The sequence below is a fragment of the Leuciscus leuciscus genome, assembly GCF_965113295.1.
Source record: "Leuciscus leuciscus genome assembly, chromosome: 24".
Lineage (NCBI taxonomy): Eukaryota > Metazoa > Chordata > Actinopteri > Cypriniformes > Leuciscidae > Leuciscus > Leuciscus leuciscus.
Window position 1 is genome coordinate 24,063,486 of NC_138723.1, and position 140,780 is coordinate 24,204,265.

Sequence of the window (140,780 nt, forward strand, 5' to 3'; positions counted from 1 at the left end):
CTGCACGACGTCAGAGATTTCAGGTGAAAGCTCCTCTTCAGTTGATTACATGCAAAGACTGAGAAAAATGAGAAACCCCTTTACATCATCAGGATTGTTCTTCAGGCATCCTGAGTTAAACAGGACCCAAAATATAGGCCTACCCATAGGTGCATGCACTGATAACTGACATGACACTTTACAGCAGCATGACATGTTATTAGGCCTAATTTTACACCATATTTTATTTTTGAATCACAATTCCTATTTATTATGCACACAATATTTAAGTGACCTGAAAAAAAGTCAAAATGTGGTGAAAAATTTATAAGTGACAAGTTAAAAAATAAATTTCCCCCCTCGTATATTCAGATAGTGTTATTTGTCATTTAGTTATCCGCATCAGAAGAGGGTACTCTAGGTAAATCTGTATTTGAGTGGGTTGGGTTTTAATACGAATTTACACATACACGCACGCATTTTATATATTTATATGTCTCAGCTCCTACTTGTTTTTATTTTAGGGATGAAGAATGATCCCTGCTGGGAAAGAAACATGTTGTAAATAAAAAAAATTCCATGACTACATCCTGAACCAACAGACTGTCAACACAGAGCTTTATGTGTCATTAACACTATTGACAAAACTGATTACATAATAGCAGATGTAGAGGTGGTGGCCAAAGGAAGTGATGACCACCTGATTTATAGACAGGCGGTTACCAGTAATTCTGCTGAGATTAGACAATCAGTGAACTTTGAAAGGGGCTGTTTTTGATTTATTATCTAGAATCCCTGAGTCAGTGGAAGCACTGCTCACATGTCTTATTTTGGAGCTGAGAGAACATGATGATGAACCAAAGTATTTAACAAACAAGCATTCAATGGCAACGTGTGGAAATTTGTGGCGAATGGGAGTTACATTGTTCTACATATACAGTAGATGCCATCTAGGCTTGGCTATGACTCTGTCCTAGGGCACTACCAGGTTTTTATTACATGTGTTAACTAGATAATTTGCTGAGATATCATGTGAGTCATCTGAATAATCAATTTCCTATTCCAAAATCAGATATACAGGCAAAAGGCAACAGTGTCAAGCCTCACCTGTATTAGGGACGGTTCACACAGAATGTAAGTGGAAAAAACAATATGGCAAGCCAAAAGAGTCAGAATTATGCTGTAGATTAATCACGTTTACATCCAAAACGCCATATCTGATGGCATTTAAGACGGTTTTAGACGAATTCTGGCCCTTATGGCATTCGATAAGTCTTGTGGCAAGCAAAGTGCCGGATAAAGCAGTGCTTTTCACAAACACTAAAATGCCATCAAAAACATGATTCATCTACAGCGTAACTCTGACCCTTATGACCTGCGAAAGAAAAACAATGGAAAGGTGGGACAGCGAAATGGAAAAACGCAATCTATGTGAAACGAGCCCTACACTGCAAAAGGACAACAACGCATTCGAAAATACACTTGTAATGAAAGTCTATAAGGCAAATTTTGTAGTTATAACTGTGAGACAAGTCAAAATTATTTTATTTCTGTTTTAACAATATCATTTATTTAAACCAAAATGTTCCTTTAAAGTGGAACAGATGCGGTATGAATGTAGCCTATTCACATAATATTAGTCAAGCATGTTAGAGTGTCTGGAGTCTGAGACAGACTTTCAGGTCCATAGTCCATTTAGAAACCATTGGAGTAATTCAGGAAGTAGATGAGGACTGAGATAGACCTGTGATACAAGGAGTTGGGTTTTGAACGTTTATTCATCTAAGAACATTTTTTCAAATATGTATCTGATAAGATCAGAGGATATTTGTTCATCCACTTAAACTGGCATTTTTGTCCATTTTGTTAAAAGGTACCATTTCTATGCACCTTTAAAGAAAAGGGACAGAAATAGTTAAAGGGGATGAAGAAATAACACTTGATTTTAAGTAAAATTGTAATATTAATCTTTTAAATTGTGTGATGTAGCTTGATGCTACTTGTTGCTCTAATCCCCCTGCTGCAGGAGCTTTTCTATTCCATAATCTAGTTTGTTAAAAGAATTCACATAATAAGGTCCCAAGAATAGTTTTTTTCTTCTTCTTTTTTTTCTAACAAGACTTAAGATAATAGGTGGATTATTCATGTATAGTGGGATGAAAGAGATGTAGATGGCCAAGCCATTATGCCAGAATCAAGGCTATATAAGACTTATAAGGCTATAAGTCTCATACCGGCAGAGGTGTGAAAGGTTCATCGATTGACTACAATAAGCATGAATGGAGGAGTACTCCTCATAAGACATTAGTCAAAGACTGTAAATGGGTGTTTACATGGCAATAAAATATTTGATAAGCATCAGCTTTTTCTTTAAAAAAAACTCCCCTGGACATACTCTTAAGTCTTCACAGCATGGATAATTTTAGAGATATCATCCTCAGATTTGAAATGAAGCATTTGTGGTTACACTTAGTTGTGGTTATAAGTTGTTATACTACATTCATATAATATTTTTATACATTTAATAAATCTATTCTTAATATGTTTTGTTTTTGTTTTATGTTTGAGCTTAAATATCTCAATATTAATAACAGTCTGATTAATTCTGAGTCTTGAACTGTCTCAAGGGTTGGCTTTCTAAATATATGTTGGTTATGTGTCTATTTGTAACGCTGATATCCACAGAAGACGAAGATGAATCCAAGGTTTATTAAACAAGTACCAACAAAAGAGCCAAACAGCCAACAATGCGAGACAGTGTGCTACTCACAAACAATACCGGAAAACAAAGAAGTGAACACAAGGAGGAACTTAAATTACTCTGCAATATACAGAGTATATCCTCCTCCTGTAAATCAAAAAGATTGAGAGGCAACAGCTACTACATAACCAAGCTTGCTCCTGGGGTCAGCCAAGTATGAGAATAGAGAGATGTTTCCCTTCGCATATTCTTTACACTGATAAAAATGATTTTGTGGTAAAGTAAATACTACAGAAAAAAACAATGTAATTTACATGAAAAAGTTAGTTCAGGCAAGAGTTAACCCTCTGAGGTCGGCAAACGCGCCCCCGCGTTTTGCTGGATTTTCTTCACATTGTAGCACAATAAACTTAAATTACTCCGTCATTTATGGTCATACAGAAAAAAGAAATATAAAAAAAGAATCTGTGATATTTCTACTTTTGTATGTGTCCACTTACAATCAAATCAAAACATTGTGCTTTTGTAAAATAAAAAAAATAAACAGGGTGTGCGTTCTGCCTCTCCATCGTGGTAAACTTTTTTTTCTTGAGCATGTCTATAAACTGAAACAAAACTCAGCGAATACTTGTCACACATTTATGAGCCATATACCTTTATACACATTTAAGTGTGTACTTTTAAATGATCGGATTCAAACTGAAAACAAATATTCTCTGTTTAAGTAATTTGTATAAAACCAACAGTATGTCCAGTATCTCAAACGCTTGCTAATTACTTTTAATTCGACCACGCCCACTCGCGCAAAAGTGATTCACATGCAAATCGTCCACATGGAACGGTTACCTCAAACACAAAACACCCAAAAACTTCACAAGTCTCTGCTTTTCGTCGAGTTTCGTCTGAGCTTACATTGGATTTACCTCAGAAGAAGAAGAACGCGATTTGAAGACAAGAAAGATGTAAGGTAAGAAATTCTTACTTATTAGTTTATGGTATTGTTGCATAAACTTTACATTGCAGTTGAACTGTTGCTAGGTATATGGTGAATATTATACTATTTAGACCCGTGTTTACTGTTAAATACTGTTTGTGGATATCTGCTCAAACATAGATATGTATAACCATAATGTTTAATATTTTGGAGCACGATCGCGTTTGAATGTATCATATTTTGGAGCGCAATCGCGTTTGAATGTATCATATTTTGGAGCGCTATCCAGTTTGAATGTATCATATTTTGGAGCGCGATCGCGTTTGAATGTATCATATTTTGGAGCGCGATCGCGTTTGAATGTATCATATTTTGGAGCGCGATCCCGTTTGAATGTATCATATTTTGGAGCGCGCTGTGGGTTTGAATGTATCATATTTTGGAGCGCGCTGTGGGTTTGAATGTATCATATTTTGGAGCGCGATCGCGTTTGAAAGGAAAAATGCACCAAACATTAGGCTTTATGTTTTTACTATTATCTCATTTCATATCATCATAACGAATGGAAACATTTGAAGTAACATAAGATAATCAATATATTTTTCTCTAGCATTGTTACTGAAATCTTTTGGAAGATTTATAGGCTGCTACAGGTTATTGTTATTATTATTTTATGCAGTACTGCACATAGCTTGTGCCTACAAGGCACAACAAACATGGTGTTCATTATATTATATATTGTTGGAAACATTTGTGTGTGTGTGTGTGTGTGTGTGTGTGTGTGTGTGTGTGTGTATTCTGTGAATTTTAAAAAGCAATTTTAACCAGAAAAATCTACAATTCCCAAAATCGTGCAGGCCTATTTTCTCTTGATACCAGTATGTTCACTTTTTTTCTTTTCTTTCAGGAACCAGATGCAACTGAGTCCTGCTGACTTCAACATTCACATGAGTCTCTGTACATGAACATGGTAAAGTGAAAATCAACCTTGGAAATGAAAGGTATGTACAATGTTTTTAGGAATGGCACAAAGGTCTCTGTCTTTGGATCATTGTTTTCAATGTGCTCTTTTGTCATTTGTTGTGTATCTTTGGATTATGTTGTGTTGTAAATAAATCCAAACAATCTAAAAGCCATTATTTTTTAAATCTCATTCTTTGTGCAAGGTTGCTCTGAATGACAGGGCCTGATCGCTCCTAATAGGGCCGTTAGGGGAGTGTCTTTGTCTTTCTCAGGTGTTAAAGCCTTACATATTAATGAGATGATCACGCCTCTTCACATAAGGCTTTTTCACACAAAACACGTCTTAGAAATTTTAAATCAATATATTGTCTAATCTGAATGAGCGGTCAGGATGATTTTCACATAGTTTTGGAGCAAATATTCTAGGCTACGTGATACAATTTTCAAAAGTCTTGTGAAGAAATAATCAGTATGGGTTTCATGGCCTTATTTCAGTGACAATTTTTTTTTGTATTTTCACAAACCACGCATAAATGTCATTATCTCAAAACTACAAACTTTTACACACATGCTGCTGATATATTATTGTAGCAGAGTTTGTGCTAAATACAGTGTAATAAGACTTTAGCCATGACAATGTCACAAGTAACAGAAATAAGCACAAATGTCAGAGCATGTCAGAACACCTCCAGGGCCAGAAAACAGCTCAGAACCCAGAGGGTTAAAAAAATTAAGTAAATTCTATATTAGTACTCAATTCAAGCGTGTAGAAATGAAAGCGTAAATATCAACGTTATAAAATTAAGTAAAATTACTCAACTTTTCTGATACTGGTGTTCCCATCATGCACTGGGACTTGAATAATTAATGAGGTTGATTTTTCACTGTTTTCAAACTGTATTTACACTGTTTCATCATTGCTTTTGTTGTTAGGATTAGTAATGTGCCATTTTGAGACATTTGGAGTTCATTTTCTACTCAAAATGACACATTCAAACACAAAAACGATCCATCAAATGTTACCGTCATTGTGTATTGTCTACCAAGTATTGAGGTCTCTGCGTTCACATGATGCTTAACATCTGATATGCTGTCTTACACAATATCTATTGTATTATTACTTAAATATTTATAAGTAAAGCATATACTTAATTCAATATTGTATTGTTTGAGTGAAATGTATAGCAAAGCAATCTTCAACTAAATAAATATTACTCAACCTTTTACTAGCTAAGTTAAAATTACTTATTTTCTTTGTTACTTTCACTTAACTTAGTTAAGTAGAGTTTACTTAATTCCATATGTGAAATTTACTTAAAAAATATGCGTGTGAAATTTACTTAAAAAATATTTGTGCAAAAACTTGCCAAAGAAAAATTGAGTAAATTTTACTTATTGTTTTTTTCAGTGTACGCCAGGAAGGGCTTGTTCTAAACACACACAAACATAAACCAATTACAACCCATAACATCATAAACATCAATTTACAAATTACTGTATGAAAAACCTATGAGCGTATTCGTTTATGACTTTCTCGCCTCCAGGGCTGCTCTTTAGGATATCTTCGATCATCTGGAGGGGGGAATGATGTAATATTGAGCAGAGAGGATAAGTGTATAGTTCCAACTATCTTTATTATTTAAGTCATTCTATATAGATGTAATTCAGAGGCAGGATTGGAGATCCTTACTTGGGAAAGGAGATGTTCTGACCTGCCCTCAGTATCTGCTAATTATGAGCTTGAGCTTAAAGAATCTTCAATATAAACCATATCAATGGTCTGATTGATCTGTTCATACTACTTTGATAGCATGCTTTACAGCTATTTAGAATTAGTCCAATTGACAAATTAGCATATGCAAATTGGTGAATATAGCTGATAATTAACTAAACTTGATAAGCATATCAAACAATTTACCATCAAGACTTGCTGTGTCTGGGATGAACATTTCTAGGACTCAACATCTGGTCGTGTCAGCAGATATTCAAATGCTTCCTCATCAACCTCTGTCTTTGATTCATCAAAGACTTTAACATCCAATTCGAAGATCAAATTTCTTGGCAACTGAAGGAAGACAAACCATTGGCAAATTGACAAGGGCCAGCAATGACAAAGGAACTAAAACAGTTATTTTTATCACACATAAGATACAATCATACACTTATTAAATTACAATTAAAAATAACTTTCAGAGGGAAAAGTATTAATGGTATTAACAATGTTAAGTTTGTTATCACATTCCAAAATTGTCTGAAATGTAAAAGGTGTTCTTTGAATCTTTGAAATTCCCTCTGACAACGTTGTTGGTTTGCATCCTGGAGGAACCAAAAGAAACAAACATTTGGTCACACTTTAGAATATTGTTCCGTCATTATTGAATAACTACACAGGAACAAATGAATAACTCATTATTAACACTCTAGTAATAGTGCACAGATGAAATTGGTAGTTCACTATTAGCTAATCAGTAACTACTACTTTTTTCATTCCTCCCTGAGGACTACTAAGAACTACTGTATACAGGTTCATAATTAATGTGCATAATGCATAATGTCCCCAGGAACAGTGTGTTTCCACCGCAGGAACCAGGGTCTAAATGAAGTTCCGGGTAAAACATTCTCCCTCAGAAAGTCCCTGCTTGCAAGGTAGTACTTTTTCAAAGTTCAGGAATTTTCGGTGGTGGGACTTGGGCGCTGAACATGCTGATTGGTTGAGTTCATGCCGCATTTTATTTCGTCCACCATTTTTTTAAATCTGTTGCGTTGCGTGCAGTAAAAATTGTTTGCTATTAGAACCAACAATGGATTTTAAAAAATACGACAGATGGAACGACGACGAGGTTCAGGCTTTATTAAGCTTAAATTCAGAAGATAAAATCCAGCGGGAACTGTAAAGTAACGCGCAGTCCTACGTCACCGGACTAATTTGCCTAATCTTCACGGTACTTTAGACCTCGATGGAAACGCAGACAGCCACAGGTCTGGGGGGAAAAAAGCTCCTGGGACAAATTGTTCCCGGTAATTTCGGTGTAAACACAGCTTATGTAATTGAACATACGTTCCATTATTACACTAAAATACAGATTCCAATTTTTATTTAATTTTTTTGCAACAATGCAATAGAATATTTGGGTGAACAGTGAACTTTTTTTCTTACATTTGAGTGATATAAAGAATCTTTTTCCACTATAAAGAACCTTTTGTGGCATGGAAAGGTTCGATGGATGCTAAAGTTTCTTCATGGAACCAATGCCAAAAAAGCCTTAAAACCTTTATTTGTAAGAGTGTAATGTATTTAGTACAAATTCTCCAAAATAATACTATAGTATAAGGAAGTGCAATTAATCACAAACCTTACACCTCTGCCCTATTTACAGACATAATAGCTGCTTTTATGGTGCTGATTTATGGTATTATAAACTTGTATGTCCTCATATCTCATTCTGATCATTTATTTAATAAAGCAGATTACCTAACTTTAGTGAAAAGCAAAACACCTGTAATGTTCCTGCACAGTGTGTTGAGAGATTCCTCACTGTGTGCTTGTAACAACTATACAAAAACACGAAAACTCCCCCTCTACCCCACAACACCGCAGGGCCAAATCGTTATATGCACATTTTGGCTTAAACTTTTGCATAGTTCCTGTACCATATAATCAGTGTTAGAAAACACAGTGTGCTGCTTGTTTTGACTTGAGCGTGCATTTAATGAAGGTAGTCTGTTTAATGTTTGGATGTCAGGACAGTCATATATAAAGCCCTTTCTGAGAGTGTTGAGTGAACAGCAGACATGGGGAATCTCTGGCTGGGTCTCTTCACTCTGCTGCAACCTGCTGTCCTGTACGCCTCCCCGCTGCGTCCTGAAGGACTTTCCAGTGATGGCCACCTGGAGTTTGCAGAGGTAATTAAGGAAAAACACCTATATATAAAATATTAAAATGCTATTTTAAGAAGAAACTCTGAATGGTGCTTGTCTGTGCAAAACTGCACCAGCACAATGCTTTGTTGTGAGTGGTTGCAGGGTGTTGCTATTTGGATACTAGGGTGTTTCCTTCAAGTTAGCTATAGATAAAAGCATCTAAATGGCTTATCACTTGTTGTTTGAGTTTAATGTAAGACCAAATATTCACTAGAGGGTTCAAACCTGGACTCTTGACATGAGCCTGATGTTACCTCTCATGGTAACTACGAGTTACGTCGTGACGACGAATGGGGTTTTGCTCAGAAAGCCTATCACCTTGGAGTATTACAAAACGAGCCAATGGCAAGGAAATGCCATGGGTCTGCGGAATTTGCATAGCGTAACTCCGCCCCACCTCGTGGGTATATAAGGAAGTACGCTGGCAACATGCAGTTATGTTTTTGCTTCGGAGCCACGAGGTCCTCTTCACTCCTGCAAGCCTGTTCTCTGAGTGTCATCGAGTATTCTTCGAGATGAGCAGCTCTCCAGTCTGTGTTGGTGTTATGGCGTTTTCCAGCGAGTTCCACATTCCTGCCTGCTGATCTGTGCAGTGGTCTGCAACAGCGTGTGTGTTCTCCGATGCTGGGCTTCCTCTCACAAAAAGAGCTTGCATGTCTTTTTAAAGATGTTTCGCCTGTGCACTTCTGGGTGTAAACGCTGTCTTGCGTGTTTGGGCTTAGAGCATGCTAAGGCAGTGTTCGCGGATGAGTCATGTTCTTACTGCGGGAACATGACCATCGCTGAGTTGCGGTCAAGACTCCGTGACCTCACCAGAGGTAGAGTCCCTCTGTCACACCCCAATCTATCCCCTCCACGAGAGGTGATACTTTGGCTGGTGGCCAGGGTGACCTGAGGGTTACGGTGTGGAACATTGCCCCGACAATGCTTCCTCGGGCCACACCCCCCTCTTCCACTCAGCAACCCGTGTGCTTCCCGAGTGCAGTCGCGGGGCCATCTACGGACGTCCCCCGTGTCTCATTCGGAGCACCAGACAATGAGACGATGTCGATCGCCGCATCGCAAGGTGGGCTGGAGTCTTCTGGGGATGAAGACTCTGCCGTGCTGCCGCCTTCTAGTGTGCCAGCCGAGTCTGACCCAGAATTGACAGCCATGCTCTCCCGGGCCGCCGCGAGAATCGGACTAGACTGGAACCCTCCACCCTGTCCTGAGTGCTCGTGGCTGGATGATTGTTTCTTGGGGGCTGCACGCGCTGACACCCGTCAGCGCACCCCCCCAGTTCCTTTCTTCCCGGAGGTGCATGAGGAGGTCACGAGATCCTGGAAGACACACTGTTGTCTTGTCACTGGGATTCCCGAATACTCGTTTCAAGTAGCCGGTAACTAGGATCTGCTCAGGTGTCTTCACTTGGTCGCGATTCCACTCTGGATATGTGCGATATTCTCCTCAGGTAAGTTTCTCCGGGAAGAGTTCCTCCAGCGCTGTTGACGTCAACGCCAGAGTTATGCTCCCGGCAGCTTTCGTGTTGGCTAGGTGCCTCCATGTGCATGGTGCCCCCTTTGGGTGACCCCCACGTGTGTATTTCCACTGTAAGCCTCTCTCGAGCGTGTGTCTTTCACCTGGGGGCTGGATACCCCAGTGTTCTCCATATGCATCCCGCTCGCGGGTCATATGTGTATTCTGTAAGTCCTCCCTTCGGGCAGGCATTGTTGCATATTTTCACTGAGATATGTTTCCCAGTGTACCTTGGTATTCCTGTGTTAAGTAGGAGTCCTTCGTCCGAGCTCAGACTTACGCAGGGCACTGGAAGTCACAACACTACTTAAAAGTACAAAAATAGGTAAGGCTGCCGGTCCAGGCGCCATCTGTGGGCGTACACTCCATTATTGCACCGAGCAGCTTAGTGAGGCTTTTACAGTTATCTTTAAAAAAACCCATTGGCATGGAGTACTTTCCATAAGATCATCTCTCAATGCAAATCAAACTAGCTATTAGGCTAACTGAAATAAAACCATGCCAATCTCTAGGTATGGTGAAGGCTATGTGATGATGTGGGGCTATTTTAATTCCAAAGGCCAAGAGAACTTTATCAGGATGCATAGTATCCTGGATCCATGAAGTAACTGGCCTTTAAAAATAAAAATCTGCCTGCCTCTATGGGAATTTAACATAGGGGTGTCCAAACTTATGCACACTGTATTTTAAGGAAGAACATTTATTTATTTACGATACATTATTCATTCACGAAGAAAATTGGTGTCCTTAAAGGTTGGATTTTTCCCAAAAAATTTAATTAAGGCATTAAGTTCAATTTCCAAAAGATGATTTTTTATTCCTCTTTTTAGTCAACTTTAGCATGGGTGTCTAAACTTATGCATAGCACTGTATGTGAAGCTGTCATATTACTGTCAAGAGACTACGGTATTGATTGTTCAGTAGAAGCAAGCTGTGTTTCACCATTACTGTTATAGCCTGCATGTTTGCATTTTTGGCTAATTTCAAAGTTCAGATAATTTGGCTTTTTCAGGTGGGGATTTACACATTTCTGAATTAATACTTAGGCAGGCACTATACAACTGTTTATCGGTCATCTTTGGCAATATTGCATTATTTGTAAGGTCTCAACAAGAGTCGGAAATTAAAAAAAAAACTGCCCATTTTAAGGTTCTGAAACCTGATGTATTTGCTTTGGGTATAAGATTACTTGTTTACATTGCCCATATTATGGTACCGAAACCTGATGTATTTGCTTTGTGCATAAGATTACTTGTTTACATTGTGGAATTGTAAAGCTGTTTGTGCCAAAGTCGTTCAAATAAACATGCATAAATGAACTGGTTTACTGTCAGTGGATGATTTAAAGGGAGGGAGGGAGGGAGGGAGGGGAGGGGAGGGGGGTAATTTAAACTCAAAATAGTAAGTTATTACAGGGGATAGTAATCTGAACTCAAAATAGTAAGCTTTTACAGACTTGAAAGTTCCAGTAACTTGAATTAAAAAAACTTAGTTGTCAGAACTTGAAAAACTTAGCTGACGCAACTTAATAATTGTAGTTCTTCAAAACGTAAAAAATTAAGTTGATATCTTCAACTCAAAAATTCTGTGCAGTCGGTTGCCTTGAAAATTTGAGTTGAACTAACTTTTTCTTTTTTACAGTGTAGTGCATTTGCTTACATTTTGCTTATTCCCTGACCAATAATTTGTGGTTAAGACAATTAAAAGCTTAGTGTTTAGCCATTTTTGGCTTTTCTTTTTTTTTTTTTTTGCCCAGGACTACATGTACTGTAGTTGTAACATGCTCCAAGAACCAAGTTAGAGTCAGGATCTAGATGCAGATAAAAATGATGTTTAATGGCTCAAATCAGTAATTCATGGCTTGAGCGCAGAACACATGACAGAGCGTAGAGCTTCACCATAGCAATGAACCATGAAGGGCACGTTCACACGAACATTAGATAACACTGGACACCTGAGTCTAATTAGCAAACAAAACTACCATGAACAGAACTACAAAAGGAACATGAACTGACAATTTTCACAATAAGAGACATGACAAAGCACAGGTTCCTTACAGTAGTAGCCTATACTAAACTATAAGTAAAAATACCTACACATCTTTAAAACAACATAAAAAATAATTAAGTACAATTGCAAAACATACTATGCAACTAGAGTAAATGTTATTTCTCTAAATGTTTGGAAAGTTGCTAATTCGTTCATTCGGATATGATAACAGAAAAAAACTGCTAAATGTTAATGAATGCTCAATGCTTAATTTTTCAGATTAAGCTTTACTGAATATTTCCATCAGTTTCATCCATAAAGTCTTGATCTTCTGCTTTGTAATGCAGGAAGATGTATATGATGTCACATGAGGTTTCAGAAGAATTTATTTGTGATTTCATGCTTAACCACAGTATCCTTACAAACTAAGGGAAGTCATAGTGTGCAATCATGGCAACTTCCACTATTCGAGTCTATCAACAACAGCTGTGTCGCTGTGTGAAAATTCGGATGTGGTGATTTGCGTAAACACATTGAGCTGTTCGATGATGTTGATTTTTTTATAGGTGAATAATTGCGGAAAGAAAGAGCATGATTCAAAACACACTGATGTAGTCCAGTGCACATATGGGCAGACTACCAAAGTTTCTGTGGTTGTCTTAACATTATTTTCAAGTCAAGTCAAGTCAAGTCAAGTTTATTTGTATAGCACTTTTCACAATACAGATTGTATCAAAGCAGCTTCACAGTATTAAATTTAAATAATACAACAAAGTTTATTTCAAGAGGAATTTATTGATTGATAAAATTAAATTAAATATCCCCAAAATATCCCCAACTGAGCAAGCCAAAGGCAACAGTGGCAAGGAACCGAAAAACTCCATCAAGTGACCTAATGGTGTCCTAAAACTCCATCAGGTGACCTAATGGAGAAAAAAAACCTTGGGAGAACCCAGGCTCAGTCGGGGGCCAGTTCTCCTCTGGCATTTATGAGCTAGAGGCCGGATTGTAGTTTGAACTGTGGAATTATATGAATGCTTGGCTGAAGAGATGCGACTTTAATCTAGTTTTAAACTGGGAGAGCGAGTCTGAGCAACGAACAGTATCAGGAAGACTATTCCAGAGTTTTGGAGCCAAATGTGAAAATGCTCTCCCTCCTTTGGTGGTTCTGAATATCCTAGGTATGACCAAAAGCCTTGAATTTAGTGATCTTAAAGAGCGCGATGGATTATAGGGCGATAGAAGATCCGTTAAATAGACTGGAGCTAAGCCATTTAGGGCTTTATAAGTCAGTAGCAATACCTTGTAATTAATACGGAACTTTATAGGTAACCAATGCAGTGATGATAAAATCGGTGTTATATGATCATATTTTCTTGATCTCGTAAGAACTTTAGCGGCGGCATTTTGGACTAACTGTAGCTTGTTTATTGAGGATGCAGGACAACCAGCTAATAAAGCATTACAGTAATCCAGTCTCGAGGTCATGAATGCATGAACTAACTTTTCTGCATCAGAAACTGATAGCATATTACGTAGCTTAGCAATGTTTCTAAGGTGGAAAAAGGCTGTTTTTGTAACATATGAAATATGATTTTCAAAAGACAGGTTGCAATCGAGTGTAACACCCAGGTCTTTTACTGTAGCGGATAAAGTAACAGGACATCCTATGATATTGTGCGAGGTTTTGTGGGCGGTTTTTTGAACCGATAAGTATTACCTCTGTCTTGTCTGGATTTAATAAAAGAAAATTACGCGTCATCCAATCTTTTATATCTTTAACACACTCTGTCAATTTGGAAAATTTAGCGTTTTCATCCGGCCTTGATGAAATATATATTTGAGTGTCATCAGCATAACAATGGAAACTAATTCCATGTTTCCTTATAAAACATTCCAAGTGGCATCATATATATTGAAAATAACAGAGGGCCTAACACAGATGCCTGCGGCACTCCATAGTTTACTGGAGTTATGATCGATTTTTCTCCATTTAAATAGACAAAATGGTAGCGGTCAGATAGGTATGATTTGAACCAGCTTAGTGCTTGTCCTTGAACACCAGTATAATTTTGTAGTCGATCTAAGAGTATTGTGTGATCTATAGTATCGAACGCAGCACTAAGATCAAGTAAAACTAGTATTGAGATACAGCCTTGGTCAGAAGCTAAAAGTAAATCATTTGTGATTTTAACGAGCGCAGTTTCAGTGCTATGATGCGGTCTGAATCCAGACTGAAACTTTTCATAGATATCATTTTGTTGCAAGAAAGAGCCCAGTTGAGCGGACACCACTTTTTCTAATATTTTAGACATAAATGGAAGATTTGAAATGGGTCTATAATTTGCTAGATTATTATGATCTAATTGCGGTTTCTTAATGAGAGGTTTTATAACTGCCAGTTTAAATGTTCTTGGAACATGACCTAGAGATAAAGACGAGTTAATAATATTGAGGAGAGGCTCTTCCACTACAGGTAACACTTCTTTCAGTAGTTTAGTTGGTATAGGATCTAATAAACATGTTGTTGTTTTAGATGAAGTGATAAGTTTATTTAACTCTTTTTGTTCTATAGTTGTAAAGCACTGTAATTGTTCTTGCGGGGTGATAATTGAAGCTGAATTATAAGGCGCGATTGAAGATTGAACGTTTACAATTGTGGTTCTGATGCTTTCTATTTTCTCAGTGAAGAAATTCATGAAATCATTACTACTGAACTGTAACGGGATATTTTGTTCGGGTGACGTCTGTTTATTTGTTAGTTTAGCCACGGTGTTAAATAAAAACCTTGGATTATTTTGGTTGTTTTCTATTAGTTTGCGGAGGTGCTCAGCCCTGGCCGCTTTTAGGGCCTTTTTATAACGTGACATACTGCGATTCTAAAGACCTCTAAATTAGTTTGTTTCCATTTACGCTCTAAAATACGGGTTTCTCTCTTTAAAACATGCGTAGTATTGTTATACCATGGTGCTTTATTTTTCTCTCTGACCTTTTTTAATTTAATAGGTGCAACCACATCCAATGTTCTAGAGAGAATGGTGCTCATAGTGCTAGTTAGTTCTTCTAGTTCATCTGTTTGTTTGGGTTCAGGCAGCAGCTGAGACTTTATTTTCAAGTCTATACAATCTAGTTTGGCTGAAGGGTATGTCTTCTCAGCATTAAATAAAAGCGGTATCTATATGTGCCGATGTCCTTTCCTGCACAGTGGTGGAACTCTTGAAACGATTACAGTAAACTGCCTATTGGGCAATAGACTCTTTGTGAGTGATATTACATAATTCAAACAGTTTTTTAATCCTTTCAGCTTTAATTTCAGGAATCCACGAAAGCCAAAATCCCACATGCAAAAATACTATATATTAATAAATATACAATAACACTGTATTTTATAGTAAATGTATTACAGTACCTGTCAAAAGCTTTTGAAAGAAGTCTCTTATGCTGCATTTATTTCATCAAAAATTAGGTAAAAATAGTAATATTGTGAAATATTATCACAAATTGAAAGAACTATTTTCTATTTGAATATATAAAAAAAAAAAATGTATTCCTGTTATGGCAAAGCTGAATTTTCAGCATCATTACTCAAGTCTTCAGTGATCCTTCAGAAATCATTCTAATATGCTGATTTGCTGCTCAAGTAACACAAAATCCAAGAAATCGTGAAATGAATCAGTGCATGGAAACAAATGAGAGTGATTTGTTTACTTGAATGATTTGAAGTTGGCTTGTTTGTTGTCTTGGAGTTTATGCAATGTCTGCAGTTTCTGTTTATTTAAATGGGTTTGGATGAAACAGGTTTATCTGGGAAAATTCTACAACTATAAACCTGTAACTGGCCGAGGGAGGCGTGCAGCGGGACCTGACCCGTTCCAGGCCAAACTGAGGGAGATGCAACACTTCTTTGGCTTGGAAGAGAGTGGAGATGTGGATCCACAGACCGTAGCAGCCATGAGAAGAGCTCGCTGTGGTCTATCTGATGCTGAGCAGTTCAGAAAGACGATGCGATGGACAAACAGAACCCTGACATACAGGTGAGCTTCAGTATACTCTCCCAGCAGAACCCACAGTGTGATGGATCATATTTTCATATTGCCTGTGCTCAGAATCTCCAGATACAGCTCAAAAATCACAGCTGCCCAGGTCAGGACAGCATTCAGACAGGCATGGAAACTTTGGGCTCAAGCAGTGCCCTTGAAATTCCAACAAAAGAAAAGGAGTGATGCTGACATCGTCATTTCCTTCAATAACAAAGGTGGGGGAGAAAAGCTGAACTTCAAAATTATGGAGCTGAGTAATAGTCATATGTATGTGTGTGTGTGGTTCTGATAAACCCTTTGTTTAGGGGGCAAAATATCTTAAATTCTTGTCCCTGTTGGGGCTTTTTCTTTCCTCCCATGAGGAAAAACAGCTTATAAATCATACTAAGCGAAGTTTTTTGAAAATGTTAAAATGCAGAACGTTTTCTGTGATGGGTAGGGTTAGGGTATAGAGTATACAGTTTGTAGTACAGTATAAAAATCATTATGTCTGTGGAAAAAGTCCCCATAAAACATGGAAACCCAACGTACGTGTGTGTGTGTGTGTGTGTGTGTGTGTGTGTGTGTGTGTGTGTGTGTGTGTGTGTGTGTGTGTGTGTTCAGCGAGTGTAAGCCTAAATTAAAAATAAAGTAGTTGTCTGGCTACAAAATGTATTTGAAAACTGAATCCATGTGTAAAATTGTCTGAAGATAACAAAAATAATCTTTATTAGAAAACAAAATATTAGATATACAAATTATGTATGAGTTTTTTTGTTTTGTTATATTTACGTGTATCTAATATCAATGTATTAATACATTGTGTATACATATATAGTAGATGCATATCTTTAAAATATAAAATACATATATATATATATATATATAATATTAAGAGGTGAAATTTTAAAGAATATTAATAGAAACTAGTGCTGTCAAATCGATTAATCGCATCTAACATAACAGTTTGTGTCTACATAATATGCTATGTGTGTGTAAATATATATATATCTGTGTGTGTGTGTACACACAATATGTGTATATATATATATTTAAAAATGGGAACTCAGAACATTAACGTGTGGCACTTATGGTAGATCATGAAGATGGGTCACCATTTGATGGTGAGGGAGGCATCCTGGCGCATGCCTTCTTCCCTGGGCCTGGCATTGGGGGTGATGTGCACTTCGATGATGAGGAGGCCTGGACAACAAATGCCACTGGTAATAAAGGAAGAAGACAGTTGCAACATCTTTTGTTCACTGATAGAAGTAAAGGTGGAATGCCCTTTCACATGACTCATGTCAATGTTACTTGTGCATTTGAAGCCCTGACACAATCATGTTAATGTATATTCTTAGTAAATTGCAGATTTGAGCTATACACTAAGAGTCCACAATTGACAGGTTTTTGCTTTGTTAATGTACACTCAAAATGTTTTCTGTGCGTACATGACGGGTGATGAAACCTGTGGATTTCCTTAAGGCCATAACCTCCTCGCTGTGGCGGTGCATGAGTTTGGACACGCTCTCGGCCTTCCACATTCATCAGATCCTGGAGCCATCATGTTCCCAGCCTATAATTTTGGCTTGCACTCTGTTTTGCAGCTGTCTTTCCAGGACGTCAAAGATATACAGGAAATGTATGGTATGGTATGTCTGGGAATATTCTGTCACACTTAAGATATTGAAAAGAAATGCAAGAACATGCATCTATATTTTCAGTGTTGGGAAACTGTTAAGTTAAGCTGTAGAATGTATGTGTAGACAGTACTTAAATTAGAGACTAGCTATACTGTTCTGAAAATGTACACTATACATGTATAAGCCTAAAAAATTATTCAATTTGCTTATATAATTTATTTAAAAAAAAAAAATAAAAAAAAAAAGAATGTCTTGTCCAAAAACAATGACTGTAATGAAAAATGAATGAAAAGTACAGAAAATGTATGCTAAAGTCAAATCAAACCTAATTTATGAAATCGAGTCATGAACCGTCTGAACCTATCGATTCTCTGGAATGAATCAAAATGTATCACTTGTTCATTGATTCTTCATGCAGGTGTTATGCCAGTAGGTTCAGAAGGTTCTCAAAAGAAAAAAAAACTTTAAATTGTGTATTATTAAATATTATTGTGTATTATTAAAAATTATATATCAACAAATAAAACGACTACAAAATAACAGCCTATAATAAATAACCTAATTTTAATTGTGGTGATGCACGCTCAGAGCACCCGCCAGTGACCGAAATATGAATCAGTGCATGCCATGGAAGTATACTAGAACGATTCGTTCACTTCAAATATTCTTTCGCAAACGAAAATAAAAATACTACTGTTCGGCTCATACGTTCCAGCGATGTAATGTTAGCTTGTTAGGAAAGCCACATCACTTTGAAAATAGCCGACATGAAAAAGTAGTTAGGTGAGTAGTGTTGCTATAGTTAGTTGGAGAGAGGCCATTCACCTTTCTTTGCACTTTGAGGCACAGATTAGTGGAATGAAAAAATGCAAGGCCTAGACATGCGCTTTTTAAATGTTGAACTTCTTTTAAATTTAGCGGCGTGTTTTTAGAACCCTGTCATGCGCGAGAGATGCTGGTGCTAAGACGCCAGCGCAACGGTCAAGCCAGTCAATCTAGCGCGTTTACATTCAAATACAAAGTAGCGCAGTGGAATGGAAAAAACGCTGACCTTTAAATGTTTACCTTTTCTTTTCTGCCACAGGTAAGAGGGCATTAAGTTTGGACAGACTTCCTCCGAAAACACCTGATAAATGTGATCCTACGCTGTCATTCGACGCTGTGACAGGCATGCAACAGGAGCTAGTTTTCTTTAAAAACAGGTAACTTGAGTCTGGCTCCATATGTGTACATTTTTTTTAGCACTCATTCATCATTGCACTACTACTGTGTCTAACTTGACTAATACGCCTGTTGCAGGTTTATTTGGCGGGTACATCCCAGCTTTGAGAAAATAGGAATCACACTAATCACAAGTTTGTGGCCTGAACTTCCATCTCACATAGATGGTGCCTATGAGAACACAAACCACAACAGCATGCTAGTTTTCAAAGGTGAGGCGGTCATAGCTCAACATCATCATAAAGAACTGTTTCACCTAAAACTACTAGTTTCATTCCATGTTGTGTCTCACACAGGCTCTCAATACTGGGAGGTTAGCTCTCTCAAAGTAAAGCATGGCTATCCAAGAAACATCTCAGAATTTACATTCCCATCCACTGTTAAGAGCATTGATGCAGCCTTGTATTTCCGAGAAACACGTCTCACTGATTTCTTCATTGGAGGCGAATGCTGGAGGTACAAGAAATTGAACAAATTAATTCTCTCTTAACAGCTATTGATAATTAACAATGGCTTTTGCCAAGCACTTAAATCTCTATTTGAAGGATGTGTTTGTGTTTTCTGCTTTGTGAAGGTTTAATGAAGATGCAGGACAGATGATGGAAGGCTTTCCCAAGCCTATAGCTCATGAATGGCCAGGAATTGGCTCGCCTGTGGATGCTGCAGTGGCCCATAATGGTTGGTATCACCTGTGGAACCAATCCCACACAAACTCACCTTGACAAATTTAATAAGCAATTTAAAAACCTTAGTGACCGTTTCTACACATTTTTGGCCGTTCATTTAGACGACAACCTCATTTAGGGGCCTGAAAAGGTAAACTGAGAATGAGGTTCAAAGGAAAAACATTCCCATTTTTAGTACATCGTTGTTGTGCAAACGGACCCTGAGTTTCTGCACAAAATAAAATAAAATTATGGTTTATATTTCACAATTCAGACGCAATCCTGAGTTTATATCTATATAAACTCGATATAAGAAAAATCGACAGTGACCCAAATCAGTAAATAATTAGTCGGGCTAGAAATGGTCCTTTTTACCTTATTAAAATGTATCTTGTTATAAGAATTTTGTGATATTTGTGATGTTTTGCAATATACAGTAGATAGATTTTTCAAATTAATGTTTGATACTGAACCGTAAGAAAAATAAAGAAATGTGATGATAATGAAAAATAATTGTATATATTTGTATTTTTTGTTTTATTTAATTATTCCAAAAAAATACACCATGAGAGTAAAACTTTCAAAAAAAAAATATATATTATGTGACCCAAATCTACAAAAAAAAAAATAAGTCATGATATATAGTGCCTTTTTTTCCGGAGAAAAACAATGAGAATTTAAAAGAAATTGAGGCAAAATCAATTTACTATCTCTATATGTTAACCAGCAATTTTAAGCCAAACTGTGGCAATATTTTCAGACCTTTCAATCATTTTCTTTTCTCTTTGTTTAGGACGTGTATATTTCTTTGTAGGATCTCAACAACTGGAATTCGACCCCGAAATCAGACAAGTAACTAAGAGAATGGCCGCAAACACATGGCTTCAGTGCTGAGAAATTACAGGCAGTTGATCAGCAGAACCACACCATCTATGGTGATCGGAACCAAATTGTGAATTATTTTGTTGCGTCAACCTTGTCTGGCTTGATGGTTTCCTGTTGCAAGATTCTCTTGCTTTCAAATTTTTCATTAAAGGAATAGTTTAGCACTGAATAGTGTTCAGAGATTTTTAAGCTCTAAAAAGCGCATCCATCCATCATGAAAGTAATCCATACGACTTCAGTGGGTCAATAAATGCGCTGGGTTTTTGTAAAAATAAAATAAATAAATTCCTATTTAAACCGTTATAAGCTATAATCACTGGCTTCCGGCAACAGCCATTCGCGCTTTCACGAGAGAGTCGAGTTCCAGCGGAATGGTGACCTCTGACCTGATATAAGCTCCTCTTTCGCGTGACCCGCGTTTTGTTTTGCTCTATCCTCTGCACTTCCGCGTTCGCCACTTCTCACCTAAGCTTACGCTACACCTACGTCATACGTCCAGTAAGAGGTCACCCTAATGCCGAGTTCACACACTGAATGATTTCAGGCCCGATTTTCACTCACCGACAGGTTTAGGGCAAATGGCTTAAATCATAGGCAAATCGGTGCAGTGTTAATTATCAAAGACGCGATCTGAGAGAATCGCTGACGAGTCGCCGACGCCTGTGAGATATTTGGTATGTTAAATATCTGGACCTGTCAGCGATTCAAAATCCTGCTGTGTGAATGTGTACTGACTGAAAACTACATCGGTGATGACCTATAACCAAGGAGAGAGCAAGATAGAGGGCTGCGGGATGTTCGGGGAGGAGTTATAGACCAGAATATCATTTTTTACATTTATATATTTACAACTATATAAAACAGAAACAAAGCACAAACATTTGCTTGACCAGCAGCACATTGCAAAATTATTTATTTACCCCCAACTCTCTTTGCAGAGCACACAATCCTTGCTCCTCTCGTCTCCACAACCATTTCCTCCTGCATAATCAGTTTTTATTTCTCCTTTTCGCTGCAAATCAGCGAACTGACAATTTGGATCGCAATCTTCTTGCAGGCTATCATTTTTTATAACAATTTCAGTCTTGCGCGAGAACTCCGGTCTCATGCTCGCGTGATCTTGTATTATTTCCTTATCACTTCTCGCGTGTGTTTGGTTGTGAAACGTAGTTTGCGGATCAGACAGAAGTTGTCGGCGATTCTTTCTTTTGTAAAGTCATGCGGTGCGAAACCCCTGTCGCCGATCCATCATGCAGTGTGCACACACCAGCAACTGAATGCTACCCCAGATAGTTGTGCAGTGTGAAAACAACAGTGACCCGACTACTTTGAAAATAGTGCAGTGTGAACTCTGCATAACGCGCTTACGGCCGTTGCTGAAAGCCAGTGATTATAGTTCACAAAGTTTTAAATATGGATATTTTTCTTACAAAAACCCATCACTTCACTTCAGAAGGCATTTATTAACCCACTGAAGTCATATGGATTACTTTTATGATGGGTGGGTGCGCTTTTTGGAGCTTCAAAAAACTTGGGCACTATACAATGCCATTACAAATCTGGGAAGAGGCAAGATATTCAATGTAGCTCTGATTGTGTTCGGCTGAAAGAAGAAAGTCATACACCTTGGATGGCTTGAGGGTGAATAAATTATTGGATAATTTACATTTTTGTGTGAACTATTCCTTTAAATGCTTGTGAAATAAAGCTGTATACTGGGTGGTCTGCGGTATATGAACCACACAGTGTGGTTTGAGTGATGATGAAAGCGTGTATGTGTAATAATTTGGTCTAATGTAGCTTTTCGCGTGTCTGAATCCCACTTCCCCAAAATATACAGTGTTGTCTTTCTTTAATTAGTGCATACTTTATGTTGTTCTTTAAAATGCAAATGAGTTCATACTTTTAACTAACGCGTTAAAATAGTCCATTAGAACCAAAAACATTCTAAACTGCCTGATGTAGTTTTGTACATAAATCTAGTTTATTAATTTAGCTTAGTTTTAGTACATGATGAATCTGCAAAGAGAGCACAGTAATAAACTGACAATGATAAAACAATATGCTAATGTACAAAAATTTAACTAAAATAATAAATTAGCTTGATGAACAAAACTGCCTAAGGCAGTTTAGAACTTTTTTGGTTCTAATTGACTGTATTTTAAAGCATTAGTTAGAAGAAGTTAGAAGAACTAATTAAAGAAAGACAACGCTGTATCTTTTTTGGAAAGTTGAATTCAGACACAAAAAATGGAACATTTATTTTTAAGCATGTGCCTAGAAAAATATACATATTGATATTTCACCATAATGAACTGAAGAAGCTACTCAAATCACCAATGATAATCTTTATATAAAATAAGCCCATAATACATTTAGTGTTGCCTTAATTGGTAGAAACACTGTAAAGAAATAGTTTCAAACCAGTCTAATCTGGCCCACTTCACAAATGACTAAGACAGAGCTGTCATAATAACACATCTGCTCATGTCACACATCTCATTACAACACTAAAGGAAAAAGAGGATGTTTTGAGCGCATTTGGGCTTCCCCTACTCAAGATGATACGTGAGAAAAATTTGGATTTTTGTAACATACACGCCTAAAAAAATAATGGACCTATTGTTAATGTATGGTAAATTAGTGAGAATCAATGTTGTGTGCACATTTTACTTGTCACTTAACTGAAGTATTTTTTTTTTTTTTTCACTTTGAACATTTTTATTAATCCTAAATAAAGTTAAAGATACAAATATGGCAATTATAGTTTCTAAATATATCAGATCACAAATGTTACTGTTTATTTTATAGAAAGCACAAATACATTGATCTAACCATGGTAATGAGGAGCCACACAGAGTTTTATATGTGCTTACTATGTTCTTATGTTCTTACCACAAATACTACGGTTATTGCAGTTGCAGTTACCATGCAAGAGTTATACAACGTTTTTGTAAGACTCCTCACAACCATTGCCACACAATTGTGTTAAATTGTATTTAAAGTCTTTTTTTTTTAGTTTCTCTGTAAGTTTTATGAAATTGCAAATTCTTAGAATTAATGAAGATAATACTTTGAATATTGAATATTTCAATATTGAATCAATATTGTATATCCAGGGTAGATTTGGAGTTCAGGCAGGGGGTGTGGATTGTTACATAAAATATTTAATAAACAACAGAAATTTCTTTAAAAAATACATTACAAAAAAGTCTGTATAAATTCAAATTCAAATAACCTCATATATCAATATTAGATATTGTTCCTTCCATAGAGTATGAAATAATAAAATAAAAACATATAAATCACAAATAAAATTGCACAATGATTGTTAATGCCATTATTAAAAGTTATACATTGTTTCTGGCAAAAAAAAATATTTATCTAGCATTTTTATATTCTCATATATTTTTTAAACTTAAACATAAGAAAATGTGATTATTATTATTATTATTATCGGCTCGCATATTACACATTATTTTTATTATCAGCTGTATCAAATGTTTTTTATAGAAATGACACAATGAGATTTAATTAAAGGCATTGAAATATTTTCTTTATAGTCTAAATGATTTCAGTAATAAGGAAGATGTATTACAAAAAACGCCTGTGTTCTGGGGTATGTCATTCCCTGATTTCCTTTCCTGTGGCGGAAGGTGCGACATGTGACTCAATCTCATATTGCACAATCAGTCCGTCTGTTGTGTATTTAAGAGGGGAGAAAAACACAGATAGCCTCAGTTTCTTGAAGAAGAAGCAAAATGAAGAGCTACTTCAAGCTGTGTGTTCTCCTCGCTTTGGTGGTTTCTGGTTACACCAACCCAATAGCTCCACCTGCTGATGAAGACAGAGAGATTGCTGAGGTAATTTGCACACTAAAAGTAATGGTAACTAGCTTAGCTTATCTATTTGATACAGTGTGCAAACTAACTTTTTTTTTTTTTTTTTTTCAGAATTACCTGGCTAGATTGTATGGCCTGCCAAAGCAGACCTCTTCTGGTATTGAAAGACGCTCCGATGCCATGAGTCTGAGGTTGAAAGAGATGCAGCAGTTTTTTAAACTCTCAGTAACAGGGAAGCTGGATGAAGAGACGATGAAAGTGATGAAGAAGCCACGCTGCGGGGTTCCAGATGTTGCGGCGTACTCCACTTTTGCAGGGGACTACAAGTGGAAAAAACGTGATCTGACCTACAGGTAAGACCTGCCAAAAGACTTGTTTAAGACAAGCCCGTTTAAAAAGGACTTGTAACATTTATTTTGTTGTCTTTTTTCCCACAGGATTGAGAACTACACCCCTGACATGTCAGAAGCAGAGGTGGATGATTCCATCAAAAGAGCCCTAAAAGTGTGGGCAGACGTCACTCCTCTGAGATTCACCCGTATCTACAGCGGCACAGCTGACATCATGATCTCCTTTGTTGTTGGAGGTCAGTTCTTTTAGCAACATGCCTAAAAATAATGGAATAAATGAAGATGTACAGTTACACATTTTACTGTCACTTATCTGAAATCTCTTATTTTCTGTTACTTTGAAAAATGATTGAGTTATAGTATGTTTTTGTAAGACTCTACCACTGAGTATTTTTGTCTTATTTTCCAGGTAAAATATCTAAAAATCCTTGAAGCAAGATTAATTTACTATTTTACATTTTATTAAGACTTGTTTTCAAAGAATGTGTTTTTAGTGTGAGATTTTGTCTAATTGCATGGTTTGTTCACTTCTTTTGAATATAAAACAGTTAAAAAGCAAGTGAAAAAGTTAATTAGTAAATTTATATTTATATTTAAATTATATTTAAAGTAAATGTAAAATTATACAAAAATACCATACTTAAAAACAGTTTTTGCAGTATAGATATTTAACATATTTTTTTATACTGAAACATAAGGAAAATAAGGAAATGTGACAATAATGAACAATAATTGTATATATTTTTATTTCAGTTATATATATATATATCCACAGTAGAATATTTTTATTTATTTATGTGTATATACAGTATCATATATACATTTAATATGTTTTATCAGCTGCTCAAAATAAATGTTTTATTTTTTACATTAATTTTTAAGCTCGGTTTTTAAACAAATCTCCTCTTCTTTCCAGATCATCGGGATGGTTACCCCTTTGATGGACCGAATGGTTTTCTGGCTCACGCCTTCCCTCCATACGAGGGCCTCGGTGGTGATGCCCATTTTGATGATGACGAGACGTTCATGTTCAGATCTCCTCAAGGTTAGGCTTCATTTGGAAAAGTCTCCAGTTTTTTACCAATGCACAAAATAAAGACCAACTGTATTCACATTCCCACTTATCCTTCAGGCTACAATTTGTTCCTGGTTGCTGCTCATGAGTTCGGACACTCTCTAGGGCTTGAACATTCCAAGGATCCGGGTGCACTGATGTATCCCACCTACGTTTTCAGAGACATGGATACCTTCTCCCTCCCTCAAGACGATGTCAATGGAATCCAGTCTCTTTATGGTAAGATATTACAAATACATATACTGGTGATGAAAAGACCCTGAAAGTGACGTATCTAATGATTTGAAATTTTTATTGAACAGGCCCAAACCGTAATATCAACCCTGATGATCCAAATCCCACACCAGGAGTTACCCCAAACGCATGCGATCCCAAACTGGTCCTGGACGCTGTCACCATGTTGCGTGGAGAGATTATCTTCTTCAAGGGCAGGTAAACGGAGACAGAAATGCTTTCTTTCTGAGCTTATGATACTCATGACGAGCCGGATCTGACCTGCTGGTGTCTGGCTTTATTCACAGCTTCTTCTGGCGCAGCTATTCCCTGAGCACAACCGCTGAACTACATCTCATTAAAAGCTTCTGGCCTGAGATCCCAGAACATATCGATGCAGCATTCGAGAGTCCATTGCAGGACAAAGTCTTCCTTATCAAAGGTAAAACCAAATGAATATAAAAAAACGAAACACTCTTAAAAATAAAGATTCCAAATGGGGGGTTTCACAGCGATGCCATAGAAGAACAATTTTGGATTCCCCAAAGAACTTTTCACTAAATCTAAAGAACCACTATAAAAGAACCAATATAAAGAACCTTTTGTCTATTGGAAAGGTTTCTTGAGAGTTCTTCATGGAACTATAGATGCCAATAAAGAACCTTTATTTTTTAGAATGAAGATGTCATATGAGAAATGAAATATAATTTGAAAATGTTGTCACACCTCAGGTGAGAAGGTCTGGGCTCTCTATGGCTATGATATTGCACAGGGATATCCCAAGAGTCTCAGCATGTTCAATTTACCCAAAAAAGTGAAGAAAATCGACGCAGTCCTCTACGATGAGCCCAGCTACAAAATCCTGTTTTTCGTTGACAGACAGGTTTATAGGTCAGTAAATCAGTCTGATCGAGTTAGTCTGCTCGTCTTTTTCAAGAATCTTCAAGTAACGAGAATTTATTTTGTGCAGTTATGATGAGCAAACGCGCAAAATGGAGAAAGGTTATCCTAAACCGGTGGAAGTTGTTTTCCCTGGAATGACAGGGAAGGTGACCGCAGCCTTCCAGAACAAAGGTAAGGGTTTTACAAAATGTAACAAGAGGAAATCTCAAATAAAATCTTTCCCATCTAACTCTTTCATGGTAATTTTTAGGGTTCAACTATCTCTTCAGTGGATCAAAGATGCTCGAGTTTGGCTCCTACAACAACAAGCTGTTCCGTGTTCTGAACAACAATTATTTCCTGCCATGTTAATCAGTTAATGTTGAGTTTTTCTTCAAAGCTCATCAGCCTGTCTGAAGGGAAATCTGAACCATCAGTATTTTAAAGAAAATTATTGAGTAAATTATTCACTTTTAACATTTTGCTAAATAATTTACTAGAGAAAAATATATTTTTATATATATAATATTTGTCTAGTATTGTTTAAAAGAGTGTATGTCCAACAAGTTAATCTTGTGTTTTGCAATTTCAAAATAAAGATTTGAGCAGTTTCATTTCAAATCTTGTTTTATTTATTAATATTTGCCTGTTTATTAATCTTGCCTGACATCAAATGTGGGAGTGTAAAGTATGGGAGACTGAAACACAGGATCAGTTATCTAATTAAAAATGATCTAGTGTGAAAATTTGGCAGAACAAACAAAATTTGGTTAAAATTTTTATTTATTTTTTATTTGTGATCATCTTAATAGATGGTAAATGACAAAACATATCTAAATCAGCTGATTTTCATCTCTTACATACATAGATATAACATCTAATTATAACATCTAATATAAAACTTTCACCAAAATATTTGTAATAATGTTTTACACACACAAACATATATACAGTCATGTGAAAAAGAAAGGACACCCTTTAGAATTTTATGATTTTACGTATCTGAAAATAATAAAAACTGGTTGTTAGCAGGTCTTAAAAATTAGGTAAATACAACCTCAGATGAACAACAACACATGACATTTTACACATGTCATTATTTAGCTAGGCTAAAATGGAAATGCCATGGGTGACAAACTAACACCCTATGATTCAATTGCTTGTAGAGACACTTTTAGCATCAATAAGTTGAAGGAATCATTTTCTGTATGACAGTATCAGTCTCTCGCATTGTTCTGGAGGAACTGTGTCCCGCTATTCTTTACAGCGTTGCTTCAGTTCATCAAGGTTTGCAGGCAGTTGTTTATGCACAGTTCTCTTAAAAGGGATAGTTCACCCAAAACAGAAAATGTACTCACCCTCAAGTTGTTCCAAACCTGTATGAGTTTCTTTCTTCTGTTGAACACAAAAGAAGATATTTTGATGAATGGTGGTTACCAAACAGTTGATGACCCAATTTCGGCCAAGATTTAGAAGTTAGACAGATGGTCTCACATTTAATTCTAGAATACTTTGGTTTACAGATGAGTTCATGGTCGACTCAATGACTGCAAGGTGCCCAGGTCCTGTGGCTGCAAAACAAGCCAAAAATCATCAATTCTCCATCAGAATGATGGACAGTTGGCATGATGTGTTTGTGCTGATATGCTGCGTTTTTCGCATAACTTGGCGCTGTGTATTATGGCCAAACATCTCTACTTTGGTCTTGTCTGTCCAAAGGACATTGTTCCAGAGGTTTTGTGGTTTGTTCAGATGCAACTTTGCAAACCTAAGCTGGGGTGCCATGTTCTTTTTAGAGAGAACCCTTCCAAGCATGCCATACTTGTCCAGTATTTTTCAAATTGTACTGCCATGAACTTAAACATTCAACATGTTAACTGAGTCCTGTAGAGTCTGAGGTGTAATTCTTGGTTGTTTTGTGATTTCTCTGAGCATTACGCAGTCTGACCTTGGGGTGAATTTGCTGGGATGTCCACTCCTGGGAAGATTGGAAACTGTCTTAAATGTTTTCCAGTTGTGAATAATCTTCCTTACTGTAGAATAATGGACCTCAAATTGTTTGGAAATGGGCTTATAACTCTTACCAGATTGATGGCAGCAACTATTGCTTCTCTAAGATTATTGCTGATGTCTTTCCTCCTTGGCATTGTGTTAACACACACCTAAAGGCTCCAGACCAGCAAACTGCCAAAACTTCTGCTTTTAAAGAGTTGGTCACGTTTGCTGATGATCAATTAATCAAATGCATTTGATTAGCTGCGCCTGACTGCTCCTTTTTCTCTTAATTCCTATGGAAGCAATAAGGGTGTACTTAGTTTGTCACCCATGGCTTTTCTCTTTTGGCCTAGTTTTTGTTAAATAAATAATGACACAGTGTAATATGTCATGTTTTGTTGTTCATCTGAGGCTGTATTTACCTCATTTTAAAACCTGTTAAGGACCAGATTATTTTTTATTATGTCCTACCTGTCAACACTCCCGTTTTCCCCGGGAGTCTCCCGTATTTCACACCCATCTCCCGCCCCCCTCCCGTTTTGTTATTTCTTCCGTGAAACTCCCGTAATTTGTATGGCCCAAACCTCGTTATGTGAATAATCACATTAATATATTATTCCAAGGTTGTCCAGTTGCCAGGTCTTGTATGAAACGCACCCTACTCACACAATCAACACATCATACAAATTTCAACCTATTTGCAAGCTTAACCTGGCAACCTACAACCCTGTTGCGCTGTTGATATCTGCGGTAGTAGACACGGGAAGTTGAACAAGCACTGGTAGAAATGGGAGAAGACTCAGTGTTAAATATTATGTATATTTCCTACCTGTTAGACAAAATGTTTAAATATACTGTCTTTATGTTGTTTCTATATTAATTTGGAGATTAACTGTGAAATGATTACATGACAAAATATATTAAAAACGTACGTTTTTTAAATGGCGATTAATCGTGATTAATCAGAAAAAAGGCATGTTCATTTTCGCAATCGATAAAAAAAAAATTAAAAAAAATGTTATTGAACATTTTGTATTGAAAAGTATGTATTTATTTATGTTAATATCTGCGCAATTAATGTGTATTTAGCCTGCCTCTGCCATCCACCACCCCCCATAACCCTCCCAGGAAATTATATTGTTTCCTGCAACATTCTTCCTATTTCTATATCACTCAAATCCAGAATCTCCACTTTGGTGTCTTACTGACTCATTTGAGCCTCCACCTATTCCTTGTTCTATTTCCACCACCCATAACTTTCCAAGAGATTTTTATTCTCCTGCCAGGCTGTTTTTGTAAATAAGAATTCATTCTTAAAGGGAAAGTCCACCCAAATATGAAAATTCTGTCATCATTTACTCACCCTCAAGTTGTTCTAAACCTGTATGAATTTATTTCTTCTGCTGAACACAAAAAAAGATATTGTGAAGAATGTCTGTAACCAAACATTAGCCCCATTGACTTCCATGGTATTTTGACCTCATATTATGGAATTCAATGGGGCCCATCAACTGTTTGGTTACCCATTAGGGTTAAATAATGATTTAAAAAAAGAGTCTTCATATGCTCCCACCATAGACCCATTGTGTATAAAATGTAAAAGTGATACAGACCTGTTATTTGGATTGTTCAGCCAAAAATGAAAACTCTGTTCCATAGTATGAAAAGAAATACTATGGCAGTAAATGGCTACTGTTAACTGTTTGGTTACCAGCACTCTTGAAAATATCTTCTTTTGTGCTCAACATGTGAAAGAAATTCATACGGGTTCGGAACAACTTGAGGGTGAGTAAATCATTGACCGAATTTTTCTTTTTGGCTTAACTATACCTGTCAGGGAAAGTGTTAAGTTAACTTCTGAAGCCATGTTTCTGCAATTCTTTGGCGTCCTGCTTGTTTAGTGATTGGGATAAATTTAAGTTTTCATTATAAAATATTACTCATTCGTCTGACAATAAAGAGAGACAATGATTGCCACTACCTGCAGATCTTTCTCATAGCTCTCTCTTTTCACATACATGCCAAGCTTACTTCTCAAAATTGGGGATTTCTAATTGATTTATTTTGTTCTGAAATTAAGCAAATTGCAATTAGTACAAACAAACTCTAACAGAAAATACCTTACCTTAACCTTACTTTTCCTTACCTTACCTTACCTTACCTTACCTTAACTTAACCTAACCTTAAAAAAAATACAACATACTAAAGATAAAAAGTGACGATATGGTGTCCCATACTCGGAATTTGTGCTCTGCAGATAAAGTATAAATTAGTATAATTTATATATAACAACTGTATATTATATTTAACAATACGCATACATTTAAGGTAAAAAGAAATTGTTAAAACCTTGTTTTTTTAATGAGTAAAATGTATAAATGACTATGGGGGGTATTGATATATATGTATTGATATTATTTAGTTAATTTAATTTAAGTTGAATAGCAGTCCAGTAAAGCTTGTAAAGCATTTAAAAAAATAAATGTAGCCAAATGTTATTACCATGTTGCCCTTGTTTTTGTTTATAATACATAGAAATGCTTAGAAATGTTGCAGTTAAATAAAGCCATGAGGAAAAGAATAATACAAATATCTGGGCGAGGAGGAAAAGGCTGTGTCAGGAAAGTTGAAAATCTTGTTATTATTGTCAGTCTGTCAGTTTGATGGGTTACTCACAGAAGTTTGTGGCTGATAATTTGACTCGTTGCTCAACACCTCACAGCTTTAAGAGTATATAAGCCTCCATCAGACGCTTCCAATCAGAAGAGAAGCTCAAGATCGTAAGAAGCAACTCACAACATGAGGAGGATTCACCGCCAGCTGGGTTTTCTTGCAAGCCTGGTGCTTGTTATTCACGCAGGACCAATTGCACAGCCCGTTGATGATTATGAAATTGCAGAGGTTTGGGGTTTATATGTGTGTGTATATATATTTGTTTTGTCTTCGATCATTGGCCTAATTCTTCCAATGATTCTGGTTTTGTATTATTTAGAATTACCTGAAGAGCTTCTACAAACTGGATTATAATCGTCCTAATCTTTCTGACACAAAGCTGCATCTACTGACTGAGAAATTGAAAGAGATGCAAAGGTTTTTTAGGCTTAAGGTCACTGGAACGTTGAACAAAGAAACACTGGAGGTGATGAAGAAGCCCCGCTGTGGAGTTCCAGATGTTGCTGCGTACACTACGTTTGAAGGCAGTCCCAAATGGCAGACCAACAAGCTCACATACAAGTGTGTATAATATCAGTTCTCTTGGTGTCACAGAAAAAAGAGAAGCAGAAACCGACTGTGGTCCTTTTCCTCAGGATTGTGAACTACACCCCTGACATGTCAGAAGCAGAGGTGGATGATTCCATCAAAAGAGCCCTGCAAGTGTGGGCAGACGTCACTCCTCTGAGATTCACCCGTATCTACAGAGGCACAGCTGACATCATGATCTCCTTTGCCACAAAAAGTATGTTTCCTCTATCCATTTATGTATGTTTATATTTTGTTTATTAACCATGTGCTTCTCATTTTGATGAATATTTCTTCTTATTTTATGAAAAACTTACTGTTGGAATACTAATATATGAAACTTTGTTTATTAAAAATTAACATTATATGAACAATGATCAATAAAATAATTATGGCAGCAAGTTGTCATGAATTGTTCTGAGACTTTAGGTTGAAGATCCAAACGCAGCTTTATTGAGGGTATAAACAGGCTTAAGGTCAAAACCACATGCAAACAGTCTAAACATAAAACAAGAAACAAGAGACAGGGATATCCAGGGAAACAAGACACAGGGAACCAGGATAACGCTCAGAAATGCAGTGTGACACTAAACAAGACTTCTCTAAGTTTGAGATACACAGAGTTTATATAGGCTGGGCTTAACAAGATAATGAGCAATGGCTAAAAACAATCAGGCATGATGAGTCCGGACAAAGGGTTCTGGGAAAAGTAGTCCATGGTAAGATAACAAAGACAGAAAGAGTGCCCTCTGGTGGAAATCAAGGGCACTCCAGCTGGTGCACTGTAAAAATGATTGTTGGTTTAACTTAAAAAAAGTAAGTTCCCTTTCGTGGTCACTCCGAGTTACGTCGGAAAATGCCATGGGTCTGCGGAATTTGCATAGCGTAAGTCCGCCCCACGTCGTGGGTATATAAGGAAGTACGCTGGCAACATGCAGATATGTTTTCGCTTCGGAGCCAAGAGTGCTCTTCACTCCTGTAAGCCGTTCTGAATCATTTTCACTCTCCTAGACAAGCGGCTCTTCAGTGTGTTGGTGTGACGGCGCATTCCAGCGAGATCGCATTGCCTGCTGCTGATCTGTGCAGTGATCTGCCGGCAGTGTGTGTGTTTCTCCCTGGGCGCTTCAGCACTCTGCTGAGCTTTTTCCTCTCTCTAAAAGAGCTGCACGCGGCACGTCTTTTTCAAGACGGCTCGCCCGTGTATTTACTGGATGTGGGTGCGTGATTCATCTGCCTAACGGTCACAAGCACTGTTTCGCGTGTTGGGCTTAATCACGCTCGGCAGCGCTCGTGGATGAGTCATGTTTTCATTGCGGGAACATGACCGTCGCGATGTTATAGATCTAGACTCAATGATCTCTGTGTGAGAGTCCCCTCTGCCACACCCCAATCTATCTCTTCCTCGAGAGGGGATACTTTGGCTGGTGGCCAGGGTGATCTGAGGGTTACGGTGTGGCAAAATACCGACGAGCATTCCTCGGGCCACGCCCCCCTCCACATCGCAAACCATGGGGCTTCCATGTGTGCCTGCTTCCTCTCGGGGACCCAGTGTTTTCATTCGGGGCTCCAGCAGATGGTGTCATGTCACTCACAGCATCACAAGGCGGGCTTGCTTCCTCTGGAAATGAGGATTCGACTACGTTGCCTTACTCTGGAGTGTCAGCGTTAGTCGAGTCAGATCCAGAGCTGATGGCCATGCTTTCCCGGGCAGCTGAAAGCATCGGTTGGAGTGGCGCCGCCCTCCCCCCGAGAGCTGTAGGCTTATGATTGGTTCCTGGGCGTGTGTTGCTCTATAGCACTCGTTCCCAGTGCCTTTCTCCCGGACGTGCATCAGGACGCCTACGGCTCGCGAGAGTCCCCGTGACTTATCGTGGCCCGCGGGTGTCCTCCGCTGCACTCGATCGCGTGGCGATCATGGGCTGTATGTTCTCTGTCACTATCGTGGCACAGGCATGCAGTGCTGTGTGTCGCCTTCGAGGCAGTGCTGACTCGGGAGTTCTGTCAGACCAGGCCGCCGTGGAACGCTGGTCCTTCCCTGGCCAACACTGACAGAACGCGGAAACTCGACCGCGCCCCAACGCAGGAACGCTATGCCTCCCATGTCCGGGCTGGTCGATACGCCACGCACACTACTGACCTCGCTCTACGGGCGACATCGGTACCTGCGTGATCCCGGGCCAGGTGATGTCCACAGGTGTGGTCCAGGAATGGGCTCAGCCAGGTTGATGTCAGGGGCTCTGAGAATTAATTTTCTCAGCTTCCCCATGTCCCAGGGTGGGCTCCTCGGCGGTGTGGTTGAGGACTGTACCCTACAGTCTTCGACCCTCCCTGAAGCGGACTGAGGCCTTCTGCACCAACGGTCATCCGTCCGTGCGGTCTCCTTAGTCGGCTCCTCCCCTCGAGCCTTCACCGGCCCCGAGCAGGAGGAGGATGCAGGAGGGCGGCATTGCCCATCTCCGCCCCTTAGCTGGACAAACGCTGGGCTAAGCAGCACTCTCGCAACGGGCAGCTTGGAGTTAGGGCTCAGTTCTTCTCAGTCGCCACTCTCGTCCCCCTCTGTCGCCAGACCCCTGCCAGAGCACGCCCCCGTGGAACGCTGGTCCTTCCCTGGCCTCCTCTGGCAGGACGCGGCTAATGACCGTGCCCCCGCACCGGGCCGCTATGCCACCCACGCCTGGGCCGGTCATTCCGCCTCGCTGCACCCAGAACTAGTACTCCTCACGACAGCACCTCCCTGGCCAATTCCCCTGAGGAAGGACACCCTTTCGAGACCAGGTGGTGAACCTGCAAGCGCTGCCTTTGGAGGAGGCAGACCCAGCCTTGGCACTGCTCTGTCCAGTACGCGCCCTCCGTGCTTACGTAGACAGAACGCAGTGTTTCAGGACCTCAGACCAGCTCTTTGTCTGTTATGGTGGGAAGCTGAAGGGAAAGGCTCTCTCCAAGCAAAGGTTGTCTCACTGGATAGTGGACGCCATTGCTTTGGCGTACCAGCAGCAAGGTCGACCATGCCCCCTTGGTGTGACGGCCCACTCCACTCGGAGTGTGGCATCCTCTTGGGCTCTAGCGCATGGCGCCTCACTAACAGACATCTGTAGAGCTGCAGGCTGGGCGACACCTAACACATTCGCAAGATTCTATAATCTCCGAGTGGAGCCAGTTTCTTCTCATGTACTCGCTTCAACTAGCCGGTACTAGATTCTGCTCAGGTGTCTTCGCTTGCTCGCCATTCCTCTCCACGGACGGGATACGTGCGATATTTTCCTCAGGTGAGCCTGATAAGCCCTGAGTCTCCTTCAGCACTGTCGACGTCAACGCCAGAGTTATGCCTCCGGCAGCTTTCGCGCTTGGCTAGGTGCCTCCATGTGCATGGTTCCCCCTCTGGGCGACCCCCACATGTGTATTTCCACTGTAAACCTCTCTGAGTCTTTCCCTCGGCAAGCCACCTTGCCAACCCTGGGGTTGAAACATTCCACCTGCGGCTGGACACCCCAGTGATACTCCATATGCAGCCCCTCTAGGTCATATGTGTATTCCAATTATGTTATTATTATTATTATCTTATCTAATTAATATCACTTATTAATAATTATTAATAGGTTGATTTGACAAAAGAAAAAAAGTTGTGATAACAAATCATGAAATTATTTGTGTTGTATTTATTTCCATAAGCGTGGATGTAGCACTGGCTGTGAATCTTCAATTCACTGGGTTTCTGATTAAATTCAAAAGAGAATTTTGCAAATTCAGAACAGTTCAATTCGATTCTATGGCCAATTCAGTTTATAGAATTCTGTACTTATTTGCCATAATGTATAAACTAGACAAACTATTTTGGACTGTTTATTGCAACAAAAGTAACAATATCAAAACTAATATAAACTGATTGCCTTTTATTTTACCTAAAGGCCATGTATGCAAATATAGAAAACCAAAATCATGCTTTGTGCTCACCATTTATGGAGCTTATAATATGACAAAATGATTTGAATTTGAATTGTGTAAATTTGAATTATTTGCAAGTGTAATCTAACTAAATTGAATTTTAGGTGGTAGTTTAAATAGTTCTGAATTTGATTTTTTTTAAACGAATATTGAACGTTTGAAATTGAACAAATTGAAATGTTTTTATGGCTGAATTTTATAGGCATGTATTTTCAAACAGCTAGTTTTTTTGTTCTGAATTCTTATACTGCAAATATTCAGTTTAAAAAAATACAGATTCAAGTTTTCAAGATGAAGAAATTCGGAACTTCAAATTCAGTTTTCTAAAATTCAAGTTCAAAAATTCAAGTTCAAAAATTCAGATCTTACAGAAAGTAGGTCACAGGTCATCCACAGGGAAGAGTAAAGGATCTCAGATAAGTCGAACAGAGCATTTTGGCTGCAGTGCAGTAGTTTTCTGCCGCAAACGCGGTGGTGGTTCAAGAGAATCCGTGTATCTTTCGTTCAGTCGTTTTTTTATTTAATATTAAGAGTAGAAAAATGAGAAAACAGCTTGAGTATTAGATTTCTTCTAATATTCTAGTAATAATAGTCCGCTGCAGCAGTTGCTCGGAGCTTACAAAACGCGTGTATTGCAACTATAGGCTACATTTAATTTTCTCATCAAACAACTAGACTAACGAATGGCTCGGCACAACAGAAGAGCTTAGACAGGGCTTTCTCTCTGTGTAGACCAGCAGTTGGTCTGAATTTGCTATAACCTATAGCCTATTTTCTGGACTGTATAGGCTAAGTCACGTTTTATCATGAAACACGCTGTGATTTATTCCAAAGTGACTCAGGCATATATAATACATTTAACGTTAAATAATCTAAATGTTGACTTTCAAAAGTAGGCGCGCCAAGAAGGCTATTCTCTGTATTTTGGTTCATTTTTGGTGAGCGCCAGAAAGATCTAAAGAGACCGAGACGCGCTAAAGCAGTGCATCATGTTGTTTTATTTATTTTTCAATGGCATGATATTTTGTAGTCATTTTTAATGTACACAAATAAAAATATACATTTTACTGTTTCGGATGATGTCATATTATCTGTATGACTAAATAACAGAGTATTAAGTTATTTCCCAGCAGTGGAACAAATCCAAGTGATGGCGCCAGCGCATCGAGCTCTCACACAACATAGGCTATCAGTTCTGGCGTTGCTTCATATCGCAGACTGCTCATTATCAAAATGAAACACAGTCAACTAAACATATAAAAAGTTATTCTGCCTAATTTAATTGGTCTGTTGTACAATATAAAGGGCAAGCTGTGCCACACACAGTCCTACTCCAAACATTTCCCTTGCTGTGAAGACGCTGATTTAGCCTATAGGCCTACGTGTATTTTGGGACTCGACTGAAGTATGAAGCCTTCTTTATATTAATAGTTAGCATCCACATGTTACATTGCAATGAAAACTTTTGACTGAATGAGAGATGCGCGACCGTTTCGATTTAAATACATTTGTTGAGGCTTGGCGTTTATAAAGGGCACAATATAGGCTATTTTTATAGTCTGTAGCCTATATATTATTTTATTATAGCCTAGCCTACATACTTATTTTTCATTCTTGTTGTTTTCTGCATTAATTTGTCATAAGGGAAAGTAAAATAGGCAACACATAGCCTACATGTTAATAGTGTTTATCATGTAAATGTTGTATTTTATTTACAGGTCTTTTACACTATTGCTGAATAGGCTGATATAAAAAAAAATAAAAAAAAATGATGACGCCTTTCTCTCTCATCAACATGATCCAGCAGACCAATTGACTTGCACTCATGTGCATGCGACTTATTTTCTGGCAAATACGGTCAGTTAAAAAATGTTGCTGTATTATTACAAAATGCATAGAGTGGAGACCATTTGGGCAAAAAACAAACAAAAAAAAACAAACACATATTGTGTTCATTACCCCCACCCACATTTGGCCTTAATCACTGTTATTAGGAAATGTATTTAGGTGTAGACAAAATCAGTTATGTTTATTTATAAATATGAACGTACCTCGCATTTCCCGGACACTAGCCGTTTAGTCTACTTCTTTGGCCTATTTTTTTTTAGCTGGCCAGTTCTCAAAATCTGTGTGGAAAAGCTGCGGAGCGAGGAGAGAACGCACAATGGCTTTGCTTTGGAAGTTTTTTTTTTTTTTTTTTTTTTGGAAGTTTAGTTGCCAGAGAAAATAACACACCGTTTTGTTTAACATCAATTGATACTCAATATTAATTAAATAAATAAATATAATGTCAGAGAATGCACAAAGAGCATCCTTTTGAGATGTAAATTATAATACATTTTAATAAAACACACAAGGCCTACATCATAAAACTCAGAAGATTATGTATTTTAATATATTATATTATAATACAAATAAAAAGGCGTCATACTTCAGTCGAGTCCCAAAATACACGGGACTCTGTATTGTCTTTACAGCAAGGGAAATATTTGGAATAACAAGTAGGACTGTGTGTGGCACAGCTTGCCCTTCATATTGTACAACAGACCAATTAAATTAGGCAGAATAACTTTTTATATGTTTAGTTGACTGTGTTTCATTTTGATAATGAGCAGTCTGCGATATGAAGCAACGCCAGAACTGATAGCCTATGTTGTGTGAGAGCTCGATGCGCTGGCGCCATCACTTGGATTTGTTCCACTGCTGGGAAATAACTTAATACTCTGTTATTTAGTCATACAGATAATATGACATCATCCGAAACAGTAAAATGTATATTTTTATTTGTGTACATTAAAAATGACTACAAAATATCATGCCATTGAAAAATAAATAAAACAACATGATGCACTGCTTTAGCGCGTCTCGGTCTCTTTAGATCTTTCTGGCGCTCACCAAAAATGAACCAACAGAGAATAGCCTTCTTGGCGCGCCTACTTTTGAAAGTCAACATTTAGATTATTTAACGTTAAATGCATTATATATGCCTGAGTCACTTTGGAATAAATCACAGCGTGTTTCATGATAAAACGTGACTTAGCCTATACAGTCTGGAAAATAGCTATAGGTTATAGCAAATTCAGACCAACTGCTGGTCTACACAGAGAGAAAGCCCTATCTAAGCTCTTCTGTTGTGCCGAACCATTCGTTAGTCTAGTTGTTTGATGAGAAAATTAAATGTAGCCTATAGTTGCAATACACGCGTTTTGTAAGCTCCGTGCAACTGCTGCAGCGGACTATTATTACTAGAATATTAGAAGAAATCTAATACTCAAGCTGTTTTCTCATTTTTCTACTCTTAATATTAAATAAAAAAACGACTGAACGAAAGATACACGGATTCTCTTGAACCACCACCGCGTTTGCGGCAGAAAACTACTGCACTGCAGCCAAAATGCTCTGTTCGACTTATCTGAGATCCTTTACTCTTCCCTGTGGATGACCTGTGACCTACTTTCTGTAAGATCTGAATTTTTGAACTTGAATTTTTGAACTTGAATTTTAGAAAACTGAATTTGAAGTTCCGAATTTCTTCATCTTGAAAACTTGAATCTGTATTTTTTTTTAAACTGAATATTTGCAGTATACGAATTCAGAACAAAAAAACTAGCTGTTTGAAAATACATGTCTATAAAATTCAGCCATAAAAACATTTCAATTTGTTAAATTTCAAACGTTCAATATTCGTTTAAAAAAAATCTAATTCAGAACTATTTAAACTACCACCTAAAATTCAATTTAGTTAGATTACACTTGCAAATAATTCAAATTTACACAATTCAAATTCAAATCATTTTGTCATATTATAAGCTCCATAACCATTGATACTAACAAAATAACACAGTTTTATCTTAGACTAAATAATGGTGAAGTTTCCATTTAAGTTTCGTATTTTCCTTTTTATGTAGGAAATCTGGAAAATGTTTCAATGAAACAAATATGAAACAAAAAAACGTGATCGATTATTGGCCAACATAAACGATTCAAGATTTAAAAGTCATAAGAAAACAAATTAATCGTTAATTGCAAACGAAATGTCTTTCAAATTAAAGCCCAGGTTTCTTTGATTTCTAAAATCTAATTATATAAAAAATTCAATTTAAAGCCAAACTCTTTCCTGCAGATCATGGCGATATTTTCCCATTTGATGGACCCGGAGGCGTTTTGGCTCATGCTTTCGCTCCCTCATCTGGACTTCGTGGAGTTGCACATTTCGATGATGATGATTTTTTCAGCTTCCGCTCATCAAGAGGTAAGTTTTTCTAGTTTTTAGATTTTTTTTTTCTTTGATTTTAGTGATTGAAAAAGTGCAATGACTTCATTACCTTGGCACCCCTTAGATTTGTTTAAATGTGTTTTTAACTTGTACCTAATCTGTTCTACTTAAATTCTCTGCAGGTTTTGTCCTGTTCTTGGTGGCTGCCCATGAATTTGGTCACTCTCTGGGTCTTGCACATTCCAACGTTCCAGGCGCTCTGATGTTTCCCACATACAGCTTCAAGGATCCGGGTCGTTTCTCTCTGCCCTCTGATGACATCATAGGGATTCAGTCACTCTATGGTAATAAGATCTTCAAGAGTACATCTATAATGTTTGTGTCAAACATATTCAGTCGTTTGTTTACCATGTGGTATTTCCTTCAGGCCCAAACAGAGACAGAACCCCCATCCAACCTGATCCAAAATTACCAATGGCTCCTAATGCTTGTGACCCTAACCTGATCTTTGATGCTGTTACAACTTTTAGGGGAGAAACAATGTTCTTCAAGGACAGGTAATACATAAAAACAAATAAAAATTGTGTTTATACAGTGCCGGCCACTAATATTGGCACCCTTGGTAAATATGAGCAAGGGCTGCTATGAAAATATATCTGCATTGTTTATCCTTTTGATCTTTTATCAAAAAATGTATACAATTCTAACCTTTCATTGAAGTAAAACAATTGAATGTGGGGGGGAACTCACATTATGCATTAACTCAACGTTTACCACAATTATTGCCAGCCAATTATTGCAACATAATTTTGCCATGATCATAGCAGCTATGAGTCTTATCTTATAATGCCTGATGAGTTTGGAGAACACCTGACAAGAGATCAGAGACCATTCCTCCATACAGAATCTCTCCAGATCCTTCAGATTCCCAGATTTATGTTGGCGCTTCTTCTCTTCAGTTCACTCCACTCATTTTCCATAGGGTTCAGGTCAGGGGACTGGGATGGTCATGGCAGAAGCTTCATTTTGTGCTCAGCTACACATATTTGTGTTGATTTTGATTTTTGTTTTGGATCGTTGTCCTGATGGAAAATCCAACTATGGTTCATTATAAAAATTTTAGCAGATGCTGTCAGATTTTATTTTTTATTTTTATCTGTTGGTATTTGCTAGAATCCATGATACCATAAATCTAAACAAGATGTTCAGGACCTCCAGCAAAAAAATAGGCCCACAACATTAAAGATCTAGCAGTATATTTAACCATGGGCATGGGGAACCTTTTATCCCTGTTTGCACTAAACCCATCTGGGGTTTTGCTGCCGAAAAGCTCTTTTTTAATGTATTTCTAGGGGTGCCAATAATTGTGGCCAACATGCATTGGAGAAAAACATGTATTTCATAATGTAAGTTTCCCCCCACTTTCAACTGTTTTACTTCAATGAAAGGTTAGAATTTAGTACTTTTTTTTAAATGAAAGATCAAAAGGATAAACAATGCAGATTTATTTTCACAGGTGCCTTTGCTCATATTTACCAAGGGTGCCGTATACATAAAATACTTAAATGAAATGACTTTATGTGCCTCTGTGCAGCTTTGTCTGGCGTAGTTCTCCGAGCGGAAGTGTGACAGAACATCTAATCAGTAATTTGTGGCCCAACGCCCCGGATAACATAGAAGCTGCTTACGAGGAACCAGTGGAAAAAATACTTTTCCTATTCAAAGGTATTTTCTCAATCAATCTGGGAATGCTGAAACCCCAGTCACACTTACAATCTCTGTAAAATCATGTCTATTGAAGTGCTTGACAATGGCCGAAATATCACACGGTTTTACTCAATTAAGTTGGATTACTTCAAGAGTGAGTGTTGCACTTTTTCCAATTTACAATCCCTGTAAAATCCTCAAAAAAAAAAAAAAAAAAAAAAACTTATGGCCTGTATTTATTTATAGGTAAACAAGTCTGGGCTTTTAAAAGCAGCATTGTTGAGCCGGGCTATCCCAAGCCTCTCAGCAGCTTTGGTCTGCCACCATCTGTGACAAAAGTTATTGCTGCCGTCCACGACAAAAACTCAGGAAAAACACTGCTCTTCTTTGACATATATTACTATAGGTGGGTCAAGTGCCGTATCATAAACAAAAGCCCTTAAGATTTGCTCCGAAAATACATAAGACTTTCCCTTTTTTTGGTAGCTATAATGAGATGTTGAAGAAGATGGACAAAGGAAATCCCAAACGACTGGCTGATGGATTTCCAGCACTGACTGGAGAAGTTACAGGAGCCCATCTGATCGACGGTAGGTGTTTCTAACTTCCTTTTCTACAGATCTTTAACAATACAAAAGACTCACTGACTTCTTTTCTTCCAGATTACATTTATCTCTTCAGTGGGACAAAGGTGTATGAGTTCAGCAGCAGCAGCAGAAAGCTCCTCCGTGTGCTGAAGAACAATAACTTCCTGTCCTGTTAGTAGAGTCGCCCCGAAACAAGAAATGAATGGAGCGTAACTACAGTACTTAAATGCATTTACATAGGAAACAGTTCAAATTAATGAATTGTTCATTGTATTTCTGCAATCTGCTGGTCAAAATTGTCACTGGACTTCTGTTTTACTCTTGTTAACCTTTTAAAAGAATGTGTATTTATATAATAATGTTTAAGGTTGTTGATTATTTTCGAATAAGCTAAAGTGACTAATTAAATTGAAGAGCATGTGAGCATGTTCATTTTAGAAGCAAGAATTGTTTTTGGCAGGGAAATACTTTTAACATTAACTCAGAGCCTTTCCGACTCAGATAATAGAGTAAAACCAATGTATTATAATGTATATGATTAAACTTGGTAAAAGCTGACAGATCAAACCATCTAAACACCCAACAATAAATACACCATTTTATAAAAGGATAGATCAGCAAATCACAGCACTTTTTGCGATTGATAAAGTGAATGAGCTTCAGAGAAAAGGATGACTATGTTTCTTGTCACTACCACGTGTTTGTAAAATACAGTAAATGTGCCCAGTAGTTAGGTAGAAATGTAAAACTACAATCAAAGGCTTTTTTTAAAAAAAAGCCTTGCTTCTGGCTATAAACTTTAAACATTTGACTTGTCATGTTTATTAAAAAATGTAAAAAAAATAATAATATAAATTTTCTTGATCCTTTTTTGTGGAATATGTATATATATATCATCACTGTATCATCACCATACAAAAGCTGTAAGGTGATGTGACCCAAAGGTGATGTTCATAATAATAAATTCTAGATAGAATAGCAATTGGCATTTTACAGCACCCTAGTGGCAATTTTGGGAACATGCTATGATAGCTTACAGCAACCTATTTTTGTGAAATCATACTCAAAATTAAAAAAAAACTGCAGGACTTGGGACTTTCAGACCACTGTGGACATCTTAACTTCTATACTTTATTTTTATGAAATAAAGACATTTTATGATATTTATAATATTTACAAAATTTCAGTTACACTAACACTTGAACAATAACTTTAACTTTGAACTTTTATCTAACTTAATAACAGTTGGACAAATAAAAAAAGTGTTCACTGAGTATACAAAACAAATTTGATTTATTGTGAAAGGATGAAAGGATGCGAGCAGCACGTAGACAACAAAAGACAGCAGAGGTTTAACGTTAGGTTGACGTTGGACATGACGTCGGACAGACATTGCATTTTGGTTGAAGTCTATGGCACGTACTCCGTGCCAAAATCAAACATCCGAACGACCGACCGACCGATCGAACGTCTATCCGAACGTCTTGAACTTTCAAACGGGTGACCCACGTGACGACCTGACGTGACGTCAGCGTCTTGAAATTTGAAGCTTTTTAACCACAAGTATACAAGCTGATAGACTATAAATGGACATGATAGGCACTAAATAGGCCTATACAGATGTTATACCTAAAACAATACTCAACCATTTCCTGCACTTCCCTGAATAAGCCTATTATAGTGTTGTAGGCTATTCTAAGTGATGAACTGAACAAGTTACCACCTGTAGGCTATATCATGACTTTCTGTGTATTTCATGACTCTAATGTTTCAAACTCACCTATCTGTATAGGCTACAGTGGTAGGCTTTTAATTAATGTTGTTGTATTTTTCCTTTTTTTTTTTTTTATCTGTCAAACTGATTAATTGTATATTGTCTGATATGTTGTTTTACAAGTAAGAGTTTAAAGTTATAAGATAAAGGGTTTTAATTTCAAAGTCTTCAATGCCATGGACCATGTTGTCACCCATTGACTTTTCATGGTAGTAACACATTGAGAAAGACGCAGTTAAGATTATCCAATATAATCTATTGCCTATAGGCTACTTTGTTCATTTTTACCATGATTTCATCTTCATTCTGAAATTTACTTTGCTGACTCCGCTGACTCTTGGGCTGCAAGACAGTGAGTTCCTCTAACATAACAAGATGTTGATGGGTTTTTTTTTACTCTGATGAACTCTGATATATAAATTCTGTCATAGAGAGAGGTCATGTAAACACTGTTTCTAACATGCATTTTCACTGTCTCTCGTGTTCTCATCTTGTAAACATATTATTGAATAAAGTGCTAAAGGGGCATAAAGTGGTTTGCAGCATGGCATTATAATCGTCCCAAATCCTTGTTAATAGGCCTAAATAAAGATTTCTGTAAGATTGCATTAACATTAAAGAGTGCTAATAATAGACATACATACATACATACATACATACATATATATATATATTATATATATATATATATATATATATATATATATATATATATATATATACACACATATATACATATATGTCAGGGTTTTGAGATACAAACCCAAGCACAGACAGAATTAGGTGAAACAGTTTATTGTAGTGTTGAAAACAAGGAAAGCAAAACCCACGAGGGGGCAAAACATAGGCAGGGCAAACAAAGAGAAACAAAAGCAAAAATAATTTTCTAACAAATGTAACAAGTAGAAAAAAACTGTCATATTAAGAACCTTTTTTGTTGATAGTTAAAGGGATACTTCAGGATTTAGCATTAAGCTTTGTATTATTAGAAAACCTGTAGGATTTTCGAATTACCATGCTTTCCTCCCTCATGTCCCCCTGAGACGAGAGACTCCTGAAATTAAGTCATGGGTTACATTACACTCTTAAGGGTATCATAAAGTAGACATGTAGGCCGGCTTTGTATTTGAAATGTCAATTTGTCTGATATAAATGGTCAGCATATTTTATGTAGCCTACTATATATATAGCCTAATTTATTTCCTATTATTTTTATATTTAGGTAAAGCAGATTGGATACTGATTGCAGTTTTTGCTGCATTTGAATACGCTACAGCGTATTCAATAAGACACATTCCGAAATTAGATCTATTCCCGATTTAATGGGAGATGGCGAAAAATTATGTAGAATATCGTGCTTTTCCAAAATAACCGTTTAAGCATGTCAGGTTTGTCAATAATATTTAGCCTCTGCTATATTTAACTTTAATAATACACCGTACATAACTTTCTAAATCAGCCATTGCAGTAATCAAATGTGGACTAGTTAGAGGATACAACCGAAGAATAAGAAGTTAAACTAAGGTAAAAAAAAAATATAAAAAAAACGTGTTACAACGTGTCTTCACACGTAAACAACACGTTGGGGGTTGGGAAGACGATCAGTAACTCGCACTTCCGACCGGTCGCCATGGGAACAACACCTAAGCACATGTAGGAACGTGTTACATATGATTTTATTTAAATGATCATTACATTTTTTGGGGGGCTCATTGTTTATATGTGGCAGACATGAAAATCAACGAACCTTAAAGGGGTCATGAACTGGATTGTTTTATTATTTTATAATGTTGCCTGGGGTGCCCTTATAATGTTAGTATGATTTTTACATCAAAAATTGTCATAATTTATAAATAAAAGCCATTTTTCCAAGCCTGATTTCAGCCTCAGATTTGAACGCTCTGTTTTAAGGGGCGTGTCTGCTGTGAGACTGCAGTGCAAACGCCCACTGCTGTGATTGGCTGACATGCTTGCATATGAAATAGCTAGTATTACATGAACTCTCTCGAAAACTTTTACTACGTTTTTACTATTACAGCTATCGAGATTAACAAATCGTGAAAAGTATCGTTTAAAGCATTATATTTAAATCTATTCCATCACATGAAAGGTTGCAGCATGATGAGCACTGACTGAGCAGATGACAGACAGTCTGTTGATCGTGTGAATAAAGATCTTATCATTGCAACGCAATTTTTGCACTCTCACAAATGCTTACACCAAATCACAATGCAAACACGATGTGAATACACAGTAAGAGCTTCGTTGTGTAGTGTAACAGTGTCATTATTTCATCACGAGTTTGGTAAGTGTCCAGATAAGCTCTCGCGGCTCGCGCTGTGCTGTTTGATTGACAGTTTGGGAGATTGGAAAGGGATCGTTCTTTGATCGCTTTCAGTTTAAAAAATACTATTTTCATAATTCTACGAGAAATTATGTGAAGTTGATCGTTTAGTCACAGATGCATAAACAGTATTGAACGATTTTAAGAGAAATATCTGAACTTGAATAATTACACAGAAATCACTGATCGCAGATCAGGCATTAGAATACACATGGTTACATGTTGCTGGCAGATCCGTGTCGGGAAATTGTGATTGACTGATTTAATAAAGTTTAACCATGCTGGAATCCGAAGGAAGCTTATGCAGACTGTCTTCTTCCACAAACAGGCACTGCACAATATTTAGTAAACAGCATGTTTATTGCTTGGAAGTAGCTCGATCCGGTTTAGCAATTATCATGCCGTCCTATGTTATTTAGCATGTTTGGGCGAATCGGTGGGCGGGGCTAAACAGACCGTGTTGAAGTAGGCGTTGATCTTCTTTTGTGGAGGCGGTGTTTTATCCTCTTTGACGTCATAGTTCCCCACTTTGAAAAACGAGTCGTTTGCTGAGCCTGATGTCTATAAAAGCTTTTATTGGACTAACAAGGTAGTTTTCAGTTCTGAAACTTACAGGATATTATTATAGTATGATGATCTCTTATATGTCAAAAGCTCAAGGAAATTTTGATTTCTCAGTTCATCACCCCTTTAATTACAAAGTAAAGTAGCCTATATTCAGCTGATCTTGTCTAAATGTAATATTATAACTATTATACATATGTTTTTAATAAACCTTTCCACTTTAACATTTATGATGTTTATTTGTGAAAGATTATGATAATTTAGTAATTTTATTAAGATAAGATCTCTAAGTTCTTGAAACAAAAAATCATGCTTGATTAGATTTACATTTTATTACTTTATTTGTTTGATATTATGTATAAAAAAAAAAGAATGCATGTTTTTAATCTATACAGTTTTCCTGAATTGCTAAAATACATTTCTTGGAACCATCACCCACTTTCTCAAAACCTTAAACACAAAACCAAATCTTCAAACTACATTCAGAGAACATCTGACGCTTGTCAAAATAAAGAAATTTACTCAAAACCATTTTATCTGTGCTCAAAATCAAACAATGCTTTCAGATCATACACACAGCTCAATATCATAAACACTACAGAGCATTCATTAGATCATTCAGTCCAAATATATAAATCTAATATGAAAACCTTCTAGATCAAAAAGTAAAAAATAAAATAATAGACTACATTTATTTTGAGTGTTTTTTTATGGACTGTGGGAACATTGTACATTGGGCAATAAAATTAACAATAAAAACTAGTTAAAATGATTATACTGGTCAAGACTATTGAATGTCTGTAGCCTATATAGGCAGTATTTCTGCTCTTTGAAAGTAAATCACAGGATTCAGGAAAGTTGTTTTTGGGGTACAATATATGTATTGCCTATCATGTCCATTTATAGTCTTTACACATCAGCTTGTATACTTGTATGGTTAAAAAGCTGCAAATTTCAAGAGGCTGACGTCACGCCAGGTCGTCACGTGGGTCACCGTTTGAAAGTTCAAGACGTTCGGATTAGACGTTCGGATAGACGTTCGATCTGTCGGATGTTTGATTTTGGCACGGAGTACGCGCCATAGAAGTCTAGTAGTCAAGTCTATTTGACGTTGACTTAACGTTGGATTTTGGTTACGCAAAAACAACAAAATCTCAACGGCAGCTGACGTCGGTATTGGACATCAATTTAACATTGACATTAGATGTTGAATTTACATTGAATTGTGGTCACCCAACGTCGCAACCGAAATTTAACCAAATATCAACGTCTTCTGGCGTTGTGTGCCTGCTGGGAATAATCTGTTATGTCTCATTTAACAGACGCTTTTATCCAAAGCGACAAGTAGAAGAGCATGATTCAACACACACTCGGCACAATCCGGCGCGACGTGACGAGGTCCATACAGATTCTGTTGTCTTACACGTCTTACTGCGAGTAGGTTAAATCATAACAAGGAAACTTTGCGCGTGATTCATGTCATCGCGACATACTGTAACACATACTTACAGTGTGTGTTTGAAAAAAAGGATGTAATCGTCCTCTGCTTTTTTCTGGGGTGCATTTTACCCCAGACGGCCAGTGTTGCCAACTAATTTTCAGGGGAAGTTGCTAAAGGCAGATCGATTTGTTGCTAAAAGTTGCTAAATGACGTTGTGACGTCATTGCTTTATGACGTCATTACGTAATCGCAACGCAAAACTACGCCATTATGTAATACGTAGATATTATTGTTTGTTAAATAAATTATATATATATATATATATATATATATATATATATTAAAAAAAAAATTTAACTAAAAAAAGTTGGTTTAGTTACCCAGTAACTAAACCCTAAACCAACTTTTTTTAGTTAAAGGTGGGGTATGTAATTCTCTTTTTTGGCCATTTTTTCAAAATCACTTGAAATCCTATCCCTAACCCACTTACAGCCACTGAGTTAGAAGCACTGACATGAAAATTAAGCAATTTACTCATCTGTGGAACGGGCAAGACTCGAAAAACTCCAGCCAATCATTTCCAAGACCACCTAGAATCATTGGACAGTAAGTGCGTCAATCAAACGGTCGTACCATACCCCCCTCCCCCCATCCATGTCCATGCTCTTCGAATGGGTGGAGTCAAAGGAAAGAAGGTAGGACCATTTGAGTTGTGTATTTTCAAAATCTGCCAGCCGTTTTGCAAATCACATACCCCACCTTTAAAAAAAAGAAGACCTAAAACAACTTTTTTTAGTTAATGATCTGTAAGACTGGGGCTTTATTAATGCTGTTCATTTATTCAAGTAATTTATTTGACATTTGGGTATAAAGTGTTTTAATTCTACAATATATGCTGTAAAAAGGCTGTTCAACCTCTTCAGGTAGAACGGTGACTACTGCAGTTCAAATTTCCTATTGGAAGTTGTGGTGCCCTTACCAGCTCACCACGCCCTTGCGAGTGTTGTTTGGATTAGAGTCACTTTCCAAAAGTTGCTAAAAGTTGCCAAATAAACTAAAAAAATTGCTAAATTTGTTGCTAGGTGCTTTTTGAAAAAAAAGTTGCTAGGGTAGTCTGAAAAGTTGCTAAATCTAGCAACAAAATTGCTAAGTTGGTAACACTGCAGACGGCCAAACAGCAAAGGGACTAAATGAACGAAAATTCGCAAGAGCAACAAGAGATTTGAAGCTCATGGCAGACACGCCCAAGAGATGATTCGCGCTGTGATTGGCTGAATGTTAGTTCACTCAAGTCTAAGTAACAAATCAGAGAACACAGGCGGAAATATTGGCGCTGGGTCAAAAAAAAAAAAAAAAAATGCGGGGGACAGAATCAGCTGTTTCTAAAAGTCCGGGGGACATGTGTCCCCCCCGTCCCCCCGGTTGCTACGCCCCACTATCTATATATATATATATATATATATATATATATATATATATATATATATATATATATATATATATTGTTATTATATATATATAATGCCAGTAATTTACTGGATTAAAGAATATTATTTTACAATAAATTATTGTAGTCAAACATTTATAGTGAATTAATGGGTCATTTTCTTACGAATTACTGTTAATCAACAGCAAAATTATGCTGACATCACAGTCATTTACTGCTCTTGTTTTACTGTGAATTCACATTATACAGTTGTCTTTAACCATGCATTTAACCTGTAAGAAATGATATTGCTTAGTACTGAAATTGTTTTGAAGTCCCCATAATGTTGATAACTGTTCCAATTGTTTGGGATCTTGGACTGTTCTAGCCAAGTCAGAAGTGTGACAAATGAAAACACTTGTTAAAACAATGACAAGCTAGAATAGAAAATAAGCTAATTGGCTGATTTGATTTTAAGTCATATACTATTATTAACATTATTTCAGCATAAAGATTTACCAATATCTTACTACAAATTCATTTTGTCTATTGTTTGTAGATGAATACTTCACAATAGTCAAGCAGCTGCTGAGATTTATCATAGGTGACATCATCTTGCAACACTAGTATTTTTTTCCATCCCCTAATGATGAACAGACTTCAATACTCGACATACAAAACACAACAATGGTGACACTCAACAAATAATAATAATAAAACAGTATAAAATGTACTTAAGGTGTAATATATATACATTTAAATATACTGCACGAGTATGGACCACTTTCATGATAGTTTGGTTCCTTTACCTGTATATCTTCAATAACACCTTAAGCACACCTCACACAAAGATGAATTATAGACATAATGTACATGTAGCCTTGCTTAATAAACTGGGGATTTCACTTTGACTTAATTTCTTCTAAAATTGCACAAATTATATTTAGTACAGACCAACACTTTAACCAAAACCCTAATGCTAAAAATATCAATGTGTTTTAGTTGTTTTTTTTGGATGTGTGTCTGCTTTTCAATCCTCCATAAGCACTAAACTGCACGCACACACAAACACAATGGAGCTATTATTACCCTGGCAGTTATTATTGGATGACTGAGGTCACAGCAGTGAATCAAAACAGATGAATGAGGAACTTCCTCTTGGACCATGTCTGTCCTTGTATGTCTATAGATTTATTGCTGCTGTCATTCTGATAAAGGAACAAAGGTTGCATTATTTAAGTGGAATGAGGATAAATATTAACTGCATGTTTCACTTCTGTTTTTGAGTTTTTATTGCGAATCATCAGTATTTATAAGTCATCAGACTTACCAATAAAATGTTGTGTGTGTGTATATATATATATATTCTTTGATGAATAGTAAGTTCAGAAGAACAGCATTTATTTGAAACAGAAATGTTTTGTAACATTATAAATATCTTTAGTGTCACTTGAATCAATTTAATGCATCCTTGTTGAATAGAAATATTTCTATTTTTTTTTAATTAGGTGTACCTAATAAAATGGCCGGTGAGTATATATATAAAATTATAAAGTATATAAATATGTAATCATGAATTACATTACAATTTATTATGAAATGATTGTGAAATTATAATTTGAGTATTTAACAAAGGCAATATGTATACTTTATGTTAAAATATTATTTATTTATTAAAACATTTATTTGGTTGTCTGAAAATTTATTTACCATACATGGTAAAACAAAAAAACTAAAACTACATATACTTTTACTTTCGAATATTATAAAAAAAGGTATATATTATTATATTATATTGTTAATTTATCATATATATAATTTATCAAGGCAATGTATATACTTTATACATTTTTGTGACTTAAAAATATGAATGGTCATTCCCAGAATTCCCTCCTTGAACCATTACATTTTATAACATTTAATTTATTAGAATTTTGGACATAAAAAAGTGTATGTAAATGTAAAACAAAATAATAGAATAATAACATAATGCTTCTAACATCATAACAATATTTTTTAACAGGAAAGTTCTTCCAGGAAATCTCTTTGAGTTTATTACTTTAAAAGCATTGTATTGCCCTTGTGTTTACAATAAATCATAATTTTATAATCCTCAAGAAGAAAGAGATTAAAGATTAAAATAATCTTAAAATCTTGTGATTATTGTCAGTCTGTCAGTTAATGAGTTACTCACAGTCACAGAAGTTTGTGGCTGATAATTTCCCCCATTGCTCAACACCTCACCCAGCTTTAAGAGTATATAAGCCTCCATCAGACGCTTCCAATCAGAAGAGAAGCTCAAGATCGTAAGAAGCAACTCACAACATGAGGAGGATTCACCGCCACCTGGGTTTTCTTGCAAGCCTGGTGCTTGTTATTCACGCAGGACCAATTACAGAGCCGACTGACAAAGATGAAACCACTGCAGAGGTATGATTTTTATTTCATATAGGACCAATCATTTTGTTGGTCATTACTCTTACATTACAATTCCTCCTATAATTCCATGTTTTTTTTTCTTTCTCTTTAGCATTACCTGAAGAGTTTTTACAATCTAACAGATGTAAAAACTGTCTTCCAACGAAGTGCCAGTCCACTGACTGAGAAGATGAAAGAGATGCAAAGGTTTTTTGGAATCAAGGTCACTGGAACGCTGGACCAAGAAACACTGGAGGTGATGAAGAAGCCCCGCTGTGGAATTCCAGATGTTGCTGCGTTCTCCACGTTTGGAGGCAGACCCAAATGGCAGACCAACAAGCTCACATACAGGTGTGTATAATATCAGTTCTCTTGGTGTCACAGAAAAAAGAGAAGCAGAAACCGACTGTGGTCCTTTTCCTCAGGATTGTGAACTACACCCCTGACATGTCAAAAGCAGAGGTGGATGATTCCATTAAAAGAGCCCTGCAAGTGTGGGCAGACGTCACTCCTCTGAGATTCACCCGTATCTACAGAGGCACAGCTGACATCATGATCTCCTTTGGAACAAAATGTACGTTTTACTCGTTCTTTTTACTTTTATGTCCATCCATCTATCCATCTATCATCTATCTATCTTCAGTGTAAGTAATTTTAATTGATGATATTTAGTGCAGGCCAATTAGTCCAATTAATCGTAAGTTTGCTTGGCGAACAGCTTTGGAGAATTTGATGTTTCCCCATTCAAAGAGATAAAAGCTGTTAGTACTTGTGTGACTGAAAACATTGCTGCCAAGAGAAATGACTTGCCTTAAGAGGACTTTGATTGAGTGTGTGAGAGGCTGCTCACTGTAAAGCCAATGGGTGGAACTTGACGTCCAACCCCTCTCTGGATGTAATGGGTGGAGTTTGAAGGTCACGCCACACCCTAACCCTACCTATAACCCTATCCCTAAACCTAAATTAGGTCAAGTTCCACCTAGTACATCGAGAGAGAGGGAGCTGGATGTCAGTTAGCTTTGCATTGAGCACCACTTGGATACCGTAAAAGCGGAACTAAAAAACGGGTACTGCATGTGAAGTGCGACACTGCACCAACCAATGGCGCAATTAAATTGCGCTTGTAAAATCATTTATTGAATATATGTCTGTTTTAATTACTGTACACCAAATTGAAGAATCCCAATTCACTTGAATTTGTCATTTCAAATGGTAAAATAGCTTAAAATTCATGATTTAACAGCCATATATGAAGATAGATGCATCAGCAGGATTATTAATCGCATCAATATTTCTTTGAAGTATGTCTTATCTTATTTTTTTTAATACACAATTATAATTTTTTATTTAAAAAAATGCTTATAAATCAAAGAACCTGGGCTTCAGATAAGACATACTCTTATCTGAAGCCCAGGTTCTTTGATTTATAAGCATTTTTTTAAATAAAAAATTATAATTGTGTATTAAAAAAGAAGACCTAAATTCTTTATTAAACATTAAATGTAAAACATCTTTCCTACAGATCATGGCGATGCTTTCCCATTTGATGGACCAGGAGGCGTTTTGGCTCATGCTTTCGCTCCCTCATCTGGACTTGGTGGAGATGCACATTTCGATGATGATGAGTCTTTCAGCTTCCGCTCATCAAGAGGTAAGTTTTGCTAGTTTTTAGATTTTTTTTTTTTTTTGATTTTAGTGATTGAAAAAGTGCAATGACTTCATTACCTTGGCACCCCTTAGATTTGTTTAAATGTGTTTTTAACTTGTACCTAATCTGTTCTACTTAATTTCTCTGCAGGTTTTGTCCTGTTCTTGGTGGCTGCCCATGAATTTGGTCACTCTCTGGGTCTTGGACATTCCAATGTTCCAGGCGCTCTGATGTTTCCCACATACAGCTTCAGGGATCCGGGTCGTTTCTCTCTGCCCTCTGATGACATCAGAGGGATTCAGTCACTCTATGGTAATTTGATCTTCAAGAGTACATCTATAATGTTTGTGTCAAACATATTCAGTCGTTTGTTTACTATGTGGTATTTCCTTCAGGCCCAAACAGAGTCGGAACCCCCATCCAACCTGATCCAAAATTACCAACGGCTCCTAATGTTTGTGACCCTGACCTGATCTTTGATGCTGTTACAACTTTTAGGGGAGAAACAATGTTCTTCAAGGACAGGTAATGCACAAAAACAAAAACAAAAAATTGTGGATTTTTATATAGACCTAAAATGTTTAAATGAAATGACTTCATGTGTCTTCCTACAGCTTTTTCTGGCGTAGTTCTCGAAGCAGAGGTGTGGCGCAACTGATCAAGAGTTTCTGGCCCAACTCTCCGGACAATATAGATGCTGCTTATGAAAATCCAGTGCAGGGAAAAGTTATCTTTTTCAAAGGTATTTTCCCAAACAATCTGGGAATGCTTAAACCACAATCACACTTAATCTCTGTATCCATGCTAAGAAAACCTCTTAGAATAGCTGGTCTTTGTTTACAGGTAGACAAGTCTGGGCTTTTAATGGAAACAACGTTGAGCCGGGCTATCCCAAGCTTCTCAGCCGCTTTGGTCTGCCATTATCCGTAAGAAAAGTTAATGCTGCCGTCCACAACAAAAACTCAGGAAAAACACTTCTCTTCGTTGACAAGATGTACTACAGGTTGGTCAAGTGCCAAAGCATAAACAAAAACCCTTGGATTTTGCTAAAAAAATTAAATACATTTTTTTTTGAAAAAAACTGTTGGAATATTACATTTCTCTTTTTTGGGGTAGCTATGATGAGAGGACGAAGAAGATGGACACAGGGTATCCCAAACGACTGGCAGATGGATTTCCAGGGATGACCGGAGAGGTTACAGCAGCCCACCTGTCCAAAAGTAAGTGTTTTTAACCAACTTTCTACAAGCATTAAAGTACAATGATTAGACCTCATAAAGATAATGATTTTTCTTCCAGGTTACATTTATCTCTACAGCGGGACAAAGATGTATATGTTCACATCCAACAGTAGGAGGCTTCTCCGTGTGATGAGGAGCAATTACTTCCTGTCCTGTTAGTCAAGATTTAATTAAAAATGGAATGCAGCAGTTTATTTTAAAACTACACTGTAAAAAAAGTTGCTGCTTTAAATTTTTAAGTACAAGCAACTTAAATCATTCCAACTTAAATCACATTAAACTGACTTAAAAAGTTAGCTGAATAGTATTACTTATTTTGATGAGTTAAAGCAATGTAAAAACATATGTTGTTACGTTTTATACCACTTTTTAAAAAAAGAAATGCATGTGCATAATCCATTGTTCATTGAATCTGTCTGTTGTTCAAATTTGTTATTGGACTCTAGCTGTTAACTAATTTGAAAAGAATGTATATTTACAGAATCTGTTTAATGTTATTTTCAAATAAACTAAAGTGCCTAATTCAACTCAAGAAGAGTATGTGAGCATGTTCAGATTGGAAGCAATAATTGTTTTTGCCAGGTTAAATACTTTTGAATTTAATGTTAAAGAGACTGTTGCAGCAAAAACAATAACTAACAAAACAGCATCACAGCATAAGAGACATCATGATTCAAATTGTCCTTAAAATATATTTATTCTTGCAAGAATAGTTCCCAGTCCACCCACAGTCCAGCTGCCGGCGGAGTGAGACCTAGAGCAGAGGTTGGCCAGCTTCTTTATAGTGTTCTTTTCAAAAACTATCTCTTACAGCCCCCCAAACAAAATAAACAAAAGGGTACCCCCCTTGACCCCTTCCCAGCCCGGGAATACTCTCACCTCTGAAGTCCCCCACACCCTGCAGCTGTATCAACATCATAAAAAGAAACTCAAAATACAGCCAAATAAATGTATGGCATTTCATTTGTTAAATCATTGAAAATAAAATACAAAGAAAAGATCATTTTTTCCACAACAAGACTCAGAGACGACTGAGCAGACTCAAATTCTAAATCCAATATCAGTGATCGGCTTTGTAAAATCTTGACTATCTTAACTCTCAATAATGAATAAATCTCTAGAGCTTTATAAAAGGTCATACTTTTTGTCAAGGCATGTTGATGCTTGTTGAAGTTGATATATTATTAGGCGTTTCTGAGTATAGAGCTATGAGGGATAGATTAGTCTCGTCATCACTATGTGTTTGTAGTTCAATAAAAACAAGTAGAATTTCTGTTAAAGGATCACTGGGACATATATGGACAAACTTCCTGTGTTTACATTTTAGGGCATGAGTAAGGGTTTTTGGATACCTCTGTTAAACGTACAGTATGGAATTTTTCGCCACTAGGGGTCGCTAACCTATTTACAATAACAAAGGCGTAGTTTGATGACGCAACATTTGCTAAGAATTATGGATCTTGTTGTCAACGCCAAGCCGACCGATCTAATCTATGGATCTAATAATGTTTATGGATGACTGAATACATCGATGCTTTTATCGTGATATGAAGCAGTTCGGGATTGCTAAGAGACAGCTATCAGCTATCATGTAAGGAATATGGACATTTCATTCTACCGAACTAACGTTACACGCGAGTGCAGAATTACTACTCACAGTCACAGGTCAGTTTATTAGACAAATTAAACTTGTGAGGTAACGCAGCGTTGTTTCACTTGGTCTAACATTACACTATCACACTAAACTGCATTTGAATGTGTTGAAATGTATGTGTTAGTTTGTCTGTATGAGACTAGCAGTAAGCTACACTGTTAGACTTTGCCATAATTTTACAGTTACTTACCGCAAAAAAGCCCAGTAAAATACCACTTATATTATTTACGGTTAACTACTGTAATATGCACTGCATTATGGGTATTTTTTATGAAATTTACAGTAACTTACTGTATATGGAATTTACAGTACTTTACTGTTTATGCAAAAGCAGTAGTGCTACTGTAAATGAAGAAGACAGATTTTTTTAAGTTTGTATATGCATATTGTATTTATGTTTTAGGCATATTAAAATATCATATGATAATGTTTTATATTTTTTCCCCCCATCTTGTTCTGCAGATGAAAATCATGAATCTGCATTCTCATTTTTAAGCTATGCAAACACTGGATGTTTAAAAGTTAAATAAAATAAATAAATAAATAAAAACACGTGGATGGAAGGATTTAAAATTAGTTCTTAGTGAGAGACCAGAGTAATTTTTATATTAGCATTTTCTCCAATAACAAAAAATTTAATAAAATTAAATAAATAAATATATACAAAAATTCACAACTGGTTCCCATACAGGCAATATAAATTATATAAATGTATTTTTATTTTATTTTAAATTAATATAAACTTTATATATATAAACTTTGCTTACACCTCACAAAATTGTAATTGTTGCAAAGCCCACGCAACAACCTGGCAGAATGTAAACTGAGGTTTGTGTGACGTCACGTGTCGAGCGCGCGCTCATAACGGACGTCCCTGCTGAGAGAGAGTGGATCGCTAGACGCCAGCTGGGGTTTTTCTGAGGTAAGTACTTTTTACGGAACAAATTTATAAGTTACTTTTACAAAGTAAACCATTACCAATATCAATTAAATATAGCTAAATTTATGAAGAAAGTAAATAATAAAATCTAATAGGCGTTTAATAACAGCTCACATGACAGTCTAATTTTCCTCGAAACTGCCACTTTAATATCCCATTAAATGCCATAGAATTGACTGACTGCCTTTTCCGGTAGATGGACCCAATCTAATATTTACACAAACAAAGGTTTTCTGTCCTTTTTACGACCAGTTATGGCATATTTTACTCGTCAGTTAAATGTGTGGCGTTTTGAAGTAAGTTAGGCCTAGCGCGTTTTCTCAAAGGCACTCTCTTGCGCTCTCTCTGCCCCAGGCCCGGTTCTATGGGGGTGCTATGCACCCTCAAACACAAGCAAGAGATAGCTACTTTGATACTGTTACTTGATACGGTTATAATATATTGGCGAAACAGATTTGCCGAACCAAACGCTCCAGTGCATATTTGTGCTTTAGCTTTATTTGTTTTCGTGCTCTGGAGAACGCAGGAGTTTTTATTCAGTGCCGAATTATGCAGGCTCGCGAAAACTCTCATTAACAAAGTGTAGACACGATGTAAGAGATGGGACAGCTACGTATAAATGCTGGATTCACTCTGCACAGGACCGAAATATGACATGTTAAAATAGTAAGGCATTTAAAGCAATGTAAAGGCGGACTATTGAAAAATAATATTCATTGCAAAATATATTTTTTTAATTCTATGCCAATTATTGGTAAAACTGTCATCTGATTGTGTAATTGATCAATCTAGCAGTCATCCTAGATCTGTCATTTATCATGTTCATAACATATAGTCATTTGCCAATAATCATTGCTGAAAAATAATGTTTCTTCCATTTCTCTCTTTTCCCTGTGTCAACAGGAGCTAACTACAGCCGAAGGCTCTTTTAAGAGCCTCAGCACTGAGCATCTTTGGCTTTGTAAGTATGTTTTGACTAACTATCAGATGCATTATGTGATTAACATATTGTAATAAATAACTTGCATAACTTGCAGCATAACTTTTTTTAGGAGAACTTGTGAGAATCAAGAAACATTTCTGATTATTTTCAGTTGTACACTTTTTTTTCAGGATTCTTTGAAAAGAACAGCATTTATCTGAAATAGAAAGCACTACTGTTCAGTCAGTATTTTTTTTTTTTTATGGTTGTTGAATGAAATTAATACTTCAATTCGGCAAGGATGCATTAAATTGACTTAAAGTGACTGTAAAAACATTTGTAATGTTACAAAAGCTTTCTATTTCAGATTTAAGTTTGAAGGGCCATAAAGTTACTCAGTGTACCTTTAACGTAATTGTACATTCAGGCAATTAATAGAGTTCCCTAACAAGGGATGTGCAATAAAGCTATACTATTTAAACTAACTCGACTGGTAACTGCTGTTGCACAAGTTGATTCCTCGTCTGTCCATGAACAAATTTAGATTAAATAAACTCCACAACTCCAAACTCAACCATTTCTCACACATTTACTCTGTTTTTTTATTATTATTTTTATTTATTTATTTGTTTGTTTGTTTTTTCAGATCAGCCATCAGTGGTTTACCGGTATGGAGGCCAGTCAAGACCAACTGGGATGCTTTTATGGCGTATTGTCATGATCCCTGCCTTGATTTGTTATGAATTCAGTTCTCTTTTTGCATCCTCCTTTTGATTCTAAACTGAATTCAAATGGCATTGCGAATTGGGTAAGAGACAAACATAAATTACTTAATTGGGGAAATTGAGAGATGAAACCATGCTGATGACCTCTGTCTGTGGTGAAGTAGTGAGTTTGACGTGTAATTAAACTCGAGGTTCTGTGGGGTGCGGACTGGATCGATTCCATTCCTAGAGCTTCTGGACAAATCTTTGGGGTGCGGACTGATGGGGCAGTGAAACCGAGGTTACCCCGTGAGTCAGTCCTAGAGCCTCTCATGTACGATTTTAGGGAAAAATCTGTTTTTTTGGATACGTTGATTTCTTAGGCCTGCCGCAAGAACACCACAGACACAGTGTAATCACCATGGGAAAATCTCAGAGTAAAACTGGGAGTTGTGAAAAATATGATACACCGGTGTATTGCCAGATGAGAAGTTTATCTATGTATTATCTTTTTACTCTTTTAATTCATTTTATAACTGTACTGTACATTTTTTTATTGTTTTTATAACTGTTTTAAAGTGCCCCTATTATCCTATTTACTACAACACTTACCTACAACAGGTTTACGTGCATCAAAGGTAAAAAAAAACTGTTGAATTTTCTCATAATAGATCCTGGCCAAATTTGCCCCTTGGCCTCTGCCGATCATTGCCTCCTAATTATCCCCATATACTGATTAGCTTCATCACTGTCTCCTCTCCACCAGTAAGATGGTGTGTGGTGAGCGTTCTGGCTGCTGCACATTGGTGGTGGTTGAGGAGATTCCCCCCTTCTATGTAAAGCGCTTTGAGGTCTCAGAAAAAGCGCTATATAAATGTAACAAATTATAATATACATTTGCACATCACCACATTTTTCAAAGATTCTTAAACGGCTCGTCAGATGAATCAATCTCTCTAAATCCCTCCTTTCCACATGTTACTGGCCAGACAGCTCAGTCTGTTGTGATTGGTTTACTGCATACAGCGCGCGTGTCTTAAACAAAAACACCCATTGCCATAACAACATCAGCTGTCCTGAGGCTTCCTACACCGTAAACTAAACACAGTAACGAACAATGACGTCGATTTTACCATATCAATCCGAACGCGAGTCCAATAATGAAACACTGGAAGAACTAGTTATTCAACCCGAACCTCCATCACAAGGACGACTCAAGCAGGACGTTTCTCAGTGATACACTGCATTAATAGACACAGTTATAGATAATCATGGCCCACAAACTGATTAGCATAGGTATTTAAAGAGTTAGTTCACCCAAAAAATTTTATTCTGTCAGTAATTACTCACCCTCATGTTGTTCCAACCCCATAAGACCTTCGTTCATCTTCGTAACACAAATTAAGATAGTTTTGATTAAATCTGAGAGCTGGCTCACTCCTCCATAGTCCATTGTTCAAAAAAACAACAAAAAATAAAGACTTTATTCCACTATTCATTTCCTTCTCTCTGGGCCTCGAGTAAGTTCACGTAGTATAACTGCGCAGCGCATCTGTGTTGTACGTCACACGCATCACACACATGACCAGCGTCGGCCAATAGTGAGCCTACGTGTGACGTACAACACAGACACGCTGAGCTAAAACACTACGTGAAAAAACTCGAGGCCCAGAGAGAAGGAAATGAATAGTGGAATAAAGTCGTTATTTTTTTGTAAAGTTTTGGTTGGGCCCAGTGGTGTAGTCTACGTGATACGCAGGTATACGCCGTATACCCACTAGAAAAGGCCAAGGATTTGCGTATACCCACTTAAAAAAAGCGTGAGGATACGTATCAACTTCGTTTTGTGTCAGAACTTTCACACTTTCATTCATAAATTCACCCCGTCTGTGTTTGCGAAGCGACGGATCGAATCGCGGAATCCAGTCACAAATGGAACTTGCTATATAAAGCAGAACGTCACGAAATTAGGCTATTTTTGAATGAATAAATCAAAAGTAGCTGCTGTACAATGAATCAAATCTCGATATGGACTAGTGTCTATGAATATTAAAGCTAAAAGAGACTGCAATTGTTCTACGCCTCTTTGGGAATGAGCGCTCAGTGTGTGCTCCACTACACACACACACACACACACACACACAGAAGCACGCGTGACTCACGCTCGTGGTGTTTTCAGCGTTTCACTGTATTGAGACATGATGTAGGCTACACATGTGCATTTCATCGCAGAGCTGCTATGAGAGTCACTTGATGAGAATTTCACCATTTCATTTGATAAAACTATCGTCATTCATTCGTTTCATATACACACAGAAACTGTTATGTCTTTACGACAACCTGTCAAAATAAAAGTTCTGTATAACTTGAAGAAATTATAACAGAAATATATTACTATTGCACAGAGTATACTTCAGGCCTAATAATAATAATAATAATAATAATAATAATAATAATAGTTTATTAAAACACACAGAAACTCAAATGTCTACAACCCACCAAAATAAAAGTTCGGTCTAACTCAAATTAATTAGAAAGGAATTGCACAGTAAAATGTATTTTAAAATAAAATTTTTTTCAAAAACACCATTTCTAAAAGTAAATTTGTATTTGTGCCTATAATATTTTTTTAATTTTTATTGTTGATAATTGTCAACTGATAAAACCTGTGCTTCAGGGACCATATTCATATAACAAATAAATAAGTTGATAACACTTAGTATTTCATAATGCTCTCAATTACATGTCGATGCATACTGTATGCATTAGTGAGTGTGGTGGTGCTTATGGGGTGACGCTCTGGGCTGGGTGAGTATGGGGGGGGGGGGGGGGGGGGGCTGGGGGTGTTATATTAGAGTATACTCACTACAAAAAACTAGACTACACCACTGGGTGGGCCTGTTGAAAAGTGGGGCCGTGCCTGAGCTACAGGACATCGTCTTTCAAAACATGACCTGTGCGAAAGAGAAAAAAAATGAATGCGTCATTGTACCTAGCACTTCTGAAAATGCACTTCCGAATGGGTCTCTGTCCCCAGCACATTGCAAACCAAATTGGCGCCCATGGGAGAATGGCAAGCCTTTTAGTTCATGGACTAAAAAAAAATCAAACAGCCAGGTACGTTTCTTTGCACAGTATGTCACAGGAGACTTCAATATGGCAATAATGGCAAAAAAGTGCTAGGTCGCCATCAATCAGAAGCTAGTCACAATGCTGCCGTTCGTGCTCTATACAGTACACATGCTCCCTGCCTGGTTTTCATAGATTAAAATAGCTTTTAAAATACGCCTACTGGCAATATTAAAGTGGTTTAAAACGTCTCCCCTGAAAACGCTATTGGTCTCCTATTAAAAAAGTTAAAGGAATATGAAAAACTTGTAAAACTAGCGCTTGGCCTAAAAAAAAATGTTTTTTCACTTTAATCCCTGTGCACTTAACTCCGAGATTTGAGAAGCTGTCGTCAGTGAAATAAAGGGAACACAGCAAAAGTTTAGGATTACACTGCTATGATATCATGGTAAAGATGAACTTTAACCACTGATTCTGATGCTCGTCCTTGGGCAGTGAAAATAAAACTGGCTTTACGTCACATTGTAGAGCACAGCGTCTTCTCAACATGATGCTATCCAGCATCCACAGGGATCAGCTGTGGTGTTTGAAGGGTTTCAAGTTTTCCCTGGTGTCAGCAATATGCTAATGTTTTGTCTTGACGTCACAACTAAATGGCTTATGACTCGTTTGAAAAACGATTAGGCCTCAGAGGCCTCGTTTACACTGCAGGTCTTGATGCCCAATTCTGATTTGTTGGCTATATTCGTTTTTTTTTTTTTTTTGACCGTCCGTTTACACGTTCTTTCAATTGTGACCCATATCCGAATCATGTGTTTACACTAGCCATACTATCTGAAACATCGCGCATGCTTAAAGGGTTAAATTATCTTACACAGATGGACGAACGCAAAATATGATTGATACTAGCTCTGTTCGCCAAACATCACCATGATTATGAGGCGGAGGAGGACGAAAAGTGCAATCATTGCAGCCTGTGCATTTGCTTCAGTTATTGTGTGCGAGAGGGATCTCAGGACTGGTAGGAGTATATTGTGGCCAGCTTTAACGAGAAGCAGTGGGTCCGAAATTTTAGGATGAGCAAGCCAACCTTTGATATATGTTGTGTCAACGTTTGTCCACATTCCTCTCCTACGACGACACGTTTCGACAGGCCATCCGTCCCTTTGCAGACGCGCATCGGGGTTGCTCTAGTCATTAAACCGCGGAGAAGTAGCCTAATGCCTCAGAAAATCCGATCTGCCTGTTTACATGACAGTCGCATTGGCACATATCCGATTTATATCTGATTTATTTTAACATATGAATGAGGCCTGAAACCGATCTCGAAATATCTGAATGCATGCACTTTTTTCCTGTTTACACTGTCATAGAACACATCCGATCTGTGTCACATGAGCAAAAAATCTGAATTGGGTTACATTTCACTTGTAAACGAGGCCTTAGAGCTGTTACACACTACATGAAAGGTCATTTTCAAAAATCCATAATGGGGCACTTTAATTTTCCTTGCTTTTATTTTGTGATTATTTTAATTCCTTACTGTGTAAATTGCCAAAGTGTATGACGTGCTATATAAATAAAACTAGGCCTTGCCTAATGTTGCATCACAATAAATAAATCAAATGGATGTAATTGATTGTGAGAGTGAATAAAGAATATGCTGATGTACATGGACTCAAGTCGCTTTTTTGGAATTTATTAAATTCAATAGCATACATGTAAAATATAAATAATAAAATAGTGTAAAATGGGCTATAACACTGTAAAATGAAATTGCGGTATGGACATCATACTGTAAAATTAAATTGCGGTAAGGGCATCTTACTGTAAAATTGAATTGCAGTAAGGGCATCATACTGTAAAATTAAATTGCGGTAAGGGCATCTTACCGTAAAACACATTTACAGGTAAGCTACTGTAAAGGGGAACTTACAGTAACTTACTGGCAATAGTGCTGCCAGTAAGTTACCGCAAAAATACGATAAAATGTCTAACAGTGTAGATCAACATTAGAATAACATACAGATCATATTCTAACATTTCATCATGTTGAGCTATATAACATTGATTAGTTTTATGTAAATGTGCTCACCTGTTTAATAAAGTACATGTAGAAGCGGTCGAAGTCTCGGACGTGGAGCTCTCGTTTATATACTATGGGAGCTCTAGGCATCTCGAAAACACCGCGCTGATATTGATTCTCGTTTTAGTTCTCCTTTTGTATCCAAAGTCTCCTTGCCATGGTCCATAATGTTTGAACGAAACAACAACAGCGTGCAAATAGACATTGCGAACTACCGTCAGTCGCTTTGGTCAGAGGGCTCTGGTTCATAGCTCTGGTTGCCATGGAAGTACGAGCGGAAACCAGGGACAACGCGGATATGACGCCATTGACGGCGACAAAACGGAAATAAAGAAACGGGACGTTTCTCGAATTAAATTACAAATTTCTCCTGGTTTGAAAGTTGTTGGAAACAGTCGGGATAATGTAAGTACACAACAAAAAAAAAATATATAACATAGATATAGTGATTTTTGCTATTTTTAAAGCAAAAAAGTTACATATTGTGGCTTTAAACAGCCCCAGGGTTGTGTTTTTGCATGTGCGTCTTTCATTCGTCATTCACGTCAGGATTTAGAAAACTCGTATGGGCACTGGATGTCCAGTGGTTATGTAAAACTTCAATCAAAGCCTAAAAAAAAAAGAACATCGCTTGTAATGCTTATAAAATGTAATGCTTATAAAATTAAACGTTTACAGGCCACAAGCTCTGCCCACTTTTAAAAGAAATTTGTCTGGAGTGCATGATGTAAAAATAATGATTGGTATATACCTTGCAAATAACACATTATATGAACTGTATTCAAATTTAAATATTATAGCTGGACCTTTAAGTTAAGAAAAGTAATAAAGAAAAAAACATCTAAATGAAATGTTTAACAAAAAGCAGCCCACTTTATCTGCATTCACTTTACCTGCATTCACTATATATATATATGAGGGATAGATTAGTCTCGTCATCGCTATGTGTTTGTAGTTTGTATATATATTATATATATAGGCTACGACTAGTAAATATTTGTATATTACTAACATCAAAGTGTGTGGGACAGAAATACTCTCCACAGCAGGACACGACTCTTGAGATGAAATTGGTCAAATGTATTCATTCACCTGATCATTATAAAGGCTGTGAGATGTCTTGGCTGTTATACATGACATGTTGGGATATCGCATAAAAACTCTGGATGGAAACGCCAAGACGTGCATACATTCTAAAAATGCGCAAAAAAATAAATAAAAAATGATATGCTCACTTGAGGCAGATACATTTTTTATCGATAACATGAAGTGAGCATATGAATGGAAACCCGGCCATTTACTGAACAAATCCCTCGATGCACAACACAACTCGTAATGCTGGGTACACACCAAAAGATAATCGGGCTGATTTTGGGCCGATTTCTCCCCTTCCGACAATCCTAGCTATGTCCCGATTATCTTGATGGTTTAACAGATTATTTGATCAGATTTTCCCTTGGTGTGAGGTGTGTTAAGAGTGTCCGAACCTGCTCGGAAGAACGTCGGAGCCGCTCCGATCGCGAATCGTAAATATTAAACATGTTTAATATTTACGATCAGAAATCCTGATGTGTGGGGGGAACTCCGAGGACAAACACGCGCACGCTCTGGAGATTATCACGTGAAACGAAACAATATCCAATCAGAAAGCGAGATGATGGAAGACACGGTCATTCTCACACACACACACACACACACACACACACACACACACACACACACACACACTTGCAGGAAGCTTAATGTTAAGATTTAGTATTCATAAGTGTAAATTTCGAGGAAACAAGCCTTTGTTTTTCATTTTAAGAGCAGAAATTTTACAATACCTAAACACAATATTGGGTTTGAAAAATAAGAAAGCTGCAAAGTGCGTTTCAATCTGTAAACATTTTCAAATTTTTGTTTAACTTTTAAGTTTGTCACTGTTTATGTATATGTCTTTTTATGTTTGTTTATCGGCTTTACTCTTTGTACCCCCCTGACTGTAATTGTATAATTCTTAAAATAAATTTTAAAAAAAGATAAAAAATAAAAAAAAAGCTGAGTGTTAAGGGTTCAGTGAGGTTCTATAGACTAGAGGGATTAAATAACTTTTTCTAAAGAGACAATAAATCCAATAAAGACAATAAAGAATGAATATATTTTTGTATAAAAGGTTATATATAATGGTAGGTACAATGATTTTTTCACGTGAATTTTCTGTGAAAATCATTCCAAACACTATCGCAATTTCTTCCTGCATATCGTCCGTCATGCTTATTCTGAAGTCTCACGATATTTTGCGAGATTTCCTGTGTTCATAGTCGAGACTCTGGTTGAAAATCTGTTTGTGTGTGGTGTGCTGTCTTTGTCACATCATGGCACACCACACACTATAGGAGCAAAACGCTTAAATCTAGGATTTTTTGTCCTCATGTTTGTGGTCTGTCACATTTTGAAAATCTTATAAGATGTAAAAAATCTTTTGGTGTGTACCCAGCATTAGTAAAGCGACCTTGAGCTACAGGCGCTATACAAAACTTCTTCTTCTTCAAATGTTGGTTTGATCATTCTGAAATGCCTGAGCATTTCAGCCTGAGTATTTCCAGTCTGTCATCACAATGATTAGGTATAATTACCTCCCAGAACTCTCACATGATTGCATTCCTAAACACCAGATGCAAGATGACAGCGTTTATTTCGTTTCGTCTGATGCAAGTCAATTATGATGTAGACAACTTCCTTTTTTATTACAGATATTTTTACATTTTTTCCAGGAAGTGACGATTTTGTTCTTCTTACATGTGATGGAAACCCTGCTTTATTTGCTTTTTTTTTTTTTATGTGCAACTTTGAATGGAAACTGCTGTATACTGAATACCATGCAGATTTCTAATGTGTTAATTAATGTGTTTTCTCCGTTGCTAAGACACATTTTTGAAATTTAGAAATTTAGACAATGTAGAAACGTAGTGTAATGTATAGCTACACACACAAAAAAAAAACGGTTTAAATTGAGTTAACTAACTAAATTTTAACAATGAACTTTTTGACGATAAATAATATATAAAATAATTTACAGGCCCAATGAGGGATTAAGACAAGCTGTCAAAGGAACATGAAAAGCCAGAGTATACAAAAATATGTCAAATCAGTGTGCTGACTTTGCATTAAGATAAGCTGTCAAACATTTTGAACACATTTCAACCATCTCTCCTTAAAAAAAAGTAGTATCTTCATTCCATCATTGCAAGTCATAGTGTTTTAGGCTGCTTGCAATGTTGAAAAGAAAATCTGTTAGTGAAGATTTTTAAAAAACCTAGATGTAAAATAAATAAATTAGATCTAAAGTTATAACATAATATTAATCATACCTTTCCACTCAGAAGCAAAAATGGCAGTCAGAAATTGGAAATGCATCCCATCTAACCAGAAACGCAGATAAAATAAATTTCCTCCAGGGATGAAAATGACCAGAAGGGGGGATATCAAAAGCAGAGACAGTGAATACAAAACCCACAATCTTCCTAAAGCGGCCTATTCAGTTGAGTCATAGGTGAAGTCATCGTCAATACAAACTTTTGTCTGACATGTTTAGACAGGAGCTTAAAACCCCCTGAAACTATGAGAGTTTCCCACTCCCACCCCCGCTAATACCACTGCTGATTGGAAATGATAAAACACGGGACAAGCCCCTTTTTAGACGATCTAGACTTATAAAAGACAGAAGCAGAGACTCTGGAGGACACTTTTCTTTCCCTGCAGAGGAAGAGGACTGCAGTATGGGGCACTTGACAGCTCTTGTTCTGACACTTGTGGTGTATTTGTCTCTTTGTGATGGCGCACCTACGACTGCATCATCAGAAGACCATCAAATAGCAGAGGTCAGTACCCATATGCCTTATATGTACTCCTATGTTCTTTATCTAATCTATACATTAATGTTATAAAACGTTCCTTCCTCGTTCTCCCCAGGCTTATCTGTCACAGTTCTACAGGGACAATAATGCAACTAAATCACGCAGCAGAACGATGATCCTCCCAGATCTAGAAAATGAACTGAAGGTCATGCAGGCGTTTTTTGGACTGGAGGTCACGGGCAAGCTGGACTCAAACACTCTTGAGACGATGAAGCTGCCATGCTGTGGAGTCACTGATGTGGCCAAATTCAGCCACTTCCAGGGGAGACCCAGTTGGAAGCAGAGCATTGTAACATACAGGTTGGTTCAGCATGTACCTGTGCCTTCCAATCAGTAGAGCAACATCGAGGTCATGGGTTCGATTCCCAGGGAAAGCAAAAAGTGATAAAATGTGTACCTTGAGTGCAATAAGTCACTTTGGGTAAAATAATCTGCCAAATTCATAAATGTGAAATGTTTAGCTCCTTAATGAAATAACAAATAAGACAAGTTTGTTCCCAGAAATTCAACCAATCAGATTAGACCTTGCCAGATATAGAAATGCTTTCCAGTTTTCTGTGCAAAATGCATGAGACTGTCAATGAAGGGACTTTGGGATCCAAAATAAGTTTTAATTAAAAAAAAGGACGAAAAAGTTTGCAGTTCTTCTCTATTGTGACGTATATCTGAGTGAAACTGCTTCTGGAACAAGAAAAAATGTAGGGTGGGTTTGGATTGTTGTGGTTTGCTATTGGTTGATCTCATGTGAGTGACATGTAGCCTCGCCCTCACACCACTAAGCATGTCATCAGAGAAGAGACTAGGGGCCTTATTTTAATGGTCTAAGCGCATGGTCTAAAGCACACAGCGCAAGTGCATTTAGGACATGTCCGAATCCACTTTTGCTAGTTTGACGACGGGAAAAATGGTCAGCGCACCCGGCGCATGGTCTAAAAGGGTTGTCCCTATTCTCTTAATGTGTAAAGGGTGTGTTTTGGCTGTAACGTGCAATAATTCAATTAGAGTCTCATCTCCCATTCCCTTTAAAAGCCAGTTGCGCTTGTGCCATGGTGGATTCGCTATTTATATGGATGAATTTGCAAGTGGAAAGACTGAGTCCAGAGAGGAATCTAATCTGCTCGTGCACAAGGTTAAAGTGCGCAACTAGACCATCTACGGGACAAGCTGGATTCCACCATATCTTTATGTACACAATAATAGTCTTTTACATTGTAATCCCTTTATTTTTTTTATATTTGGCATGTTTGTGTGCTGCTGCGCATCCCTGTGTGTGTAATAAGCGTACATCCCTGTGTACGTGCATTGTGCACCCGCCTATAGGCTTATATTACTATAAAGTGCTCTTTAAATAACAAACAAAAATACTGCGCCATTGACTTTAGACCAGGTCTTTGTTGGTCAATGGTGCAGTCTATTTCAGTTGCCTCAAAATAGCATCGCGCCAACAATGCGCCAGAACACACCTTGTTTTCAGACCAGCACGCCCATTGGCGCACAAATGGGCACAAATGCATTTGCTATTAAAACAACGTGGCGCAGGACGTGAAAATGAAAACTGCGTTGGGCTGAAACTAGCAAAAAACACTTGCGTCACGCCTTGCGCCGGGTGTATGATAGGGTCCTAGATGTGTCACAGTGTCTGGTTTGTGTTTCCCTGGGTGTCCACTAGAGTAGGGGTGTGAACCGACACTGGTCTCACGGTTCGGTTCGATTATGATTATTATGTCATCGATCCGGTTCAATTCGATATCACGATGCATCACGATGCACCGCATCCTCAATTTTAAATTTTACTTCAAAAGTGATGTGTGCGCGCATGTGCTCGCCTGTTCGGGAAGTTGCAGTGACAGAAACAGTGACATTCCAGTTTAAGTTTCATGGGATTAAAGCTTGTTTATGACACTAAGAAAAGGAAAATCTGTCAAATAAATTTTGTTTTAAAGAAATGTTCATTTAAAAGCAGCGCTCATTAATCAGTGTATTATGTTACCATTAAAGATGCGCGCATCAACCGTCGCCGAGTCCGCTGTTGAAACTGACGATCATCCATTTATAATCACGCGTAACAACCCAGAATAATTGTAATTTGACCATCGGGTGCGGATACTTAAATCAGAGAAAGTTATTGGGGCGGGTGGATGATTTGTTTTTGGCTGCGGATTCGGGTTACGGAGCTCATCCACTTACTCTAAAGCAGTCAGACTCTGCCGGGCGATAACAGCTCGGGGTGAAAACGGTTAACGTGGTTTATCAAGTTAGTGGTATTACCTGCATATTCTATTTGTGCGTGACATGAGCGTACACAGCGCGTGTCTTCTGCAGGTCGTGCTTACCACGTTGTTCATAAAAGCCGAAATGTGCCCAGATGTTGGCTTTTAAAGTAGTTGGAGCATTTTTAATTTTCTCTCACTCGCGTCTCACCTCCCTCTGCCATTGTATGCATCCGCAACAAAGCACGTACGCGACAAATGACGTAAGAAAAGCGTCAGTACATTATAACCGGTTATGGTCTATTACTGAACCGATACCGAATCGTCCTCGTCTGCATCGCGATGCATCGTAGAAACGATTAATTTTGACACCCCTACACTAGAGGTCCTCTTCCCCACGGTGTCATTCACATTAGGAACTGCATTCCCCACAATCCTTGTCTGCACTCATCACTGTTCATTGTACCCAGCTGTTCCCCATCATGATTGTTAGTTCTGTGTGTATTTATACCCTGTCTGTTTTAGTGTTTGTTACGGAGTCCTTGTTATTGGTCACACCACCGTTGAGGTCTGTTGATCGGCTGTGTCTTGTTCTGTTCTTGTATTTTTGGATTGCTTACATTGAGTTTGACCTTGGCCTGGACTGTTTACGAGTACGGATTTCCCCAATAAATATTACTTGCTGCTATTGGATCTTCTCCTCTTTTCCTGTGAGTGGATCGTGACAAGATGTCGCTGCCAGAAGACGAGGAAGTTATTTTGATTAAACACTATGGCAGTGCGCATGGAAATGATAATGTGCATGGATAAATCATTTATAATAAACGCTGCAATATTCCATAAAAATATGAATTGTCAATTGGTGTCATAGTGACTTTTAAGGATACTAAACATGATTTGCTTCTTTCTCTCTTAGAATTACTGAATATACATCACAGTTGAGCCAGAGAGATGTGGATGCCATTATTGCCAAAGCTTTCCAGCTCTACAGTGATGTTATTCCACTCGATTTCAAACAGATCTACACTGTGAAAAAAAAAAATTGAGAAAAAGTTTAAAGGGTTAGTCCACCCAAAAATGAAAATTCTGTCAGTAATTACTCACCCTCATGTTGTTCCAATCATGTAAGACTTTCGTTCATCTTCGGATCACAAATTAAGATATTTTTGATTAAATCTGAGAGCTATCTCACTCCTCCATAGGCTTCCAGAGGGACCGAAACTCGCCGGCCCAGAAAGTCAGTGAAGAAAATGTTGAAATAGTCCAAGTGACTACAGTGGCTCTACATTAAGTTTATCATGCGACGACAATACTTTTTGTGCGAAAAAAACAACAAAAATAACGACTTTATTCAACTATTAGTGTTCTTCAATGTGGGCCTCTGACGAGAGTTCACGGGAGCGCCACGACGCATGCGCGAGAACTGAGATTACGGCGTTCTTCTTCTACTACTACTTGTTACTGGCTGCTCACTCCTTAGGAGTATTATCGCCATCTACTGTACAAGATGACGTCCCGACATTGCCGGGAGCGCAAAACGGTCTGTCTACAAGCAGCTGAAGACGCGCGCTGTATGTAAAACTGTATTCGTAAATATGTCCGCAGATTTCGATGTAGATGAAGATTAGATTTTTTTTTTAACCAACCATACTTATTTGAACCAGAATACACAGACTTTGAACTACAAGAGATGGAAGATGCTGCAACACAACCGCAGTCTGCTTCTGAAAGACAGAGAGCATTGGACAGCTGATGGTGTAAATGTAATCAGTGCCAAGCGATGCCTACTGAGGCCATCCTTAAAAATATTTTGGTTTGCCGTAACAGCCAAAAAAAAAAAAAAAGGGGTCGGTTGGTCGGTCTATATATAGCCTATATTCTTTCGCAAGTTAACGCAAGTTTACAACCGGCAAGTCGTTTTTTTATCAACTTAAAAACTCAAAGTCCAAAAGGATAAAAAAATTATTAATTGGGTCGGTCCTAAATTGACAGGGTCGGTCGGGTTATGGCAAACAAGACTATTTTTAAGGATGGCCTGAACAGAAGAGCGTGTGCTGCATCGATTGGGACATACAGTTACATACATTACGAATACAGTTTTACAAAAGCAAAATAATATAATATTTGATGATTTATCGAAAATCGTATCTCTCCCCCCACATGCTCACCTGCAAGACGCTCTGACATTAAAGGTACAATATGCAAGAATTTTTGCCGCTAGAGGGCGCTACATTCCAAACAACAACAACGGCGTAGCTTGATGACGATGTGAAGGAGCGTGGAATGATGGGAACTGTCGTTTTAAACTCCACCGTGGATGTAAATCAGTCAGACGGGAATCGAAAAATCATGTTCATGGATGAGGCTAAGTTCTATTTTTATAAATTTTGCGTTTAATGACATGCTTTTTGTGGCGAGGGGGGCGTGGTTCAGCGCGGTCTGTGATGGGAGAGAAAAGAGACGAGCAAGTAGGTCAAGTACAAATGACGAACACCTGTGTCTTATTGCAGTGATCGGCGTGGAGAGACCGCTTATAAGCCGCGCTGGAACGAGAGAGAGACTGGAGAGAAAATTGGACGCAGAGGAAGAAAACCGGTGGATCCGAGCTCTCATTTTTGAACTGTTTTGTGCCGTCGCGGTTGCCACAGTGAATGCGCGTTGTGCGCGGCTTTTGATTGTTTTGCTTTATTTTAATAAAGTACGAGTCCCAGTCACGACGACGCGTCTTCTTCCTTCCTGACTCTTAAACCTCATCACACTATTATTTCATTAAAATGAATTAACTGCATGAAAAGTAAGGTTTAATACTTCATAGATGTTACTGTATTTGTTGAATTCATTGTTGTGATAACGCTGCGCAGTTTTACATGTTCTAAACAATTGTTGTAAAAATACATTCGAACATGCCCACATCATTTGCCAAAATACTGATTAATCTTTATGTATAACACATGCTATATTTATTTACATGGCCATAAACACCAGACGTGATAAACAATGTCAATAAACTAAACACAAATCTAAAGCAATAATACTTTCCTTACATAAACATAACTATTACCGAATGCTACATTTGGAAAATATAAAATGAAGCATGCTTTGTCGACAGAACCAGCTGCAATCGGTAAAGAATAATTGTGTACCATAACGACTGCAAGAAACAAGCTAAAGTTTGTAGCTTGATAGACGCTACAACTACAACTTCCGCATTTGTCCAGGACTCCACGCAGTACGAGCGGAAACCGAGGGTGACGCGGATATGACGCAATTGACTGGCGACTCCCAGCTCCCCCCTGTTCTAACGCCCCGTTTCCTTGGTTAAAATCGCAATTTTCTCACGATTTAAAAATAGTTGGAAACATTTGGGATATTGTAAGTAATCAACTTAACAAAATATATAACACTGGCCTTGAGATTTTGGGATATTTTAATGCAAAATTCTTACATATTGTACCTTTAAATTTCTCTGTAGGCTACTGTAGGCTTTTTGTAGAAAGCCTTTCTTTAAAGTGAATTTCGTTTTGTATTAATTGTAGCATGCAGGCAATATAATCAGGACATGGAGGCGCGCTCGTCTCTTAAATGAACCAAAACTCTACATTGAATCTTTAAAAAAAAGAAGAAAGAATATAGGCTATATATAGACCGACCAACCGACCCCTTTTTTTTTTTTTTTTTTTTTTTTTGGCTGTTACGGCAAACCAAAATATTTTTAAGGATGGCCTCAGTAGGCATCGCTTGGCACTGATTACATTTACACCATCAGCTGTCCAATGCTCTCTGTCTTTCAGAAGCAGACTGCGGTTGTGTTGCAGCATCTTCCATCTCTTGTAGTTCAATGTCTGTGTATTCTGGTTCAAATAAGTATGGTTGGTTAAAAAACAAAACAAATCTTCATCTACATCGAAATCTGCAGACATATTTACGAATACAGTTTTACATACAGCGCGCGTCTTCAGCTGCTTGTAAACAGACCGTAATTACTGACAGAATTTTCATTTTTGGGTGAACTAACCCTTTAAGGCAACCAGCTGCAGGACATTTGAGTTTTCTCAACTTAAGTGTTTGAGTTATCTCAACTTTTCTCATCTTTTTTCATGTTAAATAGTTGAATAAACTTTAAAAACTGATTTTGTCATACAAAACGTAAGTTGGATTTTTTACAGTGTACAGTGGCACAGCTGATATCATGATTCTCTTCAAAGCTGGATGTAGGTTTTAAACACATCCTTCATTTCCATATATATATATATATTTGGAAATGATCATTAATTATTGGAAATGATCATTAATTAATGAAAAAAAAAGAAAAGAAAAAGGTTTTATATATATATATATATATATATATATATATATATATATATATATATATATATATATATATAATTCCAAAGACACTTCAGCTCTCATGTATCCAACTTACCGATACGTCAACACGAATGGCTATACACTTCCCCATGATGACCGACTTGGGGTCCAGGCCCTGTATGGTAAATGTTTTTTTGTTTGTTTTTTGTGATACAGAGAACTATACTGTAATAGCAATAAATTAAATTCAATACTTATTATTAATGTTATGGATAAAACAATCAATAAATATGTATTTTTCACCAATTTTCTATAATGTTTCAGGTGTTCGAACGTCAAAAGATAAACCTGAACCAAAACCAAAACCAGAACCAAAACCCAATCCTGAACCAAGCCCACCAGAACCGTGCAAGCGTGACTTAGTATTTAATGCAGCAAACAGCGTTCGTGGAGAACTGTACTTCTTTAAAGATGGGTAAGATTATCATTTTAATTTATATTGTTTAATATTATATATATACTGTATATGAATAATAATCTCAATATGGGAAATGCTGAAGATTTAATTTGTTTTTAATCACAAAAATTATAAACCTAATGTGGTTTTGGCAATGTAATTGGTGCAAGCACAGCAAAAAAGCCAGTGTACATTTCACTCAATTTCCAAACTTCCTACAGGTTTCGTCTCGATCGGTCTAATGGTTTTGAAGATATTGGCAAATGTTAAGTGCTAAATCACAACGCTACACAAACCGTAAGGTGAAACCTAGCATATTTGGTAACGTTGGACATGGCAAGGATTCAGGAACCTAAGGAGATGAGTAGGTGGCGCTGCGCCAAAATGCACCATGTTGCCTCAGGTCATGGTTGTGATGACATACCAAGTTTGGTCTGAATATACGATAAAGTGTTGTGGACATACACACGTCTGCTTTCACAAGCGCTACGTAAAATTAGTTTGCGTGGTATTTGAGAACGGTTAAAACAAATTAACATGAATTCTATAAATGTTTGTCGGCATTACATTTTCGTGACAATCAGAGCAACGGCCTAGGAGGAGTTTGAAAAAGTAGGTTTTTCAGAAAATTCTAAATGGCGGACAAATTTTCGTGACGGAAAATGATGTCAGAGGTGCAATCGAATCGTCTTGAGGAAAGGAATCAGGGGAATTTTTTTTATTTTTTAGCATAAGTTATTAGCATAAACATGAGTGCAAATTTGGACAGTTGGTGGTGCTAGAGTGATTGATTTGGAGACTCCAAATTTGCTATGTTGACAGATCAGACTGTCCTCTATCAGTGTGCCAAGTTTCATAAGTTTCCTGTAAGCGGATCTATGGGCTGCCATAGACTTCCAGAGCAGAATAATAATAATAATAATAATAATAATAATAATAATAGGAACGGGAACGGATACAATAAGTGCCTACGCATCTTCGGTGCTTGGCCCCTAATAAAGCAGATAGCAAATTCATTCAACATTAAACAATTCATTCGCACGTTCACACAATATCAAACAATAAATTCTAATTTGCAGTCCCTCCATTGACCACAAGATGGTGACATTCCTTACAGAAACACCGAAAAGGAGATAAGAACGCTCTACTTGGTAATATTCTACTAAGAAATATTCAAACCTTTTTCAAAGAAAATATAACTGAAACGTATTATTAACAAATACATGTAATTAGAAGAGTATTGTATATTTCCTTTTCACTACTCAAAACCAAATCAATATCATGATGTTAACTTGAACATTTGGGACAACTCCATCTGGAGAAAGTCTGTTTTCCCACTGGGGGACGCAATTGCGAATGGCAGTGTTTAGCTCAAGGAGAGCTAGGCTTAACTCAGAAGTTTAGCGGTCTGGAAGTTTTTACACATAAATCAGGTACGATGGGTTAAAATGGGAGGGAGGGGTGTTATATTCTTATTATAGGATTAAAGGTATTACAGTTCCGTGTAGTAATGTTTCCAATGAGACAAACAACCTCCTCATATTTGGATCGAGAATGTTGCTATTTAAGCTCCCATTACGCCCCTTGGCAGAAGACTACTCTGGCCCTGTCCCAAATGGCACACTTCATATGCACTTTCGGTCTTGTGGACTTACAATGGCTGTCGCGTGCGCGTGTCCGTTAAGTCTGTGAGACCATAGGGTGTCGCATTTGTCATTTTAGGCCTCAGAAGGGTGCTCGCGAGCGTCCCCTTTGCGGTCGATATGCGCCCTCGATTCGCACTTTTGCCATAGACAGTAAAATAAATGGACACAGCGACCCCATTGGATTCAACGGAGAAAAGTTAAGTCAATTAGAAGCACTCACTTCCTGATGGCTGACCGTACTGCGCAGACTCAAACTGAGCTTGACGACGTAGATGAGACATGAGCAACCCGTCTGTCTTCTAGTAGCTGTGCCAAGAGAAATCTGAATCATTCCCTTCCGAAACTTGCAGAGACGGAGAGTGTGAGTAGGAGCTGTCCATGAGCTAGGAGCAGGAGAAACTTTTGCTAAGTATTCTGATTAATTATTTTGTCATTTTGCCTCCACGTCCCCCCCATTGCCTGCGAGCTTCTCCTCCTGTCCATACGGTAATTTCTCTACTGGGCGACAGAGAGTCGCGTGGTTATGACGCAATCGTTAGCCTATTTTTACAAAAACTGCTTCTACGGGGCCATAACGTAAGATACAAGGTAATGGAGCCTTTTATACATTTTCGTGTTTCTTTAGAAATAAATAATGGACAAATGGAGTCTTTAAACGCCTCAGATGTAAAGTTATTCGCTGTCAAAGTGACGCCAAAATGAATGGGAGACAATGGAATGCTAACAGCAGGTGATGGTCTGCTAATCAATGGCGGCGCCCAGGGAAGCTTCAGTTTTTTATGAAAGATTACCCCCCTGACTTTTGCTGAGCCCGCACTAATGCCCGACAGTCAAAGCGGCATTAGGTCATGAAAGTGCGGACTAGTAGGAAGACCACGAGTGCTTAGGGTGCCATTTGGGACAGGGCCTCTGTCTTCCCATTAGAAATGGTTGCTGGCGAGTAGCCTAACATTCACCATCCAGTTACACCTGTTGACCACACGAGGGATCACGCTAAGATTTCTAAATAAAGAAAGGTTGTATTTGATTCTCTTTTACAGTTCCAGCCAAAAGTTCTGATACACTGCATGTTTCTAATAATATGACCCTTTGATCTAAAGATTTATACTTAAGTGCTTGAAATTTAGACTTATTACAAATATAAAATTAATTTAATAAATTATTAAATTATTAATTGGACAAGAGTGAAGAAAAAGCACCCATTAAGGACCCATTACTTAAAAGATTTTAATCCACTGCATAATACGCTGATTTCACGCAGCCGCCATTTTGAAATCGAAAGTGAGGCTCCGGTGGGAAGAACCCCGGAAGTAACGATAAACAACAATGCCTTGGATTACCAACCTGAAGCTGCTGCCACGATTTACACTATTGGATGTTAATATCCAATATAGGATATGTATATAGTTCATTCCTGCTTCTTTTTTTACATTCTATATATAAAAAAAATATTTTATTTATAAATGAATTTCACTGTAGTCTGAAGTATGAATGAAATGTATGTACATTTTTAGAATTGACACAACATCATTAAACACAACAATACGCCATCGCATTCACGACTCTCCTGTGATTAAAGGCGACACTTCCGGTTTTCTTCCCACCGGAGCCTCGCTTTCGATTTCAAAATAACGGCTGCGTGAAATCAGCGTATAGCCATACTTCAATTTTTTTTGTCTTCACTATTATTCTAAAATGTCATCTAAATGTATCAGTCAACAGGATGACTGGTCTTTGTTTCCCCTTTGGGTCTACCTTGAACTTTCTTTAACATTTTCATGTTAAAGTGAACAAATAAAATGCATTCTAAAATATAGACACTTGTTCGGAATTCATACACCCTTGTTATTAAAAAAATGTAATGACCCATGAGTCATAAAAAGTAATTAATTTAAACTGCAGCAGTTTAGAAACTATGAAAAGAAGAGTAATCTTTAAACTGATTAATTTAATACACAAAAAAGAAGCTACCATTAAATTAAACTATACGTTACCTTTAGTTTGGTTATCAAGAAAGTGAATTTGTGAAGGGCCTCAGACCTAATTTGTCATATAACACGTCTTGCTAAACCTCCCCAGATGCTGTTCAAGCTACCCTGCAAGATAGCTTTTTCCAACTACAGCAGTCCTTTACACAACTCAAACTCACTCTCAATACCTCCAAAACAAAAATCATGTGGTTTTACCGTAAGGGTACTACGCCTCCTCCTGCCCTTAACATCACCACCTGCAATGGGGCTATTCTAGAACAAGTCACTGCATATAAATAGTTGGGCATCTGGCTGGAAACTTCACTTTCTTTCTCCATCCATAAATCAAAGCTGCAATCTAAGGTCAAGGCCAAGCTTGGTTTCCTTTACAGAAACCGCTCTTCCTTCACCACTTCTGCCAAACTTACTTTTATTCAAATGACCATTTTACCCATGTTAGACTATAGAGACACTATATATAGGGTTTCTTGCAAGTCCACTCTATCAAAACTTGACACTCTTTACCATTCCGCTATCAGGGTTGCCACAAATGCTCCTTTCAATACACACCACTGCACGCTATATTCATCTGTCAACTGGCCCTCCCTTCACAATCGCCGAAAAATTCATTGGTTCACCTTCATTTACAAGACCCTTCTCGACCACTCACCTCCTTACTTCGGTCACCTACTGCAGCCAAAGCCTGTCACATACAATATACCCGGTCTTCACTCCATTTTCAATTAAGCGTTCCCAAAACCAACTCTGCCTTTGGTCTTGCATCTTTTCAATCTGCTGCCGCTCGCGATTGGAACGCTCTGCAAAATATTCTTAAACTGGATACACTAATTTCAATTTCATCCCTCAAAACTATTATATCATTCTTGTTCACGGATATATGCAGTTGCTTCTCTACATAATGTGTATGTATGTGTATATATATATATATATATATATATATATATATATATATATATATATACATTTTCTTCTTCTTTTTTTTCAGTAAATAGATTTTGATGACTCACCCATCACTTCTACCTGTACACTTAGCTGGTTATAAGTGTCTGTTGTCTCCTGTGTTGTGTTTTAAATTGTATTTTTTTATGAAATTGTATCCTGTATGTATTTCTAATGTATTTATTTTAGCCCTACTTCCCTTTCCCTAAGTGGTTATTCCCCTTGTCAGGCCGCCATTGTAAATAAGAACTTATTCTTAATGACTTGCCTGTAAAAAAATCGTTTAAATCTGGGGATGATGCTCATTACAAGAGCGCGAGATACGAGCTTAGGAATGCAATTAAGTCTGCTAAAAAACAACATCGGGACAAGATAGAGCGATATTGTTCTGAAGGGGACTCTAGGAGTGTTTGGCAAGGCCTACAAGCGGTCACTAGCTATAAGGCCAAACCTAGCGGCGTCATAACAAGCTCTGCTTTCTTCCCAGATGACTTGAACAATTTTTATGCTCGTTTTGAATGCGCTGCTGAGGCACTGACGCGGGGAACATCTCCTACTAGGGATGAGCATGTTAAAGTACCTTCATATGGGAATACACACACAGACATATCATCTCCCGATGGGGATGCCTTCGGCAGTCAAGCATATCAGGTCTCAGTTGCTGATACATGCAAAGTTTTTAAAGCTGTGAAAATAGGGAAGGCTGCTGGGGCTGATGGCATTACTCCGCGAGTCTTAAGGACATGTTATAGCCAACTTGCATCTGTTTTTACCGATATTTTTAACTTGTCATTATCTCTTTGTATGGTTCCGAATTGTTTTAAAAAGTCAATCATAATTCCTGTGCCTAAGAAAACAACTGTCACCTGTATGAATGATTTTAGACCTGTAGCCTTGACTTCTGTGATTATGAAGTGCTTTGAACTGCTTGTGAAATCATATATTAACAACTGCATTCCTGTCTTCACTGATCCACTACAATTTGCATATAGATCAAATAGAGCTGTGGACGATGCTGTATCTTTGGTTTTACATACTGCGCTTCAACATCTAGAGGGTAGGGATACGTATGTCAGGATGCTGTTTGTTGATTATAGCAGTGCCTTCAATACCATCAGACCTTCCATTTTAATATCTAAGCTGTTAGACCTGGGCCTCTGTACTTCCATCTGCAGGTGGATACAGGATTTTCTAACAGGTCGTCCCCAGACAGTTAGAGTAGGCACTACATACTCAGCACCTATAGTGTTAAATACCGGAGCACCTCAAGGTTGCTGTCTTAGTCCTCTATTATATAGTTTGTATACCTATGACTGTATTGCAAAATATCCCACAAATAGTATTGTGAAATTTGCAGACGATACTACTGTGGTAGGACTTATTGACAGCAACAATGAAACTGCCTATAGGGATGAGGTGAGTAATTTGATCATGTGGTGCCGAAGAAATAATCTGTCCCTGAATGTGGGGAAAACTAAGGAGGTCATCATAGATTTTAGAAGAAATAAACCCACACATACACCTGTCTACATAAATAACTCTGCAGTTGAAATTGTTAATACTTTTAAGTTTTTAGGCATCCATATTTCAGACTCCCTTTCATGGTCTTTCCATATCACCTGTGCCATTAAAAAGGCACATCAGAGGCTTTACTTCTTGAGGTGTCTCAAGAAATATGGTATGTCACTTAACATTTTACAAAATTTTTACCGCTGTACAATATTACAGTGTGGTTTGGCAGAGCTACTTCAAGTGAATTGAATCTTCTGACAAAGGTGGTTAAAACTGCATCAAAAATTATTGGGGTTCCACTGGAATTGCTCCAGGACATTTATTGGAAACGGAGCACTGGGAAGGCGTTGGGTATTATACAGGATGTTAGTCATCCGGCACATAGTCTCTTCTCCCAACTCCCATCAGGGAGACGGGTGCAGAGCATCCCAACGCGTACATCACGTTTTAGGGACAGTTTTTACCCACAGGTTGTAAGGCTACTGAACGATAGTGCAAGAGGAAGGAGGGTTGAGGTTTGAGCTGATGTTTTAAATTTAATTGAATTTTTATATGACCTTATTTATCGATTGGTGCTGAGAGAGTGCTGAGGCACATTGTATTTCATTGCTGTGGTACTCTGTACGAATATGCAATAAACTTGAACTGAACTGAACTGAACTGAAAAAATAAAGGTATAATAATGAATAATTTATTTGAAATAAATTATTTAATATACAAATATACAAAGCTCAAGACTGCAGTTAACTAAATTATGCCAGGTAATTAGTTGGTGCTGATCTAAGCTTGCAGCTGTTTGTTCGAATTCCCCTTATGGTCCGTGTTAGCAGTTGGCATGGTCAGAAATAAATGTAGCTTTGACAGCGGAAACCAGATAGAGGAATGTGGGTGTCCGGTTTAGACGCTTTTCACGTGTCAGGACAGGAGTCGCTTGATTGGGGTCACTGCACCCAAGTATCATAATTCAGGACCTTGTATGGAACACGAGTCAAAGTAAGTTAAACAAAGTAAAGTTGATAAACAAAGTAATCAAACATTTATGGCTTAAAGAAAATGTAGATTGAAAAGATTGTTCTTTCTATTGCAACCTTATGCAGCTGAATTATTCAGTTTGTGGATAATTAAAAATATTACCTTTGATTTAAAAAGTTAGAAATTATGACAAAGCAAAATTATTTATATGTATCAACTCTAAATGAGGGCAGATCAATGAGTTTTGACATTTCACGTGTTAAAACATTTAACCCTTTCACACGTAAGTTTAAAATATTCTGGCTGACCCCCCAGCGTGAGTTTTTCAAGGCGACCGTTATTTAGAATGTGTCACTTTATGGTTTCCATGGTGACGCGTCATTGCTTGTCACGTGACACACCGCAGCAACAACAGAGCTGAATGAATGATGATCTGCTTTTATGTCATTTTTCCTTTTTTATTCAAAATATTCACAAATTTGTTAGATATGGCATGAAATATCTGATATTCCGGTTGTCAAATATATGCAAGTGGAAGTGTTTTGTTGTTTAAACACATTTATAACGATCGCGTTAGTTCAGCTGTATTCGCGATGGGCGCCGCCATCTTTTAGTTTGTGCCGCAGACGCAGTTCAGAGAATCGGATCTGTTGGATTTACAACACGTTAATTCATCCACTTCTCCCGAAATACATACAAGTAAGTGGCAGGTGAACTGGGAGAAGAATAGAGTAAACTTTAAAGTTACTTACAATGTGTATCTGATATGAATAAAACTAATTATAATGGAAAGGATTATTATTGCCTCTTCCTTTGACATCAGTGTGTATTTTACGAACTCTAATGTATTGTTTTTTTTAGTACTTATATGTCTGGAACCTAAAATAAACATTATGTGGTTGAAAACACTGAAAAGTTGTGATTTATGACAGCTCTGAGCGTGCCTGTCTCTGGCTCAAGGCCAATTTATACTTCTGCGTCGAGTGTACGCCGTAGTGTACGTCGTAGGGTACGCACGTAGGCGACGCCGTCGTGAGCATTTATACTTCTGCGAATGTCTGTGTTGCTCTGCAGTTACACCGCCGAAACGCTAGTTGGCGCGGGTGGGTTTTAATGTTCCAGTTCCACTGTGTTTACATTCCTCGCGGCTGTTTTGAGTTTAGGTTTCTACGAGCAATGGCGACTGAAGGAGTCATACAGATGACTGTATTTCCGCACTTCTTCAAGCAATCTCTTGGTCACTTGGTCTATTTCCATGGCTCTTCACTGATCTTCGGAATTTAAAAATGGCGGGCGGGCGCTGCAGAGTGCAGAAGATCATTCCGGAAATGCGTAGGAGGAAACGCGATGCTATCCAGCCGACCAATCACAGATCTTGCGGTCCGCGTCGCCGCGACGCGTAGTTACATTTTTTAGGAGGTGCGCGTCAGGGTACGGCGAAGGGTACGACGTATGGTACACGTCAATGCGTATGCTACGCCGTACCTTCTACGCGAACCCGACGCAGAAGTATAAATTGGCCTTCAGCGCCAGCCAACGCGCGAAAGCACATTTGAATTTAGCAGTTGATCACGTCATGCACTGACCGTTCTAATCACACCGGTGTGATCTATGCTCCAGGGACCAGCCTAGACTGATCACACCGGTGTGATCGTACGTGCCAAATTAATGCACTTTTCTTTAATTTGTAAAATGTATTTTTTAGAACTCAAAACACAATATATGCTGTGTGTAAATCATGTTCTGCTTTATCTGTTTATTTATGAGCTAAACACTATATCCCCTGAACGTATTATGGCTGTGAGTGATGAGAGCTTAGTTGTTGGCTGTTTGTGGCTATCAATTATTGCTGTAGAGAAGCCAAAACTATTTACAGTTTCACAATGAGAGCTATTCCAAAACAGTTTAAAACACAGCAGGTGTGAAGTAGTCAACCTCTCATCAATGTGTTTTAAATGTTAAAGAGTCTATGAAGCCAAGCTGCCTTACTGCATACTTCTTTAATATGTTTTGGCACATTACTGACAGTACTTTCATACAGTTCATTCCCTCTGAGGGCATTGCAATGCCTGAATATACTTTACAGAGTACAGGTCATTCCCACTACAGTCCCTAACAAACATCTTGCCACTACCATACCTTGAAAATGTCTCACATATTTCTCCACTTTTTGTCTCATGAGATAAAGAAAAAAAGTGACTATATTTTTATTTAGTTTTAGGCAGGGTTGTATACATTACTGACATTGACAACATTCAGAATAGCGTTTAATTTTTAAACGTATGTTTTCCCTTATATTATTCTATAGGATTATTTACCATAATTGAAAAAGTTTTGACCCCACCCTCTGAATTCCTTTTGAGCCACTTACATCACACAGGCATATATAACACGTCCTGTAAGATAAATGACCAAGAGAGCAAGTATATATAGTACATGTTTCTGAAGACTGTTTGGCTCGGACAAGACTGAGCTGCAGGGCACAACAGGGCAGTCGTCACGGTTGGCATTTGGCAACATTTGCAGGAATGTGCAAATAGGATGCCAAGCAAGTTTTGAAACATTAAGGAAATGGCTCTGAATGCGGTAAAGACCTTAAAGCATAGCAGATTTGATTTCTTCAATAACATCCGACTTTTGCATGGAATTATGTAATTTATTACTCAAAGCCAATTAGTGTTGAATGCATGATGGAAAAAAATATTACAAAATAATATTTTTTTTTTTTACTACTAATTGGCAGTAAATATTGAACATTTATCTAACTGCACTAATATATATATATATATATATATATATATATATATATATATATATATATATAGTTTTTTTTTTCAATTTCTTTATAGAAACATGACATTTATTGAATACAAACATCATTATTGCCCGTGCAGGAAAAAATATACCATTTATGATTAATGCCTTTAAGTGGTGTATGGGGAATGTTGACACAGCAAACTTTTATTAATGTTTTTTATGTATGAAAGGTTTTAGCAATATTTTAAGCAAGTAAGTCTATTGTGGAAATACAGTAAAAGCTCAAAAATGGAAAAAGTAACATACAACTAGAATTTCGGGAAAATCTACAAAGAAAATGTCAGTGGTGCATGCCCATGCAAACTTGTTCTGGGTGCTTGCAATAGTGTTACTATCCAGTTGCTAAGGTGTCTTCTGTGGTTGTAAGCATATTGCTATGCTGTTTCTGGAGTGTGCTGGGTGATTGCTATGTGATTAAGTACTGGACTTCAAAAATTTTAGTAATTGATTTGTATAAAATTACAACATGTACAGTACAACAGAAACAAATGAGAAAAGGTTGTCTGTGTGTTTATATGTGAGTATGATAAATCAATGTGGCATGTAAGAACAAATGTTATGTTAAACTTTTCAGGTCAGTGATATAGTAAAGCATTGTCTTAAGTTGCCTGGCCTTTAGGCAAGTTAACTCAATGAATGATAAAAAATAAAATAAAAAAATAAATAAAGAGATGTTTAAATGTGGCAAAAAGGTGTTTGAGACCAACATAGATAACATTGCTAGACAAAAAGCTTTGGTTTCACTTTATTTTGATGGTCCCTTTAACACATTCTGTTAACATTGTAACATTGCACCTACATGTCTACTAACTCTCATTAGAGTGTTAGTAGAGTATTAGTAGACTGGTAGGGTTAGGGTTAGAATAAATTGACATGTAGTTGCAAAGTTACTTATAGTCAGTAGAGTGTCTGTTGGAGGACCATCACAATAAAGAGTTATCAGGTATTATGCAGACAGTACTAATACTCTAATGAGAGTTAGTTGAAATGTACTTTGCAAAGTTACTTATAGTCAACAGAATGTTCAAAAGGGACCATCAAAATAAAGTGTTACCAAAGCTTTTATGCAGTAGGGCTTGTCCTCTGTCCCATGACTCTGCTCAAATTATGGGAGTAACTTCTGTTAAACTGTAAACAATCAGCAAAAGGTTTGCTCTGTGAATGCAATAATATCCATTTTCAAAAACTGGGTACAATAAGATGATATTATTCTACTGACCCTTCAACCATCGAACATTAAAAATAAGTTTACAATATTTCACTGTAGTGATATATATCTGTATTGTATAACATTATGTTACTTTAATCAAAAATGTTCATTAACTGGAACATTAAGTGATAATATTTCAGTGATTTCCGTACTTTTGACAGTTAATAAATATTGTGTTTTTCTGCTTTAGAAGCATTCCAGTAAACACTTCTCATAAAAATCAATATATATTTTTTTGTATTATTATAATTATATTATCAATACAATTACATTTTAATGCATCTGTGAAAACAAACCTGGAAGGAGATGTGAGGATTTGTGGAGAAAAACAAGAGATTCTTAGTGCATTTCAGTGAATTTTTCATAGTTAGTTAATAAATCGGGGCAGCAGACCACAAATGTGCAGTATATGTTGTCTTTATTCATACTGTTACAGTGGAATACAAAAGAAAAAAGATATAAGAGCTCTTTCCATAGATATTCTTGATGTACCATGTCATCCTCAACTGACAGATAAAGATTATTTGTAGCACAACCTTATGATTTTAAATGATTTGTTTCAGTGTTTTTTGAGTGAAACTTCTCTAAACCATAAGTGCCTCCCATTATCTAAAAAGTAGTAGGCTTGTTAGGAAAAAGGTGCATAGCCTCTGACAACCTCTGCCATAGGAATACACACACATGCATACACTACATTTACATTTACATTTTACATTTAGTCATTTAGCAGACGCTTTTATCCAAAGCGACTTACAAATTAGGACTAAATTAAGCGAGTCATCGTGAAGAGGCAAAAACAATGCAAGAAGTGCTCAAAATACAAAGTGCAGGCAAGCAATAAGGTATGAGAGGCTGTGCTGTATCGTGAATAAGTAACGGCTGAAGGGTGTTGTTAGGCACAACCCCTTCAGCCGTTACTTATTCACGATACAACACTTGCCTCTCATACCTTATTGCTTTTATAAAACGGTTACCACACAATATTAAAGTTAAATAAATAAATAAATAAATGTATTAGTGCAACTTTCATGAAGTTAAATCAATAAAAGCATTCCTTCCGCTAGAAAAAAAAATAGTCCCTGACCGTGAACAACAACGTTCCAAATGTGTAATATGCATGAAAGCTCAAATAAAAACAACAAACCGTTCTCAAACTTTGTCTCATTCTGTTTATTTTTTTACAACACAATATTTGTGAAATTTCCTCACACAAATGGGCATAGCTTATCTCTCAGCATGAGAAAACGTTTTTTTTTTTTGTTTATTCCGTTATTTTCTCTCTGCACTAAACTAAATATTTACATAGCCTAAATAAAAACACAAGGGCACATATTTTGATAGATAACAGTTAACTTAGGTCTTTAATCTATTTTATTAATTTTATTTAATGCGTTTATTGTGCACGCATTAAATATTTGTCTCATTTCAATCGGCTCCACTGTGGTGATATTTAACGCGGTTCTCTTTAGTTGGGGCTCAGCACTGTCAGCAGTGTTTTCTGTTTCAGCAAACTTCACATTTCACTGCCCATTGGGTTTGCTGCACGGTATTTTTTCCATTATGAGTCTTCTCGAATGTATCAATGTTACATTTTAGCACTTCAGCATGACGGTCCATATTTGTAGAAGTCTTTCCAAATTGTTCCTCAAACCACTTATCCATCGTCATGCCACCTAGTAAATCGAAATTTACTTTAAACATTTTAGCCTTTTTAATTCTTACGTTTTTTTCTATGTTTATGTTGATACGCGTGGTTGCTATGGGTGTTGCTAAGGGCGCAGTGATAAATAGAACCGTTGGGTGAAGCGGTCATAGCCGTGTTTTATCGTGAATAAAGCACAGCTATTGACCAATCAGAATCAAGGATTGGAACTAACAGTTTTATAAAATAGCATAAGCCAGACAAGGGAGGATTAAGGGAAAAGGAAAGGAATTATAATTTTTTTTAAGAGGGTAAGTGCTCCACTAGTAGCCATTAGTTCATTCTTAAGAAAAATGGTTTTAAACAGTACCCGATTAGGGTCCTTTGGCTTGTAACAATAGCATAACTATTTTTGCAACTCCCTTTTCCCCCATAAAGAATTATGTTTTGAACTGTGCTATAAAGGACATTAATGGTAATGGTGTAATAAGCAATACATTGTTATAAGCAATAAGCCCCAAAAAGCCATGGTTTACAGTGAATTTAGAACAGGTAAGACAGGTTGTTTGTTAAATCAACTAAAACACTCTGTTCTAAGTTCACTGTAAATCACAGCTTCACTGGCCTTATTGCCTTTATAAAATGGTTATTTTGCATACCTGGCAAGGTTTCATAAAATAAACACGCAGACACAAAAATTTAAAGCTATTGATAAACAAAATATTCTTCCGCCATGCAATGTAGTTCTTCAGAAGTGGAATGGTTGCCAAACAACGGACAGACGCTGCAGCACAACACAAGACAGCGGTGCAGTAATACTGATGTAATGAGGCCACAGGTATGTTTGTAGATGAATTTACAACGGCTTTGAACATGGCTCAACCAATTATATTAGGCTACGTTTACACGTAGATGGCTATTTTCATAAACGGACATTTCACCCCTCTTCGTTTTCAAAAATAACATTGTGCACACGAACCTGTGTAAATGCTGTCAAGAGCATGCCAAACCTGTAGGTGGCAGTGTAACGAGAAGCTCAAGCCCACCATAGCCAATCAGAATCCCGAAAAAAGTCACATTCTGTGACGTCGCTGCCTAAACCTCCGTTTTTCTCAGTTTACATGCAAACGTGCAAACGAAGATTTTCAAAATCTCCACTCTGGCCGGAGTTTTTAGAAAGAATCGGTTTCATTGGCGAATCCTCCGTTTGCGTGTAAACGAAGGGCGCAAACGAAGGGAAATGTCTCAGTTTTTCAAAATAACCATGTACGTGTAAACGGGGCCTTAATCAAGGACTGGAACTATCCATTTTGCAAAGAACCTTTTGAATAATACTTTATCATTTATTGATATTATTATTATTATTTATTGATAATGTTTTGATTGTTGTTCAAAATCCTCAATAATGTCTTTACATCCTTCATTATGTGTGTATTTTGGTATAATTGAGTGCAGATGATAAGGTTGTTGGTCATCTCTCTGGGTAGAAATACACCTGTTTTTTTTTTAGTCTTTGCATCTCTTCCATTGAGCAGTTATTGTTATGATAGCCAGAAGAAGCAATTGTAAAATGACAGTATGTGAACCCTTCATGCTGAAATATCCCAAACAGTTGCCTCAATGTTGAAAGCCCAAAATTCTCTGGAATGTATGCTGTAGTATGTAGATCTGCATTTTGTTTTATTTCTATAATAGCCAAACCCATTATTAATAAGAGGATGTCCATATATTTATGGTCAAGGGTACATTTTCCAGGCTTGCATGCAAAACATTTTTGATGTCTTCTTTTTGTGAAGTTTTGCTGCTACAACATTGTAATTTCCCCACCCACAGAAATGAATAAAGGCGAACCCTACTCACTTACACTTCCAATGAAAGTGTGCGTTAATGGTTTTCACCATTACTTCACCATTATAACACAAGTAGATATATTCAAGCTGTATTTATATACTGTACCTGGTAGACAGACAGAAAGTCCACTGGAGAGTTCCTAGTCACTGCAGTACCCAGTCAGATCAAGAATATCTGTTTTAACCAGTCTGAGGATTCTGTTGCATTTTATTGAAATGTTCACAAAAATACACAACATAATAAACGGATTACAAATTATCATTGTGTCATTCCATCCAAATCATAACTAAACTTTTAATTTAGGCTAATTAATTTCCCTGATCATGTTCACAGTGTGTATATCAGTTGGTTGTATAAGCTGACGTTTTTTCAACAATGTACATAAAATCCTAAACCATTCTTTTGCCTTATAAAACATGAATGAATTAAAACAATGTATAAGAAAACGAAACACCAACATGAGTATCTTCCTGTATGGCTAAAGAAACAAAAGTTTTTTCCAAGCACATGTTCTTGCTAGAGTGGTAGATGAGCTAAAAACACCACTTTACCATTTACCCTGGCCTCAAGTAACATCAGGTCATTTTTACCATCATGCAAGTCCATCATCATGCAAGTCCAATGTCCCCTTAAGTCCTACTGATTACATTTCTTTCACATTGTTGATTTAGCTATTAAAAGACCCCTGGAATACATGATATTGATATACCCTTGATATTGTAATTACGAACAATGACTTAGAATTGATATTAAAATACTTTTATTTTGTGTGGGTCCCATTATATTGTTAGTTGCATTAAGGTCATTGCACACTGAGTCCGAAATTTCCGCACATGAAAAATAAATACGACCTCACGTTGTGTCAATCACATTTCATAAAAAAATTCGGATCAGGTTCGATTTTATGCGTTTTTCGCATCCGTAGCAAGTATTTTGAATTGTGTTTTGACAATTCAGAGCCACCGAATCATAAAAACCTAAGTGTGCAAGGACCTTTAGACTTGCAGTTCAGTGCAAACTCACTAAGGGTCTGTGTGCAGAGTTATTTACACCATGCCTATTCCATGTCACATTCAAAATCCTGTAAAAAAAAAAAAAAAACGTACAAGTCTGGCAGCAGAGTTTAAAGATGGATTCCAAAGTGACTTACCAATTAAGAGAACAATCGCAACAACAAGTGCAGTGACAAGTCCCAGTTAGTCTAGCACAGTAGCCTACACATAGCAAGTTTTTTAAAAGTAAAAAAAAAAAATTAAAACAAAGATTTAGTATCATTGGATCAAGTGTTTACGAAAAAGATGGATCTTTAGCAGTTTCTTGAAAATGCAGGAAACAGTCAAGGTAAAGGTCAGTGGAAGTGATTTTGTTTCTCTTTGGGATGATGGCACCACAAGGCACCGTCCACTTGCAGAACACCAGCTTCTGGAGGACACATAGATCTGAAGTAGTGAGTTTAGGTATAGGGCTACCTTTAAACCACTCTTGCTGCAGCATCTGGATCAGTTGCAGAGGTTTGACTGATGCTGGAAGGCCTGCCAAGAGAGCATTACAATAGTCTAGTCTGGATAGAACAAGAGCTTAGACAAGGAGTTGTGCAGCTCCGATAGGAAGGGCCGGATCTTTCTGATGTTGTATAAGGCAAATCAGCAGGATCACACAGCAAGGATGGTTTGGCTGAAACCATAATCAGTTCTGTCTTGGCAAGGTTGAGTTGAAGGTGAAAGTCATTCATCCAGCAATAATTTTTCATCAGGTAGGCTGAGATGCGAGCAGCTACCGTCAGATCATCTGGCTGGAATGAAAGGTAGAGATGTGTCATTAGGATAGTAGTGATAGGAAAAGCCATGTTTCTAAATGACAGAGCCTAGTTAAAAAAACAATAATAATAAAAAAAAAAACAATAGATGGGTGGAATCTAACACAATCATGGTCTTACTGTAGCAAAACCAAACTTTGTGCAGCCACAGTGGCCTCACAAGGATCAAATGATATTCACATGGGAAAATATACAGTATAAACGGATGAACTTTTTTGCCACTTTCAGTGCAATGTAATCAGAAGACTCGGCCATTACGGTTTTTTAAGTTACTTCTTCCCATACCTTGTTTGCCATGATCACCTGCTTTCCACATGACCTAAAAAAAAAAAAAATATATATATCAGAATATGTTCCACTGGGACAATGCAAAAGCTCAACTGACTATGATCTGGAAGCTGAGCAGGAAAGGCTAACAGTTATGTTTTGAGCTGCCATGTGATTTTAGCTGTACATTTATAGAAAGTAAATGTATATGATTTACTGTGACTGAGCAGCATCAGTTACACCTAGGTCATCAGTGTCCGTTTATCTGGATCAATGCAATTTTCATAACCAATGATCAAAAGTATCCTATTATAAAGGGTGCCTATGATGACCCCCAGGCCATCCAAAATGTGTCACGGTTCATGAATTCACTGTCTTCTTCTTGTCTCGTGTCTTTGTTGTTGTGTGTGTGTGTGTGGGCGTGGTCCGGATCGTCACCGCTGATTAGTGGTGACAGCTGTAGCTCACTAACGGCGCCAGCTGCAGCTGATCAACGCGCCTTCTTATACTCACGTTCTCTGTCCTCTCATTGTCAGATCGTTGTGAAGTCTCCTCGTGTTGTATCCTGTTCCTGTTTGGCGTTCTCAGTTGTTCTTCAGTCTGGCGTGTTCGTGAGTCGGTGTTCCCGTTGGTGTTGCTGTGTGTTCCTCGCTCCTGTTCTGGATTTACGTCATCTGTCTCATTCACGGACATCACCATTCACCACCGTCATCTTCTGTGTCGCCCATCGAGGTCCCTGCGCCACTCAACTGCCACCGTGTTTGTTCTGTGTTTAATCTGACTTTGAGTATTCTAAATAAACACTTTTACTTGCATTATTGCTTCCTCGCTTTGAGTACGAATATGACAGAACGATCTGACCAGCAAACGGAAGCAGCAAGTGGTCCCGCGATGACTCTGGATGACTTCATCGCCCGCAGCATCTCCAGGATGGATTCCCAGGAGGAGAGTCTCGCTAATACGGGGCGTGCAGTTCAAGCTTTAGTGGCGCAGGTGTCCGAGCTCACCCAGCAGTTTCAACATCTAAGAGCTCCCACTGCACCACCCACAACGACCGGGCCGTAGCGGGAAGAGAGGCGGCCCGAATACTCGCCGACCTTCGTCAAGGTAATCGTTCCGTATCGGACTATTCCATCGAGTTCCGGACCTTGGCGGCAGAGTGCCACTGGAACGAGGAGGCGCAGTGGGACATGTTCCTGCATGGGCTGGCTGACCGTGTCCAGAAAGAGATCTACGTCCTGGACCTCCCAAAGACACTTAATGGTTTAATCGACCTCGCGCTGAGAGTAGATGCACGGTTAACCAGAGTGGAGCGACGTGTTCTCCCGAGCAGATCACAGGGAGGAGCCGAGGGTCTACATTCCAGTGGCGGGGACACGGTCAGCCCCATCTTCGATCATGAGCCCATGCAGGTCGGGAGAGCTCGGCTTTCCCGGGTGGAGAAGGAAAGGCGGAGATCCCAGGGACTCTGCCTTTACTGTGGAGGGGCAGGGCACTATCTCAACGCCTGCCCAGTAAAAGGCCAAGCCCGACAGTAACTATGAGGCTACTGTCGGGTGGGATCTCCGCCGAGAAGACCTCATCAACATCTACGCTCCTCCCGGTAAGACTGAGATGGGCGACACACTCACACACCTGTCAAGCTTTACTGGACTCTGGCACCGAAGGTAATTTCATGGACTATAATTTTGCATACAGACTTCAGATTCCGGTCAGCCAACTGTCACACAAGATTTCAGTCCACGCTCTTAACGGTCAAGAACTCCCCAATATTTCACACACCACTGGCCCCGTTACTCTCATCACATCTGGCAACCATACGGAAACCCTATCATTCTTGCTCATGAACTCTCCCCTCGCACCTGTTGTTCTGGGTCATCCATGGTTAACACGTCACAATCCAAGAATAGACTGGCATCAAAAATCCATTCTCGCGTGGAGCAGTCAATGTCATGAGTCTTGTCTTGTGTCTGCCTGTCCGTCTGTCTCTGTCTCTGTGTTTCAGGAGGAGGCAGTGGATTTGTCTAACGTGCCCGCAGAGTACCGCGACCTGAAGGAAGTGTTCAGTAAGTCTCGTGCTGCTTCTCTTCCTCCGCATCGTCCTTACGACTGTGCCATAGATTTACTGCCAGGTAAGTCTCCGCCTAAGGGCAAGTTATATTCGCTTTCTGTTCCAGAAAGGGAGGCTATGGAGAAATATATTTCTGATTCTCTAGCAACAGGGTTCATCCGTCCCTCCTCTTCTCCAGCGGGGGCAGGGTTCTTTTTTGTGGGGAAGAAGGATGGTTCTCTGCGACCTTGCATTGATTACCGGGGGTTGAACAGCATCACGGTAAAGAATACTTATCCTTTGCCGTTGATGTCTTCAGCTTTCGAGAGGTTGCAGGGAGCATCAATCTTCACAAAATTGGATTTACGTAATGCATATCATTTGGTTCGCATCAGGAAGGGGGATGAATGGAAAACCGCTTTCAACACCCCCAGGGGGCACTTTTAATACTTGGTTATGCCGTTTGGCCTTTCCAACTCCCCAGCGGTTTTTCAGGCACTCGTCAATGACGTATTGAGAGACATGGTAGATCAGTTCATATATGTTTACCTGGATGACATATTGATTTTTTCTTCGTCTCTCCAGGAACACGTTCAACACGTCAGGCGAGTGCTTCAGAGGTTGCTAGAGAATGGGCTTTTTGTCAAGGCGGAGAAATGCGCTTTTCATGCACAGTCTGTTCCTTTCCTAGGGTACATCATTTCATCTGAGGGAGTACGCATGGATCCTGAGAAGGTTAAGGCTGTGGTAGAGTGGCCAAGTCCAGATTCCCGTAAGGCCATACAGAGGTTTCTGGGGTTCGCCAACTTCTACCGGCGTTTTATTCGCAACTTCAGCCAGCTAGCCGCGCCTCTGACTGCCTTGACCTCCCCCAGAACTACGTTCAGGTGGTCAGACACAGCCGAGGCTGTGTTTGCCAAACTGAAAGGCCGCTTTGTTTCAGCCCCCATCTTAATAGCCCCTGATCCTTCACGTCAGTTTGTGGTGGAGGTCGATGCGTCAGAGGTGGGGGTAGGAGCAGTTCTATCCCAACGTTCTCCCACAGATGACAAGATGCATCCCTGCGCGTTTTTTTGTCCCATCGTTTATCACCTGCCGAACGTAACTATGACATTGGTAACAGGGAATTGTTGGCAGTCAAGTTAGTGTTGGAAGAATGGCATCATTGGTTAGAAGGGTCGGGGGTACCTTTTATCGTCTGGACCAGGGTGGGAATTATGTAATTTTAGGGGCAAGGCCATTTGGCCTCCACCTTTTCTTTTTTTGGGGGGGGCACCAAGGCCATATGACAGGGCACAAAGGCCATTGAGTACAATTCGATGGTTTTCCCATTCAGATTGATACCATAACATCCTAATTTGGAATAAGACATGGATTATGACTTTTTTTAATAAAAAAACTTTTTTTTAATGAGAGAGAGAGAGCGAGAGAGAGAGAGCGCCATTACATCCAGAAGGTATACACCCTCACACAACAATAGAAACAACATAAATGCCAATAAAAGCATTCAGAAACACCACAAATGCCAATAAAAGCATTCAGAAACAACACAAATGCCCATAAAAGCATTCAAAATATTCATTCAGTCCTCTATATCATGTGAGTGTGAGAGAGAGAACCATTTCATCCAGAAGGTATACACCCTCACAACAATAGAAACAACATAAATGCCAATAAAAGCATTCAGAAACAACACAAATGCCAATAAAAGCATTCAAAATATTCATTCAGTCCTCTATATCATGTGAGAATGTGAGTTATTAATTATGATTATCAAAGTTTACATTCAATATAGGCTATAAACAAATTTTGTGTAAACATGTTATAATTTGCCTATATATACATACATACATATACATATATATATATATATAACATAAATTGTAAGAATATGACTAATAGTAAAGACTAGTACTAATAAATAAACATTAGGCCTATGCTAAAGTTATTAAATAGCAGTCCCAAACTAGTTTTTGTTAATACAATGTTGGTATGAGCCACTACAGTCATTTAAAAATATAAAAAATAAAGAAAAAATAGTGGCATTTTGGGGTTAATATGGAAAGGACAGTTACCATGGTGAATACACAATATTAACAATAGCTGTTAATGAAACATGGAAACTGCTCCTGGTGAATAGAATAGAATGAAAATCATACCTGCATTACTTTTATTTCGTGTAATTTACAACGTAACGGCGTTGCATGCTCGTAGTTTCTTTTGCACTTGATCAGTGAGGCGATACAGCGCGCGCGCCGTCGCATGCATTTGCGCGTGCAATTGAAGAGTGTGCGCTACGAGTACAGGATAACGGCTGACAGGACAAGAAAGTCAGTTTTTCTGAGGTGAAAAACTTTATCTCAGCGTACACTTATGTCACTGCCTGATAGTTCCTATTGTGCTGGGTTTTCTGAAGTAGTCATGATTCGCCTCTCATAACATAACATGCTCTAAACACGCACGCAGAGTGGAAAAGGAGGCGCGGGGAGCAAGGATCACAGCGCAAATTTGAACTATCGATATGCGATATGGTCTAATTCCATATCGCATTTCAAAAATATATCGATATATTTTTTATATCGATATATCGCCCAGCCCTACACTGCACCTGCGCGAATCCACGAACTAATTGAAGTTCAGAGACTACTTGGGTGGCTCGCTGTAATTCAAAGCAAGCCCACTATGCCGCACTGGCGCTTCATACATGGAACTTGGACAGGGCCAGGGCACACAGGCCACTGTGGCCGTACGATGATTTTTTTTTCACGGGGCATGAAGGCCAAAGTGTAGGACAACAGCGGCCATGGCCGCGTGGCCGCGGTATAATTCCCACCCTGGTCTGGACTGATCACAAGAATCTGGAATATATTAGAACCGCCAAAAGATTGAACTCCAGGCAGGCTCGGTGGGCACTTTTTTTCGGTCGTTTTGATTTTTCTCTCTCGTACCGCCCGGGTTCCAAAAACATCAAACCCGATTCTTTATCGCGTATTTTTGACCGTTCCGAACGCCCGTCTACTCCCGAGTGCATTTTACCCGAGACCCTATTTGTCTCCACACTCACATGGGAGGTCGAATCGAAGGTCAGGACGGCCTTAGAAGGGGTAACGCCTCCGCCCGGTTGCCCACCGAATCGGTTATTTGTGCCGGAGGGATTACGGTCTGACGTCATTCAGTGGGGGCATTGTTCCAACGTGGCTTGTCATCCAGGAGTTAATCGCACTAGTTTTTTAGTCAAGCAACGATTCTGGTGGCCACTTATGGCTCGCGACATTCACAGTTTTGTTTTGGCTTGCTCGGTTTGTGCCACTGGTAAGACTTCCAATCGACCCCCAGATGGGTTACTTCAACCGCTGCCTGTCCCTTCGAGACCCTGGTCCCATATAGCGCTAGATTTTATCACCGCCCTCCCACCCTCTCAGGGCAATACAGTCGTTTTGACTGTAGTGGACCAGTTCTCGAAGGCGGCTCATTTCATTCCCTTGCCCAAATTACCCTCAGCCAAGGAGACAGCATTGACCGTTGTAGACCACGTCTTTCGCTTACATGGCCTCCCGATGGACGTGGTTTCTGACAGAGGACCCCAGTTTGTGTCCAAATTTTGGCGAGAGTTTTGTAGGTTACTGGGAGCGACTGTCAGTCTGTCCTCAGGGTTTCATCCCCAGAGCAATGGCCAAACCGAGAGAGCCAACCAAGATCTGGAAAGGGTGTTGCGATGTTTGGTCTCCAAGAATCCTTCCTCATGGAGCCAACAACTTTCAATGGTGGAGTACGCTCACAATGCGTTACCAGTGTCATCCACGGGCCTATCACCGTTTGAGTATAGTTTAGGTTCCCAGCCACCAATTTTTCCCAGTCTGGAATCCGAAGTCGCGGTCCCCTCCGCTCACGCCTTCGTCCAGAGGTGTCACCACACATGGACTAGAGCCCGTGAGACTCTACTCCAAGTGGGGGCGCGCACCAAGGCTAAAGCCGATCGCCACCGGTCTAAGCCTCCCGTATACGTCGTTGGTCAAAAAGTGTGGCTTTCTACTAAGAATATTCCTCTCCGCTCCGTTTCTAATAAGCTTGCTCCCAAATTCATTGGCCCGTTCACTGTCACTAAGATCATTAGTCCGGTGGCAGTCCACCTCAATCTTCCTCCAGCGTACAGGAGAATTCATCCCGTCTTTCATGTATCTAAAATAAAGCCCGTGTTTCGTTCTCATATTAATCCGCCTGCCCCGGTTCCCCCCCCCCCCCCCCGCCGCGACTCGTAGATGGGGAACCTACATATTCGGTTAATCGTATTCTGGACTCAAGACGGAGGGGACGCGGATTTCAGTACTTGGTGGACTGGGAGGGTTACGGTCCGGAGGAGAGAAGTTGGGTACCTGCTAGAGACATCCTGGATCACTCCCTTATCGATGATTACAATCGACAGGTAAGGGAGTCTGGGGACGCCAGGAGGCGTCCCTAGGAGGGGGGGTACTGTCACGGTTCATGAATTCACTGTCTTCTTCTTGTCTCGTGTCTTTGTTGTTGTGTGTTTGTGTGTGTGGGCGTGGTCCGGATTGTCACCGCTGATTAGTGGTGACAGCTGTAGCTCACTAACGGCGCCAGCTGCAGCTGTTCAACGCGCCTTCTTATACTCACGTTCTCTGTCCTCTCATTGTCAGATCGTTGTGAAGTCTCCTCGTGTTGTATCCTGTTCCTGTTTGGCGTTCTCCGTTGTTCTTCAGTCTGGCGTGTTCGTGAGTCGGTGTTCCCGTTGGTGTTGCTGTGTGTTCCTCGCTCCTGTTCTGGATTTACGTCATCTGTTTCATTCACGGACATCACCATTCACCACCGTCATCTTCTGTGTCGCCCATGGAGGTCCCTGCGCCACTCAACTGCCACCGTGTTTGTTCTGTGTTTAATCTGACTTTGAGTATTCTAAATAAACACTTTTACTTGCATTATTGCTTCCTCGCTTTGAGTACAAATATGACAAAATGTAGATAAGTTAATTTCTTCATCAGAACACAAGCATTCTATAAATTTTTATTTTATAAGCCTAATATATGCACCTATATGCATTATATAGCTACGTGTTGGCAAGCAGATGTGGCCAGAACATGCAATTCATCATGTTGTGTTCTAGTCTTCATGTTCTAGGCTATCATTATCAACAAATACAGTAGTTTACTGAATCCGATTTCTTAAAGCTCCAATATGTAATTTTTTTCACCGCTAGGGGTCGCTAACCTCTTACAATAACAAAGGCGTAGGTTGATGACGCATAAGCGGAATTATGGAACTTGTCGTCATGCCGATGGATCTAATAATGTTTATGGATGAGTGAATACATTGATGTTTTTTAACATGACTGTGGTATGAAGCAGATCGCGTTTACTAATGATAGAGAGAGATATCAGCACCACACGTGAGTCCCGTGGATATAAAGGAATAAGTAGTGGTGAGCAGATCGAGGCTTTGTGGAACACTGAAACATTGGAAGTAAGTGGTGACCCCTAGTGGTCAGAACAGTGTAAATGCAACAGAAACCCGTGCCAAACATGCATAAAAACACCTTTTCCAAATCTATTTTTTATTGAAAGTAAAATCTTTCAAATGCAATTATCTAATCATCTAATAAGATTATCAAGTGTATATAACGATTGCTATTGTGTCGTCATCATGACGTATTCCCAGTGGTAAACGCAAAGCATTTTGGGAATCCGCGGCACAAACATAAGGCGCCAGACTTGATTGCATGGAGGGAAGAACGCAGTGTTCAAGATACCATCTACCTGCTGTGTTATAAACTGCAATAGTCGTTCTCATGATAGAAGTGGCATAAAGCTTAAGAACGGAATATCCTTTTATCGTTTTCCAGCGTGGAAAAATAATGGTACAAGCCATGTTTCAGAGGTGACAAAAAGGCGACGAATGGCATGGATAGCAGCAGTAAGGAGGCCCAAGATTACCTTCGATAACACTCCACCACACATGATGGTGTGTTCAAAGCATTTTCACAAAGGTAAGTTACAATTACTCTCTGTAAATGTTATGTTGTGGGCAAATAACCAGCGTGTTTTGTTTGACTTAACCAGACCATTTGATTTATGGTTCTATTTCATGCTGTTAACTAGCGTGAAATAGCCAGAAAATGAGCTTAAGTTACCAATGTACTAAAGCGTAACGTTAATCAGTTTTAAATGTTGTACATCTAGGCTACATAGCAATTTATTTGGTGACTGTGTTTGAGGGCAAACCTGCCTATGAAATGTTGGAGTGTGATCCTGACTGGGCCCCTTCTCTGTACCTCGGCCATACTGAGGTCAAAGCTACGAACACAGACCGGTTCAAGCGGTTTAGGAGAAGAGCGACGAGGTCACAACAACAGCAACCCCCATCGCTAGGCACTGACAATACTGGTCCTGAGGCTGGGCTGGAAGCTCACATGAATCAACCCCCATCGCCAGGCACTGACCACACTGGTCCTGAGGCTGAGTTGGATAATGCAGCACCTTTATACCCAGGTAAATAGTAAAATAATACAATATATGTTGCCCCCTGTGTATAGCTAATCTGGATTCCTTAGGAATAGAGGTTGTGATATGACACAACATTTATTTTTATTGTTACTGTCAGACAACACTACACCTGCAACTGAGATGGAAGGTCCCGTGAATCCACCCACATCGCCGGGCACTGTCCACACCGGTCATGAGACTGAATTGAATGAAGTAGCACATTTGTTCCCAGGTAAATATTGGTAACAGATGCAAGTAGACTCAATATATTTTATGTTTCTTTATCTAGACAAAGGATTGAACCTACGTGTAAGTACCTTTCACACAGAGTTGTAGCTTTTCTGACACAAAGGCCAGTCATTCTAGGAGGCCATTAGGCATTTGGCATGCTAATGTAACAGTCTTGAAATACTTGGAGCAGCTATCAGTAACAAAAGTATGGTGTGAATGTCACATCCCTGGGCCCAGTTCTTCAAAAGTGTAATTTGGATCAAAGTGATCCAGATTGATAAATCCCAGGTCTTGATGTGTGGAATCAAGGATTACTTTTGAACTGGTCCCTGATCACAGATACAAAAACATGGAATTTTCAAATCGGGATCATTTTTATCCAGATTACACTGTTTTAAAAACAGTGGGCCCTGGGCATCAGGCAAGTACAGAAATTTACAGTTTATTCTTCTTATTGTTATTACAATCAGACTACTCTACACCTGTGGCTGAGATGGAAGGACAAGAGACTCAGCCCCTACCACCAGCCCCAGACAATGCAGGGAGAGAGGAAGATATGGGAACTGAAACATCAGGGGATGATGGTGCTCCAATGGGGAATGCAGATGAACAGCAGAAGTGCACCATGTGTGGCCTCAGACTCAAAGAAATAATCCGCTTGCAGGAGGAGAATCGAAAACTGAAGGGAGAGCTCTCCAAAAAGGCCCTGGGTGAGAATTTTCTCAAAGACAATGATTCAAAGGTGAAGTACTACACTGGCCTTCCACCTTTCAGTCTATTGATGGGTGTGCTGATGCAAATCATTCCCAGTCTACCAAAATCAAAAACAAAAGAAAGAAAACTCTCCCATTTTCAAATGCTCCTCCTGATCCTTATGCGCTTAAGACTTGATCTGCCTGTCGAACATGTTGCACACCTCTTTGACATTAGCCAACAAACCGCATCCAATCTGTTCATTGAGACCATCAATGTACTACCCTGGTAAACCAGAGTTCTCGCGAGAGCACAAGTTGAATTTGCTCAGCGAGTTACTCTGGTGTCGAGCCATGGAGCTCATTAAATATGCCCCTCGATCTGAGCTGCACCAATCATGGCTTTTTCCCAAAAGAGGAACAGAAGACGGCGCTCGAATCGTTCCTTTGCAAGTAGGGTGTTTTTGCTGTTTTGCCAACCGGAAGAGTATAATCTACCAGTTAGCTCCCCTGGTAGCTAAGCGTATGGGGTTTATTGTTGTGATTGGTCGTAGTGTTATCCAATTGCGTGCTGTGAGATTTTCAAATGCATGCTTGGTGCCGCCCCTCGAGCTGGCCGATTTTCATTGATCGACACCAGACCATTAATCTTTTAGATTTAGGTCTGGATTTCCAGGCTATCAATGTACTGCATGCACACCTCAGCCCTTTGGTGTACTGGCCAAAGCGACATTGTATACAGGCAAGCATGCCACATCAGTATGTAGAGATGTTTGGGAATCGTATTACTGTTATTATTGACTGCTTTGAGCTTTTCATGGAAAGGGCACAAAATCTACGTGCAAAGGCACAGACATATTCAAACTACAAAAGCAGGCACACAATGAAATATCTCATTGGCATAACACCACTGGGCGTGCCAGTGATAAGCAGATCACCGAGAACTGTGGCTTTCTTCAGAAGCTCTCGCCTGGAGACCTAGTGTTAGTGGACCGTGGATTTGATATTAAAGAAAGTGTTGCCCTTGTGGGTGCTACACTGAAAATACCTGCCTTCACCAGGGGCCACAGCCAACTTAATGCAAAAGATGTGGAAGAGACCAGGAAGTTAGCTCATGTCAGGATCCACGTGGAGCGAGTGATAGGGTGTATGTGCTCTAAGTTTAACATATTAAATGACACAACACGCCTGGGATTTGTGGTGCCTTGTGAGGGGGAGGATAAAACTTTGCTGGATAAAATTGTGGTTGTGTGCTGTGCTTTGACCAATATGTGTACAAGTATTGTTGTGATGCCGTCGTGTTAGAATTATACACCATGCTCACGTCACATCTGTAAATATGTTTTTTTGTTTTCCAAAAGATTTTGTAATGTCACTTCTCACATGTGATGATTTTTAGCCATCTCTGTAAATAAAATACACAAAGACAATGAAATTCTGCCTCCTTTATCTGTATTAAGGAAGAATTGTGCAAAATCAGTGTTCTTTGGTTGCAAACACAATTACATACCTTAAATAGTAGTAACAACCAACTTAATTTCAGTTTCTTTACATTTTTAACATGTAAATACATTTAGATGAAGATGGGGGGGGGGGCTACAATCCAGGACTGAATGTAGGCTAATTGTTAAATAACAATTTAACAGTGATAATAATGTAGCTATCATTAGCCTAAAGTTTAGCTAAAACTTCAGCCAGTAGGGTTGGGAAATAGCCAATTGCCAAATAAATCTGAATTTTTGGGCTAAATGGCGATGTATGGTATAATCTGAGTATTTAATTATAATTTTTCTATTTGAATAATAATAAAAAAAAAAATAAAAAAAATCCTGATCAATATTGTCCTTCAAACAATGTTCATATTGAAGGTTATAAAAACAAACAGTGTAACCTTGCTGTCTATCTGCAGTCTATCCAAAAAAGGGGTCAAATCACATTACATTCTAACATTGCAACATTACAATCTAAAAACAAAATAATGCTTTTTAAAGAAGTAGTTAAATTTACTAAACTTAAAAAAAATAAAAAAAATAAAAACAAAGCTAATATCATAAAAATACACATGTAGGTTTGAAATTCTCTAGCACATTTATGTTCACCAACAACAACAAATATTCAACATCAAATATTTGAGCTAAATATATTTATAATTTAGTGCTAATGTATATTTTAGTCAGAATAATTGCGCTCCTATTCTATTGCGCTCCGTCTGTTCGGTGCGCATGCACGCGGCGGCGCTCGTTCACGGAAGTTTAGCTTGCAGAAAGCTCGCCCACTCCTGACAGCAAACTGTAAATATTGACTTTCTAACATTTACAGATGGAGAATACAGATGAAATGTAAGTTATGCACTGAGGAAATTATTGGATGTCACTTCAGCTTATGGCTAAATATTATTAGAGGTATATTTGTTTCCACCAATCGCTGCACAAGTGAAATTTACGTATGATGACGAAAGCACGTTAGTGCGAGTCCTCCCGGAACCCATAGAGAATGCATTGCAGTGCCTACAGTTCGAAAAAAAAAATCTTTGAATGTAAGTCTTTGAGAACACTCAGGGCGATTTTCGGCCATAGTGAAATCGCCCAAAAAGAGGCGGTACTCCACAGAACGTGACTTGGCGCTGATTGGACTATATCCAGAGGCAGAACAACAGTGAGTGACTGCTAGCGTAACTCTGTGGTTGAATGAGATTGTGATTGAAAAAGTCCCTTTCACACTTTGGTGGTGCGTCGCCCGATCGCCCTAATGAAGAAACCGCCGCTGAAAGAGTCCATAGAAAAGATAACTGGAAATGTATGAGGTAGGTTGTGGGTGATAAGTCACAGACATGTGCAAGCATCGCATTCCCATGCCTCTTCTCTGGCTGGTGCGCTGCTGAGTCCCACGCAACCTAAATGGAACCACTGTATAGGACAGTTCTGATTATCGCAAGCAACCATGTTATCAAGCTCTTCAGGCTGTCTGCAAAAGCACCACAACACAGCCTTTTCACAGGCCCTTATTTTGGGGGGTGTTAACTGGCTGCAGTGTGGCCAATGGTGTTTTTATTGTGTTTTTTCTTGCTCTTTTTTTGTTTTTGTCTGTGGGCTGTGAATCAAATAATGGCACAGGTAGCTCAGCTGAAGGGGGGGTGGGACAACCTTGTGCTTGGGTGTTTTACTTGGCTGTAATGTGGTCAATGTTTTTCTGACTGTGTTCTGTGCTTTTTTGGGGGGGTTTGTCTGTGGGCTGGGAATCGGCTGATGGCACAGGTAGCTTAGCTGAAGGCACAGGGGGTGGGGGTTGAGTGTAGTGACGGGCTCCAAGCTCAGGTAGGACAACCTTGTAAAAAAAAAATTGTGCGGTTCGCAAAAGTGTCTCCCAAAGTTCTACGTCAGGCATGACACGCACAGTTGCAAGGCTTTTTAGGCTCTCCCCCATTTAATGGCCTCTGGGCCATTGTCAGTCTGTCTCAGTGAAGGTTTCTGTGGATAGCAAACCTTCTCCACAGTTGACTTTGCTGGTCTGGTTATGGAGGTGGAGACAACAGCGTGTATGATGGAGGCAGTTATCCTTCTAGCCCGTGTGCTGTGCCATATGTCAGACTTGTGCTGCTGTCTTGTGTTCGTTTCAAGTGCAGCTGCCTCTGTGGCTGTCACTGCCACAAGGTGTGTCAGGCCCTCACAGTGTTGAAGCAGGACCGACAAGTCACAGCCATCCATTCGTGGGTCGCGAAGACGCAGCAGTGACTTGGGCAGGACACATGGCTGAATGGGGTCAGCATAGAGGTGGCAGTCCGGACCTGTGTGCATGCATGAGTTCTGTGAGGGTTTTTAAATCGGCAAGTGTCTTCTGCGGTAAACATGTGCCACCTGAGCGGGTCCGGATCTTGGGTGCTGTGCTGGTGTCTCCACAGACTGACCGATCAAGTGCCTTTTTTTGGGCTGAGCTTGTTGTAAAGTCAATAGTATGGCTAGGCACTCCCTGCACTTTGGTTATATTGGAGGGCATCACCCAGTACACTTCAACATCTGTTGGAGTCACATTTCCCCGCAGACGCACAGCTGTATCAATCTTGTACAGGAGGGCTGCCACATGTGCGCACTTCTCTGCCACGCCAGCCATACAAGTGCAGTGAGCGCTCTCCACTTCCCCACATGCTGTAAGTATGACCCATGGCTGTAGGGGCTTCTGGCTGAGTCGCATGGAGTGATTCACCTAAGACAATAAAAGCATTATTAATAGCTTGTAGAGAAATACAAAACAGTACTAGCAAGACACATTGAGCTATTTGATGCATGCAGCCAATCAGGGGTACAATGTGGTTGGAAGTGGGCTGGGGATGGATGGGCTTACCTGCATACTACACTGATTTGTCCACAACACCAGTAAACTCACTCCCTTCATACATACAACACACTGCCCCCAGCCCCCACATGTAAACCATTCATCACCTTTACATCATTCATCCCTCCCCTCTATCTTAATGCAGCCCTTAGCCACCGACACTTGTTCATTGGTTCTCAGTGACTCATGATTTATGTGTTGACAGAGATCATCAAGTGTTTCGAAACAGTTATGATGTAATGAAGCCTCGTTTACAGAAATCACGTTACTCTGGCAGTTTGATACTGTTGTGGCAAAAATAATCATTAAACAATCATCATCACTGCATTAGAGACACCAAGAATCAAATAGTATTTTAAAAGATATTTATTCTCTTGCAAGAGGCTTAGTCACAAAATCACAGCAGCTACCCCGTGACGTGAGCAACACCTGACACCCAGCCCAGGAAATTCCCTTCTTATACTCCTTCTTCAAGGTCTTTCCTCTGTAGTTTTCCACTCACCCAGCATGGCCACATCCACATCACATTTAGAATAGAATGACCCCTCTAACCCCCCTTGGCTAAATTATCTTCCATACCTAAAGAGTTAAAGGTTCTTAACCATTTGTCTTACTGTGTGTGTCTTGCTTACGTCAGGTGTACAAACATACATATATCCTGTTCACATTCCACAATATAGACATGTGACACATTGGGCCCTATTTTAAGGATCTGAAACGCAAGTGTCAAGCGCAAAGCGCAAGTAACTTTGTGGGCGTGTCTTGGGCGCTGTTGCTATTTTCCCGGCGGGATAAATGCCTCTTGCGCCCGGCGCAAATCTAAAAGGGGTTGGTCTGAAGTAGCTTCATTATTCATAGGTGTGGTTTGGGCGTAACGTGAAATAAACCAATCAGAGCGACATCTCACATTCCCTTTAAGAGCAGGCGCGCTTGTTCTAAAGCGGATTCCTATTATAACGGCGGATTTGTCAGGTGCGCGCCAGGAGCAGTTCACAGCCGAGGAGACCGACGTTCTCGTCAGGGACATTGGGGATGGAGAAACCCACCCAAATTATCTTCGGTTAAACAGGCGTATGATAATTTGGGTAAATGTGTAAGCTAGATGTATGCTTTTATAATAAATTATCTATCTATCTATCTATCTATCTATCTATCTATCTATCTATCTATCTATCTATCTATCGTAATAATGTATGATTTGCAAAAATGAAAACTGCTGCTTCTGTGTAGATGAGAGAATCAAAGTGCGCGTTGTGCACACGCTACATTGATTATGGCCAAGCATGCGCCCTTAAAATAGCATATGAATAACATGCGCAACGCGCCACTGACTTTAAACAATTTTTTTTCCTGGTTAGTGGCGCAATTGTTTTCTAAACCTGCAAAATAGCATGAAGGAACGTTTGCGCCGGAACACGCCTCCTCTTTGCGCTGAACCGCCCCCGGGAGCGCAAGTGTATTTCCTAACTTACCGACGTGCTTCTGTGGAGGGAAAAGTCCGCTTTGCGCGGGTGCAAAATAGGAATGATACATGCGTCGGTGTACAAAGTCAATTGCACTGGGTGCAAGATAGGGCCCATTATGTTGCAATATATGTTGAAGATCAATGGAAATCACATTTTTCCATTACAATTCCCCCTTTTTTATCATTCTCTGATAACTGATCAAGTAAAAATAGCAAGTAAAAACAATAGTAGTAATAATAAAAATTCAACAAATTTAAGTCATTACATCACACTTATACCCTTCATTTCTGATTTTCATATAACTGATCACTCTTCTTAAACTTGTGAAAGAAGGATTTAAAAGGAAAAAAGCTTAGGCTGTTTTGTAAGGATAGGCCCTTAATTATTTAGCAAGCAAGTAAAGGTTTATCTGAAACCGGGCTAAATGAATAGGCACTGCTATTGCACTTCCGACCTAAATCGGACCCTCAGTCACCGCAGTATAAACAAGAAATAGTATAGATTATATTAGTAGGAAAAACATATCAATTCATCACCCCTGGTTGATTCAACACGCCATACAGAAATACAAAAATAAAATAAAAAGTAGATAAAAATCCCTCATTTCAAACCCTGTCCTTGTACGCCACCTCGTAACACGGATGACTGCTGCTTTTAACCCTCTTTACATATCATCGTCCTCAGAAAATAAGAAAAATAAGAAAAGAAAACATAACCCAATTTACCACATTTCACTGTAGCTTCCGCTACTTCCATCATCTTTACATTTGTGTTCACCATTATCATCATCAGGATAGACTGTCATTTTCACCAAATGAACAGACATCCCTGCTCTCACCAGTCTCTGTACTGAGCTGGAAACACATTTCATAATACATGGCAAGCATAACAATATCGCCAATCCTACTGCTAAAAAAGGGTATGCCCACCCTCCCCAGCTAGTCATGAACCAACCAACCCATTTGTCATTCGCATACTTCACATCATTGAATAGATTTTCTACTTTTCCTGAAAACATTTGCACCAATCAAATCATTAGATCTATATCAATACTAAGCCCTAGTTTGATTTAATCAAATAAAATCATCAAAATCGTCACAAAACAAATTATTCTGCTACAGCATTAGTTGTTCCACATCTTGTCTTGCCGGTCGTCCCTTTTGGTCTGACCTGTGGAATCAACAACCTGAAACATATTATCACTTAATAGCACTCAAGAGTCCTTCCCCCCTCAAATTAATCAAAATGGATTTGTCACGTTTTGGAACCAAACTCTTCAAATATAGATTAAGCCTTATTAAAGCTATACTTCAATTATTCAGTCAAGATCAGTGATTTATTTTCCTTCGTCATTTGTTGTTTGATTAGATTCGATTCGATTTTTCCTTCCGCTACTTCCATCATCTTTACATTTGTGTTCACCATTATCATCATCAGGATTTGTCCTCAAGAGGAAATTTGTTTCCACCATAGGTGCGTACATAATACAAATACAAATATTAACAACATGAACAAATAAACATATATGAAAAAAAACAAATAATGAAAAAAAGAGAGAGAGAGCATACCTGACGCATCAGTGGCCGATTTCCTATGTATTTAGAGCTTGTATAGATACAGGAACAAAACTCTTACTAAACTTGGCCTTTCTACACATTGGTAACCTATACCTACGGCCAGAAGTCAGAAGGTTAAAATATTTATAAAGTGGGTGTTCTGAGTCATTTAAGATTTGTTGTGCCTTTCGCAATGTGAATGTCGAGACAATATCCGATAAACAGGGGGTAGGGATACCAATAATTTTACTTGCTAAATGAGTTATCTTTAAGAATTTGTTCTTGTTGGTAACTGTAAGCATATGGAAAAAACAAATGGCGCCATAAGTAAGAACTGGCTCAATAATACTGCGATACAGAAGCAGAAGAAGACGTGGCTGAACAGACAAGTGCCTAAGTTTACGAATAGCTGTCAGTCTTTGTTGACAGCGTTTGTAAACCCCTAGAGTGTGCTGGTTGAAATTGAGATTTTTATCCAAAATAATGCCAAGATATTTAAAATGCTCTACTCTCTCAACTATCTCTCCGTTAATGTTAATGCTAGAAGCATGGATCTGTGTTTTTGAGGTGCTAAAGACCAATTCCTTTGTCTTTAAAATATTAAGGTGCAGAAAGTTATCCTCACACCACGTACTAAAATGTGCTGTAGAACGTTGATAGTCCAAAAAAGAGTCATTGTCCTCATTAAGCAGAGCTAGAATGGCTGTATCATCTGCATATTTAAAATAATGAGTAGTTGTAAATGGACTCTGACAGTCATTTGTGTAGAGAATAAAAAGGAATGGGCTAAGTACGCACCCCTGAGGGGCGCCGGTATTAAGGACAATGGTTGGTGATAATGCACTGCCCACTTTAACCACTTGGGGTCTATTAGAAAGAAAATTTTGGATCCAATATATTAGAGATGATGGGACTTGCATACTCTGTAGTTTCTTTATCATCTGATGACGCTGAATCGAGTTAAAAGTGGAACTAAAGTCAATAAAGAGAAGTCTGGCATAATTCCCAGAGATGTCCAGGTATTGAAGTAGACAATGTAAGAGACAGGCCACTGCATCATCAGTACCTCTCTTCTGCTTATATGAAAATTGTAGACAATCTAGAGATGGAAGCATAATGTTTTTGATGATTTTCTCAAAGCATTTCATTATAATAGAGGTTAATGAGACAGGCCTGTAGTGATTTAACTCGGATGGATGCGGTTTTTCAGTTATGCGGTATTTCAATTGTACAGGAATAACAATTGATGATTTCCATTTGACAGGTATTGTTGAAGTACAGAGTGAGCGAAGGAAGAGAGAATGAAGAATAAGGGTTAGTTCCAGGGAACAGCTTTTCAAGACCCGGCCCGGAATCCCATCTGGCCCAGGAGCTTTATTCGGTTTGCACTTAATGAGCTGGAAATAGACATCCTGCCTGATTAGAAGGGACTCATAGTTCAACTCTTGAAAAGGCAAAGAATCCAAAAGGCTATCACACTCTGCTGAGAAGTCATAGGTATCAAAACGGGCATACAAATTATTAAGATTACTTGCACAGGTGGTGGGATCTGAAACATAAGTAGCCTGTTTAAAGGCTTGTCCAGTAAGAGTCCTAACACGCTGGAATGCCTGTTTGGTGTTCATATTTGCAAAGTCCTGCTCCAGTTTGTTCTTATAATTATTTTTCGCTTTAAAGATTTAATTTTTGATATCCTGATTTATTTTTTTTGAGGCCAGCGGAGTCCTTTTGCCTGAAGGCAAGTTTCGTCTTCTGGAAGAGATATTTTATCTGTGAATTGATCCATGGTTTTGAGTTGGAATATGCTCTGATAGACTTTACCGGTATCAAGAGATCCATACAGAATTTGATGTAATCTGTAATAATTGAAACCTGTTCATCCAGGTCTCCCTCAAAGACTTCCCAGTCTGTACATGCAAAACAGCCTTGAAGGCATGCAATGATCGTTAATGACAGACTGCAGCAGGTATATTAGGCTGCAAATTAAGAGCTAATGTACGGATCTAATATAATGATACACATTTTCTTTTTCAGCTGTGAAAGTTTAATTAAGACATAACCACTTGTGTATGCATGTTTATGCTCGTATCCGAAGCCAATTTGCTTATCCATTTGGGCTCCGACTCGAAACGCGCACACTGAAATGCGCTTTTTAATGTGCTTTTAATAACACTGTTTAATATCAAACATGTACCGCAGTTTAGTAAGAGTAGACTACATTTTACAACACACACTTATTTGCCTAATTCGGATGTTAAATTTGGGCTTTTAGAGAGAAACGCCAGTGCACCACAGTGAAGGATTTGGACTAGTTTAAATACAATCAGATTATTAGGGTCCATGTAAACGCATTTTCTGTCTCCACCTTAAAAGGGATGATTATCAGCCCATGACCTAGACACACATGAAAGACAATACTTATTACACTCAAGAGAACCGCCAAAGAGAAAATGTCAACAAAACTACTACCATCCCTTGTCTTTGCTCATAAATACTTTCCGTATACACAGTTACTCAACATTAAACTTCAGGTTAAATGATGAAACTTGGGGGTGTAAAAATACATAACCTACAGTATATATGTGGCACACATACTGTACGTGGGAAACAGCTGATAACACATTAAAGCAGAACACATACATTTTTTATTAGGTTAAAGGGCATACTATGGGTTAAAGCAGTCCAAAAGGACCATGTGTGTTTCACTGGCTGGAATAGAAATGGGATTTTTTCCAGCATCTAAACTCATGTTTCCATTTAAGAAAGTCCTAATAGAAAATAACTAAAAAGATATAAATACCAGATATGAATCTTAAGATGTGGAAAAGCATATTGAGGAGGCTGAAATTACAGCTTGGTTAACTGAAAGGTCAGGCTAAGGGGAATGACTCTGATACTTGCATGAGGTAAGCCTTCCAGCAGGATCAGGAGAAGGTATCTGTTGAGTGTTATGAGTGTTATTTTTGTATGTAAAAAAGAAAAGAAAAAGAAAAAGAGAAATCTTGCATCACAATAAGTGTATTGTGATTGTCAAAACATTTTAGTATCTAAAATGAATTTTATTAGGTTTAGTGACAACATTTTACAATGTTTACATGGTACAATTTCTGGTAAGCTAAGTTTTTATTATTATTGCTTGACACAAATTTCACAAATTCAATTCAATTCAATTCTTGTGATTTGATTTAATATCGACTCATTTGGCTAAATATTAGGTAGGCTGTACAAGATAGGCGTAAATTTTTCTCAAAAAAACAACAACAAAAAAACTCACCTAATGCTGTAAACATACAGCTCTATCAGCTGGTAGTATTATTTAAGGTTAAAATAACTCAAATTAAATATAATGCGTTTTTTTATTATAATAACAACTTTATTTAATGATATAAGTAAAAATATAATATGTAATATAGTAGAATACACATATTTAGCTAAATACTCCCAATAGTTTTTTTTTTTTCTAGCCAACTAAGGTGCTATAGCTATATTATGGTCATTAAATGGCTTTCCTGTGGTAAATGTTGTGACATAATTGTTCTCCAGCTGTTTTATTGATCCCTTCCGCGGTTGAAAAACACTGATTGATCGATATTATGTATGAGGAATATACATTTCGGTAAGTTGTACTGTATCTTTCAACATTGTACATTAGTGTTTATTTACTAGCTAGAGATGATCGGTTCACGTGCCGCTAGGGATCTGTCACATCACATTTACAAGCGCCAAAACGGTATTTATTGTTTGAATTTCGTAATAAAATTGAACGAATCTGAGATAGACTTAGATTTTTAGCTGAGATAGACTTAGATTTTTTTTTTTCTATCATAAGTAATCTGCTCTGTCTAGTCTGTCGGTCTCCGTGTCCTCGTTGCTTCGCGAATCGCGATTTTTCTGTGCATGAGAAAATGAATGTGTGGCGTGAGAGCGTGTGGAAAGTGTAAATTGCGTGAGTCTCACGGTGAATACGTGAGAGTTGGCAGCTCTGCCCGAGACTTGCTACTGCGAACACCTTCACAGATGTTTATGTGAGCATGTAAGACATGCTTCTGTTGCTGCACACGTAAAATTATTCAGGCGAAGCTGGGGGGAGGGTTCTGAAAGTGCACTGCAGAGTCAGACTGTAAAAGCAAACAATGCCAACTATTTGAATATTTGAGCAGCAAGATCATTGGCCGCTGATGCAACAGCAACCAATCAGCTGTGCTATGTAAATAACGACATGATTGCTACCTATCCGATTGTTAAGTCTGACGTCACGCGTGACGTTTAGCCTTTTCCGGGTCCAAGCGCTCCTCTCATCCAGAAATAACAATGGTGGAACCTGTACATTTATTTACGATCACGTCCTTCTTAGTGAGGCACCCTTGGCGGTCAAAAAGGGTTTAAATTCCTTTAACACCAACAGAATGGTTAGTGTAGCTCATCACTCAGGTGGCATAATTAAGGGTAGAGTCCAGGCATCAATGAAAAAGAAGATTTATGAGGTTGAAGTGAGTTAGCTCGGGACACGGGACACAGCACTGCGGCATTGTAAAAACACTCAATAATAACCAAAACACTAGCGAAAGCGGTAGGTAGGTAGAGAGGACCTGGACTTTGGACCCGGAAAGAGTATTATCGGAGAGTGGTTACGTCACGACTTAACAACCGAATAGAGCTGGTAAGTCCCGCCCCTTCCACTAACCCCACTGTACCTCTAGGTTGAAAAATCGTCAATGCAAGTGAATGTGAGAAAATAATTATTTTCTGGTCCCGTTTGAATTTTGCCATGAATGTGAACATATGTTGTCTGTGAATTTTTTATATAATTTTTCGTGTGAAGAATGCTACAATAGCGGGTAGAAGTTTGATACGGTTAGACTTTGTGTGAGAGCACTTTGTGGACTACAACCTAGTTTTTACATCAGACGGGAATCTGAAGAAAGAACAGCCCATTTGGTTTGAATGGTGACATTTGGGTACAAAACACACAGGCATCTCGATCTGTCTCCATAGATTATCGCAGCATTAGCACAAGTGGAGGGAAAATGTGTTATGGGGTGACGTCACATAGGCGACATGTAGTCTTTCTCGTTATGTCTTTTCCACAACTGCTAGCTAAAGAATCATACAATATACTGTCAAACTCGTAACATGAAAAAATATATAAAAAATTCACAGACAACATATGTTCACATTCATGGCCAAGGCCGCATTAATGCACGGGCTTACCTGGGCTGAAGCTCAGGGGCCTCCCAAGTTCAGGGGCCTCCCATGTTCAGGTTCATGATGAGCTGAAAAGGTCATATTGTTTTAACTTTTGGGCGTTGGTAGTGCTGTCGCTCTAATGTTATTGTTATGGTGCGTTCACACCAAACGCGAATAGAGCGTCTGACGCGAGTGATTTCAATGTTTAAGTCAATGCAAAGACGCGTTTACGCGCGTCTAGAGGTCCCGCGGCGCGAATGAGGCGTTAAGCCGCTTGTCCACCAGCGCCCGATCAATTTTTGTTCCGACGCGACGCCAGTGACGTTTTCGCTGCTTTTCGCGCCGGGAAAAATGTAAAAAAAAAATATGAAACCATAGCAACGGCCATACACAAATTCTCGCCGCCGAGTTTCCATTGGCTGCTGCCCCGCGTTTTGACGCTCTCATTTGCATAAAGTATCCACCGAGATACTTTTTTGCAGCGCCGCTGTTGACCAAATCGACGCGACGCGACCCATCATGCTTTGCGGGGGCGTTTTTGCTGCCTGACGTAGTTCCATTGGAAATGAATGGGCTTTGGCGTCGCGTCAGAAATCGAGACGCTGGTGGACAAGCGGCTTTAGACTGCTCGTCTGGCCACATCTATACAAAACACCACCACAAGTGATATTATACAACTATATAATTTTAATTTGACTAGGAATTAGGCTCAAAAGAAACAGTATGCTGTTGGGAGAGGGTTTTTATATTACCACACAGCAGTGTTCAGGGATTAAATCATTTACTAGATTAACGATCGATCAATCTACAAATTAAACTCACTCATACTGTCATAAATTACTAAAACGTCATCCGAATTTGACAAATAATCGATTTTCTTGTCCCTAATAGTCAACATAATGCAAGGGAAACTGTAAAATGAACTGCAGCAGTGCTAAACTTGCATCATAAAACTACAACACTCGAACTATAAATGTATTAATTAAACTCACTGAGACTGTCGACAGTTTCTTTTCCATGCATTATTTTATTATATCCATGTTTGTGGTTAGTTACAGTCAAATCATATAAAACAGTGAAATCGCCCTTGAACTCTTCTGTCTTGCCTGCACTGCACTCGAGACGGTGACGGAAGCTGAGCTCCACTGAAAGGCTTCTTTCCTATTGGTTGTCGCTCGCGAAAATCGCTTCTCATTTGCATAAAGTTGAAATTTAGTTGCTGTGTGTGGTTGTTAAATAAAGTGTCTTGTGTTTATGTGCTCAGTGATATGTTAATAACAATATTAAAATTAAAAACAATATAAAAAACCTCACTGTTGTAGGTCTCGAAAGAAACTAATGCATTTTGTGATGTAGATTACCTAGATAGGCTTTTACACTTTTTTAAAATGAGACTCTATAAATCGAGGGGATGGGGGGCCTACAAAACCTCTCAGCCCCGGGGCCTAACATTAGGTTAAGGCGGCTCTGTTCATGGCACAATTCAAACGGGACCAGAAAATAATTATTTTCTCACATTCACTTGCATTGACGATTTTTCAACCTAGAGGTCCACTTGGGGTTTTACGGATGGGCGGGACTTACCAGCTCTATAAGTTAAAGACCTATCAGCCTGTACCATTCAGACTTTCATGCCAGAACTACGTAATTAGTAGTCACAGAGGAAGGCAAAGAGTGTTGCCAGTGAGAGGATGGTTGTGGTCACCCTCTGACCCTTGGTACTTTTAATTGAGTCTAGTGGGCTTCTGGGTATTTAAATTAGAATTTTATCAGCCATGGCTCACTTGAACATTCCATCAATGTAAGTCTATGGGAGTATTGATCATCATTTTAGGAAAACCGAAAGTCCAATTAGAAAAGATATAGCAACCCAAGTCAGAACAGTCTGAAGGTCTGAGCCGAGTTTGGTGGATGTAGCTTTATACCTCTAGAAGGAAGCTTTAAGTCCACGTACATACTGCAGCTAAATTCAGCTGTCAGTTCACCTTTTAGTGCTTAATCCTGTTCTGTACACACACAGTTTAGTAATTTAAGGTAGTGACAACTGCATTTACAAAAAAATTATGAGATATGAGAGACCGCAGACGAGATATTCTGTTTACAGCATGGTAATTAGCATTGTTTGCTGGCTTTGACCACTCAAGGGTGAACATGTGGTTTTGAATAATTTTAGTCTCCATGTGGCTGAGGCTTAGACTGTAGCTGTTAAAGACCAAGAAATGTCTACAATCTTTGAATATTTGCAGAAATTATAATAAAGGGATTTTTGCAGGATGGGAATGTGCATTTTTTATCACTACTGGCTTTCTTCTACAAAGAAAAACTGACACTTGTTGTGTGTTTTCACTGTATTAGACATATTTTAGTGTTTTTCTATATGCTTGAACAATATATCTTGTCAGATCTTTAACATATTTTATTGTTTAGCCCAATTGCTGCCATATTAGCCTTCTACAAGAACTTCCATGGGTGAAAAGGTGAAATGTTTTCTGATTCAAAAAAGGGGGATGGGGAGGGGTGGCTGAATGTACCCCTCATCCCAAAAAAGGATTTATTTACTCCAGTGTGTGTCATATGTCAAAGTAAGATATTAATAGACTAAAAATAAATAATTATAATACACATGCACTTTGAGATGGAAGCTGTGACCAATATATTTTGAAGCAATAAAGGTTTCAAGAAAGCGCATCATATATCAAAATATATGAGGCTGCCCATGTATAGATTCTGCTTAGTGTGCATGATCAACTTCTATAAAAGCCAAGAGGGTAGACCAGAAGAGATGCAGAGAAGACCTCAGAAGTTCCATCAAGTGGTAAGAGCCTGTGCTGACTGTGACTGAAAGGAATTTAACATCATCACTTATGCGTCTGTACTCAAAGCAATTTTTTTATTTATATTATTACATTTTAATAAATTTTTATTTATTTTTTTTATCCAAGGGTAGTGAACATTTCATCTGGTCTCAAGGACAAAAGGCAAGTGAGTTTATGATTCAGTGTGTAGATTTGGGTAGAGGAAAACAGCTGTTATAGTCTGTATTATAGATGAAAACTGGTGAAGCATGCTGTTTTTAAAAACCTGTAATTTATTTACAAAGAAATGTGTTTAAAATGTATTAGTAAGATGAATTTAAGGAAGGGGTCCCACTGACCCTTTATTTTTGTGCCAAATATACCACCTATTGTATTCGCTTTTATTGTGTTGTATTGTATTCTGTTTTTCTTCTTCCACTTTTGAGGCTATGAGAGCCCATAGAACCTCTTGTGGGGAAGTTCTATAAATTTGACCCAAATGCAGAGGACATTTGACACATTTCTGTGCAGACTCAGTCTGAGGAAACAGAAAAAGAAGCGGGAAAGGGTCAATTGATGATGCTATAATAGAGCAAAACATGAAATTGGTTCAAACTACAGAACTGATGGTCTGATTAGATTCAAACTTGGGATGCAGTGCTGCTATCATAATCCATCATGAGATTTGCATAAATATAAATCATTAGAAAAGTTAATATAATGAAACCAAATCTGTCACAGAAATTTCTTAATATTTGTCAGGAAATATTTGTCTGTTTCATACATACTCGTAGCAGGAGGATGCACTCAGGCAGAGAGACCACAAGTGAGACTCATAGTCGGCAGTGAAAATCTCTGTATTGTCCTGAAACTTCATATATGCCACAATTCATATTGTACTGTATGTGCCATCCCCTGCCACCAGCATTTCAATTTCATCACCAGAAAGACATATTCAATCGACATTTTTGCCATTAATGGGCCCCTTACCTGCTTCTTGCTTTCTATCTAAATGTTTATCTAGTATTGTTTTATGTGTCTGTATTTATGTGTAAGCCAACACTTAGGAATATGCCTCTTTCCTAACACAATTCATGTGTTTTATATTTTATGTGTCTTGCCTTTGTTGAATATTCATGAAATTTGTAATGGATAATTCTCTCTTTAGTAAGCCGCCACCATGAGTACAGACGCGGAGATGGCCGCTTATGGCAAAGCTGCCATATACCTTCGTAAGCCTGAGAGGGAGAGAATGGAGGCTCAGGCCAAACCGTTTGATGCCAAGGCTGCCTGCTATGTGGCTGATGTCAAAGAGTTGTACCTCAAGGGAACAATCAAGAGCAAAGACGGTGACAAAGTCACAGTTGTTTTGCTTGACACTAAGGAGGTAAATTTGAATTTCCATTTCATGTAGATACTCATTAAATTACTTATTACATTGTTTTCTTTTATATCTAATATCTAATTTATCAAATTTATAGGAGAGAGTTGCTAAGGAACAAGATGTCTACCCAATGAATCCTCCCAAGTATGACAAGATTGAGGACATGGCCATGATGACCCATCTCAATGAAGCCTCTGTGCTGTATAACCTCAAAGAGCGTTATGCTGCATGGATGATCTACGTAAGTTCTGAAATGACATATAAAGCATTTGAGTTCGTTTTTTCTGTGTTGTTGCAATCTGACCACGTCTCTGCTCATTTCAGACCTACTCTGGACTCTTCTGCGCAACTGTGAACCCCTACAAGTGGCTCCCAGTGTATGATGCAGAAGTGGTGTCTGCCTACAGAGGCAAAAAGCGTATGGAGGCCCCACCCCACATCTTCTCTGTCTCTGACAACGCATATCAGTTCATGCAGTGTGGTAAGACATTATGGAATTGAATGCTATAGAATTCATTAAGATGAATTAGATGTTGCTGTTAATATAATAAATATTTACCGGATATTTTACAAATTTCAATCAACAGATAGAGAAAACCAGTCTGTCCTGATTACGTAAGTATTTTAATTTAATTTCAGACCATGACAAAAATGAAAAGTATAACATAGATGGAAAATGTATGGAGATATTTACAAAATAGAATTTAAGACTGAACAAAGATTGAATATACATTGAAAAGTCTACATGTCTATCAATCTTCTGTCTTCTAATCTCTTATAAACCAGTGGAGAATCTGGTGCTGGAAAGACTGTGAACACCAAACGTGTCATCCAGTACTTTGCCACAGTTGCAGTGTCAGGTGTCAAGAAAGAGGCCAGTAAAATAAAGGTATGAGATACAAAACTATGTCATATATATTATTTTAAAAGATGATGATTTACACTCATCTCACAAACTATACGATATGTGAATTTGTGAAATGCCTATAAATTGTGTTTAGTCATGAAATTGAAAAAAATTTGAAAAAAAATGAAAACCCTTCAAACATCACAGGGCTCTCTTGAGGACCAGATCATTGCTGCCAACCCTCTGCTTGAGTCTTATGGTAATGCCAAGACTGTGAGAAATGACAACTCTTCTCGTTTTGTAAGTTAACCACTGTTTATTTACAGTACAGATGGTCAGTTGTGTTAAACTTTACTGTACAGAGTTTTCTATAAAGAGATTATAATAATTATTATTTATGCATTATGCTATTATGATTTAAACAGGGTAAATTCATCAGAATTCATTTCGGCACCACTGGAAAACTGGCTAGTGCTGACATTGAGACATGTAGGTGGATATGATTTCATTGATCCATCCTGAACAGTTGTCTTTGTCTGTCACTCTTCAGATGATTGTGACTCAAGTACATTCTCTCAACAGATCTGCTTGAGAAGTCTAGAGTGTCATTCCAGCTTCCAGATGAGAGAGGCTACCACATCTTCTTCCAGATGATGACCAACCATAAGCCTGAGATTGTTGGTAGGTGCACATATTTCATTCATTCAATGTTTCAGATAATATTGTAAGATGCTCTTTCATTAATGCTGTGTATTTTACAGAAATGTCACTCCTCACCACCAACCCCTATGACTTCCCCATGTGCAGTCAGGGTCAGATCACAGTGGCCAGCATTGATGATAAAGTTGAGCTGGATGCTACTGATGTGAGTCATTGCTATTTAAATATTGACATATTCTATTTAAATATGGCAAATCATATATTTTATTATTCTCTGTAATTTACAGGACGCTATTGACATTCTTGGTTTCACAAGTGAGGAGAAAATGGGCATCTACAAGTTCACTGGAGCAGTGCTTCATCATGGTAACATGAAGTTCAAGCAGAAGCAGCGTGAGGAGCAGGCTGAGCCTGATGGCACAGAGGGTGAGACTTGTGTTATCCTGGGCTTTAAAATAGTAACCATTGCACTGACTTTGCTGATAACAGAAACTGTGTATAAAATGTTTAGTGTAAATATAAACTAGAAGTTGCGTGCATATCAATAAATCTAAAAATAAAAGGGAGAGTACCTAGTGCCTGATTTATTATAATTTTACACAAAAGACTCTATAGAGCAAAGATAATTTATTTAAAAATGTATTTAACAGAGGCTGACAAAATCGCCTATCTTCTGGGTTTGAACTCTGCTGATATGCTGAAGGGTTTGTGCTACCCCAGAGTCAAGGTCGGAAATGAGTATGTGACCAAAGGCCAGACCGTGGCACAGGTATAGTAACATTTCCAGCATGCCATGTGTTTAACCTCAAATTCTGGCTAATTACTGCAGAAGCAGAATGAAATATCCACTCTATTCTACTTACAGGTGTACAACTCTGTTAGCGCATTGGCCAAATCTGTCTATGAGAGGATGTTCTTGTGGATGGTCATTCGTATCAACCAGATGTTGGACACAAAACAACAAAGAAATTTCTACATTGGCGTGCTGGATATTGCTGGCTTTGAGATTTTTGATGTAAGAATGATTCTTTTCTCTCTTTTTATGTCAAAATGAATGATATTCAGAAGGTAGTAAATGTTTCTGTCATTTTTTGTCCTCCAGTACAACAGCATGGAGCAGCTGTGTATCAACTTCACCAATGAGAAACTGCAACAGTTTTTCAACCACACCATGTTTGTGCTGGAGCAAGAGGAGTACAAGAAGGAGGGCATTGTTTGGGATTTCATTGACTTCGGCATGGACTTGGCTTCTTGCATTGAGCTCATTGAGAAGGTTATTAATGGTTTATGAATTTATTAATTTCCATTGATCCTATTCTCGAAATCTCAAATTTTTGACAATAAACAACATTCTTTTATAAACAGCCCATGGGTATCTTCTCCATCCTTGAAGAGGAGTGCATGTTCCCCAAGGCTTCAGACGCTTCCTTCAAGAACAAGCTATATGATCAGCATCTTGGCAAGAACAAAGCTTTCGAGAAACCAAAGCCTGCCAAAGGCAAGGCTGAAGCCCACTTCTCCCTGGTTCACTACGCTGGAACTGTGGACTACAATGTCACTGGCTGGCTGGACAAGAACAAGGATCCACTGAATGATTCTGTTCTGCTGCTGTACCAGAAGTCTTCTGTCAAACTGCTGGCTACTCTCTACCCACCTGTGGTTGAGGGTAAAGAAAAAATCTATTTAACAAAACTTTGATTCAGTTTTGAACTAACTTTCTTGTTTTTGCATTTATACATGTTCCTTTGTATTTTTATCTCAATAGATAATACTAAAAAGGGAGGCAAGAAGAAGGGTGGTTCCATGCAGACTGTGTCCTCCCAGTTCAGGGTATGTAAAGAGATGACATCACAGCAATATTGCATTATTTTAGAAAAAAAAGAAAATAAAGAAATCCAAAGCATGCCAAACTTTTTCTATTCTCCACAGGAGAACTTGGGCAAACTCATGACCAACTTGAGGGCCACTCACCCTCACTTTGTGCGTTGCCTGATTCCCAATGAGTCCAAGACTCCAGGTAAAGTTTTTTTTTTTTTTTTTTTGCACAGATATTTTGGTTCTCAATATATATGATGAAGTTAATTTACCAAGTTCATGGTGTAAACTGTTTGTTTTAGGTCTCATGCAGAACTTCCTGGTTATCCACCAGCTGAGGTGTAACGGTGTTCTGGAGGGTATCAGAATCTGCACAAAGGGCTTCCCCAGCAGAATCCAATATGGTGACTTTAAGCAGAGGTAAATGGGACCACATGAAAACTACATTTCCTAGGAGGCTCCTAATTAAAAGATATGAAGTATTTTGATACATTTTCCACAGATACAAGGTGCTGAATGCCGCTGTTATCCCAGAGGGACAGTTTATGGATAACAAGAAGGCCAGTGAGAAACTCCTGGGATCCATCGACATTAATCATGATGACTACAGATTTGGACATACAAAGGTTCATTATTTAGCTTTACAAATTTCAAAGATTCAGTGATCATGGTCATATAGCTTATACAGGTTAAATCAATATCTTTTGATTGACTGTTTTACATAAATTCAGGTGTTCTTCAAAGCTGGTCTTCTGGGTGTTCTTGAGGAGATGCGTGATGAGAAACTGGCTGCTCTGGTCACAATGACTCAGGCTCTCTGTCGTGGCTACGTGATGAGGAGGGAGTATGTGAAAATGACGGAGAGGAGGTGATTATTGTCATGAGTAAATATGACATCAATGATAACTGCAAACTTAATAATTATTATGCCATTTAATGATTAATTATTCACAGGGAGTCGATTTACACCATCCAATACAACATCCGTTCATTCATGAATGTCAAACACTGGCCATGGATGAAGGTTTATTACAAGATTAAGCCTCTGCTTCAGAGTGCAGAGACTGAGAAGGAGCTGGCAAACATGAAAGAGGACTATACAAAATGCAAAGAGGCTTTGGTTAAGGCTGAAGCCAAAAAGAAGGAGCTTGAAGAGAAGATGGTATCACTGTTGCAAGAGAAAAATGATCTGCAGCTGCAAGTAGCATCTGTGAGTATATTTTATAATTAACTGAATTTTGGCTACATTAAAAATGAGCAAGGTTTTTTCCAATGAAATAGCAATCTATTTTACTAAAAGGAATCTGAGGGTCTCTCAGATGCTGAGGAGAGGTGTGAGGGTCTGATTAAAAGCAAAATCCAACTTGAAGCTAAACTCAAGGAGACAACTGAGAGACTGGAGGATGAGGAAGAAATCAATGCTGAACTGACAGCCAAGAAGAGGAAACTGGAGGATGAGTGCTCTGAGCTGAAGAAAGACATTGATGACCTGGAGCTCACCTTGGCTAAAGTGGAGAAGGAGAAACATGCCACTGAGAATAAGGTTGGAGATTGAGTTGGTTTAAGATTAGATTTAATCTCTGTTTTATGTGTTGATACAGAAAATGAAGTGTAAAATATAAGCTTATTTGGAACAAAAATCACACAGGTGAAGAACTTGACAGAGGAAATGGCAGCTCAGGATGAGAGCGTTGCCAAGCTTACGAAGGAGAAGAAAGCCCTCCAAGAGTCACATCAGCAGACACTGGATGATCTTCAGGCCGAGGAGGACAAAGTCAACACCCTGACCAAATCCAAGACAAAGCTTGAGCAGCAAGTTGATGATGTGAGTTGATTATGTAAATTAATTATATTAATTCATCAAATCAACTGTTTTCTGCTGTGAACATATTTTATATATCATTGTCCTGTAGCTTGAGGGTTCCCTTGAACAAGAGAAGAAGCTCCGCATGGACCTGGAGAGAACCAAGAGAAAGCTTGAAGGAGACCTGAAATTATCCCAAGAGTCCGTCATGGACCTGGAGAATGACAAGCAGCAATCTGATGAGAAAATAAAAAAGTAATTAAAGCAGGAAATCTTTGAAAACATTGAACATTTTTATTGTTGTGTTATGTTTTTTTTTTTTTACAAGTACTTATTGTTGAACAGGAAAGACTTTGAAACGGGTCAGCTGCTCAGCAAGATTGAAGATGAACAATCTCTAGGTGCTCAACTCCAGAAGAAAATCAAGGAGCTTCAGGTATTTTGAGATTTTTTTCAAACATTACATCATTATGATCAAATACAGATCACCGAAAATCAAATTAACTACTTGCCACCATAGGCCCGCATTGAGGAACTGGAGGAAGAGATTGAGGCTGAGCGCGCTGCTCGTGCCAAGGTTGAGAAGCAGAGAGCTGATCTCTCCAGGGAACTTGAGGAGATCAGTGAGAGGCTTGAGGAGGCTGGAGGAGCCACTTCTGCTCAGATCGAGATGAATAAGAAGCGTGAAGCTGAATTCCAGAAGCTGCGTCGTGATCTTGAAGAGTCCACCCTCCAGCATGAAGCTACTGCTGGTGCCCTCCGCAAGAAGCAGGCAGACAGTGTGGCCGAGCTGGGAGAGCAAATCGACAACCTGCAGCGTGTCAAGCAGAAGCTTGAGAAAGAGAAGAGCGAATTCAAAATGGAGATTGACGATCTTTCCAGCAACATGGAAGCTGTTGCCAAAGCAAAGGTTGGGAAATATTCTAAAGAATATATGCAAAATGTGTCGGAATACGCATGCGCTAATTACGAGCTACAGGCAAATGTAAATTTTGGTCGAATTTCATTTTCATTCACAAAAATTGGTTCATTAAGCCCTCTTCTAGCGATCCCAATGCTCCAAATAGTAATTAAACGTCTAAAATGATGGTGTACCTTCCTAAATCTTTCCTTTGTTCTAATAATCCAAGAAAAATTGCCATTTTTCTTTACTCGCTTCTCAACGACTGGTGCTTCCCCTCAGCACAAGTTTTAATATTCATAGCGAATTCTCAATGGTTTAAGTCTGAACCAATGAAATATGATTTTTAAACTCATGCTGATGTAAACAAAATGATCTTACTTGCACTGAATGACAGATCAACACAAAGCACAAAGACGCCTCTCAGACAGCACGCAATCCCAATATACACATGTCCACAGAATTGCAGTATTTCAAAATATCTGTCTTGGCGAATATTCACATAAACCTTATCTGTTATGCCTTAAGTGAACGTTTGGTTAACTGTTGGGGATAACCTTCTGCTATGTAACATTATATTAGATACGTGCACTACAGTAGGTCTCAATATACAGGCTGCTGTCTCATTAATGTTAATCAAACAATTGTGGTATCATGGGAAATTTTTTTTATATATTTTTGCTATAGATATTTGATTTTGATTTGGTGTGTGCCAAATTTGGTGGTATTTCCATGGATTTTAAGGTATGGTTGCTGGGTGATTTTGTTTTGGATCGTTCAGATAACTTCAATTAGATTTTTCTCAAAATATACTTTGCTGACTCTACTTCAAATAGGTGTAGCGCAGTCCTTTTTTGTCTGATTCCAACAAATCATACATCATCATACATGAAGGTTTTTTGATAAGAATAAAAGTAAATAACAATAACTCATTTTTGAAAATGTGCTCATTGTGACTCATTTTGCCAGCACGGGTCACATACAACAAGTCTTGAAGTTCTTTCAAATATCTAATGACTTTTGTATTTGCAGGGCAATCTTGAGAAGATGTGCCGCACACTTGAGGACCAACTTAGTGAAATTAAGTCCAAGAATGACGAGAACGTTCGTCAGTTAAATGATCTCAGTACTCAAAGTGCAAGATTTCAAACTGAAAATGGTAACTCATGAACAAATTCATATTATATCAAAAGTAATTAATGTCAATAATTAACAATAATTATCAACAATACTTAATCAAAAATAATAGTGTATTTTAGATTGTTCAGCTGTAAATTTCTGACTGTAACACAGATACAATCTTACATCCATTTGTTTTTAAATAAACTGATAGAGACATAGAAAAGTCTGACACAGTGAATTTATATCTATACAGGTGAGTTTGGCCGTCAGCTGGAGGAGAAGGAGGCTCTGGTTTCTCAGCTCACCAGAGGCAAACAAGCTTCCACTCAGCAAATTGAGGAGCTTAAGAGGCATATTGAAGAGGAGGTTAAGGTAATACAGCATAATCAATTCATGCACATACTTGTCAATTACTTTACTGTAGAGACAATAATACAATGATATTATGCGACTTTGTCCCTTAGGCTAAGAACGCACTGGCCCATGCTGTGCAATCAGCCCGTCATGACTGCGACCTGCTCCGTGAGCAGTTTGAGGAAGAGCAGGAGGCAAAGGCTGAGCTGCAGCGGGGAATGTCAAAGGCCAACAGTGAGGTTGCTCAGTGGAGAACCAAATATGAAACTGATGCCATCCAGCGCACTGAGGAGCTTGAAGAGTCCAAGTATGTATATTACTGTATAATATTCCTAACTCTCACAGCTATTTTATAGATTAGAATTAAAAATAATGTGTATTACTTAACAGGAAGAAGCTGGCTCAGCGTCTGCAAGAGGCAGAGGAACAAGTTGAGGCCGTAAACTCCAAATGTGCATCTCTGGAGAAGACCAAACAGAGACTCCAGGCTGAGGTGGAGGACCTCATGATCGATGTGGAGAGAGCTAATGGTTTGGCTGCCAACCTTGACAAGAAGCAGAAGAACTTCGACAAGGTAAACAGTTTTAGTCACATTATATTCTCTTTGTAAAGTATTGCTGGAATGGGCTTTGTTCAACATTTTTTAAACAAACTCTATCCTAAAATATTTCCACCAAAGGTTCTGGCAGAATGGAAGCAGAAATATGAGGAAGGTCAGGCCGAGCTGGAAGGTGCCCAGAAAGAGGCTCGTTCACTCAGCACTGAACTGTTCAAGATGAAGAACTCCTATGAGGAGAGCCTGGATCAGCTGGAGACCCTCAAGAGAGAGAACAAGAATCTGCAGCGTAAGAATGAAACCGTTAAATTAGAAAAAAACTTAAAGGGATTGTTCACCCAAAATGAACATTATTTTACTAATTACTGACCCTCATGTCGTTCCAAACTCGTGAGACTTTTGTTCATCTTCGGAACACAAATTAAGATCTTTTTGATGAAATCTGAGAGCTCAATTCATATGGATTAGTTTTATGATCTCTTTATAACCTTTTTGAAGTGTCAAAGAATCAATTATGTAGCTGTCTATGGAGGGACAGAAAACTTTCAAATTTCATCAAAAAGATCTTCATTTGCGTTCCAAAGATGAACGAAAGTCTTACGGGTTTGTAATGACAAGAGGGTGAGTAATTAATTAATGGTAACAATTTCATTTTTGGGTGAACTATCCCTTTAAATGTTCTATCCCTTTCTCAGTGAACATTAAAAAGTAAGCACATATGATTGATGCATGTGCATTATGATACATATTATATGTTTTTCTCTCCATAGAGGAAATTTCAGATCTGACAGAGCAGTTAGGTGAGACTGGTAAGAGCATCCATGAGCTGGAAAAGGCCAAGAAGACAGTGGAGACTGAGAAGTCAGAGATTCAGACGGCCCTGGAAGAGGCTGAAGTGAGTATCTGGAGATCAATATGGAATTCTTGCTAGAACCATCATACTGTGTTGTTGTATTCATCAACACACTGTGTGTATTTTCATTCTTATATTTTAATGTTTTTTTATTTTTCATAGGGTACACTGGAGCATGAGGAGTCCAAGATTCTTCGTGTCCAGCTTGAGCTAAACCAGATCAAGGGAGAGATTGACAGGAAGATTGCAGAGAAGGATGAGGAGATGGAGCAGATCAAGAGGAACAGCCAGAGAGTCATTGAATCCATGCAGGGCACTCTGGACTCTGAAGTCAGGAGCAGGAATGATGCCCTGAGAATCAAGAAGAAGATGGAGGGAGACCTTAATGAGATGGAGATTCAGCTGAGCCACTCTAATCGCCAGGCTGCTGAGGCCCAGAAACAGCTCAGGAACGTTCAGGGACAACTCAAGGTATGCATAGGAATTCTTCTTTTTGACTTTGGGATGCATTCATTTTTTTTATTTTTTATAATCTAATAGTATGGTAAGTATAGCCTAGCAGAAATCACATCGAAAGCTCACTCTAAAGCTATTGTTATGTTCAGGATGCCCAACTGCACCTTGATGATGCCCAGAGAGGACAGGAAGACATGAAGGAGCAGGTGGCCATGGTGGAGCGCAGAAACACTCTGATGCAGTCTGAGATTGAGGAGCTGAGAGCTGCTCTGGAGCAGACAGAGAGAGGCCGCAAAGTGGCTGAACAAGAGCTGGTGGATATCAGTGAGCGTGTTGGGCTGTTGCACTCTCAGGTAAGGGCATATTGTTTCCCTGAAATTAAGGGAATTGAGAGCATCATTCAAAATGTTCAAACTGTTGCTTTCCATTTTGTAGAACACAAGTCTCCTGAACACCAAGAAGAAGCTTGAGGCTGACCTTGTTCATGTCCAGAGTGAAGTTGATGACACTGTACAGGAAGCCAGAAATGCAGAGGATAAGGCCAAGAAGGCCATTACTGATGTGAGAAACAGTAGCTGCCAAATGTTTCATAAGACGCTTAAATACATGTTACATAAAAAATGTGGATCTAATGACTTTCTGTATTAATGCAAAAGGCTGCAATGATGGCAGAAGAGCTGAAGAAGGAGCAGGACACCAGTTCTCACCTTGAGAGGATGAAGAAGAATCTGGAGGTCACAGTGAAGGACCTGCAGCACCGTCTGGATGAGGCTGAGAATCTGGCCATGAAAGGAGGAAAGAAACAACTCCAGAAGTTGGAGTCCAGAGTAAGCCTCTTTATAGTTATAATATGGGCAAGGTGAAGTATGTTATATTATAATTTGTTTGATAATAATAATATGTTCTTTAGGTCCGTGAGCTTGAGGCTGAAATTGAAGCTGAGCAGAGACGTGGAGCTGATGCTGTTAAAGGTGTCCGCAAATATGAGAGGAGAGTGAAAGAGCTCACTTATCAGGTATGACCATATTCCTCACAAGTTTTTTCAGACAAAAGAGTCTGTATAATAGTGTATGCACTGACAATGCCTATTTTTAGTAAAGGATCAATGCTTAATTTTGTAAATGTGTATTTTTTGAAGACTGACGAGGACAAGAAGAACATCACCAGACTCCAGGATTTGGTTGACAAACTGCAGCTGAAGGTCAAAGTCTACAAGAGGCAGTCTGAAGAGGCGGTATGTAAAATCTAATAGAACATTTTGACACTGTAATTATTTATATTGGAATGCTAATTTGGTGAAACGTGATACATGAACCATATTTTTTAAAAAAACTTTAGGAGGAGCAAGGCAATGTTCACCTGTCCAAGTTGAGGAAGGTGCAGCATGAGCTTGAGGAGGCTGAGGAGCGTGCTGACATTTCTGAGTCTCAGGTCAACAAGCTCAGAGTAAAGAGCCGTGATTCTGGAAAGGTTAGACTAAGTAGATGAGTTTTTTGCATTATTTATTCAACTTGTTTATCAAAATATATGAACTACCTCTTAGAAGTAGTGGAACTATAATAATTGCATTTTGCTGATGTTACATATCCTGTATGACATTTGCACATCTGTATTCTCTTCATTATGTAAAGTGAAGAACATTTTTGTTAATAAGACTAATGTTTAACTCTTCCTTCTTTCCCAGGCCAAAGAAGAATGAATCTTTAACACTTGAAAGGAGCATTTAAATCATATAATATGACTGTTTAATGTAAAAGTACCTTTCTTAATAAAACTATTTATTTCAGCAAATAATTAGCCTTTGTGTGATTTTTCAACAAGATACAATAGTACAACACTAATATTGGATCTATATGATTACATTAAACCTTATTATTCACATCATAAGTGTGCTGAGTATCAAGAGTGTCTTGAAACCAAATTTGAACTTTTAAAGGTTCCATAAAAGTTCAAAAGGTTTCATAAAATTGAATTATCATGTTTACTGAATGCATTCGGTCAAACATTTCTGCTATAAAGTTTCCACCCTGGACTGATGTTATTGACTATTGCAATATTCTGTGAACTAGCCTTCCAGTTAGCACAATTAAGCCTCTTCAGATGATCCAGAGATCTAAAAAGTAAATATAATACCTGGAAAAAGCTATCTGTAACCTATCACATTTATCATTTTCATTAAATTATATTATAATACATATTATATATATATATATATATATATATATATATAAAATTATATTTAATATAATATAATTTAATTAATTTATAATATAATGCATGCATTTATAATATAATACCCTATAATGAGCAAGCAACAAGGTGTTTTTCTGAAATACAAAAAATTGAGTGAATGACACGTTTGAAGTACTATGATGTATCACACAACGCTCCCACACCAAGCACTGAATGAGCCAGAGATGGCTCAGTCACATCCAGTCTATAATATCTCGCAAATGTTTGCAGTGATGCCCAGCTCCAAATGTCCTAAATAGACACCCCTGTACAGTGCCCAAGAGGTAACCATTCCTGGAGTGAGCTCGAAGCCCTGATAAATATTGTACATTTTTGCGTCTTTATAACACATTACAATCGCGTTTACCACTAAGTGAGAGAGTGGTAAAACGAAAAGGGTCCCCCCTTATAATTGTCAGCACAAGAGACGAAGAGCGGACTGCTCTTTCGTAACAAACTCATCCTCTGCACGTAAGTGCGGGCACAGATAGTTTAACCGCTCTTCTTCTGATGTAGAAAAAGGTGTGCTTCTGATGTCTCATTGACTTTAGGAACAAACTCCGGATTAGTTTTCAGTGTAACTTTCGATCCACCCACTGAAAACCGCATACAGTGAGAATGTAAAGACAAAGCGTGTAATTCACTCACACGCTTTGATGTAGTGAAGCAAGCAGTAAAGCTGTCTTTAAAGACAGACACTGTAAATCAATACTCTTTAATGGTTCAATAGGGGGCTGGAAGAACACGTCCAGAACCAAAGATAAATCCCAGGATGGGATCAGAGACTTAGGAACTGTCTCACACCCTCATAAATAGTTATACTGTATTAAAGGGATACTTCACTTTTTTTGGAAATGGGCTCATTTTACAACTCCCCCAGAGTTAAGGCCATTGCACACCGAGTCCGAAATTCGCATCCGAATTTTTCGGACGTTAAAAAATAAATACGACCTCACGTTATGTCAATCACGCTTGCACACTGCCTCCGAAACTTTCGTCCGTAATAAAAATATTCGGATTGGGTTCGATTTTCTGCGTTTTTCGCATCCACAGGCAGCGTTTTGAGAGGATTTTTGACTATTCAGAGCCACCGTACAAGCGAACGACAACATCCAGAATGGCGTCTGACAAGTTGATACACTTGGTCTCGCAGCACAAAGCACTGTATGATAAACAAAATGCAGATTACAAAAACACTGAATATAAAGACAGATTGTGGCAGGTGATTGCTGAACAGCTTGGGAAACAGGATGGTAGGCATTCATTTCAAAACAAAGTGTGTATGAAAGTGTATAGTATTTTGTTCAAGTTAGCTAACGTTATACTCTTTTGCTAATGTCATTCATTGGTAGCAGCTAGTGAATAATGAACCAGGGTTTATTCATTCAGTTGCTAGCATACTTGGGACTTTAATAGAATACATGCAAAGCTCTGGTCACCTAAATTACTGCAATAATATAACAATATATATATATTATGTTACAATACATGATATATGATATTACATATTATGATTAAATAACTGCAATACATATAATATAATAACAATAATGTACCTTTTTTACATGATGTTAGTTGAAGCAGTGAAGAAAATGTGGCGAAACCTGCGGGACACATATGTCCGCTATAAAAAAGAAGGACAGGGCAGAAGTGGACAGGGAGCCAGCAAGAAAAAGAAGTGGGTCCATATGGACTCAATGTCCTTCTTACAACATTCATTGGCAAGGAGAAGGTAATGCCCTGATACATAAATGCACCATAGAAAACTTGCAGAGTAGCCTATCATTTCATAACTCAGATAGCCTACTTTCAACAGGTCAGATGGTAATATCCAGATGGATGATGATGATGAGGAGGATGAGAATGGAATAGGGGAAGAAGATCAAATGCAGACAGAGAAGGAGAGAGACAGCGTAGTGATGGAGACAGAGAGAGAGGGCAGCACAACTTCTTCAGGTAGCTGCGGTGCAAAAAGCAAGAAGATGCAGGCAGTGAGTGAGGACAACTTAGAGAGGTACTGTCAATGGAGAGAAGCAAGGGATGAAAGGAGAGAGAAGGAGAGAGAAGCAGAGCGACAGCAGCGTCAGGCCTGGCAGGACCTGCAAAATGATGAGGTGTCCACCTTTCTCTCCAGCTTGGCCCCCAGCATGAGGAAACTCACCCCAGAGAAATTATCCTATCTAAAAATTAAAATGCAGGAATTGGTTCACAATGTTTCATTTGGAGGGGTTTACTATCAGCAGTTTTCCCAGGATCCAAACTACCGTTCTCTCTAAATTAACTAGTTTTTGTACATGCTTAAATATTTTCTCACAACCATTAAGTGTTAAAGTAATTATTACAATTAAAGTAATTGTTATTACTGATGCATTATTCTAGTTTAACTGGGGGTTAAGAGGTTCATCTAAAATTTCTGTTTAAATTATTATTATTTTTGATATGCAGAAACACATTTTAAATGTTTTCTTGATTTTGATTCTGTTCTTCTGGGCAGCAAGATCTTTTAAAAGCAGAATAAACAAGAAATGATTCATTCAACTGTCTTAAGTTGTTTTTCTATATATATTTACATGTTTATTATATAAATATTGTATAACAATACTACAATACAAAAATTAATACAACAAAAACTACAATACAAAAATGAATACATATTGTATGTACAAAATATAAATGTATAAACTATACAGTATCATGTTTTACAGAGTATAATGTATATTTAACAATTTGTGGATCAGTGTTGCATTGAATGTAATAATAATAATAATAGTTTAAGTAATATATTAACTGATTGTATATATTTGGTTGTGTTTACAAACTACACTGCATACACAAATGCATACATAATGCACGACTGAGGTCTATACGTTGTGATTGGTTGTGTGTGTTTACAATCTGAGTCCACGACGCACACGGTCATACTGCCATGGTACCTCGCCAGCAGGTGAGACAAAATATTTTGTGTATGTGTCTCTAATGTGGAGAGCCTCTTCAGATGCGCGGTTGCCCCTTGGCCTCTGAAGCTCCTGTAGACAGGCGTTGCCACTGCCAGCATCATCAACATCAAAGCTTTCACCCAGGCTGGCTTGTCCCACAACTTCATGGCGCAGGTAGTTGCATAAGATACAGGTTGCCTTGATGATGCTGTCTGACAGGTCAGGGTTCACCTCCATTGGCCTCTTGTAAACCCTGAATCTTTGTGTCAAAATGCCGAACGCATTTTCTGAGATGCGACGGGCTCTTGACAGGCGGAGGTTGAAGATGCGCTTGTCTTCTTCAAGGCGCTTTCCACCGTAGGGTCGGAGCAAATAAGGCTTCATGGGAAAGGCCTCGTCTGCCACGATAACATGGTTGACCTTCCCCAATTCAGGCGCAGATGGGAGCTCCAATGGGGGTGGAACATTCAGGGTCCCACGCTGGAGGGCCCGTCCCAGTGCAGAATCTGCAAAAATGCCTCCATCGCTGTTCCCACCATAGCTCCCCACATCGATGGCCAGGACACGGTAATCAGCATCTACTAATGCGAGGAGGACAATGGAAAAAGTGCCTTTATAATTAAAAAAAAGGGAACCTGTGTTTGCAGGGGCCTCAATCTTGACATGCTTCCCATCGAGAGCGCCAATACAATTAGGGAAATTCCACTTCTCATTGAACCTCATTGCCGTGTGTTTCCAGATGTCCTCTGTTGGTGTTGGCATGTAGGTGTCCTTGAGCTGCAGCCAGATTTGGTCACAGGTCTCCCTCACAATCTTCCCTACAGTGCTTATGCCCAATCTAAAACTGCTGGCGATGGTGGTGAATGAGTCCCCAGTGCTCAGATACCTAAAATTATACATATATTATTATAGAACATGAAATGATGTGGTTTTGTATGCTGTTTTCAATAATGTGTGTGTGTGTGAGGCCAGGGGGAGACAAGCCAAGGGTCTGGGAAGAACAGCTCGTTCCGCACATGCGCAGTCCTTTCACTTTCGGTTTTCAATTCGATCAAGTGTTTACATGTTCTCTCGATCGTATTAGAAAAGGATTATAAATCACTCCTTTCAATTTGATCGAAATTTTGGATCGATTAAGGTGTGATTGAGCAGCCAATTCGAATACTAATGTATTATTTGGTTAAAAAAATAAAGCCTGTAGGCTACAGCTGTTCTGTCTGCCCAGAGCTTCCGCCGGCCGGCCGTGTGTGTGTGTGTGTGTGTGTGTGTGTCCATACCTTAGACATACTGCCAGTCTCTGTTCAGGATGGATTGGTTCACGATAATTGGTGGTCATCTTTTTTATATGTGGCTCCAGTATCGCTAGCAAATCGTCAAACTGTTCCACTGACATTCTGAAGTAAATTTTAAATCGCTCGGGATAATTTCCTAACTCCTTAATTAGAAGGTGATACTCTCCTTCCTCTCGCCTTAAAGTCAGAATTGGATGGACCCAATATTTCCTCTTTCTTTTCTTTTCAAGAAGAGACAGGGCAACAAAATCATCCTCACTGCTTGACGAATCCATTTTTTATTGTTTGCGTTTTTTTCCGCAAATGTGTAAAAAAATACGCATCGTACTCAGTGTGCAAGGTTTCTGTGCGTGACGAATTTTTAGGCTGACGAACACGAAAAAACGCATACGAAAAATTCGGACTCAGTGTGCAAAGGCCTTTAAACAGTTGAGTCTTACCGTTTTCGAATCCATTCAGCCGAACTCCGGGTCTGGCGGTACCACTTTTAGCATAGCTTAGCATAGATCATTGAATCGGACAGGACCATTAGCATCTCTCTCAAAAAAATTACCAAAGAGTTTCAATATTTTTCCTATTTAAAACTTGACTCTTCTGTAGTTATATTGTGTACTAAGACCGACGGAAAATGAAAAGTTGCGATTTTCTAGGCTGATACGGCTAGGAACTATACTCTCATTCCTGCGTAGTAATCAAGAAACTTTGCTGTCATACCATGAGTCCAGCAGGCGTAATGATATGACGCAGCGCCTGAAAATAATCCCCAGCTCGGTAACTTCCAACGTGACCGGGACTAAGTTTGTCTAACCTATTAGACCTATTTTCAGGCGCTGCGTCATATCATGTTTCTTGATTATTACGCTTTTGATTATTGACACACTTCCCACATCCTTTTTCAAAAGTGTGTTAAACAGTTTAGAAGCAGATCTTCTCAAAGTGGTAAATGCCTCACTTCTCTCGGGGAGTTTTCCAAACTCCCTTAAAACTGCAGTTGTCAAGCCCCTCCTGAAAAAGAGCAATCTGGATAAGACCATATTAAGCAACTATAGACCGATCTTAAATCTTTCTTTCATTGGCAAGATCATTGAAAAAGTTGTCTTCAATCTGCTAAACAAATTCTTAAGCTCGTATGGATAATTTGACAATTTTCAATCTGGTTTCCGACAGCACCACAGTACAGAGACAGCGCTCATAAAGATAATAAACGATATTCGGTAAATACTGATATTGGCAAATTATCAGTGCTGGTACTACTCGACCTCAGTGCTGCATTTGACACGGTCAATTAGTGCTGCACGATTAATCGCATCGCAATCGCGATGTCAAGCCTATGCGATTATATGACGCAAAATGCTGCGATTTTATATTCATGGATTTCATCAGGTCCCTTTCCACAGGTGTATTAATCAAGCACAATGCAGTCTGCATTCATAATCTAGGAGCTTGATTTTATACACCTGTGGAAAGGGACCTGATGAAACCCATGAATTAAATAAACAAATTAGCGCTGTTAACGCAATTAACGCAGCATCTGTTAATTTTTGGTATTCTTTGGCTAGTGTTACATGATCCCGCACTTATTCATGCAAATGCTTTTAAACCATTCATGCGCGATAAGACAAAAAAGAATGCGCTGCCTGTGAATGTCCTCCTGACACACACACACACATACACACGACCCACAGATAGACGCGCGCCAGTATCAAGTTCTCTTTCGCTGTAGAACGAACAACACATGTATGACAAAATGAACGCGCTGCCTGTGAATGTCCTGACTGTGACACACAGAAAGACTCGCGCTAATATCGTGCGTGCGCACAAAACAGCATGCCAGAATACAGTTCTCTTTCGAGCTTGAACGAACAATAACACACACAATTATGCCAAAATGTCTTTTTGTTGAGTATCTTCATAACATAAGAGTAGTCTTATGATGAACGTGAAGAGTTGTGATGACTCGTGAGAGAATGAGGCACGTGTGAGATCCGCGTCTCTGACAGCAGCGGCTGGTCTTAAAGGGACAGTACACAGTAGCCACTAATTATATCTGTCGCTAAAGTTAATCAAAGAACAAAGGGAACAGAGAAAAACACTCACTGCTCTTGACTAAAGAACTTTTTTCTTTAGGCAGATTATCACTAATCTGTGTGTGCATTTATTTTCCTTGAGAACCAAGCAAGTTGACTCATGAAACCATTTGTTTATTATATCGCATATCGCAATCGCAATATTGACCTCAATTATCGCATGACATTTTCCCCAAATCGTGCAGCCCTACTGTCAATCACAACATACTTCTTGACAGGCTGGAAAACTGGGTGGGGCTTTCTGGGATAGTTAGGAGGGAGAGGTTATTATGTGAGTATAGGAGACCATAAGTCTGAGTGGACATCCATGACATGCAGAGTCCCTCAAGGATCAATTCTTGCGCCACTCCTGTTCAACCTGTATATGCTCCCAATGAGCCAAATAATGAACAAGAACCAAATAGCTTACCACAGCTATGCAGACGACACACAGATCTACTTAGCCCTATCGCCTAACGATTTCAGCCCCATTGACTCCTTGTGCCAATGCATTGATGAAGTCAACAGTTGGATGTGCCAAAACTTTCTTCAGTTAAACAAAGACAAAACTGAAGTCATTGCGTTTGGAAACAAAGATGAAGTTCTCAAGGTGAACGCATACCTTAACCACTCTAGGGGTCAAACAACTAAAAATCAAGTCAGGAATCTTGGTGTGTCACTAGAGTCAGACCTTAGTTTCAGTAGTCATGTCAAAGTAATAACTAAATCAGCATACTATCATCTGAGAAATATTGCAAGAATTAGATGCTTTTTTTCCAGACAAGACTTAGAGAAACTTGTGCATGCTTTCATCACCAGCAGGGTGGATTATTGTAATGGACTCCTCACTGGCCTTCCCAAAAAGACCATAAGACAGTTGCAGCTCATACAGAACGCTGCCGCCAGGATTCTGAGCAGAACCAGAAAATATGAACATATCACACCAGTCCTCAGGTCTTTACACTGGCTCCCAGTTAGATTTAGGATTGATTTTAAAGTATTATTACTGGTATATAAATCATTCAATGGCCTAGGACCTCAATACATTGCCGATATGCTCACTGAATATAAACCCAACAGTTTAGCTATGCATTTACTGAATGAGCACTGTGCCATTGTGCGTCCGACTGTTTACTGTACTGTATTTTATTTTATTTTTCTAAACTGTTTTAATTATTCTGATTTCTTTTCATTATTTTAATTTCTTCTATGTAAAGCACTCTGGATTGCCATTGTGTATGAAATGTGCTATATAAATAAACTTGCCTTGCCTTGCCTTAACGAAATTAACACTGCAGCTTAGCAATGAAAAAGTACATGCAGCACCTTGGGAAGAAAAACACCTTGGCAAGAATTCAAAAATTGTAAAATTTAAAAAATGACTTCACAAGGCCATCACAGAACCGACTTTCAAATTTCTTGCCTGTGTGATGTACAAAGTTTTGGGCCTGATGGATCCACCGAATAGGATGCAGCAAGCTGAACAAACGGATATATTGACGGCAATTCGGCTCATTGGCAGTGCTTCTTGCATTGAAAGTCTATGATCAGATGCAGAGTTTGCGAAACTGTGGGCTAAAAGTATAGGTGCAGATGATGCAGTTACTTCCTGCCCCTCCAAAATGGCAGCGACAGCCCAGTAAGACTCTGCAAGACTACATTGTGGATGAAAGGGTTGGTCAGCGTGAAGTGGACATTGAACAGGTTGGGTTGAAGGATTCAAGATGGCCGCCAGGGTGCAGCCACAGTGTTTGGCAGGTCCTGTGTGTCTGCCACAAAAGTATATAAAAAAACCCTTGGATTTTGCCATGCTTGTCTGGTCTTCTCCTGTCCTTCTACCTCCTCTTGAGTTTAACGTGTCCAAGGAAAATGGATAACTTAACTCTCTACCCAGCAAAGAGGAGCCAACATCTTCTGTATGCAAGAATCCTGGATTGTGGACATGCAAGGACGCCCCCAGGTAAACTTGATCAAACAGCATCAAGATCATTCCCTGGGGTTGTGAATCTTTTGATGATAATACTTCTGGCTGGTGATATTGAGCAAAACCCTGGACCTGTTTTAAGTCAGGTGCTACAGCCACAGCTGTTCCCTGGGCTAACACCACCTCTGCTATTTGGGCTACAGCAGCTCCCTGGACTAATACCACCACTGCTACCTGGGTTACAGCAGCTTCCTGGGCTAATTCCACCTCTGCTACCTGGGCTAACACCACTTCTGCTACTTGGGCTACAGCAGTTCCCTGGGCTAACACCACCTCTGCTACTTGGGCTACAGCAGCTCCCTGGGCTAATACCACCACTGCTAACTGGGTTACAGCAGCTTCCTGGGATAATTCCACCTCTGCTACCTGGGCTAACACCACCTCTGCTACTTGGGCTAACACCACCTCTGCTACTTGGGCTACAGCAGCTCCCTGGGCTAACACCACCTCTGCTACTTGGGCTACAGCAGCTCCCTGGGCTAAAACCACCTCTGCTACTTGGGCTACAGCAGCTCCCTGGGCTAATTCCACCTCTGCTACCTGGGCTAACACCACCTCTGCTACTTGGGCTACAGCAGCTCCCTGGGCTAATACCACCACTGCTACCTGGGTTACAGCAGCTTCCTGGGCTAATTCCACCTTTGCTACCTGGGCTAACTCCACCTCTGCTACTTGGGCTACAGCAGCTCTCTGGGCTAATACCAATGCTGCTACCTGGGCTACAGCAGCTCTCTGGACTAACACCACCACTGCAGGACCCTATTACAACTAAGCCCAGTATGTCACCACAACCCATCACACCCATGCGTACGCAGAGGAACCCTGTATTTAAAAAACATCGATCGTGTAAGTTATTTCAGACTCTTAATCAAGCCAGGACTATATGGGATCCACAGTGTAAAAACAAAGGGCTCTTAGGTGGCCATCTGAACATACGCAGTATGGCCCCTAAGAGGGAATAATTGGAGCATCTTCTCATTAACTCAAATGTAGATTTCTTGGGACTTTCAGAAACTTGGCTTAAACCCTCTTCCCCACAAGCAGTGGTATCATTACAAGGCTACAATGTCTTTAGAAAGGATAGGCATCAAGGAAAGGGGGGAGGGGTGTTACTGTATATGAAGGACTCTAAAGCCCCTTTCACACAGCGCTTTGAACCCGGCAAATTGCCGGCAAATTGCCAGAGCGCCTTCTGTGTGAACGCAAACTCGACCCGGGATTTATGCCGGGATCGATGCCGGGTCGGGACCTAGTAACATTGCCGTGTTCAGTCCCGGAACGCGCGCTGTGTGAACAAAAGCCGTAATAATGCCGTGTCGTAGTGATGACGCTGAAGCCGGGATTGTTCGCCAGCTGTGAAACGGTACGTAAAGCGCAATTTTATGATCGAATCAGAGAAAAAAAATGCACAAGCGTGGTTTCTCGAGAGAGAGATCGGAGCTCATAAGCAAACTTAAGACGCTGCTGAGATTACAAGTCACATCGATGTCACGTGTCTATACGGCATTTTTACGGGTTGTGTGTGAACGCACTCTCTGATTCCGGAAAATCACTGGCAGTGTGAATGAACCAAAATCAAACGAACCCGGGTCAAATCCCGAGTCACTTTATCCGTGTATTTTCCGGAATCTCTGTGTGAAAGGGGCTTAATAGACCCGGTGTTCTCTAACAAACTAGATAGAATGATAAAAACATATAATTTCTTGACTGGCTTGTCTGACCACAATGCCATATTCTTTTCTAGAAAGCTGACTAAAAAAAGATTGAGAAGTGTCAGTAAAAGCACTAATATAAAACAAACATTTATTCCAAAGAGCCAAGAACAACGTTTAACTGCAGCTCTAAATAATCTTGATTGGTCTAGCATACTATCTTGTGATGACACTAATAAATGTTGTGATCTACTATACTCCTCTATTAAAGGGGTTCTGTCTCAGTTTCAGAAAGCGGGTCATTTAAAGAAACGAGTTTATTCCTTGCCTTGGATCAATAGTGAGTGTAAACAGCTTATGACACTCAGAGACAAATTACTTAAAAAATCATTACAATTTGGATTAACTACTGATCGATTAAATTTTGTATCCGCAAGGAATAAAGTCACACAAACTTTGAGAATGGCAAAAGCTAATTTTTTCATGACTGTAATTAATGGTGCCAAAGGAAATTGTAAGCTAATTTGGGAAAATATTAATAAACTCCTTGGTAAAAGTAAGCACAATGCTGATAAAGACCTTGAACTCAAATTTGCCAATGAATTGGTATCAGAGCCTCTCAGCCTAGCAACTAAATTAAATGATTATTTCCAAAGTACCATTGATGAGATTGCACAATTGTTTTTTAATTCTTGTGACTCTCAACAAAATATTGGCAACACCGACCACCATATGGATGCCTCAACTCAAAATGTAAAGTTTAATATTCAAATAATTACAGAAAATGAAGTAGAAAACATAATCTTTAAAT

General features: G+C 38.6%; 5 protein-coding genes, 2 long non-coding RNA genes and 1 pseudogene across 8 annotated transcripts; all 8 read left to right on the plus strand.

Moving 5' to 3' along the window:
• Positions 1 to 8,369: 8,369 nt before the first annotated feature.
• On the plus strand, positions 8,370 to 20,654 carry LOC309489656 (matrix metalloproteinase-18; the record flags this gene model as incomplete). Its single annotated transcript, XM_082158521.1, has 10 exons — positions 8,370 to 8,480; positions 15,801 to 16,036; positions 16,109 to 16,257; positions 17,119 to 17,244; positions 17,507 to 17,668; positions 18,749 to 18,866; positions 18,964 to 19,097; positions 19,182 to 19,341; positions 19,460 to 19,563; positions 20,344 to 20,654. 10 exons carry the CDS (start codon positions 8,370 to 8,372, stop codon positions 20,442 to 20,444), a joined length of 1,401 nt encoding a protein of 466 aa, XP_082014647.1. The 3' UTR covers positions 20,445 to 20,654.
• Positions 20,655 to 24,138: 3,484 nt separating this feature from the next.
• On the plus strand, positions 24,139 to 27,418 carry mmp13a (matrix metallopeptidase 13a). Its single transcript, XM_082157008.1, has 10 exons — positions 24,139 to 24,298; positions 24,389 to 24,630; positions 24,715 to 24,863; positions 25,544 to 25,672; positions 25,760 to 25,921; positions 26,005 to 26,134; positions 26,224 to 26,357; positions 26,647 to 26,806; positions 26,886 to 26,989; positions 27,069 to 27,418. Exons 1-10 carry the CDS (start codon positions 24,197 to 24,199, stop codon positions 27,167 to 27,169), a joined length of 1,413 nt encoding a protein of 470 aa, XP_082013134.1. The 5' UTR covers positions 24,139 to 24,196; the 3' UTR covers positions 27,170 to 27,418.
• A 4,162-nt stretch (positions 27,419 to 31,580) lies between these two features.
• Positions 31,581 to 43,156, plus strand: LOC309489655 (collagenase 3-like). Its single transcript, XM_082158520.1, has 10 exons — positions 31,581 to 31,693; positions 31,785 to 32,026; positions 32,101 to 32,249; positions 40,098 to 40,226; positions 40,373 to 40,534; positions 40,618 to 40,747; positions 41,785 to 41,915; positions 42,144 to 42,303; positions 42,384 to 42,487; positions 42,560 to 43,156. Exons 1-10 carry the CDS (start codon positions 31,592 to 31,594, stop codon positions 42,658 to 42,660), a joined length of 1,410 nt encoding a protein of 469 aa, XP_082014646.1. The 5' UTR covers positions 31,581 to 31,591; the 3' UTR covers positions 42,661 to 43,156.
• Positions 43,157 to 43,837: 681 nt separating this feature from the next.
• On the plus strand, positions 43,838 to 48,510 carry LOC309489671. Its single transcript, XR_014202474.1, has 2 exons — positions 43,838 to 43,903; positions 48,254 to 48,510. It is a non-coding gene; the product is annotated as an uncharacterized lncRNA (long non-coding RNA).
• A 3,817-nt stretch (positions 48,511 to 52,327) lies between these two features.
• LOC309488724 (collagenase 3-like) lies at positions 52,328 to 55,683 on the plus strand. Its single transcript, XM_082157054.1, has 10 exons — positions 52,328 to 52,463; positions 52,564 to 52,802; positions 52,877 to 53,025; positions 53,974 to 54,102; positions 54,250 to 54,411; positions 54,495 to 54,624; positions 54,714 to 54,841; positions 54,943 to 55,102; positions 55,216 to 55,319; positions 55,399 to 55,683. Exons 1-10 carry the CDS (start codon positions 52,359 to 52,361, stop codon positions 55,497 to 55,499), a joined length of 1,407 nt encoding a protein of 468 aa, XP_082013180.1. The 5' UTR covers positions 52,328 to 52,358; the 3' UTR covers positions 55,500 to 55,683.
• Positions 55,684 to 68,266: 12,583 nt separating this feature from the next.
• Positions 68,267 to 75,611, plus strand: LOC309488868 (collagenase 3-like; annotated as a pseudogene). The gene is made up of 6 exons (XR_014211730.1): positions 68,267 to 68,578; positions 68,670 to 68,914; positions 71,741 to 71,852; positions 74,999 to 75,035; positions 75,138 to 75,314; positions 75,457 to 75,611. The product of XR_014211730.1 is annotated as a collagenase 3-like (transcript).
• A 9,232-nt stretch (positions 75,612 to 84,843) lies between these two features.
• Positions 84,844 to 90,188, plus strand: LOC309489672. Its single transcript, XR_014202475.1, has 3 exons — positions 84,844 to 85,235; positions 89,063 to 89,156; positions 90,152 to 90,188. It is a non-coding gene; the product is annotated as an uncharacterized lncRNA (long non-coding RNA).
• Positions 90,189 to 116,958: 26,770 nt separating this feature from the next.
• LOC309489646 (myosin heavy chain, fast skeletal muscle-like) lies at positions 116,959 to 129,601 on the plus strand. Its single transcript, XM_082158510.1, has 41 exons — positions 116,959 to 117,075; positions 117,203 to 117,242; positions 118,228 to 118,442; positions 118,537 to 118,680; positions 118,764 to 118,920; positions 119,027 to 119,054; positions 119,226 to 119,328; positions 119,494 to 119,586; positions 119,712 to 119,775; positions 119,869 to 119,967; positions 120,048 to 120,151; positions 120,234 to 120,372; positions 120,597 to 120,715; positions 120,812 to 120,961; positions 121,049 to 121,219; positions 121,312 to 121,612; positions 121,712 to 121,776; positions 121,876 to 121,963; positions 122,064 to 122,181; positions 122,264 to 122,387; positions 122,493 to 122,629; positions 122,716 to 122,971; positions 123,062 to 123,304; positions 123,410 to 123,586; positions 123,675 to 123,820; positions 123,911 to 124,001; positions 124,086 to 124,475; positions 125,499 to 125,625; positions 125,842 to 125,960; positions 126,053 to 126,249; positions 126,333 to 126,516; positions 126,622 to 126,787; positions 127,269 to 127,393; positions 127,514 to 127,822; positions 127,957 to 128,160; positions 128,243 to 128,368; positions 128,464 to 128,634; positions 128,718 to 128,822; positions 128,946 to 129,041; positions 129,146 to 129,277; positions 129,492 to 129,601. The coding sequence occupies exons 1-41, from the start codon at positions 116,965 to 116,967 to the stop codon at positions 129,504 to 129,506; spliced, it is 5,949 nt and encodes a 1,982-aa protein (XP_082014636.1). The 5' UTR covers positions 116,959 to 116,964; the 3' UTR covers positions 129,507 to 129,601.
• The last annotated feature ends 11,179 nt before the right edge of the window (positions 129,602 to 140,780 follow it).

What these genes read in the sequence shown, in the direction of transcription:
- LOC309488724 (XM_082157054.1), top strand. Translation starts at nt 52,359, where the DNA reads ATGAGGAGGATTCACCGCCACCTGGGTTTTCTTGCAAGCCTGGTGCTT. An exon ending in ACCAACAAGCTCACATACAG is followed by an intron (nt 52,803 to 52,876) that starts GTGTGTATAATA and finishes CCTTTTCCTCAG; the next exon opens with GATTGTGAACTACACCCCTG. An exon ending in AGGGATTCAGTCACTCTATG is followed by an intron (nt 54,412 to 54,494) that starts GTAATTTGATCT and finishes TATTTCCTTCAG; the next exon opens with GCCCAAACAGAGTCGGAACC.
- LOC309489646 (XM_082158510.1), top strand. Translation starts at nt 116,965, where the DNA reads ATGAGGCTGCCCATGTATAGATTCTGCTTAGTGTGCATGATCAACTTC. An exon ending in CTGGCTTTGAGATTTTTGAT is followed by an intron (nt 120,962 to 121,048) that starts GTAAGAATGATT and finishes TTTGTCCTCCAG; the next exon opens with TACAACAGCATGGAGCAGCT. An exon ending in TTGGGCTGTTGCACTCTCAG is followed by an intron (nt 128,161 to 128,242) that starts GTAAGGGCATAT and finishes TCCATTTTGTAG; the next exon opens with AACACAAGTCTCCTGAACAC.
- mmp13a (XM_082157008.1), top strand. Translation starts at nt 24,197, where the DNA reads ATGAAGAGCTACTTCAAGCTGTGTGTTCTCCTCGCTTTGGTGGTTTCT. An exon ending in AAACGTGATCTGACCTACAG is followed by an intron (nt 24,631 to 24,714) that starts GTAAGACCTGCC and finishes TTTTTCCCACAG; the next exon opens with GATTGAGAACTACACCCCTG. An exon ending in ATTATCTTCTTCAAGGGCAG is followed by an intron (nt 26,135 to 26,223) that starts GTAAACGGAGAC and finishes CTTTATTCACAG; the next exon opens with CTTCTTCTGGCGCAGCTATT.
- LOC309489655 (XM_082158520.1), top strand. Translation starts at nt 31,592, where the DNA reads ATGAGGAGGATTCACCGCCAGCTGGGTTTTCTTGCAAGCCTGGTGCTT. An exon ending in AGGGATTCAGTCACTCTATG is followed by an intron (nt 40,535 to 40,617) that starts GTAATAAGATCT and finishes TATTTCCTTCAG; the next exon opens with GCCCAAACAGAGACAGAACC. An exon ending in TTTGACATATATTACTATAG is followed by an intron (nt 42,304 to 42,383) that starts GTGGGTCAAGTG and finishes TTTTTTTGGTAG; the next exon opens with CTATAATGAGATGTTGAAGA.